This window comes from Lissotriton vulgaris, chromosome 11 (genome assembly GCF_964263255.1).
Source record: "Lissotriton vulgaris chromosome 11, aLisVul1.2, whole genome shotgun sequence".
NCBI lineage: Eukaryota > Metazoa > Chordata > Amphibia > Caudata > Salamandridae > Lissotriton > Lissotriton vulgaris.
The window spans coordinates 139,953,075-140,097,253 of NC_141699.1; the positions used below are offsets into that span (position 1 = coordinate 139,953,075).

General features: G+C 49.1%; 1 protein-coding gene across 1 annotated transcript; it reads right to left on the bottom strand.

Moving 5' to 3' along the window:
- Nucleotides 1-22,458: 22,458 nt before the first annotated feature.
- Nucleotides 22,459-119,525, bottom strand: ARL6IP4 (ARF like GTPase 6 interacting protein 4). Its single transcript, XM_086942935.1, has 6 exons — nucleotides 119,379-119,525; nucleotides 94,100-94,298; nucleotides 71,160-71,492; nucleotides 61,027-61,144; nucleotides 23,806-23,875; nucleotides 22,459-23,656 (listed from the first exon to the last, which is right to left on the bottom strand). Exons 2-6 carry the CDS (start codon nucleotides 94,290-94,292, stop codon nucleotides 23,600-23,602), a joined length of 771 nt encoding a protein of 256 aa, XP_086799061.1. The 5' UTR covers nucleotides 94,293-94,298; nucleotides 119,379-119,525; the 3' UTR covers nucleotides 22,459-23,599.
- Nucleotides 119,526-144,179: the final 24,654 nt, after the last annotated feature.

Genomic DNA, 144,179 nt, shown 5'->3' on the forward strand with positions numbered 1-144,179 from the left:
AGTGCTTTGGCACTGGTATGAGTAGGGCTATTAAACAAATGAAAAACATGCGAGAGAAGGGAACTGCTGTAAAGTTGTAATCAAGGAATCCGTGGAGAAAATCATTGGGGGCACCAACAAAGAGTGTTGAACCAGACGCCAACAGTGCTAAACAGTGACCTGGTGGTAGGCCATTACTTCTGTGGAACATGTTCACCTATTTCATTGTTGACAACACATGCATCCACCAAACAGTGTAAAAACGTTGTTTTGACATAGGCAGGATGTTTGAGGCTGTATTGTAAATAATGTAGTTGGTTTCCGGTTACCTGTTTGTAGTTTTCCGGAAAGCAATACTCTGCTTTGTCTAGGATTTTATGGCATGATGCTACTGCACGTGTCGCACATACTGAGGCTATTGCTCACTCAGTGTAGTTGAATATGAGCAGCGTATGTCACCTGTGTTATTTCTGTTGCCTGTGAAAAGAAGGACCGCATGAAATTCCTGTAACTTCCTTTGCTGCAATTAGGCAAAATGCCCAAAGAATTGAGCAAAACTACATGTTATCACTCGAAATGTCAGCTTTGGGATTTTGAAATATGTTTGGACTACACCTTTTGGCTTGCCAATGCATGTTGGTAATAAAAGGGTTTGGCATTCGGACTCGCTGACTGTAAACAGAAAAATTCCTTAAAGGGTCGCATTAAGCAAAAGCCAACAGTGCTTTGATAGAAGAACCTCACCATGAATATTTGTTTGACACAGTCACAAAATGTACATGCAACTCCTCCCTTCAGGGCCATTTTATGGGTTAAGTTACAGCCTCATAAACTGGAGCATAGGAGAGGCATGAGCAGGCTTCATGGGGAGAGTAATCTGCATTCCCCCTGCGGTCTTATACATACTCTATCTTTGAAGTCACAGAAAAGTAAACACCAAGCTCCCTCGGAAAACAGAACCTGGCATGTGATCTTTGTGTTTAAATGCACAGCAAATGGTACAAGATTAGAACAAGATTTAAAGGCCTTTTAACAGAAAGTGAGATATCAGAAGACTACAGTAAACGAGGCTTGAGCAATGGAAGGGACGAACTCAAGCTGGACAGCATAAAAAAGACAGTAAATAGAAGCAAGGAAATGTGAGTTACAAACCACAAAGCCAATGGTAAGCAATGGGCGGAATGCATACCTAGGGAAGCTTTCTGAATGTCCCCAAGGTGTCTTAGCCTTCGATTTAAAAAAGAAATTTTAGTGTGGAATGTGATTTTCAAAAGGAACAGAAAGCATGGTATCAGAATTTTCTGGAACGCGGACGTACAGAGAGATTCCTTGAAAATGTAAAAAAAAAAAATAGATATCAAAACAAGAAATAAATTAGTATATCCAAAACAACAGAAGAAAAAGATTAATAATTTAGAAGGAGAGGAACATTAATCGTGAAATGTAACAAAGACTCATGTAGAATCAATAAATCCATACAAAAACATGGGAATGTTGGGGCATATTATCAAGCCTGGGCGATAAAATTATCGCCGCTTTATCGGCAGGAAACTGCCGATAAAGTGGCCATAATGGGCTTGATAATATGCTCCTTGGAATTCCAATCGAAGCTCATGTTAGATGTCCTTCACATTTAACATGAGATTCGATTGGAATTTCATATAGCATATTATCAAGCCCATTACCGCCACTTTATCGGCAGTTTCCCGCCGATAAAGCAGCAATAATTTTATGGCAAAGGCTTGATAATATGCCCCCCTGTTTTGACGGACAATGTCCTAAAAAGGAGAATTACATCACAGCCTAGGGATACTTATAGGTAGGCAAGGGCACTAAAGGACAATTTGGTCTATACTCTGATGGGTATTTGATAGATAAATTGGATCGAAAGCGCCAGAAAATGAAAGGGTTTTACACCTGCAAAAAGTGCAAAGCCTATTGCAATTGTAACAAGCATTGGGGTAGCCAATAGGTCTCGCATTTGGGACCATATAAGTGGTTAGCCATGCAGCATACAAGCTGCGAGTTTACAAACATTACAAAAAAGACAGAGCAACCAGTCACATTTCGTTTAACAGTGGCAGTTGTGCTGGACAGTTTTTTAACCACGTGTGCTTGAAGCTAGGCGCTTATAGATTGGCTCGACGTAAAAAGAGGAGAAGGATGGAGAAACGCGGAGGGAGAGGAAGAAGTGGAGGTGAATGAGGAATAGGTGGAGAAGGGGAAGCAGAGAGACATGATGCAGTGATATGTAGAAAGATGGGGCAATACAAGCGAAAGTGGAGAGAGCAGGGTGGCGAGATGCAGGGGAGAAGGCAGATTAGTGCATAGATTAATGTTAAACGGTGACATGGAGGCAAAAGCAGTCAATAAAAAGAGAGTGCATTACAGGCCACAAAGAGCTTTAAATTACTCTGTGCATTGTTGACAACACATGCATCCACTAAACAGTGTAAAAACGTTGTTTTGACATAGGCAGGATGTTTGAGGCTGTATTGTAAATAATGTAGTTGGTTTCCGGTTACCTGTTTGTAGTTTTCCGGAAAGCAATACTCTGCTTTGTCTAGGATTTTATGGCATGATGCTACTGCACGTGTCGCACATACTGAGGCTATTGCTCACTCAGTGTAGTTGAATATGAGCAGCGTATGTCACCTGTGTTATTTCTGTTGCCTGTGAAAAGAAGGACTGCATGAAAATCCTGTAACTTCCTTTGCTGCAATTAGGCAAAATGCCCAAAGAATTGAGCAAAACTACATGTTATCACTCGAAATGTCAGCTTTGGGATTTTGAAATATGTTTGGACTACACCTTTTGGCTTGCCAATGCATGTTGGTAATAAAAGGGTTTGGCATTCGGACTCGCTGACTGTAAACAGAAAAATTCCTTAAAGGGTCGCATTAAGCAAAAGCCAACAGTGCTTTGATAGAAGAACCTCACCATGAATATTTGTTTGACACAGTCACAAAATGTACATGCAACTCCTCCCTTCAGGGCCATTTTATGGGTTAAGTTACAGCCTCATAAACTGGAGCATAGGAGAGGCATGAGCAGGCTTCATGGGGAGAGTAATCTGCATTCCCCCTGCGGTCTTATACATACTCTATCTTTGAAGTCACAGAAAAGTAAACACCAAGCTCCCTCGGAAAACAGAACCTGGCATGTGATCTTTGTGTTTAAATGCACAGCAAATGGTACAAGATTAGAACAAGATTTAAAGGCCTTTTTACAGAAAGTGAGATATCAGAAGACTACAGTAAACGAGGCTTGAGCAATGGAAGGGACGAACTCAAGCTGGACAGCATAAAAAAGACAGTAAATAGAAGCAAGGAAATGTGAGTTACAAACCACAAAGCCAATGGTAAGCAATGGGCGGAATGCATACCTAGGGAAGCTTTCTGAATGTCCCCAAGGTGTCTTAGCCTTCGATTTAAAAAAGAAATTTTAGTGTGGAATGTGATTTTCAAAAGGAACAGAAAGCATGGTATCAGAATTTTCTGGAACGCGGACGTACAGAGAGATTCCTTGAAAATGTAAAAAAAAAAAATAGATATCAAAACAAGAAATAAATTAGTATATCCAAAACAACAGAAGAAAAAGATCAATAATTTAGAAGGAGAGGAACATTAATCGTGAAATGTAACAAAGACTCATGTAGAATCAATAAATCCATACAAAAACATGGGAATGTTGGGGCATATTATCAAGCCTGGGCGATAAAATTATCGCCGCTTTATCGGCAGGAAACTGCCGATAAAGTGGCCATAATGGGCTTGATAATATGCTCCTTGGAATTCCAATCGAAGCTCATGTTAGATGTCCTTCACATTTAACATGAGATTCGATTGGAATTTCATATAGCATATTATCAAGCCCATTACCGCCACTTTATCGGCAGTTTCCCGCCGATAAAGCAGCAATAATTTTATCGCAAAGGCTTGATAATATGCCCCCCTGTTTTGACGGACAATGTCCTAAAAAGGAGAATTACATCACAGCCTAGGGATACTTATAGGTAGGCAAGGGCACTAAAGGACAATTTGGTCTATACTCTGATGGGTATTTGATAGATAAATTGGATCGAAAGCGCCAGAAAATGAAAGGGTTTTACACCTGCAAAAAGTGCAAAGCCTGTTGCAATTGTAACAAGCATTGGCGTAGCCAATAGGTCTCGCATTTGGGACCATATAAGTGGTTAGCCATGCAGCATACAAGCTGCGAGTTTACAAACATTACAAAAAAGACAGAGCAACCAGTCACATTTCGTTTAACAGTGGCAGTTGTGCTGGGCAGTTTTTTAACCACGTGTGCTTGAAACTAGGCGCTTATAGATTGGCTCGACGTAAAAAGAGGAGAAGGATGGAGAAACGCGGAGGGAGAGGAAGAAGTGGAGGTGAATGAGGAATAGGTGGAGAAGGGGAAGCAGAGAGACATGATGCAGTGATATGTAGAAAGATGGGGCAATACAAGCGAAAGTGGAGAGAGCAGGGTGGCGAGATGCAGGGGAGAAGGCAGATTAGTGCATAGATTAATGTTAAACGGTGACATGGAGGCAAAAGCAGTCAATAAAAAGAGAGTGCATTACAGGCCACAAAGAGCTTTAAATTACTCTGTGCATTGCAAGGTGCAAGCAGGCAGGAGAGGGGCGTGGGGAATGAGAAGGGGTGGGAGTGTGTGAGGGGGAGGGCAGGCGGATGAGCGGGGGAAGAGGGGGAGAGAGGAAGGTAAATGTATGGGTACGGAGGAGGGGAGAATGGGGGAGGTGAAGATAAGGTTGAGGAGAGAGGAAGCGGGGAGAGAGGGTCAGAAAATGAAGGTGCGCGGCAGGGAGCTGAGAGGACGGGGCAGAGGGGAGAAGGGAGTGTGTATGGGGATGGGGTAGTGGTGAAATCAGTGTGATCCTGCAGGCACTTCTAGCTGGTGGCTCTTGTGAGCTGGAGGATGCAGGTGACTTGGGCTGTAGACTGTAGCTGTTGGATACGTGTTGGAAGTCAGCAGAGTAGCAAGGATTCCCTGGGCCTGGTGCAAGAAAGGATCATGTCCCCTTTGCTGCTGTTGGGGTAGTAAAAGACAGCATAAAAGACAGCAAGTACCAGGGTCCGCCGGGCCACGGTGCCTCTGCACCAATGGCAGCTACGCCCCTACTGTACGTTGTAGTAGGCGCGCTCTCGATAATGTTGTGATTTTTAGCAGATACAGTTGTCGGTCACCATTACTGACTTCTCTATACCTCCCAAGGTGCATAGAGTGGGGTTAAAATGCAGCATACAGCACTTGGAAAAAACATGAAATACGTAACAGCATTAAACTCTGAGAACGACACCCACAAACTGAGCCTTTAGTATCAGAATGTCCTGTTTTGCATGACAATTCGTGACAGGAACCCTTAGTCACACAGAAAACATCAAAGAAGCTGAAGCACGTCCGCTCGCACGGAAAACATCAAAGACGCTGAAGCACGTCTGAAAATATTAAACAAGTGCGCCCGCGAAAGTAAAAGCGACCGCGCTGTGTTTAATTAGTACATGAGCCACGATATGGGAGGAATGCAGCTGGCACAATAAGCGCTGCTGCTCGCTCCCGAGACCCAAACGCTGTGGGAGGTAACCTTTAAAAAAAAGGTGTGACATGCACCTGCGTTTTGCAATTGGCGTGTTTCATTATAGAAAGCAACACGCAAAGACCAATAGAATGTGTGGGAGTTACCAAACTCACACGGAGAAGTTTAGGGGAAGTTTGGAGTGCTCACAAGAAGCCCACCATAGAGCAGCACATGCGCGCTGCACTAGGCTCGACCTAAAAACGGTCCCTTCCCCTGCTACCATTCTAGCACTTTAACGGTTGAGGGGATATGCTGGCATTGTATTCATTCTAGCATTATTTTTTAACAAGGAGAACCATACCCATCCCTACCCCCAGGGTTGGTGGTGTTATGATTAAGGTTAATGGTAACGTTTTATCTCTATCCTCTTTTACCAACTGCTACCTACCTTTCCCTCCTGAGGCGGAAGCCGGGAGGTCTCTCTACTATTCTTTGGCACTTTTAACTTAGCGTGTTTGACTTTCGTGCTGTTCATTTTAATTTTTGTTTTGTGCAGCTTGTGCTCGCGCTTGTGTTATAAGCGTGCCTGAGCCTAGCGCTGCCTGCCTTAGACTTCCCAGCGCTTGTAAGCGCTTTGCCCTGCTCCCTCTCCCTTGCCTGGGACTGTGAGACCGCCCTCGGCTGAGTGTTGACGCCGAGGGCTGGGATCTCATTTTGGCCGCCATCTTGGGGGTAGGACTCTTCGCCCTCGCGCTCTAGTAGCGCTATAAAAGGGAAACGGAACATCCTGCAAGTGATTACCAACTGCTACCTACCTTTCCCTCCTGAGGCGAAAGCCGGGAGGTCTCTCTACTATTCTTTTGCACTTTTAACTTAGCGTGTTTGACTTTCATGCTGTTCATTTTAATTTTTGTTTTGTGCAGCTTGTGCTCGCGCTTGTGTTATAAGCGTGCCTGAGCCTAGCGCTGCCTGCCTTAGACTTCCCAGCGCTTGTAAGCGCTTTGCCCTGCTCCCTCTCCCTTGCCTGGGACTGTGAGACCGCCCTCGGCTGAGTGTTGACGCCGAGGGCTGGGATCTCATTTTGGCCGCCATCTTGGGGGTAGGACTCTTCGCCCTCGCGCTCTAGTAGTGCTATAAAAAGCTCACCCCTTCCTCCGCGCAGCGGACGCGGACTGCGGACGCGCCGGACCTGCGCCGGAGTCGTGCCAGAGTCCTGCCCGTCTGCGCCCGGAGGCGTTCGGCGTGGCAGGTACTTCTGGCCATCATGCTTTCCTACTCCGCTCAGGAACTCTACTCTTTGCGTGACGGGGTTGCGTCCTGTCACTCAGTCTTTCCTGGCCGTTATAGGGGTAAACATAAGTGCCCTGCTTGTAAATGGCATCCCACTCGCAATCTCCCTTCCCCCAGCTCCATTAAGGATTGTAGCACTAAACATCTTTGTCTACTCCTTAATACGAGGTCGTTGCATCGACACACTCAAGAGATTTTTGATCTCCTCTCGACGACCAGTCCTACCTGTCTGATGCTCACTGAGACATGGCTCAATGAATTCTCCCACCCGGACATTGCGGCAGCCATTCCCTCTGACTATATCATCCATCGACAGGACAGAGACAAGGGTAGTGGGGGAGGAGTTGCCCTGGTAGTGAAAAAATCTTTTCCAAGCACGGTCACGCACACAAATACCATCGCAGGGGCTGACTCTCTTGCCTTTACCATCTCCCTATCGCCTCAGCAAGCGCTGAAGGGTCTGGTTGTTTACAGACCTCCGGGCCCGGTGGGATCCTTTTTTGATGATCTCCAGCAGGTTATGTCGGTCCTTGTTCTAAGATCGGAGCGGTGCATACTGGCTGGAGATTTTAACTGCCATATGGATGATCACCAAGACCAGGATGCTATCAAGCTGCTGGATATTGCATCTACTCTGGGCCTTACTCCCTATATCTCTGGCCCGACCCATGATAAAGGCCACACACTCGACCAGGTTTTTTCCACCTCACCTATTATGGCTGTAACACTTCTGCCAGTCCTTTGGTCTGATCATTGTCTTGTTCATTTCGAAATATCATCTACTACGATTTCTCCGGCCAGTGTCACGAGACAGCAGGGTGGCAGCTATAGGGCACTCCATCGGGTGACTCCGGATCTGCTAGCGCAGGCTCTGGTGGATCACCCCATGTCCTATACGGGTGACCTGGAGAAAGACCTGGAGAGCCTGCAATCCTGGCTCCTTGCTAGATTAAATGAGCTCGCCCCATTACAGCCACCCAGGTCCGCCGCCCAACGGGTCTCGGCCCCTTGGTTTACGGAGGAATTGGCTCATCATCGTAGGCAATGCAAAGTCGCTGAGCGGGCTTGGAGAGTCCAGTATGAGCCTGAGGCTAAACAACTTTACAAAACCATGTTGAAGTCATATCATGATCTAATACTTCAGGGCAAGAAATGTTATTTTGCCAAAAGGATTGAAGACGTGGCAAACTCCTGTAAGGAGATTTTTTCGATTGTGCGCGAATTCACCAGCCCGCGGTCAATCTCAGCTCAGGACGCTCCGGCAGAGACCTGGGCCAACACCATTGCTAATTTGTTTACCACCAAAATTAGGCAAATTCAGGACTCTTTTCCTCTGAGACCTATAGATGACCCGTCAACTCTGCCGACTGAGACAACTCTCCTGTCGTCTCCAGGCCCAGTTCTGTTAGACTTCCCGCCTCTGTCGGCTGCTGCATCCTTAGCCTTGATGAGGAACCTTAAATCGGGCTCCCCGCTAGATCCCTGCCCAGCAAAATTCTTAGCGAGAATGGCAGACACCGTTAACCCCATTGCCAATCCCATTCTTAATCTTTCCCTGAGTCAGGGATTTCTGCCCCAGTCCTGGAAACAGGCCATGGTCATCCCTCTCATTAAAAAGCCTAATCTTGACCCAGAAGTACCGTCCAACTATAGGCCAATCTCGCTCCTTCCAGCACTAATCAAGATCCTGGAGAAACACGTACATAGCGTGCTTTCTAACTTCCTGGAGTCACACGAGTTGCTCCATGAATCCCAGTCGGGCTTTCGTTCCAAGTTGAGCACCGAGACGGCGCTCCTGGAAGTTTCTGAGATCGTGAAGGAGGTGCTGGATGCCGGAGGCAGGGTGATGTTGGTTATGTTGGACCTGTCGGCGGCGTTCGACACCGTCCCCCATGAGGATCTCCTCGCCAGACTACACGACATCGGTCTGGGGGGGACGGTGCTCAACTGGTTTCGTTCCTTCCTAGCCAACCGCCGGCAGACGGTCTGGGTCCCACCTGGGTCTGCCGAAATGCCGCCATTGGGAGTCGGAGTGCCTCAGGGCTCTGTATTGAGCCCCACTCTATTCAACATCCTTATGACCCCTCTGGCGACATTGGCAGAGTCCTATGGGGCCCGGATCGTCTCCTATGCTGACGACACCCAGCTTCTGTTCACCTACGATAAAGGCGAGGAGTTCGATGGAGAAAGGATCCGTGAGTGCCTTGGGGCTGTTTTTAATTGGTTCCAACACAACAGCCTCAAGTGCAACTCGGATAAATCTGAAATACTATTCTTCGGATGCCCATCGGAACCAGATTGGCATGGGTGTTGGCCTGCTGACATGTTCCCTCCAACTCAGTCATCTAAGTGGGCTAAGAACCTGGGAGTAAAAATTGACAATGAGCTTTTGCTCAAATCCCAGGTCTCTACTCTTACGGGAACATGCTTCGGGATCCTCAGAATGTTGTGTAAGTTCTTTCCCCTTCTTTCTGAGGAACATCGGAGGATTACCGTCCAGGCACTTATAGGATCCAGATTGGACTATGCAAATGTCCTATATCTGGGTCTGCCAGAATATCTCCTTCAGCGTTTGCAGGTGACCCAGAACGCTGCTGCGCGAGCGACCTTTGGCCTGCATCGTCGCACTAGTGCCTCTAACCTTCTCCTCTCCCTCCACTGGCTCCCTGTACGGAAGAGGATACTGTTCAAGGCCATGACCCTAGCCCATAAGGCCTTGCATGGTAATGGTGCTAAATATCTTCAGAAGAGGTTGGACTTCTACCGACCTACACGATCTCTCAGGTCGGAAACATTGGCTCTGGCTCGGGTACCACGTATCAAAAGGGCTCGTGTAGGCGGCCGGTCCTTTAGATTTCTTGCCCCTCAGCTTTGGAATTCTCTACCGGTGTCCTTGCGGACTACCTCGAACTTGCTTGTCTTCAGGAAGGACTTAAAAACTTGGCTGTTCGCCGGATAGTCCGCTTCCTATTTTAGACTCCTGTTTTTTTACTGTTATGTTTTCCAGCTCTTTCTTTAGGTCTGGAGCACAAAGCGCCGGGACACTCCTTTGGAGTAGCCGTTGCGCTATAGAAGTCCCATTTTAACATAACATAACATAACATAACATAACATAACATAACGTCTTTATTGTACCTGTAATACAAATTTAACTTTTCTGCACTGCTTTTCCTGCATTATGTATTGCAATATGTATTGGCATTGCAGTTTTAACCAATTCGTTTATTTATTGTATTGCGCTTTTTAATCTGTTCTTTTATGGCATTTGGCGAAATAAAGATTACTATGATGAAGGTAAAAACTGTAAAGATTTACCGGGCACCCGACAGCAAAAACATCGGATTGAGAAATGTATTACATGCTAAATAGAGAATGTGGTACATATCCCAGAATGCCCATGTGCAAAACGATATGTTGGCAGTACGAAGCTAAAGGTAGAGAGTTTATACTTCAGCACGAATGGTGATTACAACTCAAGAATGGACATACCGGGTGTCAAACCACTTTGCACAGTAACATAACAGTGAAGCACGTCAACTAACCTTTGTGGGGACTGACTGCGTAGAAAGAAAACCTCAGGGGTGATAGAGTGAAAAATCGAATGAAATTTGAATATATCATTTTGCTTGAAACCAATCAGCCAGAGCGACTCACCCAGGACAAAGAACTCTGGGTACACAAAGATGACTAAGTTCCCACTAGTGCTTGAGTCAGTTTCTGGATAGACCGGCCTCTTACAAATCCCTTCTGATCCTTATGTAATAAATCACCAGCAACGCCATTCAATCTCTCTGCCAAAATCTTGGCGAAGATCTTATAGTCAAGATTTATGAGAGAGATTGGCCGGTAGGAGTCACATTGCCCCGCCGGCTTGGCTGGTTTAAGAATAAGAACTACTGTTGCTTCATTCCATAATGAGGGAATATTCCCTCCTTCTTCAAAGATGGAAGAGAACAATCTACAGAGGACTGGGGCAATCTCTTGATATAGCATCTCTCTATAAGCTGCCTATGGCCATCATTACACTTGATGCCACTAAGGCGTTTGATCGCGTAAACTGGGCTTATTTAACCAGAGTATTGGAGAGATGTAATCTGGGCAAAAATTTCTGCAGAGTTATATCGTCTTTTTACCAACATCCCATAGCCAGAGTATTGGTTAATGGCAATCTTTCTGCACCCATAACTATAAAAAGAGGGACAAGACAGGGATGCCCCCTTTCGCCCTTGCTCTTTAATTTATATATCGGGCCCTTGGCAGAGAAAATCAGGCAAGATATGAATATTCCACCCTTTAAATTCAGAAACTGGGAAAGAAAAGTCTCACTCTATGCAGATGATATGCTGATATATACTTCAGATCCAATGCAGGCAATCCCGTTAATCCATAGTGCAGCAACCCAGTTCGGTCAGTTCTCTGGCTATCAGATTAATCAGTCCAAATCAGAATGCATGGTCTGGAACTTAGATGCACATCTTCCTATACTAAAACAAGAGATAAGAAATCTAGGAGTCCAAATCACCCAGGATATTGAGCAAAACACGGATAGAAACCTTGATAAAGTAAACAAAGAAATCGCCGATTCTTTAAAGGGCTGGTCTCTTCTTCCTCTCACATTAATTGGAAGGGTTAATGTCATAAAAATGATGCTTCTGCCCAAATGAATTTTCCTATTTCAGAACATCCCTCTAGCTTTTAAAGAAGACAAGCTTAGAAAAATTCAAGCCAGATTTAATTCCTTTATAAGGGCCTCAAAGGGTATCAGGATCTCATGGAGGTAATTGCGTAGGGAAAAAAGCAAAGGCGGTTTGTGCGCCCCAGACCTGAAGCTTTACGCGTGGACCTTATTACTCAATCAATCAATCAATCAATCTGTAAATTTGTAGAGCGCGCTACTCACCCGTGAGGGTCTCAAGGCGCTGAGGAGAGGGGAGGGTGCTGCTACTGCTCGAATAGCCAGGTCTTGAGGTGTTTCCTGAAGGTGAGATGGTCCTGGGTCAGTCGTAGGTGTGCGGGGAGGGAGTTCCATGTCTTCGCTGCAAGGTAGGAGAACGATCTTCCTACCGTGGTGGTTCTGCGAATCCGTGGGACGGTGGCGAGGGCGAGGCTGAAGGAGCAGAGTTGGCGGGTGGGGGTGTGGAACGAGATGCGGTTGTTGAGGTACTCGGGGCCCATGTTGTGGAGCTCTTTGTGTACGTGGGTGAGCAGCCTGAACGTGATCCTCTTGCTGACTGGGAGCCAGTGCAGGTTTCTCAGGTGGGTGGATATGGGGCTGTGGCGGGGGATGTTGAGGATGAGGCGTGCGGAGGCGTTCTGTATGCGCTGAAGGCGTTTCTGAAGTTTGGCTGTGGTTCCTGCGTATAGGGCGTTCCCGTAGTCCAGTCGGCTGGTGACCAGGGCCTGGGTGACAGTCTTTCTGGTTTCGGTGGGAATTCACCGGAAGATCTTTCGGTGCATGCGCAGGGTGTTGAAACACGAGGACGAGACTGCGTTGACTTGCTTGGTCATCGTGAGACAGGAGTCGAGGATGAATCCCAGGTTGCGTGGGTGTCGGTGGGGTGCCCAGCGACGTGGGCCACCAGGAGTCGTCCCAGGCGGAACAGGTTTTTTCCGAGTATGAGGACCTCCGTCTTGTCTGAGTTGAGCTCCAGGCGGCTGTGCCTCATCCATTCTAAGACCTCTTTTATTCCGTCCTGGAAGTTGGCTTTGGCGGTGAGAGGGTCTTTGGTGATGGAGAGTATGAGTTGGGTGTCGTCAGCATAGGAGATGATGTTGATGTTGTGTTTGCGGGCGATGGTGGCGAGGGGGCTCATGTAGATATTGAAGAGGATTGGGCTGGGTGAGGAGCCCTAGGGTACGCCGCAGGTGATCTTGGTGGCCTCGGAGCGGAAGGGAGGGAGGCGGACTCTCTGGGTTCTGTCGGAGAGGAACAATGTGATCCTCTCCAGGGCCTTTCCTTGGATCCCAGTGTTGTAGAGGCGAGTTATTAGGGTACGGTGGCAGATGGTGTCGAAGGCCGCCGAGAGGTCCAGGAGGATGAGAGCGGCTGTCTCTCCATTGTCCATCAGGGACCTAATGTTATCGGTGGCTGCTATGAGGGCGGTCTCGGTGCTGTGGTTGGCTCGAAATCTGGACTGGGATGGGTCGAGCGAGCTGTTTTCTTCGAGGAATGCAGTCAGCTGTTTATTCACGGTCTTCTCGATGACTTTCGCCGTGAAGGGGAGAAGAGAGATGGGGCGGAAGTTCTTGAGGTCTTTGGGGTCCGCTGTTGGTTTTTTCAGAAGGGCGTTGATTTCTGCGTGTTTCCAGCTTCCCGGGAAGGTGGCTGATGTGAAGGAGCTCTTAATGATAATGTTGGATACTATATCCTTGGTTTGTTCTATAATGTGATTAAAACATTGTAGACGCATTTATTGTCTCTGTATTGAGTTTAATTTGTATATAATTATCCTTCTTCCACTGGGACCCCTTCCCTCTTAGCATCATTATGACCCAGGTCCCAGTGACTTGTTCTGGGTAAACCCCCTTTCTCATACTCCTCGAAGATATGATGAGGGCATGGGTCGGAGGGGGAACCGAAGTGGATGGTGTTCATGATACGGGTGGTGTCTTCAGTGCTGACGGGGGTCCATGCGCTGAGGCTGGTGGTGGGGGTCGTTGGTTTGGTGGTTGGAGGCGGAGTTTGGGGTACAAAGCTGTCGTGTATATCTGCGGTCTTGCGGTGGAAGAATGTGGCGAGGGAGTTGCAGAGGTCTTGCGATGTAGTTGTTGCTGGCGTTGAGGTTGGAGAGCTCTTTGACGATGCTGAAGAGTTCCTTGCTGTTGTGGGCGTTGTTGTCCAGTCGCTCTTTGAATGTTACAATGTTACAATGTTAGTTGGAATTTGTTAAGCGCTCGTTCGCCCGGAGGCTTCATGGCGCTGTAGAAGGAGCCAAACAGGACAGTCAAAGGACAAGCAGTGCTATCAGTAGTAAGCTTGAGAAAACAACCAGGTCTTCAGAGATTGCCTAAAGCTAAGTATGTTATCAATCTGCTTTATATGGAGAGGAAGAGAATTCCAGAGTACAGCAGCTTGATGGTCGAAGCAGCCGCCTCCGTGGCGTTTCCTCTTGAAAGGAGGCACAGTCAAAAGTGATTTGTAGGTGGATCGAAGGTGACGGGAGGGGCAATATTTTTTAAAAAGATCTCTGATAAAAGAAGGGCCAGAGTCGTTCAGAGAACGGAACAGAATACACCCAGCCTTAAAGGCCACACGTTGCTCAACAGGCAGCCAGTGTAGTTGCTTAAGGCCAGGTCTGATGGATTGCCTCCTGGGTATATTCAGCAGCAGCCTGGCAGCTTGGTTCTGAACAAGCTGGAGGCGTTTAAGCTCACCAATTTGGAGGCCGAGGTAAAGACTGTTAGAGAAGTCCAGCCTGGACAGAACCAAGGAGAGGACAATCTGTGTGAGGGCTGCTGAAGAGAAAAAGCGAGCAATTTTTCTTATTTTCTTCAATTGAAAAATGCTGGAAGATACCACCGCTCCAACCTGTCTTTTTAGCGAGAGATCCTCGCTGATAAAAATGCCTAGGCTTTTGACCGCGGAGGATTTAGTAGGGGGGGCTCCCATGTTAGTGGGCCAGAAGTTAGGGTTCCAGCTTAGTGGGCTCTGTCCGGGCAGGACCAGCTCGGTCTTGCCCGGGTTGAGCTTCAGATGATTGCAGCTCATCCAACTCAGTATGTGGGACATGGTTCTTTGGAATACGTCCACTGAGTCAGTGTTGTTGAGGGGGAAGATGAGCTGCAGATCATCCGCATAATTGAAGATGGTTACATTAGCATGACGCAAGGAGTGCAAGAGAGGGCGTAAGTAAACATTAAAAAGAAGGGGAGATAACGAGGAGCCCTGTGGTACCCCGCAGGTGGTGGGTATAATGGGAGCGGAGAAGGAGCCGAGTCTGACCGATTGTGTGCGGTCCGAGATAAAAGAGCGGATCCAGCTCAGTGCAGGGCCCCTGAGACCTGCCTGCTCGACACGGTCGACCAAGATGGTGTGGTCGACCGTGTCGAACGCAGCAGAAAGGTCCAATAGTACAAGCGCCTGATGGGTTCCTGCATCTGCATTCCGCCTCAGAGTGTTTAACACCGAGAGGATGACCGCCTCGGTGGAGTGGCAAGGGCGGAATCCTGCTTGATTCGGTGCCAGATATTCAGATTTTTCCAAGAAGCTGGAGATAGTTTCGCACACATGTGACTCCAGCAGCTTGGCACAGTATGGTAACAGCGATATAGGTCTGTAATTGATGGGATCTAGCGGGTTGGCTCCTGCCTTTTTTATGAGGGGAACGAGGAGAGCTTTTTTCAATTTGCGTGGAACTTTGCCCTGTGCAAGTGACCCATTCAGTAAAGAAAGTAAGCACTCAGGGAGATTGGTGCCCACTTCTTTCAAGATGTGAGGGGGGCAAATGTCATCAGGAGAGCCTGTTTTGACTTTGGATAATAATTTGAGTAGCTTAATATCGTCTATAGGGGGGAAAGAGTCTAAAGTGGCAGGGTTATAACAGGTGTCAGCAAATAGTAGAGGGGACTGAGTAGTAGAAATGCTTTGCTTGATCTTGCAAATTTTATCATAGAAAAAAGAGTTGAGTGTGTTGCAGAGCTCTTGGGAGGGAACCATAGGGAGGGAGGTTCTGTCGCTAGAGCTGAGATTTTCCACGATGTTAAACAACTCTTTTGACTTGTTTTGGGCCTTGAGAATTTTATCTGAGAAATAGTCAGTTTTGCATTTGAGGATGAGATTTTGGTATTCCCTGCGGGCCTTACGGAAGTTGGCTCTGTCATGCTCTAAGTAGGCTGCGCGCCATTTGCGCTCCATTTGACGAGTTTTAAGTTTAAGGGCTTTTAGATGAGATGTGAACCATCTGTGAGCATCGTTGGGGCGGGAGCGAAAGAAGTTAACGCAGGGGGCGTGAACTTCAGCTGCCTGGAGTAGCCAGTGTCCTTTTGGTGGTGCGGATCATCTGGTGGTATTCGCGGGTGGCGTTCTTGGGGGCTGTCATGTTTTCTGATGTCCGTTTGTGGCGCCAAGCTTTTTCGAGGTTTCGGCATGATTTCTTTGTGATTTTGAGGGCGTCTGTGAACCACGGGGTTTTTCTGTTGCTCGTCTTGCCTGGGAGTTTCTTCAGAGGAGCGAGGTCGTCGGCGCAGTTGGTGATCAACTGTGCGAGATTGTGTGCTGCGTTGTTGGCGTCGGGGTGTTGACAGGTGGGTTCTGGCTCAGCGATGTGGTCAGCTGGTCTGTGGTGACTTTGCTCCAGCATCTGCGTGGGATCTGTAGCGTCTGGTGGTGGGAGGTGGTCTTCTTGAAGGTGAAGTGGATGCAGCTGTGGTCTGTACAGTGTGGTTTGGTGGAGTGGCTGTAGGAGACGTGGTTGCTGGCGGAGAAGATGGGGTCGAGCGTGTGGCCGGCGAGGTGGGTGGGCGTGTCCACTAGTTGCTTGAGACCGAGGTTGTCGAGCAGGGTGGCGGTGTTGTTGTCGTTGTTTTTCTCCAGGTGGAAGTTCAGGTCCCCTAGGAGGATGTACTCTGGTGAGGCTAGGGCTTGCGGGCTGATGAAGTCGGCGATGGTTTCGCTGAATTGTGTCTGTGGGCTCGGGGTCTGTAGATGAGTGTTCCTCTGAGGGTGGTTTGGGGGTCGGTGTGAATCTGGAAGTGTAGGTGTTCGGCAGCGGTGAGTGTGTCTTCGGTGTTGGTCGTGGCGCTGATGGTGTTCCTGTAGATGATGGCGATTCCTCCACCAGGATTGTTGACGCGGTCCTTCCGGGTGATTTTGTAGCCGTCCGGGATGGCTATGGCGATGTCGTGGGCCGAGGAGGCGTTCATCCAGGTTTCTGTGAGGAAGGCGGCATCTGGTGCTGTAGTATCAAGGAGTTCCCAGAGTTCGACGGCGTGTTTGTGGACGGAGCGGGTGTTGAGGAGGATGCACTTGAGGTGGTTGTTGTTGTCGTTGCTGTGTTCGGCGTGCTGGTTCGGAGGCAGGTGAATTTGCAGGCCTGGCAGGTGAAGGGTCTGTGGGTGCGCCTCGGGGTGGCTCGGTGGCAGGCGGCAGGTCGTCCGGTGTTGAGTGCGATGAGGGTGGCGGTGTAGTATCTCAGTTGGGTGCCCTGGCAACGGCTGGGGCCAGGGGTTCTGGCGCTGAGCGCGGTTCTGGTGCTGGGCGCGGTCCTGGCGCGGACGGGCGCAGACGGGCTTGCCTTAGGCGCGCCGCAGCCGCCATATAACGGTAGCTGGGGAGGAGGGGTCAGCTGGGAGACGAGCAGCGGGAGGTCAGGACGGCAAATAGGCGTGGGGAGTCAGCGGTCGGAAAAAAAACGGGAGGGCAGCGACGAAGGCGAGAAAATGAGGGAGAGAGGGACACAGGTCAGGATAGCGCACACACACACACACAGGGGTACAAAAAGGAAGAGGGCACGCAGGCACACGGGGGGCACACGGGGGCACAGGCAATCAAGTGAAGGTCCCCCCAGGTGAGACCACGTGCGGGGCAATGCGAGGCGACAGGAATCAGCAGCTCAGCAGGAGACAGGCAGGCAGGGCGGACACAGGCACAGGCGGAGCTGCAGCGGTGGGGAAGCGACCTACCAAGGAGGGTCAAGGGTCGCTCAAAGCAGGGATCATGCTTTTTAATTGCCCAGATAGATCGGAAGCTGGCATAATGTTCAAGGAAATGTTGATAGGAATTCAAGGGGGACTACAGGGTTTCTTATATAAATATGGGGACCCGCGCTTTTAAAAAAAAGTCCAATTGAAGATGCTGAGGGATATGGCTCTTACTTGGGCTAGAGCAAGGAAATCTATGAAACTAGCATATTACACTGCTATGGCTCCGATATGGGATTCCCCTGGCTCTCCAGAGTGGACTAAGGACATTCTTGCAAAACCTCTGCTGGCTGCTGACATAAAGTATTGGTTCCAGCTAATGTCTGATGGGAAGCTCTTATCCTGGGATGAGATCTCTTATTTGACTGACAATAACCTGTCTAAGTTTAAATACTTCCAAATAAAGAGCTGGACTCAGGTTGTGGGGTCGCAAGCGGGAACAACAAATGCAGTGGAGGATCTGCTTAAAGGGAAGAACAGGAAGATAAAGACAGCAACTTTGTATTGGGCCATTCTAGAATTAGAGGATGGCGATTTCACCCTGCCAGCCCACCTGTGGGGAGAACAAATTATAGACGCAGATCTGGAGCACTTATGGCAAGTATCCTTTAACATACTACACACCACAGTATCTTCCGCCAATTTAAAGAGCAACCATTTCTTCTGTCTCCACAAGGTCTATTGGTACCCTGCTAAGCTCTCTAAATTTTCAAAAGGCATTACTCCCTGTTGTCCAAAGTGTAAGCTGGAAAAAAAACGACGATCTTCATATGTTTTTAACTTGTCCGGTCTTACACAATTTCTGGTGTGCGGTATCTGAAGGTATGGAAAATTTGTTTCATTTTAATATACAGGTTAGTATAACTCTCATATGTTTTGGTATTTTTTTGTATTATGAATTACTCTCTCAAGATGTCAATAAGTTGTCGCTGTACTTAATTGTACTAGCCCGCAGAGAAGTCTGTAAATCCTGGTTAAAAGACACCGCACCCACCTATTTAGACTGGATTAACGCAATTAAACATACATTGAAATTGGAAGAGGAAAAAGCATTTTGGGATTCTGTGTATTGCTTGGTTGGATAAGCTTTAAAATAAGGTCCAATGATTATGCCTTTTTGTAGAATAAATACCCTAGGATCAGTTCCATGGCTGGTTAGTTAGATTAACTGAATTGACTCTTCCCTCATTAGGGTATCTGCAAAAAGTGCTTCCAATAAGATCTTCGGAGCTCATAAACAGACCGGGGCACATCATCTGCTGCATAGTGGATGGTAGTATTTGAATGTACTTCGAGAATATCTTTTGGCATATGAGGACCAAAAAAAAAAGAAAATAGATGACTAAGTTGCCCATATAGGATCATATGGCATAGAGAAGAAAACCCATAGTTAATATAGTTTTGCGGACACAATACACACCAGTCGGATTGGTGTCAGTACAACGCGATGTTTTACAACGCGTTCCGTTACAACGCGATTTTTACATCGCAAATACCATTACAATGCATGCCATTACAACGCATGGCATTACATAGCAGATGGTATTACAACGCATACCATTACATCGTAAGTATTGGTAAGTATATCTTTTTTTAAAAAAATGTAATAAAGTTAATTAAATTAATTTAAAATAATAAAAATAATATAACATTATTAAAACAGTAATTAATTTAATTATAGTAATTTAAAATAATATAATTAATGATATATAAAAAATTTATAATTAGAAAATAATATAATGTAATTAATTACAATAAATATAATTATAATTTAATTAAGTTATAAATAATACATAATATAATTATAATTAATAAAATTAAAAGTATTTAATTAATTAAACATTTTTAAATAATATAATTTAATTATAATCGTTTATTAATACAATTAAATTAATAATATATTAATTTAATATATTTAAAATAATATAATTAATGATATATAAAACATTTATAAATAGAAAATAATATAATGCAATTAATTACAATAAATATAATTATAATTTAATTAAGATATAAATAATACATAATATAATTATATTTAATAAAATTAAAAGAATTTAATTAATTAAACATTTTTAAATAATATAATTTAATTGTAATCGTTTATTAATACAATTAAATTAATAATTGTAAATATTGTTATTAATTTAATTAAATTAAATAAAATTAATTTAATTAATTTAATTTATATAAAGTCGTAATACCCCTGTACCCCAAAACCCATACACTGCCCTAAAACCTAAAAACACCCCTGTACCCCAAAACCCAAACACTGCCCTAAAACCTAAAAACACCCCTGTACCCCAAAACCCAAACACTGCCCTAAAACCTAAAAACACCCCTGTACCCCAAAACCCAAACCCTGCCCTAAAACCTAAAAACACCCCTGTACCCCAAAACACAAACCCTACCCTCAAACCTAAAAACACCCCTGTACCCCAAAACCCAAACCCTACCCTAAAACCTAAAAACACCCCTGTACCCCAAAACCCAAACCCTGCCCTAAAACCTAAAAACACCCCTGTACCCCAAAACCCAAACCCTGCCCTAAAACCTAAAAACACCCCTGTACCCCAAAACCCAAACACTGCCCTAAAACCTAAAAACACCCCTGTACCCCAAAACCCAAACCCTGCCCTAAAACCTAAAAACACCCCTGTACCCCAAAACCCAAACCCTGCCCTAAAACCTAAAAACACCCCTGTACCCCAAAACCCAAACACTGCCCTAAAACCTAAAAACACCCCTGTACCCCAAAACCCAAACCCTGCCCTAAAACCTAAAAACACCCCTGTACCCCAAAACCCAAACACTGCCCTAAAACCTAAAAACACCCCTGTACCCCAAAACCCAAACCCTGCCCTAAAACCTAAAAACACCCCTGTACCCCAAAACCCAAACACTGCCCTAAAACCTAAAAACACCCCTGTACCCCAAAACCCAAACCCTACCCTAAAACCTAAAAACACCCCTGTACCCCAAAACCCAAACCCTACCCTAAAACCTAAAAACACCCCTGTACCCCAAAACCCAAACACTGCCCTAAAACCTAAAAACACCCCTGTACCCCAAAACCCAAACACTGCCCTAAAACCTAAAAATACCCAAACACCCCAAAACATATACATCAGTACCCCAAAACATATACTCCTATACTCATACTTATTTTAAAAAATACTTAAATTAATATATTTAATTTATAATATTTAAAAACGAAATAAATATTTTTTTATAATTAATAATAATTAAATCAATAATAACATATTAAATAAAATAAAAATAAAAATTAAATACTTACCAATACTTACGATGTAATGGTATGCGTTGTAATACCATCTGCTATGTAATGCCATGCGTTGTAATGGCATGCATTGTAATGGTATTTGCGATGTAATAGCTGCGTTGTAACAGCATTACGTTGTAAAAGATGCGTTGTAGCGGTAACACACCCACCAGTCATATTCGGTAATTAAACTTTATTCTGGCAGAGGACAGCGTCATCGCTTAAAAAACGTAAATTGAGGGCAAAGGTTTTGAGGGGAATTTCAATGGATTCTTTTTTATATAACAAAAATGTTTTTCCTCTAAGAAAAACAACCTTCCCTTTAACTTTGTGCACTAGTAAAGAAGAGATAGAGAGCTAAAAATGCCAGAGCTGTTTCTCATATTGGAGGAACAGATGAAGGTGAGTTAATACAGCAGAGTTACAGATCTTACAGGCCTAAGCTTGGCAGGAGACTACAGCCAACAGATAATGCCATGAATGGCCAAATATGTGAACCTTATACTACAGTGCCAGTAACAATATTTTGAGTTCCTATTCTGCATAGTATTTGAATATCCATTGTGTACCTTCTCTCCCTACAAAGCCTCTCAGGCTCCAAGTCGACATACCACTTAAGAATTAAATGTCCCAAGTCAGCATGAACTATCATTTAAATATTACTTTATATTTATTCAAAAACACAACAAATTGACAAAAAATGTGTACCAATTCATGAATGCCAGACTTTTGCTTTAGATAAATAAACTCAATCCTCCAACACGATAGCTTGTATATTTTTTAAACAATGTTCTGTCACCGTACCCCAACTTCCAGCTCGTTTTTAGAAAATCCACAGATGCAGGCCACAACAGACCAGTCTTTAAATTTCAGCAAATGCCCAAAAATGTGCTACTGCCCAAAGCTACAGATTCTGACTTACATCTGCACGCGCTGAAAACACCTAGGATGTACATCATAACTAGCTGGCGTTACTCTCTACATGTAAGTGAGACACGCGTTATGCTATAATACTCATTATAAGCCATGGATACCAGCCAAAATGTCTTGGTCGGCTTAAATAATAGCAAGGATGCTAAACTTATGTCTTGGATAGCCACCTCCGTCGAGAGACACCATTTTACTAGCGTATAACACTTCGTATTGTCTTCATTCTCTCACCAGTCATTTTTCTATTGATTTAGCTCATCTTTCTGGAGTCTCCATCTTTCTATTGGCTTCTCTTTCTGTCTTCACACTGTTTCTTGTCCTTTCTCTCTTCTCTGCCTTCTTATATTGTGTCCCTTAAGTTGGCTTTTTCGTTGCCTTTTTCACCTTCTTCTCCCCTGCTTCGTTCATTTCTTCCATTGTTGTTCACTTCTTGCCTTTCTTCATTTCTGTTGTCCTTGCTCCTTCCTTTTTTCTTGTTTCTCCCTGTCTGTTTCTTTCGGTCATTTCCATTTCCCCTTGTACAGTCCCTTTCCTAATTCTAGCTACTTCATTTCTTCTCACTACATCTTCTCTTTTGTTTTCCTTTTCTTCTTCTTTTCGTCTTTCCCTTTTTTCTTTCTCCCTTTTAATTATACTCCCTTCCTCTTTTCTTTCATCCATCCAATCGTTTTCTTCATCCTTCCCTCTTCCTCCCTACCTTCCTTTTTCCATCCGGTCCAACCTTTATTATTTTCTTTCCCTCCTTCCTTTCTAGTTTGTCTTTTCTTTCTACTCTCCTTCGCTTTCTTCCTTCTCCTTTTCAGTCCTATTTTTTCCTTTTCATTTTCTCGTTACTTTCCTTTATTCCTTTCAATTTCTAAGTCCTTCCTTCCTTTTTCCTTGCTTCCACCCTTTCATTTTTCATTCCTTCCTTGCTCCTTTACTTTTTCCGCCATTATTTCTTCACTTTCTTATCTATTTTTCACCCCCTTACTTTTTCTTTATTATCCTTCTTACACTCTCTCTTGATGCGTCATCCATTTTCCCTTCCATTTTCTTCATGTCTCTATTCCTCTGTCAGTTATCTTGCCACCTTTAACACTGCAGTCCTCCGCCCCTCCGCGCTATCATACTGTGATTGGGCTACTCAAATCAAAGTGGGGGGACACCAGAAAAGTACATTCTGATGCTTTAGCTTGGACAGACCTATAAACAAGCGCAGTGACATACCCACTAACCCATACATCCTGCTTCCCCAGACAAACTGATGGATTGGAATGGACACCACAGAAGGAAGAAAAAAACAGTAGTCCCAAACCTCTGCTTCCCCAAATCATGGCCTGAGTGACCAAGCAGAGCCTCACAATGAAGTGGTGATAGAAAGCTGCATACACATTATAGGACATTTTAAAGTGCAGTACCGCGGTCAATACCTAGAGGTTCCACACAGTAAATAGACATAGGAGAAAGACTGCAGCAGTTGTGCCTGTATATCTTTCCAGATATTAATTGCACTTGTTGCAAGGGTGCTGTACCACGCTCAACAACTATATCTATCTGGCTCTATGAAGACATCTTTCTTTGGGATTCAGGACATAGCATGTGTTTTTACAGCCACTCGAACTAAGAGTGGACCAGAAGAGTACCTACTGGTTTGTCAACCACTGTTTCTGGCTCATGAGTCTGGCTACGTTTATTTTTTAGGGTGGCATATTTCCTACCTTTGATTTTGCTTTTGCATCACTATGGTGAGAAGTGGCTTCCCCCATATGGACACAGGAAATGTTTTCGACTGAGGAGGTTCTCAATCGCTTGACCAATGGCTTGACTGTCAAGTGCGCTCCCAGGTATTACAACAGGTAAAGGTCGGTGGGGACTGGATGAATATAGTACGAACACAACAAATTCTTGATGCGAGATACTTGTGGTCAGTGGGCAGATGGGGTTCTTCCAAGAGACTACTGGAGCATTCCGGTCCGCATCTGGAAGGCTAGCCCATCTCCCTTGGTGGCTTGCTTCAAAGAAGAAAAAAAAACAAGTTAAAGCCTAAAATACGAAGCGGTGTGCCGCATTTTTATACACACACTTAAACAAGCTCACGCGACACACTTCACCGTCTCCACATTTAAACGCTAGATCTTTGAAGATAAATGCTGTACGTTACCTTGTTTATCTCTTTGTGCCTTTCTTGGCTCACAATTTCTTCTAGAACCTCGCCATCACCTTTGATAAGCCTACAGCAGAAACAAGCAATGACAGAAAACCAGAGAGCACAGTCAACCTTTGGGTGCTAAATTTCAGATAAAAACTAGAAAAATCTTGACCCTTTTTTAAATGAAACATGTTTACAGCTATTGTTTTACCAAGTGCATGTTTGAGGGATACACTGATTTTCAATTTTTCACAGTTATGTGGTATTTGGAGAAGCAGCTTCTTGGGCCTCCTCTTTCCGATAAATCTATCACTCACGTATCATCTTGCAAAGGCTGTAATAGGAACCCTTTACAGTGGTAACGCTAGCCCTGCCTCTGCATTCCATGCAATGAAACACACTGAACTCCCAAAAGACTTTGGAGGTCTGCAGGATAAGAAGTCCCATTTTCATGCAAATTATGGCAAAATGAATGCAGAACAAAGGACTGCAGAGGTATGTCTTTATTTCTATAGGAGGCCCCTGAATAATAGGCGCAGCAGCACGTGTGCCATCTGAGACTGGAAATTTGGTGAGATACCAGGGAACATTGGCTAATGGGATACACTACTGCGCACTCAAAGGTTGATGGGCAGATGCCAATACATAGCCGTTATTGCTGAGACACACATGGATCCTTTTCTTCGGAGCAGAGAGGTAAATAACAAGCATTTGCAATGCAATGGTCTCGGCATCATTAAAGGTAGAGCTATTGGCATTGCTCATGACATTTTTTTTTCTTTAAATCAAAAATAAATGGCATTGTCATTAACATTGCCAATACACAGCACTCTGCACTCAACAGCACACAATGCTCTGCACACTCACTCTGCACTCACTGCTCTGCACACTCACTCTGCACTCACTGCTCTGCACACTCACTCTGCACTCACTGCTCTGCACACTCACTCTGCACTCACTGCTCTGCACACTCACTCTGCACTCACTGCTCTGCACACTCACTCTGCACTCACTACTCTGCACACTCTCTCTGCACTCACTACTCCGCACACTCTCTCTGCACTCACTACTCCGCACACTCTCTCTGCACTCACTACTCTGCACACTCACTACTCACTACTCTGCACTCACTACTCACTACTCTGCACTCACTACTCACTACTCTGCACTCACTACTCACTACTCTGCAACTACTCTGCACTCACTACTCACTACTCACTACTCTGCACTCACTACTCTGCACACTCTCGCTGCACTCACTACTCTGCACACTCACTACTCACTACTCTGCACACTCACTACTCACTACTCTGCACACTCACTACTCACTACTCTGCACTCACTACTCTGCACTCACTACTCACTACTCTGCACTCACTACTCACTACTCACTACTCTGCACTCACTACTCTGCACTCACTACTCTGCACTCAGCACTCACTACTCACTACTCTGCACTCACTACTCTGCACTCAGCACTCACTACTCACTACTCTGCACTCACTACTCTGCACTCACTACTCTGCACTCAGCACTCACTACTCACTACTCTGCACTCACTACTCTGCACTCACTACTCTGCACTCACTACTCTGCACTCACTACTCTGCACTCACTACTCTGCACTCACTACTCACTACTCACTACTCTGCACTCACTACTCTGCACTCACTACTCACTACTCATTACTCTGCACTCACTACTCTGCACACTCTCGCTGCACTCACTACTCTGCACACTCACTACTCACTACTCTGCACACTCACTACTCACTACTCTGCACACTCACTACTCACTACTCTGCACTCACTACTCTGCACTCACTACTCACTACTCACTACTCACTACTCTGCACTCAGCACTCACTACTCACTACTCACTACTCTGCACTCACTACTCTGCACTCAGCACTCACTACTCACTACTCTGCACTCACTACTCTGCACTCACTACTCTGCACTCACTACTCTGCACTCAGCACTCACTACTCTGCACTCACTACTCTGCACTCACTACTCTGCACTCACTACTCTGCACTCACTACTCTGCACTCACTACTCTGCACTCACTACTCTGCACTCACTACTCTGCACTCACTAATCTGCACTCAGCACTCACTACTCACAACTCTGCATTCACTACTCTGCACTCACTACTCTGCACTCACTACTCTGCACTCACTACTCTGCACTCACTACTCTGCACTCTGCACTCACTACTCTGCACTCACTACTCTGCACTCACTACTCTGCACTCACCACTCACTACTCAGCACGCACTACTCTGCACGCACTACTCTGCACTCACTACTCACTACTCTGCATTACCACTCTGCACTCACTATGCACTCACTACTCTGCACTCACTACTCTGCACTCACTACTCTGCACTCACTACTCTACACTCACTACTCAGCATTACTACTCTGCACTCAGCACTCACTACTCACTACTCTGTATTACTACTCTGCACTCAGCACTCACTACTCTGCACTCACTACTCTGCACTCACTACTCTGCACTCACTACTCTGCACTCACTACTCACTACTCTGCATTACTACTCTGCACTCCGCACTCACTACTCACTACTCTGCACTCACTACTCTGCACTCACTACTCTGCACTCACTACTCTGCACTCACTACTCTGCACTCACTACTCTGCACTACTACTCTGCACTCACTACTCTGCACTCACTACTCTGCACTCACTACTCTGCACTCACTACTCTGCACTCTGCACTCACTACTCTGCACTCACTACTCTGCACTCACTACTCTGCATTACTACTCTGCATTACTACTCTGCACTCACTACTCTGCACTCACTACTCTGCACTCACTACTCTGCACTCACTACTCTGCACTCACTACTCTGCATTACTACTCTGCATTACTACTCTGCACTCACTTTACAATGATTCTTTAGTATCGCGCCTTCCGCCATATTTTATGGTTATTACTAAGTATGATTCATGCTGCTATAAATTTGCAGACTTTTAACATATCAGCAGTGCCCTCTCTAAAGATGTGTAAAGCGTTAGGTGTGTGTAATACTTGTCATGCGGCTCTGGGCTGGCCCTTGTGTTCTGATGATTTTTCCCCATGTTTGAGCTGGCTGATGTTTCATCCTGTGCCTCTTCCTGAGTATGTTTCTCTTCCTTTCTCTAAGATTGAGGAAACACCTGTCGCTCTCTGTGAGTTCCATTGTATAACATTTTATGTAGCTCAGAACTGTGTCCCATCTAGTGGACTATAACCACCCTGAACATCGCAATTTAATTGTGCGGTTTATTTGAAGAGCATTAGTTTTATTAATGTTTGAAACCAATCTTCTAGCACCTGCTCTGAAATGGATCTTATATAATGACTTACAGGTGATGAAGTGTAGTTAGGTTCTGTCGCAGTCACTTCCACACTGCTGTACATGAGAAAGAATCAACTATCTGAGGGTGTTATGACCTTTGCCTTGTTGTTTTATTTTCCCAAATATTAAACTGCTCATTCACAAGTTGCAAATACCTTCCTGCAACTGATTAAACCTTACGAAACTTGTTTAAACCGTTTCTAAGTCTTTGTTGAAAAATATTTTTAATGGGCTAAATGCCCCCGGAATCCCGCCGCGGCCGCCCCGGAAGTCAGGCACGGTCGCCTGTGACGGGGGCGGGGCCACGTCCAGACCGGAAGAGGAGGCAGGCGTAGTCAAATGCGTCTCGCGCCCGGGGCTCCTGTGAGCGGTGTGGAGCCCCGGGGCCGCGCCAGCAGGAGGTTGGGCGCCGCGTGCTGAGAGCAGAGTCCCCGACATTGGCCAGGTAAGTTCCAAAAGGCTGGGGGGGCTTGGTGCACTTGTGTGTGTGTGTGTGCGTGTATGCTTGTGTGTGTATGTATGTGTGCGACGGTGACGGTGGGGGAAGGAAGGGGGGCCTCGGTGCACTTGTGTGTGTGCGCGTGTGTGTGTATGTGTCAGGGGGGGTGTCTCTGTATGTATGTATGTGCGTGCGTGCATGGGCGCTTGTGTGTGTGTATGCGCATGCGTGTGTGGTGTGTATGCGCATGCGTGTGTGATGCTTGAGCTTCCCAGGAGACAGTGCCTGGCCACAGCGCGCGTTCCCGTTTCAAATCGGCTCCAAGGATGCGCGCGGCCGAAACTGTCTCCTGGGAAGCACAGTCGCTAACAAAAGATCTCGGCGAGACGCGCTTCCGCGCGTTTAGCCGAGACCTAAAAAGGTATCCGGGGAGATGGTGTGTTTGGAAGAGCAAGTTTCTAGCAGGAAAGCAAAGCATGAATTCACTGCTCATGCTAAAAGTAGACCATTTTATTGGTTTCTCAACATTTTAGGAAAACAATGTATTTCCCCCCACCATGCTGAACTTGAAAGCTGGCATTCCAATGTTTCTTCACATGAGTACATTCATGTCGGGGGCGTGGCTTGGATGCCGAGGAGGTAGGCAGCGTGAGCTCGGAGCTCCGTGCCCGATCCCGGAAAATATCCTGAAAATTCATTTGAACCCCGAGATAAAGGACACTATCCGGTACTGGACGGTACTGCGGAGGGTCCGGGACCCACGGAGGACGACACCGAGCCTTCCCACAGCAGTAACTCAACTTTGAAAGCTGAACTCGGCCGAGAAGTCGCGGACCCCAAAATGGCGGCGAGGGCATGGGATAGCTTGTGACGGAGACATCTGCCCGGAGACCCACTGAAGACCACTCCCGGACACGCTAGAGGTGTTGGCGGCTGAGTCGCGCCTCTCCCCAGGTGCCGGATGGACTTTTGGCGCGCCCTTGGGCGGTGGTTGAGGACCGTCTCCTGATTGGGGCAACAACGGCGCGACAGTGACCCGGAGACGAGGACCCCAGACCTCTGGCGCAACTGGCGCTGGCCGGGCCACGACCGCTCGGTGCTTCCTGCTTCTTGGTGACATTTCTGGGCCTGAGAACCCGGCCGGAGGACGGTGCCCGGCGACGCTCGGAGGGCGACCAAGTACACACTTGAGGACCACCGCCCACCCCGGCCCAGATGGGGAAGCCGAAGGGGAAGGGAGATGGCGCGACCGACACTGAGGCGGCGGAAGGAGCGGAGAGAGACCAAGCGGCGTTACAGCGGATGCAGGATCGTATCCTGGAAGCCATCGCCACCACAAAGGATGCCCTGCAGCAAGATATAGCTCAGGTGGCAACGGGCTTGGGCCTCCTGAAGGCCGACCACGACAAACTCAAGGACAGGGTGAAATCCGTGGAGTCCACGGTTAAGGACTTAGCCCCGGCCCAGGCAACGGTGAAGGCCCAGATGGCCGACGTGATGGACCGTCTGAAGGTGCTGGAAAGGAGGGCCGAGGATGCAGAAAACAGGAACAGGCGCAACAACGTACGCCTAGTGGGCCTGCCGGAGAAAATTGAAGGCGACGACATGGTGGGCTATTTGGATAACTGGCTGCGGACGGAGGTAGCACCAGAAGGTCTGTCCCCCTTCTTCTCCCTGGAGCGGGCACATAGAGTTCCGGCGCGTCCGCCAGCCTTGGGCCTTCCTCCTCGCCCGGTGGTGTTCAAGTTGCTCCATTACCGGGACAGAGACTGGCTTTTGCAGAGGGCGAGAGAGGCAGGGCCCTTTCAAGTGGAAAACAACAGAGTCACCATGTTCCCGGACTACACGTTTGAGACTCAGCGACTCCGGGCAAACTTCCTGTCCCTCAAACGGGAGCTCCGCCAGGAAGGCATCAAGTACTCCCTGTTGTTTCCTGCCAAGCTAAGAGTGGTGGTGGATGAGAAGTCTTTATTCTTCACGACTTCCGCGGACGCATGGGACTGGTGGGACACTTATAAGGCAGGAACGGACGGTGCTAAGGCCAGGGAGGAAGAGGCTAAGGTGGAAAAGCCGATCAGGCAGTCCCAACGGATCAGAAGGAACCGCAAGAGGACCGGGAAACCTTCGATGTCGCAGACGGAGGCGGAGAGGCAGGCGGCCCTACAGGCGGTGGTGGACTTATCTAGAGCCGCCAGGACTCAGTCTGGGAAGGGTACGGATTCGGAGGCCCCGGGCACGGGCTCAGAGACAGGACAATCGGAATTTGGTGGAGCCCGGGGCCCTATTGTGACGCCGCAGACCTCGGGAGAGATACTGGAGGCGTGATGAACTGGTATGGCGGAATGGACTCGCTGGTTGGACACCGGGGCGATGGACCCGCAGCAGTGGAAAGATATTGATTGAGGTTTTGGGGAGCTGTAATGTGGGGATTGTGGGGTGGAGCGCGCGGGGCTGATTTGTTGGAGGTCTTATAGCATTGAGCCGCGCCTTACTGGCCCCTAAGGTCATCGCAGTGGGGACTGCGAATATTACCACCTTTCCTTGAGGGGTGGTCGGGAGTGTTGGTTTGGATGGGGGTACTTCCAGTTGCGGGGGGGCCTGTCCTGGGGGGGTGGGAGTTGCGAGCAGTTGGGGTTGCTCAGGGGGTTGTAGTTGTTGGAGGGGTTTGGCTTCCTGTTTGGAGAGGGTGGGGGGGGGGGGCCGTGGTCGCGGGACTTATACGAACACTGTTCTTTGCTGTGGGGTCCGGTTGTGTAGGGGGGAATGGCTAGTACTGGAGCGTTGAAATGTGTGACCTGGAACGTGCGGGGTATGCAATCCATGACGCGCAGACATAAGGTTCAGGCGTACCTCAAGCGTAGGGGGGTTCACATAGCGTTTTTGCAGGAGACGCACCTCAATAAGCAGGAAGGGGCGGCACTACAAAGGCGCTGGAGGGGGCAATTATTCTATACGACATTTTCAGCATTTGCGAGGGGGACATTGATTTGGATACGGGCGGGGGTCCCCTTCCAGGTCTCGAAGTCGTCGATAGACCCAGAGGGCAGATATGTGGAGGTGGAAGGAAGGCTGAGAGGCAGGATGATTTCTCTCTGTAATGTGTATGCTCCTAATGTAGATCTGCCCGCTTTCCTGTCTAACATCTCGGGCAAATTGGCGGGTTATTTGGCAGGACCGGTCCTCTTGGGAGGGGACTTCAACTCAGTTGAGGATGTGCTACTAGATAGGTCCCATCCCCCGCTGCGCGCGTCCCCAGCACATAGGATCGCCAAGCGTAGATCAGAATGGCAGGAGAGCTGGGCCCTCACGGATGCATGGAGGGCGTTGCACCCCACCACTAGGGACTACTCCTTTCACTCGCACCTGCATGATTTACATGTGAGGCTGGATGCGTTTCTTTGTTCGGAATGTGTGCTCCCCGCGGTGGGAGGGGCGGAATACTTGGCCAGGACGATATCGGACCACAACCCCTTGTTGATGTCTCTGGAATGGATGGTGACTGTTAACTGCGTGCCAACATGGCGCCTGCAACCTGACACCCTGGACGACTTGTTGTTCAGGGAGGCCCTGAGTGAACGTATTGAGAGGTATTTTGAGGAGAACAGTGGCTCGGCTTCCACGAGGGCGGTTGAATGGGATGCTTTCAAGGTGGTGGTGCGGGGACACTGTATTGGGCACACGGCAGGGGCGCGGAAGACACTGTTGGATGACTTGGACAGGGCTGAGACACGGCTGAGGGATCTTGAGAAGAGGCGCCCGAATCACCCTGAACTGCAGGAGGGGCTTAGCGGGGCGCGGGAGGGGCTGGCGGTGGAGCTGGAGCGGCTGCGTAGCTTCGACCACAAGGCGTACGTGACGAGGGCGCATGCGGAAGGTGATAAGGCGGGGGCGATGTTGGCTTGGCTTGCTAACCCTATCCGGGGGGGAGGGCCGATCATGAGGATCCAGGAGCCAGGGGAGGAGCCTTGCCACTCCCAACCCGGGATCCTGAACAAGTTCCGAGCTTATTATGAAGGGCTCTATCTGAGTGGTGACACGGGAGGGACGGAGGAGCTTGAGGAGTTCTTGGACGGGCTAGAGTTGCCGCGAGTGGAGGACTCGGAGGCAGAAGAGTTAGGGCGGCCCATCTCCCTAGGAGAAATAGGTTGTGCTATAAAACAGATGGCTAGAAACAAGACCCCGGGCCTTGACGGTCTACCGATCGAATTTTATGGCAAATACCTAGAACATCTTGCTCCGCGGCTGCGCGAGGTATACAATGAGGCGCAGGAGAAGGGCCGACTCCCGGGCTCTATGTGCGAGGCCCTTATGATCCCACTTTTGAAGCCGGGCAGGGAGGGTGCGGCGCTGTCCTCGTATCGCCCGTTGTCTATGTTGACGACGGACTACAAGATCCTCAGTAAAATTCTGGCCAACAGATTACTAGTGCACATGACGGGCCTGGTTCATGGTGACCAGTGCGGTTTCATACCGACGCGCAATACCACTCATAACATCCGTAGACTTACGAGACTGATGGGTGCGGACTGGCCAGACACCGTCTCCCCATTTGTCCTGTCCATCGACATTGAGAAGGCATTTGACAGCCTCGAATGGGGATACCTGTATGAGGTGATGCGTCGCTTCGGGTTGGGAGACGGATATATACAGTGGACCAAGGTCCTCTATACTGAGGCGGTAGCAAGGGTCCGGGTGGGCGCACTGATCTCAAGACAATACCCGGTTAGGCGTGGCACTAGACAGGGTTGTTCCCTATCTCCGCTACTGTTTGCGTTGGCAATGGAACCCTTCGCTGCGGTAGCCAGACTGGGCCGCCACTACGCAGGCTTGCCTTTTAGGGGGAGGCCACACCTCATCTCCCTATATGCGGATGACTTGTTGATGTTTTTGGCCGATGCCGGCGCCGAACTTCAGGGGGCGCGGAGGCTACTGGAGCAGTTCGGTAGGTTATCGGGCCTGAGGGTCAACTGGCCTAAATCCTGTCTGTTTCCCCTGAGGCCGGGAGAGCCGTGCCCACTCACTGCTCAGGAACTCCGGTGGGAGCCGCGCTGCCTACATTATCTGGGGGTTTATGTTTACCACGCCCCGTCCGACCTGCTGGATGGCAACATAATTCGCTGTATTAACGCCCTGCGTGGATCTATGGACTTCTGGGCGACTCTACCGCTCTCCCTGGCTGGTAGAATTTCCCTGCTTAAAATGATAGCTCTGCCCAGGCTTTTGTATTATTTTAGGACACTGCCGGTATGGATCCCGAGTTCGGTTTTCAAACGCCTGAGGTCACTGATTATAGCGTTCCTGTGGGGCACGGGTAGGAGACGCATAGCGCTCGACACGCTGTTACGCCCCAAAGATGAGGGAGGTATGGCAGTGCCGGACTTCGAAGGATATTACCTCGCCGCGCAGCTGCAGACTTTTACTCAGGAGGTGGCGAGAGTTTATAGAGGTCCGGAGGACGCGAGAGCCGAAGGCACCCCGCGACACGTTCTGGCTTATATTACGCTGCACCAGAAACTCCGAGTGGGAGACCTGACGGTCGAGGAACAGACTTTCCGGCTATGTTGGGACCGGGCCCGTAAGCGGGCGGGTGTCCGCCTTATGTATGCCCCCGAAATACCGCTGGGAATGATCACTGCCCTCCCACATGGAGGTGATTGGTCACGCTTGCTAGGGTGGGAGGAGGCGGGAGTGCACGTGCTGGGTGACCTCTACGAAGATGGGGTGTTGCTGCCGTTTCGGGACCTACAGGAGAGATTTGACCTACCGAGGGGTGACTACCTGCTGCACGCGGCAGTCACGGGCGCCATGCGAGCCCACTGGGGGGAAGGGCTGCAGGAACCAGGCACCTCGATGGCTTGCCAGTACGCCATGATGGCGGCGGGAACCTTTAAGGCCGTCACGTGCCTGTACTCGAGGATGCAGCGGGAGGCCTTGCAACCTTTGGCAGCCCTGAAGGCCAAGTGGGAGCTGGACCTCCAGGTGGAGATACCAGACACGACCTGGGGCCAACTGCTGAGGAGGGCGCGGAAGAGCTCGAGGAATGCCAGGTTCCAATTGATCCACTTTTATGTTATCCACAGGGCATACCTCACGCCCGGGAAAATCCAACAGTACTTTGGGGCGACCGACGCTGCTTGTCCCAGATGTAATACAGCGGGGGCGGATCTATGTCATATGCTGTGGGATTGCCCCTCTTTAGGCGACTATTGGCAGGAAGTTGGGCGGGCCCTTAACGGCGCGACGGACAGGGATATCCAGTATACTAAAGCAGTTGGCATCCTTCACTGGTTCCCACATACACCTAGAAATACGATGTCAAGTAAATTTATAGATTTAGGGCTTATCTTGGCCAAGCGGGAGATCACACGAAATTGGAAGTCCAGAGTGGGGCCCACGTATAAAAGATGGTATGGGGAGTGTCTGAGATGGGCAGCATGTGATAGTACCCTACGGTACCAGATGGCTTGGAGGTCGAATGACGAGAAAGCACTGGAAAGGGCGACTGCATGGGAGGTGATGGTGCAGGCGCTCAGGGAAGTGGACGATGAGGGGCAGGAAGGCGAGAGCGAACTAGCTGGAGCAGACCCCAACACTATACAGGAGAACACACCTTAGCGATTGTTTGCTTCCTCCTACAACACACCGGGCACTAATACATGGTTACTCAAGCGCAGCGCGACCACGGGGGAGGGCGGGTGGGAAGCTGGTTTGGAGGGATGTTGGGGTACCGAAATTGGGGGAGGGGGAGGGGCGTAAATCACAAAAGCATTCCAGGGTTATGTGCACAATAAAGCGGTCAGACAATGTAAGAAGTACGGGACCAGAACGGAAATGAAGCCACCCGCGTCAAGAGCGGGGTGATCCCTCCGGATGAAGATCGAATGTCTTCAATCGAATCGGTTAATGTCATGCTATTTTATTTTTTGCTGAATATCTTGTCTGTACATTTATATTGGTGATGCAATAAAAATGATGTTAAAAAAAAAAATAAAAATGAGTACATTCATGTCGCTGGAAAATGTATCTAATTTCATTTAAAATCAAACACCTACAATCCAAAAAGATTGAAACCATGATATTAATGTATTTTGGGGCAGGGATAGAAAGAGGTTATTTTACCCGCCTTTTTACTTTTTTTTCAATGGCAGTTGCCTTTGTTAAACACATTTCCACTCTTCTTCCTTGTTACATTTCACCTTTTCCTCAATGATATTTCCCGTTGGCTTCCCTTGCTCCTCTCTCTTGTTTAAAGTTGTAAATGTTGCGTTTTTACTTTTCTGATAGTTTTCTGTACAAGTGCTTCCCAAACCTTTTAGCACCACAACCCAATTTTTAGAACAAACTTTCATGACCCACCTAGCTTTAATGTACATAAGGAGGGCGATTTGTTTTCAAAATAACTAAAGCATCGTGTGGTATTGAAGTGCCATTTTCAGACAGCACACTTTCCGCTTCCGCTGCGCCTCTCACCAGGCCGGGTCACCCCCTTGCTCCTCCTGCCGCCTCCTGCTCCTGCCAAGCCAGCCTTTTGCCGCCTTTTCCGCCGCCGACGCCCCCCTGCCCCCCCGAGCGGCCCAGCCACAGCTGAGCCGCCCGTTCGCCAGTTTTCCCGCCGCTGCTCACCACAGGCCCCGCCCACCACCGGCCAATTGGCCCACCCGATCCCGCCGCCCAGCTGACCCGCCCTCCCGTCCCCCTTCTTATGACGCCTCCAGAGCGACCGCGCAGCGGACGCGCGCAGCGGGAGCGCCGACTGAGCGCCGAAGGTGCACCTAAGGTAAGCCTGTCTGCGCCCGTCCACGCCTGGACCGCGCCCAGCGCCAGGACCCCTGGCCCCCGCAGAAACCAGCCCACCCGCCGGACCTACGACCCCACTGAACTCAACGCACTCAACGCCGGCCAAGTCCCGGGCTGCTACCGAGCCACCCCGAGACGCACCCACGGACCCTTCCGCTGCCACTCCTGCAAGTTCACCTGCATCCGGACCAGCACTACTCCAGCACCGACCAAGACCAAGACGAGCAACAGCAGCAGCCACCTGAAATGCATCCTGCTCAACACCCGCTCCGTCCACAGACACGTCGTCGAGCTCTGGAACCTGCTCGACACAACTTCACCAGACGTCGCCTTCCTCACGGAAACTTGGATGAACGCCTCTTCAGCGCCCGACATCGCCATCGCCATCCCAGATGGCTACAAGATCATCCGAAGGGACCGCATCAACCAGACCGGAGGAGGCATCGCCATCATCCACAAGAACACCATCCGCATCACGACCAACACCGACGACACCCTCACACCCGCCGAGCACCTGCACTTCCAGGTCCACATCAACCCCAAGACCACCCTCAGAGGCACCCTCATCTACAGACCCCCGGGACCACGCACACAATTCAGCGAAGACATCGCCGACTTCATCAGCCCGCACGCCCTCCTCTCCGCTGACTACATCTTCCTCGGGGACCTCAACTTCCACCTGGAGAACAACAACGTCCGCAACACCATCACCCTGCTGGACAACCTCGCAAACCTGGGACTCAAGCAGCTGGTGACCACCCCCACCCACTACGCCGGACACACACTCGACCCCGTCTTCTCATCCAGCAAGGACATCGCCTTCAGCCAGGCAACCGGACTCCACTGGACGGACCACAGCTGCGTCCACTTCAGCTTCAGAAGGACCACGATCCACCACCACCAGCAACAGGTTGCACGCAGAAGCTGGAACAAGATCACAGCCGACCAGCTCGCGACCTCCCTGAGAAAGAACCCACCCACCAGCGCAACGAACCCCAGCCAAGCGGCCACCAACCTCATGCAGTGGATCAGCGACTGCGCAGACGACCTCACCCCCCATGAGGACCCCGCCTAGCAGACCCGGTAGCAAGAAAGCCCCATGGTTCACTGACGAACTCAAGAGCTCCAAGAAGAACTGCCGAGCCCTCGAGAGAACCTGGTACAGAGACCCAACACCGGACAACATGACTGCCCTCAAGCTCGCCACCCGAAAACACCACCAACTCATCCACGCCACCAAGAAAACTGCATTCAAGGAACGACTGGACAACAACGCACACAACAGCAAGGAAACAACGACATCACCCCTTCGCAAGACCTCTGCAACTCCCTCGCCTCCTACTTCCACAACAAGATCGCGGACATACACAACAGCTTCAGCACTCAACCGATGCACGCCATGACCGAACCACCGCCCCCCACCACCACCCTCCGCGCCTGGACCCCGATCAGCACTGAAGACACCGTCCGCACGATGAACTCCATCCACTCCGGATCTCCTACCGACCCCTGCCCTCACCACGTCTTCAACAAGGCCGACGCTGTCATCGCACCCCACCTGCGGGACATCATCAACACCTCCTTCGACACCGCTACCTTCCCGGAGAGCTGGAAGCACGCCGAACTCAGCGCTCTACTAAAGAAGCCATCAGCCGACCCCACCGACCTCAAGAACTACCGCCCCATCTCGCTGCTCCTGTTCCCTGCAAAAGTCATCGAGAAGACCGTCAACAAGCAGCTGGCCGCCTTCCTCGAGACGAACGGATCCCTCGACCTCTCGCAGTCTGGCTTCCGGGCCAACCACAGCACCGAGACCGCCCTGATCGCAGCCACCGATGACATCCGAGCACTGCTTGACAACGGAGAAACAGCAGCTCTCATCCTCCTAGACCTCTCCGCGGCCTTCGACACTGTCTGCCACCGTACACTAGTGCAGCGACTCAGCAACGTCGGAATCCAGGAGAAGGCACTGGAGTGGATCATCTCCTTCCTCGCCGGAAGGACACAGAGAGTCCGCCTCCCCCCGTTCAGATCTGAAGCCACCGAAGTCATCTGCGGCGTTCCTCAAGGCTCCTCGCTCAGTCCAACCCTCTTCAACGTCTACATGAGCCCCCTCGCAGACATCGCACGCCAGCACAACCTCAACATCATCTCCTACGTCGACGACACCCAGCTGATCCTCTCCCTCACCAACGACCCCGCCACCGCCAGAGCCAACCTTCACAAGGGATGAAAGAGGTAGCCGAATGGATGAAGAACAGCCGCCTGAAACTGAACTCGGACAAGATGGAAGTCCTCATCCTGGGATCCTCACCCTCCGCCTGGGACGACTCCTGGTGGCCCCCCGCCCTAGGCAGCGCACCCAAACCAACAGACCACGCACGCAACCTGGGCTTCATCCTGGACTCCTCCCTCTCCATGACCAGACAAGTCAACGCCGTCTCCTCGTCGTGCTTCAACATCATGCGCATGCTACGCAAGATCTTCCGGTGGATCCCCACCGAGACCAGGAAGACGGTCACCCAGGCCCTCGTCACCAGCCGTCTGGACTACGGCAACTCCCTCTACGCCGGAACCACCGCCAAACTCCAGAAGAGACTCCAGCGGATCCAGAACGCCTCAGCACGACTCATCCTGGACATCTCCTGTCGCAGCCACATCTCCGGACACCTGAGAGGCCTGCACTGGCTCCCGGTCAACAAGAGGATCACCTTCCGACTCCTCACCCACGCACACAAAGCCCTACACAACCAAGGCCCCGAATACCTCAACAGCCGCCTCCACTTCTAAGCTCCCAAACGTCAGCTTCGATCGACCTGCCACGCGCTCGCCTCCGTCCCCCGCATCCGAAGAGCCACCACAGGGGGACAGTCCTTCTCCTACCTCGCCGCCAAGACATGGAACTCCCTCCCGACCCACCTCCGCCTGACCCAGGACCACCTCGCCTTCAGGAAGCAACTCAAGACCTGGCTGTTCGAGCAGTAGCGGACCCCCTTCCCCTAGCGCCTTGAGACCCTCTGGGTGAGTAGTGCGCTATATAAATGCTTTGATTGATTGATTGATTGATTGATTCCATGGAAATGGCCACTACATTTGCACAAAAAACTGTTTTACTGATGAAACTGTATTGCACACAAATAATAAAACATGAAGATGTTCACTAAAATGTATCATTTGTGCATTACCAAGTAAAGTGTCTTGATTTGTTTTGATCCTATTAAAAAAATAGTTGTTTCCATCACACTTCAGAATTACTGAAAAATGTGATTCATTTTTGATTTCCTAATTTCAGAACGTGTACAGTTTATTTACATTTTGTTGTGTGTTGCAAAAAAAATTACATCCTACAGAGCCTTTCCTTGAACACCCCCTTTACCCTAGCAAGAATTTCACATAATTCACTTTCGTTTTCTTACTCTGTCTGCAAAGTGAGAGGAGTTTGTAAACACCAATCCCCATGTTGAAAAATAAGCAGCAATTTGTCAGAAGGCAGCCTGACATTTGGCCTCTGTCTTTGAAGTGCAGCTAATGTGACAAAACAAAAAATGTAAAGGCATCTGTGCATATTGCTTGGACTTTTGGGACCTAGCACAAAATAGCAGACCATCGTCAAGGCCACTGTACTAAGTTGCTTACTGCATTTCCCTCTTCCTTGGCTCTCCTGACTTCTTTCTTCTCTGGCTCCAGGTGATTCAGAATTCAGTGACATGACTGGCTTTGTAACTTCCCTGCTGAATTACTTTTTCCGCGTCAAAAAGGTTACACTGGATACCTACCTATCACAAAGTGTGTGGCTCCTCACTGTCCCCAGGTTGTGCCGCTCCCGAGTGGTAGGTCGAGACTTTTCTGGTGCTGAAAGCAAAGATCTGGAACTCTCTGCATCTACAATCACTTGACCTGCTTTTTCCTTTTCATAAGGCCTTAAAAACCTTGGGCTACTCTAAGCTAACCAGCCTTTCGCTATTCCTCCTGCTCGGAAACTCGCTTACAATCCTTCCGTGTCACAATACCATTTTGGTAACCGTTGTGCTTTAAAAATATTATTTATATCACATTAACTACATTTCAAGAAACAAAGCCAGAGGCCAGGCGTATTCTCAGCATCATTTTATAAAGCCAACCAAGAAATCTTAGTAGAACCGTTATCCAGTTTAGAACTATTTTTTATATTAAAACCCTATAACTAATTCATTGGTAGAATCCATAATCACTTGATATTACAACCTGATAATGCTCCCACCAAATGTAGTTCATGCAGACTTATAGTCCTGCTAAATTTTGATGATAAAATTCACGGCGCGGCAGGTTTCTGGACCAGGGTCAGCGGACTCGATAATTCTCTCGCCTCGGTGCCCACTCTGATCAGCGATCACACTCGGCAACTCTGGGCATTAGCTTGCCTCATCTTCACTAACGGCCCCACCAGACCGCCGGGGATGCCTGGTCTCACCCTGGAGATACCCATTAAGGGGCCATCTCTCAGGGAAGCCAGGAAGGGTTTCGCACCGGTCGAAGCGCCTTGGGACCCTACGGGTAAGTAGTGCGCTATATAAATGCCTATACATTTACATTTACATTTACTTCTATACTAGTTGCTCAACTCCACAAAATCTGGTCTTTCCTTATCTCTCCCTACCAATCAGTCTTTGTAACAAATCGTCAAACGAGAGATACTACATGGTTGGCTGTAGAGCTTATCGAACTTAGAGATTTTAAAAACATTTGAATGACCTTTCCTCGCAAGATGCATAAAAGGTGTTCAATAGAGTTGATTGGACATATCTCTCTAAAGTCTTGGACAAAACTGGGTTTGCCTCAAAGATGATGTCCTACATTGAAGCAAATGTCAAATTGTCTTTGGGCATAATAAAGGTGGATGGGAAACTTTCGAGACAGATCCCTCTTACCAGAAGGAGGCACGGGCGCCCTCTTTTTTCCCTTATTTCTATCCTTGCGATGGAGCCACGTATACAAATTATCATCTCCGAATCGCTTTTGTGGCAGCGTGAGGCTGCAAGGTAAACTATTTAAAGTGACAAGGCTTGGGGGTAGTGGACCCCACTGACAGTAGTAAGATACTATTAGTGAAAATGGTTTGAAATGCCTGCGGGCCCTATTAAATAGTGATCGATCTTAAATCAACCATTAAAAAAGTATACAGACGCAACACCATATTTCTACTAGATATCCTCTATGAAAATCTATTTAGATATGGTAGGCTTGAGAATTAATGGCTTATCAAAGTAGCTAGCATAAAGATGAACGTCCTTCTGCGCCTCCAACATGTGGTACAAATTCCACCCCTCAGATTTTCTAAAGCCGCAATACAACTGATACAAAACAGGATATCGAGTGTTGCGTAGGCAGGTTGCTGTATTCTGAGTCTCTCCGGGTACTCACTATATAAACACCCCTTTGAGGGTGGACTGGGTTATGTGGGTTAGGAAGAGGGGGGCCATGACTTACTCTTCTCCCATGACACATGACATAATTCACAGTCGCCTTCCACCCACATTCCCCTCGAATCATAGAGCCAGGACTTAAGAATTGGCGATCTGATGATCCACGCTGGAGAGAAGAATTATCCTCTGAGGATGTGCATTGAAACGCTCAGTCTTTGCTGAACAGAAGGACATCACCACCCTCAGCCGATGCACTGGCGTGGACAGCCAATGATTGCAGAGAGCTGTTAGAGACAATTCGCTGCTAGAAACAATTTTCACTCGAGTTATTTGATTGATTTGAGCCATTGAAGGGACGAGGGATCATATACACATATGTGATGGTAATGGATGGAAAGGCTGCTCCAGGTCGAGTCGATCACTTGCGCGAGCTCTCAATGGATAAAGTTGTAATCCTTTTAGAGGATTCAGGAGACAATAGCATTTACCAGCTCTCTATACCAATAGGTAAACTGTTAAACCCTTACTGATAGCTGCACGGTCACCTGTAGACCACATGTGGCAGTCACAGACCCCTCCTCCGATCTCACTGGTGGACAAGGTATTGCAGGTGGGTGCGATGGAACAGCTTCTGGCTCTTGGAAACAGCAGAGTGAATAGATCTGGGTAAATCCCCCCTCCCCTTCAAAACATTCATTTAAAGAGTTGCTGTGGGGGGAGAGGGGGCTTCAATACAAATGCACGCAGGACAACCTTATGTGACCTAAAATAATTTGGCCGTTCTGGCAGGGTGGGTGGTGAAATCTCCAGTGGCTTCCTGTAAAATACCCTGGGCCCTGGCACTTATTATTGTACAAATTAAGTACTGTCAGGGCGACAGATCACTTAAATTGGAAACTGCATGTTGTATAAAGAGCGCCGATGCAGGAGACCGGAATCGTGCAGTTCCAGACTTGCAGGACCTTTTCAGCACGGGGGTGGGGCGAAGCGGCATCGCCTGAAAAGACGGACACTGCGTGGGAACGCGAGTCTTCGAGCCCCGGAAGGAAGGAAGCCAAGTACAGCCGCGGTTTAATGATGTCTCCATTACCTGCCTTGGGGAGGCTGACCTTGTAGGAGCGGCTTCTATTTTAAGCGCCGCCTGTCACACTTGGTTTCCCTCATATGGACGTTTCCTACAGCCCGAGATGAGGGGAGTGAAACTGGGTCACTTTTGTTCTTTGGGATTGCAAGCCCCGGTGACGCGGCTTCTCTGAGGCGCAGAAACGACCGGGATATGGCGGCAGGTTATTGAAACTACTGAAGTCAAGAGCCCATGCCCCCCTCCCCTACTCTCTTTCCTGGAGGACATGTATCAAGCAGTTAATAGAGTGCGGCACGCACCCCGTTCTTTCTACCTGCACCCCTAACTTCCACCCCTACCCTACCTTAGTGTATGTTAGTCGTCGAGGGCTGTGTTGTGCTCGACTTCACCCACACCACCATAACATAACATAACGTCTATTTGTAAAGCGCATGTTCACAGCAAAGGATGTCTTGGTGCTGAATAACAGATGTTAATTGTTACACAAGTCAATGGTCCTCATTTTATCGACCTCCAGAAGGATGAAAGACTGAGTAGACCCACGGGGATTTGAACCTGTGACCATGAGGTCAAACACAGGCCGCTACAGTGAACGCATTAGTCGACTAAGCCACCAGACCCAGGGACCACCCCCCCACCCTCACACCCTAAGTGTGCTGCTATCCTCCCCTGTGTCGCACCTCTTTTCTGCCTCTCATCCACCCTCTCTAGCGTCTCGAAGCACTGAAGTGGCTGAAACAACACAGAATCACCCATATAAATAGATACCGAAAACAACATGGACATATCTTAGAAAGCTGCCCCTAACACCCAATCCTGTGTGGCAGAATGCACAGTACATCAATGATGCACTCCCCACCCTGCCTAAGGGTGCAGTCACACAATGGGATTCCTCAGTGTTCGTGGCTAGCAGCAGGATTGGATAGAGAACGCGGGCACTCGGGCAATGCCCGAGGGCACAGTGTCCAGTTCCAGCTGTGGGCTGCTTTTTTTAGCAGTCTGGAGGGCTGATATGTGTGGTTTCTGCATTGTTTGGATACTGCCAGCGGCCCAATCAGGGGCGGCCTTAGGCATGTGCAAGCTGTGCACCTGCACAGGGCCACCAGGCCAATATATAGCCTTAATATATGAATCCTCTGAGGATGGATACATATTTGCGTGGCAGCCCCTGGCAGGGATTTGGCGGCCTCCGGCTCTGTTCCACTTCCAAACACCCTGACCCCCCACCCCTCTTCACTGGCCTCCGCGCTCCGCCCTGCCCGGACCCCCTCTTCCGGGGCCCCCTACCTACGCTCCCTACCCAGGCCGCCATGAGCCTAGCCCCTGGCCCAATGGGTGCCTGAATGGCCTTTATGGAGACAGATGGGCGTCCATTACCTCCCTTTTAACAGGCAGAGGTGACACTCCCTTTCTCTCGCTGGGCCGGCCCATTAAATATGCATATTGGGGGCGTGGCTTGGCCAGCTGCAAGATGGCCACACTCTAAGTGGGCTCTGCCGGCCAAGCTGAATTATCCGCTATAATCCTGCTGGCATCCTCTCCTTTGCTGCACTCCGACGCCGAATCCTGCTTCCCTGGCACTCGGGGCGCTGTCTCATCGCGCCTCCGCCCTCCCGATCAGGCCCTGCTGCGGTGCTGTGCCTTCGGCTGTTGACGCTGGACCTGCGGCCTAGGGACCGCGAGGTCGGGCCTGCTCCGCCCTGGACTGCTTGTCACTGCGTGGAGCCGCGCGCTGCGGTGGATCGATCGGAGAAGCCTGTTACCTCCTGTGGGTGAGTGGAGCCGCATCTGTGGCTTGCGGGCGGGGTAGGGGGTCTGCGGGATGTTCCGCCCGGCCCGGTGTGCTCCGTACAGGCACTTTGCATTCTGCGGCTTTCCGGCCGCTCCCTGCGGTAAAGTGAGCGCCGGGCCTCCCGCAACTCCACGCCTGTTCCGGCCTCAGTTTAGTGCGCATCCCCCCTGCCGGCTGCTCTCCTGTTCTGCCGCGCGGGCGCTGCCTTCTGCCTTGTTGGGCCGTGCCTTGTTCCTCTTCCTGGTCTGGAGTCTCATCTAGTGGGCTGCGCCGGTGTTGCCGAGCCCCTGACCTGCAGCGCCCTCGCCTGTTCCCAGCCTGTGTGATGTCTGCTTTGGGGGGCGCCGCAGGTGCCTGACGTCCTCTCCACTGGCTGGATTTTCTCTAGCTGCCACATCTCCTCCACTCTTCTTTTTAAGAAAGAAGTTAAAGCTATCCTCATGGCTAAATACACTTGAACTACTACTCTTGATCTTTTAAGACTTTGCGTCAATCTGTACTATTTGTGTGATCCCTTTGCACATGTGTTTTAGTTGTATGATTGACCTACCTGATTGTTCATGCTCCCTCTTATTTGTACTACTTGCATTGACGTACCTTACCTTACCTTCCTAACTATGCTCCCTCGTGTACCCACCCTAGCACTCATTTATGCCTGTGTGAAGCGCTCTGTTATCTGCAAAGATCTTGTTCACGCTATATAAAACTTTCAAAATAAACCTGTGCACCTGCCTCACCCCTGTTGATTGGCGCTGTGGCCCCTTTGGGCATCCTTGAGGCAACTGATCCCAGCTCCCTGCCTGACGCTCCTCCTGGCGCCTGGACGCTCCTTGTTGGCCTGGCCTGGCCTCCTATGGCTTAAGAGGCACCCTGCCTAGACCACTGCCCTCTGCTTGCTGTGGCCTGGTCTGGCGGCTAGGTGTGTGTTGCCCTGCTACTCTTATCCCTCCTAAGGTGGCATTGACTGCTGGCCTTGCTGTGTCCACGTCAACCTCGCTCACCGCGGCCTTGCGGAATGGGTCGCCTGCCTCTATTTTACTAGTTTGACTTCAGCCGTGTCTCCTGCTTGTCCACCTCCGTAACCAGGTGCTGCAGAGGGAGCCTGCTCTGGTTGCGCCTCTGTGGCTCCACGCCTTCTCCAACTTTTAGGGTGCTTCGAGCTTTTCACATGCTCCAGGGTGTCTCCCCTTCACCCTCTTGTGGTCCAATTGGGTGGAACCCACTTGCCTCTCCCTGCTTTCCGCTGCCAGCCGCTGGGGTTTGTGTGCACCTACCTTTTTCTGGACTGCTGTCTGCCTCGTGTGGGCCTTTCTCCTGCCGCCGGGGTCTCTCATCATGGGGAAAAACGACCCAAAACAACCCAAGATAGCCTTTGAGCTCCGAAAATCCTCTCGCCAGGACGGTGCGGACCCCGAGAGTGTTGACTCCGCCGCTACCATGGAGGTCCCCTCTAATCGTGAGGACGACCTCAAGGCAATCATGCTGGAAGTCAAGTCAATAGTGACGGGTATAGCGACCCAGCTTGACCAACTCTCAGCCCGTCTGGACACGGTGAAGGTCCGTGTCGACTCCCATGATAACCCGATACTCCACATCGAATCCAGAGTGTCGGACGCCAAAGATGCTGCCACCCAAGACCGGCAGAAGCTAATCCAGATGGACAAGATCTTGGTGATTATCCGGGAAAAGAATGAGGATTTGGAGGCCCGCTCCAGTCAAAGCAACCTCCGCATCACAGGTCTTCCGGAATCCATCAACATCTCGAAGATGGAGGACTTTGTGGAGCAGCTGATTAGGGAACTCTTCGGTGAGGTCCTCTCCCCTGTCTTTATTGTGGAGCATGCCCATCGTTCTCTTGGTCCACGCCACAGTCCCGGGCTGCCTCCACGCCCCATCATCGCTACGATCTTGAATTACCGGGACCGCAACACTATTCTTCGTGCCGCGCGCGACAGGGGCACCATCAACCACCAAGGTAACGCACTCTCCTTTCATCCGAACTACACCCTTACCGTCCAAGCGGCCAGAGAGAATTCCTCGCTGCAAAGCGCATTCTTCAGAAGCACAAGGCCTCATACTCCCTGGCCTACTCGGCGAAACTGAGGGTTCAGCAGGGCACAAAAACACTGGTTTTCTCCGATCCTAGAGAGGCCCTGGCGTTTGCCAAAAAACTGGACAAAGGCGCTCGCTCCTCCCCTACTACATCTCAGCCCGATGGAGCTGGTCGTCCCAGCGACAACGACTAAATGTGCAGACATTACTGTTGTTCTTTTACCCTATTTTTGAACGATGCCTGATATAACTTCATCTTGGCCATCCTGCTTTGCTGCAGGGGCGTATGTCTAGCCCTGCCATGCCCTCACGGGATGGTTCCCTCTTCTTCCATTGTTCCCTCCTCTCCCAGTTGGGGGTTCCCGGGGAGGGGTGGGTGGATTGCCCAGCCTGTTTGGGGGTTGGAGTGGGTGCGGGGTTGGTTGGGTTTCTATGTCTGGGACTGTTGGGTAGGGATGGGTTGGGGGTTTCGGGGTTCAATGTTCCTCTATTGAGGAGGTGGCTTCAGTTCGCCGCCGTGTGGCTGTTCTGTATTTTCACTCATAGGTCTTGACGTGCCATTGTACTGTGCTTCCTGCCCTGGCAATCCGCAGTAAGTCTGGTCTGCAACACTGCACTGTATTTTCTGATTTGTTCTGTTCATGCACATAGCTCACATCTTACGTGTCAACATGTTGTTTCACTGGTCCATCCTTCCCTCGCTATGTGTCTTATTTGTATTGCTCCACAGCATTATGATCTCCGATCTGCTCTGTTTACACTTATTGACAATGTGTTTCAGGTCAATGCGCTGCTCCACTGGTACTTCCCTCTCCTCAGGCGCTGCGCCTCCCTGTGGTTGGACTTGAGGGGCGCTTCCGCTATCTGCCGTCGGGCTCCGCCCTCTGATTGGTCTGCGCTGCTCCCTATCCGTGCTGTACTCGACCGCCCCCCTAACTCCCTTGCTCCATGTGCGTGCAGCATTGGCCTGCGTGGTTTGCTGCCCGCGCCCCAAGATACTGCTCCCTGACCTGCCCCCTTACGGCTGACATCATTTGCTGGACTTGGTATGACCGGGGCTTGAACGATCGCCGCGAGGCCCGACTTATACACGCACACCTACAGCGACACAAAGTGGACATATGTCTCTTACAGGAGACGCACCTGTTGTCCGGATCCGTCTCTTGACTTCAATCTCGCTATTGGGGGGAATCACACTCTTCAACATACTCGTCTTATGGCAGGGGTGTCTCCATTCTGCTGCGCCGGGGCCTTCCTTGGTAGACTTCTCGGGTACTCCTCGATCCGGAGGGCAGGTATGTGATCCTCCACAGTTTACTATTGGCCCAGCCTGTCACGATTGCCGCGGTCTACGGTCCCAACTCCGATGACCCGCAATTTTTTAATCATGTTTGGCACCTCATCTCCTCCTGCAGCCCTGCAGCAGTGGTTTGGGGTGGGGATTTCAATGTCACTCTCTCGGCTACTCTGGATCGCTCAGGCTCTTACAAGTCCCATCCCTGTGTGGCAGCAGCTCTCGCATCAATTTTAACTGACAACGCTCTTTATGATGCCTGGCGCCACCTCCGTCCTGATGTCACTGGCGTGAGGGGCTGCTGGTCGCGAATTGATCTTTGGCTGACCTCGCCGGATGTTTTGTCCTGGCTCACTGATTCAATGCACATGGCTCGCACCTTCTCAGATCATGCACCGGTCTAGTTCAGTCTTAGGCCGCCCAATTCCCTGCGACGGGCTTTTACTTGGCGTATTCCTCCTAACCCCATCCGGGACTCTGTGTTCTGTGCGGATATCCATACAGCGATCACCAACTATTTTGATTTAAACAAGGGCTCCGTCGATTCTGCCTCCACACTATGGGAGGGTTTCAAGGCTGTCATTCGGGGTGAATGTATTTCAAAACAGGCAGGCGTTCTCCGCTCTATTCGCTCCACCCTGACTAAGCTCGAGGGGGAAATTAGGGATCTGGATGCTGCCCAGGCCGCGCGCCCTAGCCCTGAGACGCTTGCGCTACTCCGCCAGAAGCAGACCGAATTCTCGGATGAAGCTGGACGCGAGCTGTCTTTTCTGGGTAGGGAGGATGACCGCCTGGGGCGTACTCTTGCTAACCTTCTTCACCCACCGCGAGCTGCCTCATATATAACGCCCTCAGCGAAGGCGGCCCGGACAGGACCACCTCACCAGAGGACATAAAGTCCTGTTTTCTTGACTTTTATTTGCAACTCTACTCTTCCAGCACTCCCTTGCCACGGGAGGAGTTTGATCGATACTTTGAGTCTATTGCCCTCGTCTGGCTTGAGGACCACCATCGTAAATTCCTTGATGAACCTTTTTCCAGAGAGGAAATATTGGCAGCCATCAATAGCCTACCTGGTGACAAGGCCCCTGGCCTTGATGGCCTGCCAGCCTCTTTTTACAAAATGTTTGCTGACCTCCTGGAAGCGCATTTGGTGGCCATGTACAATGAGTCTTTCGACACTGGTCTATTCCCGCCGTCGTTGCGTGAGGCGTTGATTACCCTGCTTCTCAAGCCTGACAAGCCAGCCGACCGCCGCGACTACTACCGCCCTCTTTCCCTTATAAACATAGGTAACAAAATCTTTGCTAAATTGATTGCCTCCTGTCTTCTTCTACTAATGCCCACCATCGCCCTCTCTGATCAATCTGGTTTCATTCCTGGGAGGGCAACCTCACATAATCTTCGTGCCATTTTCACTGTCCTGCAACAAATGAATCCTAATTTACCGGCTGTGGATGCCCTTCTCGACGCAACTAAGGCGTTCGATACGCTGGAGTGGCCTTTCTTATTTTACATTGTACCGCGTATGGGTTTCAGCTACGTTTTCCTGGGCAAGGTTAAACTCCTCTATACCAATCCATCGGGCATCTCCACATTAATGGTCAGGTTTCTGACTCCATAAGTATTGCCCGTGGAACACGCCAGGGGTGCCCGCTATCGTCCATGCTTTTTGCCATCGCGATTGAGCCCCTGGCCGCCAAGCTTCGGCAGCACCATACTCACAGAGGTATTGAATTCTCGTCCCGCTCCCTGCTTGTCTCAATGTACGCGGACGATGTCACCCTGTATGTCCGCCATCCTTAGGAAAACCTAAGCCCCTTGGTCTGGGAAATTATACGTTTTGGCAGGCTTTCTGGCATCCAGGTGAACTGGAGCAAGTTTGTTCTATTCCCCTTGACTGATGCAATTGTTCCATTCCCACCTGATTTTCCGTTTGTGTGGGCATATGGCACCACGCGCTATTTGTGCATATGGTTAAGTAGGGATTTGGATGAACTGTGGAGGTCAAACTTCGGGCGGGCGGTGGATTGGCTCGAATCCAGGATCCCCTCGTGGAGCCGATTGCTTCTCTCTCTGGCGGGCCGAATTGCAATTGCCAAAATTGTGGTCCTTCCTAAATTCCTCTATCTCTTCCTGAACATCCCCATCCCCCTTACTTCTCACTTTTTTCGCTAAATGCGCTCTCTAGTTATCTCGCTTGTATGGGCGGGTAAACAACCTAGGGTGGCTTATGATATCCTCACTCTCCCTATGTCTGCCAGTAGGATGGGCGTGCCTGATTTCAAGATCTACGCCTTGTGTGCTCAGGCTAGCTTCCTGCACTTTTGGATTCACCCCACCCTCCATCAGCCCCACGTTGCAGTTGAGACCAATGTGGCTTCTCCTTGGCCCCTGTCCACGGCTTTGCTTGCGCTGGCGGTGCGCCCTCGTGCAGAGCTCGACACGGTGGAGACGCTACGTTGGGCCTGGTCTTGCTTGAGTCAGCTTTCTGGTCTTTTGCTACTCTCTGCCAACTCAATGCCAATTGTAAACCACCCAGATTTCCCTTCAGTCTTCCAGCATGTCCCGACACGCGACGCGATTGAGTCTGAGGACGGTGGCGAAAATGTACCCTGAGAACTCCTTTTACTCTCTCCCAGATTCCTCGGGGCTGCAGGACTCGCTTTTATTCTATCAACTGCGCGCCACTTGCCGGAAGCTGCACCCTACATTGCCTAAACCCACCTTTCAGGCTCTGGACTTCATATACACTTCCCCGTCACCGTATAAGTTAGTTACCAAACTGTACGCTTTTTCCCTAGTGTCAGCCCCCATTTCCTCGGATCGTGCACGGGAGGCATGGAGTGCGGACCTCGGTACTGTCATTTCGGAAGCTGACTGGCTTTACTGCTGTAATCAAACAAAAAAGCTGTCACCAAACTATCGGCTCCGCCTGATCCACTTCAAATACTTGCATAGGTTGTACCGCACCCCAGTGCAGCTTTGCCGGCTCGGGCTCACCCCTGGTGATAATTGTGTACGCTGCGCTGCTCCTGCCGTGGACTTTGCCCATTTAGCATGGCTCTGCCCTAAGGTTTCTGAGTTCTGGCGGGCGGTGTGTTCCACCATTTCTGACATCACTGGCGCTGCGGTGCGTCCCGATCCACCCCTGTGCCTTCTCGGCTTCGTTCAGTTTTGCCCTGATGCCTCTCGGCATCTGATATCGATACTGCTGGTTCTTGCTAGACGCAGAGTGGCCATGTGCTGGGGCCAGAGGCCTGCTCCTAGGGTTGAAAGTTGGTTGGAGGATGCCTTTGTTGCCAGACTCTCCTATCGGAGTTCTGGGACTTAATGCCTACCAGATCTCATCCAGTTGACATTTTGGGCCCCTTGGTCGACTAACTTCTCTCACGATCCCACCCCAGCGGCGCTGCCTCTCCCGCACTCCTCACCGGGCCTGTGTACACAGCGGCCGCCGGCGCTGGTCAGTGACTGCACCCCCTCCATGAGCACCCCTGCTGTTTTAGAACCCCCATTGCTGCTGCCATGGCAGGTGTGCTCCCTAGGGGGGATGTGGCCCTGGTACAGTGGAGTTGGGTCTTCAACATTTCAGGCTTATCGAGTTGCTGTTCAATGTAATCTAGCTGAAACTAAATGACTGACTTGAACGGTATTTTGCTGTGGAGAACTGTGGATTTGCATGATCTATTGTGTATGACATGATTTCATTCCTCAATAAAGGTTTTTGAAAAATTAAAAGAAATGCATATTGAGTGCGGTCAGGGGGCCAGAGTAGAAGTGGTCTCACTTGTTTTCAGGTGTGTTTCACCAGTTTAAACTAATCCGTGCATTTTTTTTACCCCCCCCCCCTTTTTTTTTTAATAAACCTTTGCCGAAGCAGTGTTTTGCGGAAAGGCAATATGCAAATGTGGGCCACTTTTTTTTATTTTAGCGTGCCAGGGCCGAATTCTAATCCCAATCCAACCCTGGCTAGCAGCCCTCACACTCCTTCAGCCTCCACCCTTCTCAGTGCCAATCTAATGTTCAGCTGTGTGCATGCACTAGCACTTCAAAGGATTGAAATTACCTAGTGGGCACCGGAGCACCATACACAGAGGCGGCCTTTTGTGTTCACTGGTCAGTACCTGGATGAGCAGGGACTGGCCCCTGAACACAAACATCCCCGGACCGCCCCAGCTCACCTTTTTTATTTATTTATTTATTTTATGTGTTTTTATATAGCGCGGTCTTTACCCAAAGGTGTTAGAGCGCTTCACAATAGGAACAGTAGTGAAACATGAGGAAAAATTGCAAGTCAGCATGTTACAAAAGCAAACATTACGTTACATAAGGCAATAGTGACAGTTGTGCATATATTAAGAGCAAACAAAGTACAAGAGGTAGCAAACAATACATTACAAGAGGGAAAGTGACGTGTGCATGTTACAAAGGAGTACACAATAGAAGTAGAAGTATACTACTGCAATAAATGGCAGACTCTCAAACCACAAGAACACATTGGGAAGGCACTTCTATAGTCATGTAGAATAGAGTTTTCTATAATGGAAGGACTTCCTTCAGATGATAGAGAGGGCGTGAATTAAATTTGGAGGTGGCTTTGAAGGAGGAGAGCTTTGAGGTCAGTTTTGAAGGCCTTGGAAGAGGTGGTGGTCCGGAGCTGAGGTGGAAGTGAGTTCCAGATTCTCACAGTGTTGACTGAAAAGGATTGGGCCATCGACCTTTCCTTCTTGAAAGTGGGAGGTTCAAGCAATAGATTTTCCGCATTACGTGATGGTCTAGACCCTCCAGAGAGTTTCATTTTATTCACCAGGTAGCGAGGAGAGGAGTGAAAGGCTTTGTGGGTGATACAGGCAGTCTTGTAGATAGATCTTGCCTCGATGGGAAGCCAACGGAGGGTGGATAAAATGGGTGTGATGTGGTCGCTTCTTTTTGACCCATATATGAAACGAGCTGCTGAATGGAGAACGGATTTAAGGGGGGACAGGTGGGATTTGGGGAGGCCATTAAGAAGAGAGTTGCAGTAGTCCAGTCTGGAGAGAGCCAGCGATTGGACCAGGGTTTTAAGGTCATGCTCCGGGAAGGAGCGACGAATCCCCCAAAGAAGGCGCAGTTGGTATCGAGCAGACTTTGCAATGAAATTTATGTGGGAGAGTAGATTGAGTCTTGTGTCAAGTATGACACCAAGGGATTTTGAGCTGTTGACAATGATGGGTTTACTGTTAAGTAGATTCATCTGATCCATCCATGATTGAACCGGGGGATGAGAAATTGAGGAGGAGAGGAGGAGGAATTCAGTTTTAGAGGGATTCAGAATCAGTTGATGAGTAAACATCCAGTTCTGAATGGAGTCGAGAGTAGAGCTTAGGATGGCGCGATCGTGAGTGGAGGCAACCTTAAGGTAGATTTGAGTGTCGTCCGCATAGAGATGATAGTGGATCCCGGATTTACTTAGGAGATTTCCCAGAGGTTCTAAATAGAGATTGAACAATGTGGGTGCAAGTATAGAGCCTTGGGGAAGACCTTGACCTACCGCCAAAGGAGATGAAAAACTATTCGCTATTTTGATCATTTGGGATCTATCAGAGAGGAAGAAAGTAAACCATTTAAGCACAGTGCCCTCCATGCCCATTCTCTGTTGAAGAATGTTAAGGAGAGTGTTGTGATTGACAGTGTCAAAGGCTGCAGAAAGGTCAAGGAGAATAAGAAGACAAGAGTCCCCAGAAACGAGTATCCGCAGCGTGTTATCAATCACTTGCAGCAGTGCTGTTTCAGTGCTGCAGTTTTGAATGAAGCCGGACTTGAAATTGTCAAGGAGATCATTATCCTTGATATGACGAGAGAGTTGTTTCGCTACACATCTTTCTGTGATTTTCACAAGAAAAGGTAGGTTAGTGATGGGGCGGAAGTTGTTGAGGTCATTCGCATCAGCAGTGGGTTTTTTAAGCAGAGGAGTGAACTGCCCAGTTTTGAAGGCAACAGGAAGGGAGCCTTGACAGAGGGAGAGGTTAACCAAAGTGATCCAATAGGACAGAGAATGGGTATAGAAGTCAATGGCAATGGCACTAGGTATGGGGTCAAGAGAATGGTTGGAGGGCTTTGTTTCGAGGATGCATTTGAGGAGGGTATCTTCGGAGATGGAGTCAAAGTTCTGCAAAATGGCTAAGGATTTGCGCTCCTCTGGAGGGGTAGGATGATTGACCTGATCCACAAGTGATTTCACTTTTTCGTCAAATAATATAGCAAATTACGCTGCTTTCTTTGTAGAGTCCTCCATCTTGGAGGTTGGGGGAGAGCAGGTTGGATTCTTGAAGAGATCGAATAGTTTTTTGGGTCTACTTTTGGCTGAGTCGAGGAGGGTTCTGAAGTGGGTCACTTTTCCAAGGAAGATGTGCTTGTGGTACTCGGATCTTGCTGAACGAAGCGTGGCCAAATTATCAGTGGAGGGCGCTTGTCTCCATTGTTTCTCCAGGAATCTTAGGTACTTCCTTTCTTCATAGAGGGATTTGTTGAACCAAGGTGATGAGGGAGTGGGCCTTTTCTTTTTGCTTTGGAGAGGAGCAACGTTATTGATTTAGACTGCAAGGATTGTTGAGGCATTGGGAGGTGAGTTCGTTAACATCTAGGTTTGGGTCTAGCCTTGGAAGTGATAGCAAAGCTGATTCACAGAGGGTACCGAGGTCAATATTTTTAGGTTACGGAACCAGGAGGTAGACCTCTTAGGTTGGCCGAGAGTTATAGAGTGTGATAGAGGAAGAGAGAATCGGATGAGGAGATGGTCAGACCAGTGTACATGAATAGGGGCAGCGATAGTAAGCATGTCTGTTTTCGAAATAACAAGGTCCAGGATTGTGCCCTTAGAGTGTGTTGTTTCTGTGCAGTTTTGGATAAGATCATTTGCAGAAAGGGAGGAGGCCAGCAAATTCGTAGAGGATTCTCAAGACAAGCCCCAGTGGAGATTGAAGTCACCCACGAAGATCTGATTGTCACTTTGCAAGTATTGGCCGCTAATCAAGTCAGTGAGTTCCTCCATAAACAAGGGGCCACTACAAGGCGGGCGGTAAATGGCATGGAACCTGAGGGGTGAGCGGTGGTGCAATTGAAGTTCAAGGGATAGGCATTCAAAAGTGCGGAAGGAGCTGTTAGGAAAAGCCTTAAGTTGAAGGGAGTTTCTAAAGATGACTACAACACCTCCCCCAACGTTATCAATTCTGTCATTTCCAAATATAAAATAGCCTGTGGGTACTAGGAGATCAAACATAGCGTGAGAGGTATCGTTGAACAAGGTCTCTGTGAGGAAGAGCATGTCAATATTGTGAAGTAACATGGTGTCAGAGATTTCAAGATTATGTTTTATTGCAGATCAGCAGTTGTGGAGCAGACAGCGCAGCTCTGTCGAGACTGTTTTGGTGACGGGGGCACTTGGGCTATGAGGGGTGATAGGGATGTTGTACTTTTACGAGGGTGCTCGGGCGGGTTTAGGTGGATGAGTGGTTCTGACAGAGGAGATGATCGGAATAGCGTAGATAGTAGGGCTACTTAGAGATGAAAGTGGAAGAAGGATGGCGTTCGAAGGCTTGTGTGAGTTTGCGTTTGTGATGTTTGCAAATTCCAGGTTATGCTTGGCTATTATGGGGTGTGGGGGCGAGGTGCATCTTGTGGGAAGGTGAGTGTTTTTCAAAGGAATCGAGGTGTATGGAAAAGTGGAAATCTTGAAGCTTAAAAGTGAAGTGGTAGCTTCAAGTTGGGAGTTGGAGGTGATGAGAGAGCCTAGCTTATTTTCCAGAGAGAGTAAGGCAGAGCACGGCATGTTGGGTGGCTCGATGGAAACAGGAGCGGGTGCAATTGGCGGTGGAAGGTGGGGGGAAGTCGGGGCGGGAGGGGAGTTGGGGTATAGGGTTCAGAGGTGGGGAAAGGTGGAGGTTGCGAGCGGGCGTTGGTGAATCAGAGGTGAAAGGAGAGTTGTCTTTGTTGGTGTTGCAAGAAGGATAGGAATTAAGGACATAATTAGGGGAGGTAGGTGAGGAGCGAGGCGGGGAGGCGGAGGCAGAGGGGAGGAATGTGTGGAGACACAGGAATGAAGGAGGTTTGGGAGGAAGCGAGGGGAGGGGGTTGGAGAGGTCCGGTATGCTAGGTGAGGTGGCTATGAGGGAACGGGCATCTGGCAGAGTGAGGGGGTTGGGAGATAGGGAAGCTGAAGAAAGGAAGTGGTTCTGCTAGGCCTGAGGGAGGGAAAGGGAAAGGGTTACGAAGGGGGGAAAGGGGGTAGCACAGTATTGGGGGAAGGAGAGAGATGCAATGGATTTGCGGAGAAATCAGGGTGCATAGCGAGGGGAGAAGGGGGGAGAGAAGAGGAGCAGAGGAGGGAATAAGGGGGACGTAAGGAAAGTTAACTAGATGGGAAGGTTGGACTAAAAAGGGGGGTGGCAGGTAGGGATAGGGGGGAGGAGATGAGATTGGATGGTGCAGATTGGCCGAGGAGCGGATTAGCTAGAGTCCGGCTGAAGTGATGAAGGGGGCATACTGTGAGGGGGGAAGAAGGGGAGAGGATGGCACAGGGGAGAGGGAGGGAAGAGGGTCGACCTGTGCCTCCCAAGGGTGCAGCCTATTGGAGTGTAGGGGTGTCAGAGGCAGAGAGGGAGTGATGGGAGGAGCTAGATGAAGAGTCAAGGTGCAGGGGAGGGGAGTAGGGAAGGGAAGAGGTGTTCAAAGAGGGAGAGACAGGTGTCTTTGGCTTGGATCATGACTGTACCGTTGTTATAGAGTGAGATAGTGAGGGAGCCGTTGAAACACGCAGAGGGGGAGATTTTTAGCTGTTTCCCATGAGGGATAGAGGAGGAGGAGGTGACGTTAAGGGAGTTATGTAAGCTGGTAGACCAAGTGGGGATGTGGTGAGTGAAGAAAATGAAATCGTTTTTGAGCCTCCCATGACGACCATTGTAAAATTGATCGACAAAAAGGGAATCAGGGAAACATTCCATGGTGTTATGCTTGAATCGTTTTGCTGCAGCTTTAGTCAGGTAAGGAGGATAAATGATTTTGTAGCAATTAATTCCAGACTTAACACAAGTGGTGGCCATATTGAGAAAATGAGGAGGAGGAGGAGGGTGGTGGGGATAAGAGAGGGGTGTTATGAGGAAGGCAGTGGTGAGGAGAAGTATAAGGACAAATAGGGGGCACATATTCCAGACGTCGGGTGAAGATATCTGAACTAATGTGCAGTCCGGGAAGTGAGGCGATTAGGAACAGTTTGTTATTTCAGAGCAGGACAAGATGGGGCACAGATTCCAGTAGTTGAGAAAGCTTTACTGCTTGGGAGTCACTACGATTCCGTTAGTATTTTGATGGGCCCTTTACCTAGGTAATCACATAATATACATGGTCCCACCTGGCACTAGATCATATTTTCAAGGGAATTGTTTACACATGACAGGGCCAACTGGACCACTGTCAGAACCATCACAAAGCGAACTTAGTAAAGGTAAAACAGCTCATAAACGTACAACCAGTAACCACTAGTAAACACTGTACCTGGCATCAGCCTGTAACAAAAACCAAATTACGTACAGCATCGCATTAGGCGCCAAACGCATTGTATGCCCATAATCTAAACAGTCTAATATTAGACCCTAACCTCCTAAGTATCACTAACATTAGGGGCATAAAGCACAGGGTGGTGCATAATCTCACTAGCATAAACCATAATATGCAAGATATTCTCATAATCATAAAAACTACATTTAGAGGTAACCAGGACAGGGTGCATAGATCATAGTACATGAAAAACATTTCCTGGCACCACATATTCACAATCAAAAAAGGGCCTGGAGCCCAACAAACCTCGGAGTCCCCCTGACCTCCCAGTCCCCCTTGCCCATCACTAACATTAGGGGCATTAAGCACAGGGTGGAACATAATCTCACTAGCATAAACCATAATATGCAAAATAAACTCATAATCATAAAAACCACATTTATAGGTAACCAGGACAGGGTGTGTAAATCATAATACATTTCCTGGCACCACATAATCACATTAGGGCCTGGCGCCCAACAAGCCTCCCAGTCCCCCTGGCCATCTCAAAGGGGCTCCGTGGATGGTCACTGTCAGTTGGACTTCGCTGGGGGGAAGGGGGAAGCAAAGGAGACAGTGTCAATGTCAATAGGAGATTGTAAAACTCTGTATAGTGTAACTCTGGGGTGTAGTCCTATCGCTCTTTCCTTGAATCGAGCCTCACTGGGTATAACCCTCTGTCACTCTCCATAGAGATTGATTGAAGTGGTTGGTCCTTTATTTCTATTTAGTAGTACATTGTGCATCGTAGTCCTATGTCTTTTCCCATGAGTTGGTGTGGACTAAGTAGTCCTTTCTATATTTAAGAGATTATGCCTGCTATTTTGAGGGGAGGAACTGCTGGTGATTACAACTTGAGCACAAAATGGAGGTCCTGGCACTGAAAACCGGGCTATCTAGGGGGAGCAAGTGTAATAATCAGCAGTAAATGTGCAAAAGATGTACGCAAGAGGTCGACCAAGTCACCAATGGTTTTAGAAAATTAATAGAATGGGTTCCCCCTACCACAGGTCAGCACTCTAGTGCTCATGTCAGCTGCAAACAAAGCGAGTTTGTGACCAAACTTCTTATTCCTCCTATGTGCTCCTAAGCGAGCTATTTTCGATGCCAATGCCCATCCCTGTGGAAATGCATTGCTGATGCTCTCTCTGATTCTCTGCTCCTTCGCAGCAATCAGCCAGTCCCCCTTATACTGCTCTTTGCCTCTTTGAGACGGCCGTTACTCTTGGCCACCAGCTCATCCCTCAGCTGCCCCCACAGCAATGTGTGTCAGCGTGGGGGCCGGTGGGGAGCTTCCCGCACCTGTCCCTACTCGGTGCCTGTGAGGCCCGCTTGTGCTGCCGCTCGGGGGTGGCTCGCTCCTCTCAGTTCCCGCTTGGCCCTGGTGCGCTCGCCATCTCTCAATCGCCTGTCCGTGCGGCGTCCTCACTCTGCTTCCAGTATTTGGCAATCCGGTCCACTCTGCATGGGGGCGGGCCGCCGCACCTCTGGAGACCCGCTCTCCTCAGCACAACCCAGCCTGTCGTCTGTATACTGGGGGAGAGTTCATGCCACCCTCACTCTGCCGTAGTCTTCAGCTCTCGCCCCTCCGCTGCGTAGGCCCCTCTTACAGTCCTTCCATTGGTAGGTGAGCGAGACCGGGTCCTCCCGACGTTTCTCCGAAGCTTCAGATCGCACGCAGGCTCGCTCATTAGCCCGGAGCCTTCCTCGATTTTAGTGGGCACCGCCATTTTATCTGGATGCGGCTCCCGCTTCGCTCATTCTCCCGGCAGTGTTCCTCAGCAAGTAATGGTTGTTGAGAGTTTTTACCAGTCTACTTCTGCCCCCTGGTCAATGGGCGATTGATGCGGGTCATTAGTACCCCCTCAGACAATCAGGATGGAGCCCAACAGTCTGGACCCCACCGCATAGCTTTGCTGCCTCGTGCAGATTTTTGTTTTGTTGATGTGTGCCAGCAGGGGTCAGAGGGCAAACGGAGTGAAAGAAAGGGGGCTAAAGGGTGTTAAAAACATTGCCCGCCCTTTGATATTGAAGGAATAAAACCACTTTGAACTGTCAAATCAGATAGACACTAACAGGCAGGGACAAGGACAGGGCTGGAGCAAGGTGAGAAGGGCGCCGCTGTTTGCATCAGTCACTGCCGTATGGCTCACGGGTGGGGAAGCGGGCGTGGGGTCAAGCGCGGGGGTACGGGCCCCCCCTTTGCAGGGAAGGGGGGGGGGAATTTTCTATAGTTTATGGTGTCTAGTGGGTCTAGGTGTTGTTTTTTGAGAAGAGGTTTAATGGTTGCCTTATTCCAGGTTGCTGTGTAGATACCAGTGTTGAACATAGCGTTACAGATATCTGTGAGATTGGGGGCTAGAAGATCTGGGTTGAGTTTTGATACCGAAGCAGGGCATGGATCCGTAGGGGAACCTGATTTGATGGTGAGGATGAGGTCATGGATTTGTGTGGAAGGAATTTGTTTGAATTGTGAGAAGGAAGGGGCCTTGTTGTCATTGTCAGTTGGGGCGGGAGAGTCGTTTTTTGGTTGTGAGGCATCGTATATTATTCTAACCTTATCTTATAATGCCCTGGCTAAAAAGTTACACAGGTCTTGAGAGGGTGCAGGTGGAGGATTTACTTTTGATCCTGATAGTTTCGTAACTACCTGGAAGAGTAATCTAGTGGAGTATTTCTATTTGGTTAGTGTAGTATTTGCTTTTTTCTGATATAATAAGCTGTTTATATTGGCTATGCCAATGCTTGTTTAACTTACCTTTCCCCTAAGCCAATCACAACGCTGCATTGGCAGCGTTGTGATTGGCTGGGACACAGACCGCACAGGTGTCTATGGGGAGGCCATTTTCTCCATGTAGGCTGCTTGCAGCCTACATGGAGAAAATGGAAAGTGTACATGGCTGGTTTGGTCCAAAAAGTCATGACCCGCAACATTGGGTTAGCCACTCCTCCCCTGCCCTCGAGCAGGACCGCCCACTCGCCCACCACCAACCAAACTCTTCTTCTGCTTTCTCGCAGCAGAAACATTGGAATTTATAATATAATTTTATGTTTCTGCTTCTCACACTGCGAGACAGCAGTGGGGCGACGCTCCTCCGCCCACATGGAGGAGCCGCTCTTGGTTGGCATAACCTTAATGCACACTGCTCCATGTGTCCCCCTCAGAAAATTGGTGCCCTGCCAGCTCGCCCATGCTAGAGGCAGGAACTGACAGTACACATTAGAGGCACCAGGCAGATCTTGGTCCTGTAAAGGTGGACCAGGGAATTGGCATCAACCCAAGGCAAAGTTTGTTCACTGTCGGGCCTGCGGATTGAGATGCTGGGAAGAGAGAGAAAGTGATCTCAGGGGTTTCCTCAACCTTAGGAGTAGCGGTGCAACCTCAGCGTTCGATTTGTCACAAATATAAGCCCAAGGGTGCAAAGCTGGTCTTAGCAGCCCATTGCCCAACACCAGGATGTCCAATACCAAGGCTGCCTACTTCTGGATGCGCCCGTACCCCTTTCTCTCTCTTCCACAGTGCTTAGCTTGTAGCCCGAGGAGGGCTCTGCAGCCTTCCCCACCCCATTGCCCCCCCTTGCCAGCAATGCTAATGGCAGCACCAGCACAACCTTCTAATCATCACACTCCGGCAAGTGTGGCAACTCAGACTATTCCAGACCACCCAAAGCTATAAACTGGCATGGAATAATCTGAATTGTCATTTTAATGTACACTGAATCATTAAACACAGCTGTTGTGCTCATCTCAAAATCAGGCAGACAGCGCTACCGTGTGGTAGACTGTCATTAGTGCCGCATTAGAGAATTAGGTGCCGGTGCTGAGCACCGGAATCCACCAGCTCAAATAAGCACTGTTCTTCCACCGCCCTACATTACAGTCTATCTCACTTTTGCAGGTTCCTTTGCAACCTGTGTTTTTTTTGCTGTTGTCACTGTTTCCTTTTTCTCCTCCTTTCTTTTAATCTGGGTCAACGTCCGAAGATGAAAAATAAGTCCACGTCTCCAAAAAGAAGTGCTGGTGACCACCACCTGCCAAAATTAGACAGTCTGAGGTGTAGAGGGGCGTGGCTTCAAATCCTTGGGGAAGATAATTAAAATACTTATATCTGGTCCTTAAAAAAGGACCCTTTATCTGTCAATCTACCCAGCCAATATGTAGAGTTTAATATGTAGAGAGCACTTCCTTTTTCTTTTTTTCCTATCCGGCGACGCCGGGGAAACCCTTGGGTAGCTGTGCGCCTTATAAGATTAAAATAACATATCATAACATAACATAAAACAGGTGTTTACAGGCACAAGAGTATTCCAAGGTGCGTGCTTTGGAATCATACTGTGTGATTATCTGGGACCCTCAACACGTTCTCTTAAACAATAGTGACAGGTAGTGAACCGAAGCATGATAGTATACTCTGCTGTGTAATGACACTGTACCTTGTTCGTCCGGTTTCGGGGTCCACCACCCGCCTTATCACACTCTGCTTTGCGTCGTATTCCTCTTTCGTCATTGGCTTCATCGCTTGGATGCGGGATTTTTGCTCATCTGTCAAAACTGAAAACAGCCAACAGGATACTTAAAGGAAAAAACTGGGACAATGACTGATCAACAATTACATTGGTCTTGTCGGTTTGCACTTGGCAATGGGTGCATCTCGTCCACATCTCGACTGGCAGCCTTGCCCCTTATTCAGTGAACAATACTCGAAGATGTACTTTTTTTATCTAGAAAATACACGTAGGTGCATCAACACATAATGCTTGATACAAAGAATGAAAGTCGCCTCATGCCACCTACGAATAGTTCAACAGTGCTGCTTGTTTCTGTGCATTATGGTACTTGAAGTCCTGATTTATATTAGGGGAAATAAGAATTCTAAGTACAAAAATACAACCTGAATCACAGCGTGAGCTCTGGCCACAGTATTAACCTGGCAGATTCCTACTTTACCTATTATGTGCTCATCTACAGGTACTCACCTCCACCACACTTGTAATGGGACACAGAACATCCTGAAAGACCCTTTGGGATAGATTTATACATTATATTACACTTATAGGAACGGGTAAATCTCCTTTATTACTAAAGGACATCTGATGTGTATCGTGTCTTGGCTGCGCTGACCAGGAGTATCAGAATCAGAAAAGACTTCATTCAGGTGCTAGATACACACAGTCCAAGTTAAAACATCATATGGAAAGCGATGATCATTCAGGTACAATTTAAAATACTGTGAGATAGAACACTAGACTTAAAAAAATGCAGCGAAATACAGTAGATCAAGTGCAAATAAGAACATATCAACCCATCAAATTAATACACTACTCAAAGTGCTGCTTCGTTCTTCGCGAACCTACGGTGGCTCTCAGAAAAGGGCCCCCTCCTCAGTTCCCCAGATAGATAGTTACAGGAGTAGGGGGCGAACTCTGATACAGTCCCCTATATAGGGCAAACCCAACTCAAAGTAGAAGCCATCTTTTTGAACTTCAGTCACCCTAATCTAGAAGAAGGAGGGGTGCGGTTGGAGGGAAGGCAGCCGATTTCTGATCCCCCAATGATCTTCAATAAATTTGAGCCAGTGTCCACAACAGACACTGAGAAGCTGCTCCTCTCCACCCGATCAGGCGTCCCTAATGACCCCTGCCCAGTCTCAATAATTATTTTTTTTTTTTTTGTAAATATCTTTTTATTGCAGCAAAATCAGAAATGCAGACAGTAAATGTAAGCCATTCCCCTTGGTGTTCAGTGAAAGTGCCGCTCCCTCACCCCTGTATCACACAGCCATTCAGCTCGCACCCCGGAGGTCGAGCGGCAAAGTCATAGGTACAAAGAAACTGCGCTGGATCGGTCTGTACATGGCTGTAGCCACCAAGTGGGTGGGAAATGGCAGAGCTGCTTGTGGGTCCCAACACTCCCTCTCCCATGTCCCAAGTCCAGTTTGAGCCAGGAGTCCCCGTACATTCTTCATGAACAAACCCCCTCCCCTTCCCCGTAACCCCCTCAACCATTCCTACCCCGCCACCCTCGTCTAGGATCCCCCCCCAGCTTCTCCCCACCCCTGCCCAGACCCCCCACCCCCCCAGGCGTGCCAGAGTATCACCTAACCGAGCTCTCAACCCCTTCACCAAGATCAGCTCCGAAACAAAGCCCCAGGATTTATCAGCAATCATTCGTAAATCATCACAATGGGACGCAAGGGTAGTGAAATAGCAGAGCGGGCCTATGCTGTCCCCCCGTCAGGCGGGTGTCCCGCAGGAGCCGGGCTATGCACCGGGGAGTCCTCCTCCTCCACATCCAGGAGCGTGAGATCTAGGACCAGCCCCTCCCACGCCCTGGCTCTCTCCAGTGCCATGTCATTGTCTATCCTAAGCGCTGCTCGCAGGCGAAGCTCACCCTCACATCTGGCCCATTTAAGCAGCTCAGCCTTCCAGCGTTCTACTACGGGGCCCCGGGACGCCTTCCACTGGGACGTAATGGCCCGCTTCGCCAGGAGAAGCCCCAAGTCCAGGAACTTGCTAGTGACTTTATTCTTTGACGTGTGTGGGAACCAGTGTAGTATGCAATGTGCCATGGTGAGTTGCAGGTCCCTCTCCGTCACCTCCCTCAGAACCTCCACTACTTCCTCCCAAAAGGGCCCCAGCTCAGGGCAGGACCAGAACATGTGTTGGAAGTCTGCGGGATCCGCCGGGCAGCGCGGACAGGACGCCGGGTGGGCCGGGAAGTACTTATGTAATTTATCAGGGGTCAGATACGCCCTATGTAGGACATAAAAGTGCACCAGCTGGAACCTTGCGTTGCGCGTGCTATTCCGGGCTCCTTCCAGTATGCCATTCCATGCCTCCTCGGGGATCTCAGTCGCCAAGTCGGCCTCCCATTTCGCCTTCAGGGTCAGCAGCGGAGCGGTGGACTCCGAGACCATGCGTCGAGTCAGGCACGTGACCGCCTTGACCGTCCCTGCCATCATCACGACGTACTGACAGCCCAGAGACAGTGGCGGCTCCGATATGCCCGCCCCCCAGTGCTTGCGGATCGCCGCCGTTAAAGCCGCATGAAGGAGGAAGTCCCCCCCCGCCAGCTCAAAACGGTCCTGCAGGAGGTCGAAGGGCAACATCGCCCCGTTTTCGTACAGATCACCCATGGATGACAGCCCCTGCTGATCCCAACCGTCCAGCCCGTGCCACGAGCCTCCGTGTGGGAGCGCCCCGCAGAGTCTAAGTGGGATCTCAGGCGCGTACGGAATCGTAATACCGCATCTCCGGCGATATCTGTTCCAGCATTTCCGGGCCGTCGCAAACTCCTGAGTGAGGTGGAAATCCCCCATCGGAAGCCCCAGGACTATCCGGGACAACACTTGAACCGGACCCGCCGGCTCTCCCGCTCCGTCCTCCCCTCTCCGGGCCCGCGCCACCCACTGTGTCAGCCACTGCAGCTGCGCCGCCAAGTAGTAGAGCTCATATTCCGGCACCGCTAGACCTCCGTCCGCCCTTGGGCGGAGAAGTGTGGCATGGGCCACCCTGCGCCTGTCCGCCCCCCACGGGAAGCCGATGACCATCGATCGCAGCCGTCGAAAGTAGCTCGCCGGGATCCAGATCGGGAGGGTCCCGAAGAAGTAAAGCAGCCGCGGCAGGGTTACCATCTTGAGTAGCGCCACCCTTCCCATGAGTGACAATGGGAGCGTGCCCCAAAAGTCGAAGTTCCCTTTGGTGTGCCTGATCGCCGTACCGATATTCCCCTCAAGGATATCGGCTCTGTCATGAAAGATCGAGGTGCCAAGGTACCGCAGGCTCCTCTCCTCCCAAGTCACGCCCTCTGTAGTTTGCGGGCATGCTCTCCGTGGGCGGGCCGGGAATAGGTGGGACTTCTCCCAGTTCACTCAGAGGCCCGATATTCTACTCAGCGATTGCAGGAGGGTCTTAGCTCCACGCAGGGAATCCGCCGAGTCCGCCAGGAACATCAGCAGATCGTCTGCGTATAGTGCGATGTGGTGTTCTTGGCCATAGACGTCCATACCCCGATACGCCTGGCCCAGCCGGGCCCGCGCCGCAAGGGGCTCGGCGGCCAGGGAAAACAGGAGGGGGGAGAGAGGGCAACCCTGACGGGTGCCCCTGCCCACCCCGCACATCTCAGAGATAACCCTCCCCGTCCTGACCCTCGCCGTCGCGTTTGTATAGAGCAGTCTCGTCCAATCTACGAAGCCTTCGCCAAGGCCCAGTTCCCGTAGAACATGGAAGAGATAAGGCCATTCCAGGCTGTCGAAGGCCTTCTCCATGTCGACAGCAAACACCACTGCCTCGTCGCCGTCATTAGTGTCGGCCTCCAGTATATGTAGGAGTCGCCGTAGTTAAGCGCCGTATTGCGGGCCCGGATGAAACCCGATTGGTCCGCATGCATCAGCATGGGCATGTGAGGGAGCAAACGCGTCGCCAAGATCTTGCTCAGGATCTTGTAGTCCAGGTTGAGCATGGACAGTGGGCGATACGCTGATCTGTCCCAAGGTTGCTTACCCGGCTTCAGTAGGGGGACAATCAGCGCCTCTCTCGTGGTCGCAGGGAGGCAGCCCAGCCGCTTCGACTCGTTGTACACCCATGTCAGCCGGGGCGCTAGGAGATCCGCGTAGGTGAGGTAGAATTCCGTAGGGAATCCATCGGTGCCCGGCGTCTTATTCCTTGCCATGCTCTTGATGGCGACCCGCACCTCTCTCTCCTCGATCTTGTCCCCGAGTCGCTTCGCGACCTCCTCTTCCAGTACCGGCAGGTCAAGACCCTCCAGAAAGGCCCGGAACTCCTCCGTCGAAGGGAGGACCCTGCTGCGGTAGAGCTCTGTGTAGTAGTCGTAAAACAGCGCGTTAATTCCCTGTTGATCAAATCTCGCCGCCCCCGCATGGTCTCTGAGCTCAAGGATGACCGAGCTCCGGCGGGTCGGGTTGGCCAGCCAGGCCAGGAGAGCCCCCGATTTGTCACGTTCCGAGTGCGCTCGCGTGAGGTAGGCCTTGTAATCAAAGCACCGGAGACGCTCCACTGTCGCCGCCACCGCCTCCCGCGCCCCTAGCAGGGCCTCGTGAGTGTCCGGCCGCTCAGGCCTCGCTCTCTCTAGCCTCCGCAGGGTCTCGTCCTCTTTCTCAATTTCTTCCAGTAGCGTTCTTCGCACTCCCGAAGACGTTGCGATGCACTGGCCCCGTAGTACCGATTTAAAGGCGTCCCATTCCGTCGCGGCCGAACCCGCCGTGCCCGCATTCATCTGGAAATATGCCTCGATGCCCGAGGCAATCGTGGCACGGAAGAGCTGACCGTCCAGTGCCTCATGACGGAGTTTCCAAGCCGGGATCCTCGGGCGAATCTGCGACCAGCGCAGTCGCACGAGGAGCGGGTTGTGGTCCGAGATCGAGCGCGTGAGATATTCACTGTGGCACACCTCCGCGTGCACGTCTTGCGAGCATAGGAGGGCGTCAATACGGACATGCAATTCGTGGAGAGCGGAGAAGAAAGAGTAGTCCCTGTCCGACGGGTGGTTAGCCCTCCAGGAGTCGACCAGTCCCCACTGGCGTTGCCAGGCCGAGCGCGCGAGTGCAAGTCTACCAGCTGGTGCGTTCGGAAGGGGGGGGGGGTGGGATCTATCCAGGGCAACGTCGGCTACGATGTTAAAGTCGCCGCCCAGGAGCAAGGGCTCCACCAGAAACTGAGCTAGTTTGTTGGACAGTAGTGCGAGGAATGCAGGTTGGTCCACATTTGGGGCGTACAGGCAACCCAGGTTAAGGTCCCTCCCGTCCAACTTGCCACGCACCATTATGTATCTCCCCTCCGGGTCAATTACCTGTTGTGTGCACTGGTAGGGTACCCCCGCCCGTATCCAGATGGCCACCCCCCTAGCATAAGCAGAGTAACCAGTGGGGAAGACCTGCCCCCTCCAGCGCCGCTGCAGTGCCCTCCCCTCTTTATCCAGCAGATGAGTTTCCTGAAGGAAGGTGATGTGTATGCCCCGCCTGACCAGATAGGAGTGGATCTTATGACGCCTATGCATGGAGTGCAGTCCCCTTACGTTCCACGTGAGACATTTATAGCCTAAGTCGGATCCCATGGTGAAGTCTTCCAAGCCCCAGCCACTCTCTCGGCAACCCCCCCAGCACGCCTAGGTCCCACCCCGTCCCTCCCCCAACTTGCATGTTCAAACTACCCCAACTCCCACACCCCCGGACAGACAACCAACGTGGAAACCCCATCCAAACTCAAGTATCAAAGAGCGTATCACTACAATATAGGGCTGGAGTGGCAGCGATGCCGGCCCCAGACAGGCCCGAAGCCCCCCGCCCCCGCCCCACCTCCCCTAACAACAATCAGGAGAGACTCCCCGATTCTCCCCGTCCCCAAGGTTTCAGTAATAAGTCCCGGGGGGGCATCCGCACCCCACTGCATAGCGTCCAGAAGCGGTCCCCCCCCGCCTGCGTGCCCCAGTACCTTACTTGTGTGGCCAATGTCTCACGAACCATCTCAGCCAAGGATACCATCCGCTGTCTGGGGAGTCACCACCGGCAGGTCCGTCTCTGAAAGTTCATGCCCACTGCTGGAGCCAGGACTGGGAGTGCTGGTCTTCGACTGCTCCGACGCGCTGCTGGAGGGGCTGGCGTCCCCCTGGCTGATGGCCGCCACCGCCTGCACCGCCTTAGCTCGCTCCTGCTGCCAGCCCGATGGGGAACCAGATCGTCGCGCCGGCGTCGCTTCCGTGGAGTGTCTCCTGGGGGGGGGTCTGAGGCGTGGGGCCTGTGCCCGGCTCCCCCCTCGCGTCCAACCAGCTCCAAGCTTCCTGCGGTGTCAGGAAAAAGTGGGTGCGCTCCCCATCGACCACCCGCAGCCGCGCCGGGAACAGCATAGCGTAGGGCAGTTGCAGCGATCTCAATTTCCGCTTGACCGCCAGGAAGGAGGCCCGCTGCTTTTGCACATCTCTGGTGAAGTCCGGAAAGACCATGACCCTGCTGTTGTCGATTCTCAGGTCCGAGATGTCCCTCACCCTCCGCAGTATATGGTCTCTGTCTCTGAAGTGCAGGAGCCGCAGTATAATCGGGCGCGGAGGCGCCCCCGGCTTGGGGGGATGCGCAGGGACCCTGTGCGCGCGTTCAATGGCGAAGAACGGCGAGAGTCCCTCCGGGGCCACCTCGGATCGTAACCAGCCCTCCAGGTAGGTGACCGCATCACGCCCCTCCGTGTTTTCAGGAACCCCCACGAGGCGGAGGTTATTGCGCCGAGAGCGCCCTTCACTGTCCTCAGCTCGGAGCTCTAGCACCCGTACCTTCTGCGCCATTTCCGCCAGTGTCGTTTTTAGCTCCGCCACGTCCCCTGGCAAGTTCTTCAGGGTAACCTCGGAGGTCGCCACCCGCTCCTTCAGTTTCCTGTGGTCGTCCTTCAGCAGGGTCAGGTCCGAACCAATGGTGTCAATGCGCTTCTCAAGAGCCTCCCGTGACGCCACAATCGCCTGCATTATGTCCCCCAGGGAGGGATCCCGTGGGCGGGACGAGCTCCCGGCCCCCTCCCCCGGCGGGACGTCCTCGACGAGGTGCCCCGGGTCGTCCAGCCTCAGGGCCTCGAAGCCTTTCTTCCTGCTGCTGCCACGTACCATCCTGGCGGGCAGCGACCGTCGAGTGCCCCTGCGGTGGCCGCCGACGTTTCCTCTCTCCTCCCACGGACCGCCTCAGGCCCGCCGTTCCCTCCGACCTCCGGGCCCTCGCCTCTTGGGGTCCAATACGTGGAGCTGTCCAAGGGTCAGGCGGGGTATTCACCTATGGGCACCAGTCTCGATGTGGCCCGCTGTGCCTGGGCGTCCCGGGCCAGGTAGGCGCCTCTGCCCGCCATTAAATTCAGTGCCTCGTGGGGGTGGTGAGTCGGCACCGCGTCCCCTGCACTCTTCGTCGTCTTCTTTGCTCGCGTGCCGCCCGCTCCCGGCGGCGCAGGCTCCCCGGCGAGACCACCACCAGGAGAACGGGATAGGTGCTCCTCGCAGGCCCAGGTCTCCACACGGTCCCCGCACCGAGGCCAGGCAGGCGCCTCTTTCCGCCTGCGACGGTAGCGCTTCGTGGGGGGGGGGGGTAGCCAGTCCCTCAACCCCCGCTCTCCTCGTCGTCTACTGCCCTCGTGCGTCCCCCAACCACGTGTGGTGCAGGCTCCCGGCAATGCCACCACCAGGAGGGCGGGTCAGGTGCTGCCCGCAGATTCAACGGTCCACGCGGCTCCAGTAGCTCCGCAGTCGGCCGCCAATGCGGTCACTCGGTCTCCACCGGCGCCATTTTAGGGTCAGGCAGGGCAGGCGTCTCCCGTTCTCCGGATTCACCCGCTAGTGCGCCAGCCAGTTCCCCTCACCTCTGCTCGTCCTCCGGGGGCCTCCGCCGGCCAGCGGGCAGCCGCCACCACGTCAGGGGACTCCTCCTCGCCTCCCAAAGTCCACCGCCAGGCGCGTCAGGGCAGGACGGCGGCCGCCATTTTGGGCGCTCTCCTCTCCGGGTGCCGCGCTCGGTCTTCAGAGTCCAGCGGGGGTGGTTACCGGGGCCCCCAGTTCTCCAAAATCACCCTGCGTGCCCCCGGTGTCCTCCCTGGTACTTTCGAGGGGTCGGGATGTGAGTCGGGGCTCAGGATATGCGGTGGTGCGAGGCGGGCACGGAGGAGCTCCGGAGTCCCGCTTCCACCTACATCGGCGCCTTAGCCACGCCCCCCTGCCCAGTCTCAATAATTAAACAGGTACAGGTGCCTGCGGGCCTTAGTACTCACCCCATTGTTTAATACAATGTTTGAAGCCGGACATTTCCCTAGTCCTTGGAAATTGTCCTTCCGACCCATATCTCGCCTTTCATTACCTGCAAACTGGTTGAGAAAACCATGAACTCACAGCTCAGCACCTTTCGAGCTAGGACCAACGCTCTGGATCCAACTCAGTTTGGGTTCACAGAAGGGCATAGTACAGAATCCGCACTGCTCCACTCCACGGAGGAGATAAGGGAGGCTTGGACAGGGGAGGCAAAGCAGCTCTGATTATGCTGGACCTGTCCGCAGCCTCTGACACGGTCCATCATGATGTTCTGATAGCCCGTTTGACTGTGAGTGGTATTCAGGGCAAAGCTTATGATCGCCTTAGATCTTTTTTGTCAGACAGATCCCAAACTGTGGCACTGGGTAATTTTAATTCCAAACCTGTCTCACTGCCGTGTAGAGTACCACAGGGGTTCTCCCTTAGCCCTACACTTTTTAATGTTTCTGTCACCTCACTGGCTACCCTGATCAGATCATTTGGCTTCAGCCTGACTTCATACACTGACAACACGCAAATTGTGGTTGCTTTACGGTCTGGTCAGACAACAGGAATTGAGGACAGGTTCCATGATTGCATGGCAGCAATCGGAAGCTGGATGTCACAAAATTGCCTACAACTGTTCTTCACCCTTGTCTTCTGGATTTCTATTTCCATACCTATTTAAAGGGACTCAAGACCTGGCTCTGCGACTGAGGCCCTCCAATACCTCAGCGCCTTGATACCACCCCCCCGGGGTGATAAGCTGTGCTATATCAATACTGATTAATTGATTTATAAGAATAGCACTGTCACTCCGTGGTTATAATGATTAGGTCAATAGAAAATTGCAAAACATTTTTCGCTGCCTTTGTCCCACCCCGATGGAGATAATGGTCGGAGCACCAGCCTCCCTCCCAGACACCCCCCTGGCGCCGGGAAGGGCACCTCTACACCGCAGCACATCTTATGGAAGGTTTAAAGACGTTTCAACACATTGTCCCTATGCTAAGGAATTATGCTGGCTCCCTCGCCAAGCTCAAGACCAGATGCATCATCTAAAACATCAAACAATTCCCCAACTTCCCTGTTGAAGAAATTACCCACCTTTGGCAGAGAGCGCCATGCCAGGAGCAGCACTCGGCCAGGCTGAAGATGAAGCGGTACAAGGAACAGATGAGAATCCAGGCCTCCTCGATCTATGCACCTATGTCCTAGAACTCTACATTATCACAATGTGCTCGTGGAAAGGAGGCTATGGGAAGTTTGGACCACTTCCTAAAGGAAATGTCGAAGAATGCCCAAAATGGCTGACAACGGAGGTATTCAGAAATATTCACCATGATATTTTGCACCCTACACCCCTAAACTTACTCCCACAAATGCTGCAGTAAATGTGCATTTAGAGTGATATAGTGCCCCACACGCCCACATAGGTGCAGGAGGCATATGGAAAGGAAGGAAAAAATATTATCAAGTGGGGAAAGATTGTGCAAACTGATGTTTTCCTATAAGGTTAATACCCCTTAAGTGTAGGGGAAACAGGTGTTTGCTCTTCACAGATTTGGGGGATTTTTTTGATAAATTCTTCCAAATGGGCAGATTAATGACAAATAGGGACATAGTTTACCATATGTAGAATTATTTGTGTTTGAGAATTGGGCTGAAACAAATTAACCCAAGGTCTGCGTTGGCCTTCTAGTAAGGATCCCACAGTGGTTTTGTTGCTCCAAAAAGATGATCAATAATGTATCTGTTTTGTAATGCAGAGTTTATGTTATACAAATGCCATACAGTGACTCACCTGGGCCAGTGTCCACCTGGTACTCTTTCTGCCATTGGTCAATCGAAGGTCCCGGGACATCAGTCGTGAGTTTACACTGGACTTTGTCAGCCTTTTCCTTCACCTGAGCTTTCTTTTTTACTTTCTGCTTCTTTTTCTTTTTTCCCTTCTTCTCATCTTGTTTCTTCGTCTTCTTCTTTGGGTGATGCCTCCTCGGTGGTGAACCAGATTCACTCTCACTAGAATCACTCGACGAGGAACTGGATGATGTAGAGGAAGATGAGGAAGACGATGTCTCAGAAGAGGAGGATGATGAATATTTCTGTTTCTTTCTTTTGAATTTACTCTTCTTGCCTAAAAAATCATAAAAATCTAAATGTAAGTGAAAAGAAGTGCAACTGAAGGTACTTACACAACTGTGGTAAATTAATGCTGAGAAAACACTGTTAACGGCAAACCGGGTGCAACTGCCAAAGTTCAAGTCCACTTCCAAATCTTCTTCCGCCCCTCCCCCACCCTCGGAGAATCCATACGTAACTTTAGAACACACATACATTATAAGAGAGACCAAAACATGTTATTACATCGAGCCTGAGTTTCTCTACCACAGTTATAACCTAACACAATACTTCAGATAGGACCACTTGCTTGTACATCACAGAGGATGCCATGTCCAACCACCCTTCTACTCCTGGCCATGAAACTTGCCCTCACCCATCCTCATCCTTCTTGTCAGTAAGCAGGGAGTGAAGGCAACTACGTTTACACTTACTGATTCTTCAAGTTTGCGCCAGGATACTCTAGAGTAACAGTGCGCGCTACAAATGCAATATAACATAACACATTACTGGGGTAAACCCAGCTTCAAAGTGCAGATCAACAAGCTGACAATATACAACAAATAAAAAGCCCATAAATTAAACAACAGATGTTGCTCAACTTTTGTGTAGTTGAAGACAGTTAAGTCCTCTAGCTGTCTAATGTCTCTTAGTAGTTAACTCCTTCACTTAGCACACATCAGTTGCAAAGGTTTGGCTCAAACTTGGAGAGATACCAGTGTGGGATGTGCAGCTTCTGTTCTTTACTATACATAGTCTAGTGGCAAGGGAACACGTGCTCCAGATATACTGGCGCGCTGCATTGAAAAGCTCTCCATACCAGTGTTAGACATTAGCATTGAACGTGATTTTCTACTGAGAGCTACCGTAGCTCAAATCTTCCTAGTTTGACATGGCCATGCTTCTTGCACACAAATAGGATACATTCTGCTCCGTTTTGGATTTTATGCAATTTGTAGGAGTTCTTTTTGTGTAGATCCAAGTAAACTGCCATCGACTAATACGTTCTGGAAGAAGCACAATAGCTGGAATAAGTAGCTTAAGCGGTCAGCGGATATTAGTGAAACAACTTTAGCTACACCTCACAGGTGCTAATTGCATATTTTCACAAAGGTATGTACTTGTGGAATTAAGGTCATATCAGCATGAACCATGACTCCAGGTTACGTGAGCAGAGTGGGAGAAGGGCTAAAGACAGGCAGCCACTTTTGAGGCACCGTAGGGCTTTTTACCCTATTTATGAGCAATCATTTCCTAGCTTAAGGCGTTGTGCCCTCTTGCAAACCCAAGTAGATGATGGACGGAGCGCTGAAACTTTTCAGATACTCACACCCAGTCACAGATCTGGGTTTAATCCATCATCCTTCTTTAGCTCACTGCCATCTCAGTTCAGACCCAGCCATATGCAAATCAGTCTTGACCCTTTGCCTCATGAGAACAGTCCAGCCCAAAATACCAAGTCCTCCCTGGACCGGAAACAAGCATCCTGGGACTTGTTTCGGGGTAACAGCCCTCACTAGCCAGGCTAGCTTGAATCCAGTAGCAAAGTGAGCAAGAGAACCACGTCTGGGCATACCTTTCCAGAGATGCTGAACTATTTTGAAAGTCTTGAGAGGAGAATGGTGTGTTTCACAGTACCGAAGGCCGCTGATTGATGAGTCTTCCAACACTGAGGCAGTATACCGGCCCCCATACCTGGTTTGTAATGCCTTTCATTAATGTCCATGATTACTGTTTCTATGGCACAAAGAGGGCAGAGGCCCTACTGTGAGGTGGTTAAAGATTTGCCTTTTTATGTATAATCTTGTAATTATAGGCATACTTCGGCATCCATTATTTTAGCTACAAATATTAACATGCAAAGTGGTACATAGTTGGCTAGGTTTGGTTGGTCGGAGTTGTAGTTTTTTTTATAAAAGAGGTAGAATTACAGGGTTTTTTAAAAAAAAATTATATTTTATATTATGCTTTTTTTTAATGAGGCATCAACTACTCACGTGATCTTGGTAGCCATTTTACTGCAAAAATCTTTAAATTTAGGGGAGCAAACTTCCTTTTCCGAGACTGACTTTAGGGTTGGGATCATGTTTTGATGGTTTTCTGAGTTGGTACGAATTCTAAAGAGGACAATTTATGAGCAGACAGAATGGAGTTTCTAGTATGGTACCCATATACGTTCTTGTACACCCAATTGATAATCAGAACTATCTCCTCAAAAGGGCTACACCCAAGAGCCCTTAGTTCAGAATGCTTGCTGAGGTTTGAGAGGAAGGAAGTTGCACTTAAAATTATAGTGTTCTGTGATCAAGTAGTCCAATACACATCCTTCAGTTTTTTGTTCATTTATTTAGTGTAGGTCCAGTGTGACCAGACAGAAAAGGAGAAGAACAGCCGACACGTGTTTTGCCCGCACGGCCAAATGGCCAAGGACTTTCTGATTGAGAATCAGCTGGACCGCAGAGACTGCATCAGACGCATTTCGGTCATTCTACATTTTATGTAACAACATCTATTTGGCCACATTGTATTTAACAAAGACCTTTTGCCCTGAGAATGCTCTTGGGCCTTTGACCTTGGGGGCGGAACACGTGTCTGTTGTTCTTGTCCTTTTCTGTCTGGTCACAATGGACCTACACTAAATAAGTGAACAAAAAACTAGAGGACTTGTATTGGACTAATTGATTACAGAACACTCTAATTTTAAGGGTAACTCCATCCTCTCAAACCCCAGTAAAATAATCCAAGGTATATATGTAAAAAAAAAAGCAAAAACGGAAATCGAATGCAAAAAAGCTACTTTTTGCTGCAAAATTTCCATTTTGGTGCCACAATGTCCTGGTGTGTGGTGGGGGGGGGGGGGGGAGGCCTAATATATTAACCCTGTCATCTTGAGACATAGTGTTGGAATGGGTTATCCCCCACAAATCTTTCCAGGTCCTCCTCGCAGTGGTTACTTTGAGATACACACATTGTCTTAAGATATTGTGCACATTTATGTATAATTTCCTCAAAGTTCCCTCCTACGTGTTCCTGATTGGAGGAATGCCTACAATTTGTCGGACCACTGAAAACCGCTAATGGTATCACTCCTACACATTGTTCTTTTGCCCACAAAGCCACCTTAGATCGGGCCCAGTCATATGCAAATCATCCTTGATCGTGCTCCAATAGCATCAGTTCAGCCGAACTGCCAAGCCAAATACTCTTTGAACCAGAAGAAGCAAGCCAAGACCAGTTTCAGCCTGATTAGGCCTCTTCAGTCTGGTTCAGCTTGGTTGCAGTAGCACAGTGAGCAAGAGATCCACGCTGGAAATACCCATGGCTACTTAGGGAATTACATCAAACACACAAAAGGTGAAGGGATAAATATTAGCACTTTGTCTAACAGCTGACAATCATTTGATGTAGCAATCCAACCTACTGTTGTTTTGCCCACAATGCCATCTCAAATTACACAGAGCCATTTGCAAGGTACAGTTCAGCTTTAACTGCCAAACCAGGCCCTCCCTGTACAAGAACGCAAACAATCCAAGACCGTTTTTGGCCTGATTGGGCCTCTTCAGTTGGGTGTAACATTGTTCCAATGGAAAAGTGAGCAGGGGACCCACGTTTGTGCATATCCTTGGCCACGTAGGGCGTTACATCAAACACACGAAAGATGATGGGAGGAATGCTTGCAATCTGTCTCCCCACTGGCAAGCACACAGGGTAGCATTCAAACCCATCGTTCTTTTGCCCACCATGCCACCTCAGTTTAGACCCACCCATATACAAATCAGCTTTGGTCTTGCTCCAATAGAACAATTCATACCAAACTGGCAACCCAGGTCCTCTCTGAACCAGAACACAAGCGACCAAGACCGGTTTCTGCCTCTTCAGTTAATTCCTTCATGTGAGACTCTCTCTGTTCAACTGTAATTCTGGAGACATTCTGTACACAAGGATGGGTATTTTCTTACACCACTATCTTATGAAAGCACTGCACACACTTGCTCAATTTTTCATTGAATACCTCAGTAATGTGTCATCCCAGCTTGCCATCCTACTAATTTTTAGTGCTCAGGCATACATACCCTTATTGAGTGGTTAGGGTCTAATATTATGTTCCCATTCCAACAGATATGACCCATCCCTTGCCACATATACAATCTCTTCCATTTCACTATTTTAAAATCTTAACCTGTGATCAAATCTCCCCAATGCTCTCAGTTTTCCTTGCATACGCAAAGATCTTGACATTCGGCTTCCTAACTCCACTTTAAGACACTTCATAAATTCTTTCTCCCCTATCAGTGTGTAAGAAGACCATAAATGAGCACATGTACACCAATGTAATCCTACATTGTTAACTTTAAAAGTACAATATGGCATGTTTTCTCCTCTACTCATCTTATTTCCCACAAATTTCACTAGGGCATTCACAGACTTCATTACCTGGCCCTACCTTGCACACTCGCTTAAATTACCCCGTTTTATTACAACATAGAATGTTTGCAACTATGTCAGGAATATTTTAGCAGCGAAGGAACCCATTGCTTTTATTCTCAGCACTCTCCACCTTCTCATATTTTTATTCTCCATGTTCTGCTGTTTGGGGTTAACAGGCCCACTCATAATGTTCCACTCTTAGTTGAACCAATACCGCTTTCCTTCATGTATAATGCCCTGCCTACTGCCAAAGCCAGTTCCGGGTCTGGTGGTTTAGTAGACTAATGCGTCCATTATAGGGGCCAGTGTTCAATCTCATGGTCACAAGTTCAAAACCCGGCAGGTCCAGTCAGCCTTTCACCCTTCTGAGCTCGATAAAATGAGGACCATTGAGTTGGGTAACAATAAACATCTGTTATTCAGCACCAAGATACCCTTCTGCGTGGACGTGCACTTTACAAATGCACGTTATATTGTGTCATGTTATGTTCCAGGCTGGGATTCTAAGATGCTAACAGTCTTTCTTGCACCCTGTTAATGACCTTAAGTAAAGTCTGCACAAAAGCGTACATTAGTCATCCAGTTCGCCAGACATTTGTACACTTTGGAAACATTATGCCTTTTTAACACAATATTTCTTCTAGCATTACGTGTCTTGTTGAACAACGTAGCCACTCTAAGTTACATTTTCCATGGGTGGATTCTGGAGTACACTTCTACCCTCAGGGCCTAAGCCCTGGCTCAAAAGTGCAAACTTTCTCTTGGCAGTAAACACATCTCCATCAAAAGAAGCGAGGAATGCTTCAAATCTCTCCTTCCACTGTTCCCAGTCCAGGTGAACAATACTTGGCAGATAGGAAGGGCGATGGCGGTGTATGACAACAGAGGTTCCTTTGTAATGCTGCACTCCTGACTTATGACAGTAAGAATCCTGCTGCCGTTACATGTTGCATATGCTACAGCCAGGAAACCACCCACCTAACTATAACATCCCTTTAATCTTTGTGTTTTTTTCAGTGAATTTCTTTTTTTTAAAATGTTAAGCAAGATGTCCTTCCTCATGTTTACCGGGCATCCTGCGGGTGCACAATCCACCCTCCTTTCCCACTGCTATACATGGGTGGCTATGTCATGTAAACATATACAAGGTGTCATTTTAAGTAAGGCAGACCTACTGGCTTTGCCAAAGACTCACAATACCAAAATAATAGTGGCAGTGCCTACTAGCATTATAAGGGTTTCAGCACATCAACATATATAAAGCAGACCTATTGGCTTTTATTTTAAAGTTACCAATAATTATATTCAAATGTATTATTCATAAATTCACACAATGAAATGTTTAGTCATACTGATAAAATATTTTCAACAACGCCTTTTAAAAAAAACATGAACATGTCTGAGGTTTTTTTCCTAACATTTTTCAGGCTACAATGTGCAGGGATATAACCAACCACTAGTAGTCGCTGCACTCCACATGATAAACATACAGCTCCAGCTCGGAATGCTTTAAAAAGTATGGTGAGCTCTCATGGGTTCATGGATTCAATAACCCAGGAGAATTAATGTTGTTGGGGAGCTGCTGCACTCTCCTCACCCCTTACAACGTTAATTTTTTTTGTTGCTTGTGCGCCTTTTAGGGGCGATAATAAATGAGCAGCTCCTTCTACTGAGTTATTATTCATTTTTTTATTTTCCCGGTGCCTATCCGGGGCATCCACACTACTTTTAAATGTTGAGGGCTGCAGGGGCCCCCAGTAGGCCCCCCGCCGGCTACCTAGTCAGCACCCACAGTGGGGGCCAGCAATTTTTTGTTAAGTGGGTGGTCAGGTGCCTACCTGGGCACCAACAATTCCACCCCCTCTGAGGACCACAGGTGAAGCCCCAAGACTCCCACAGCCTGTTCGCTCCCCACCCATGTTGGGTGCTGACGGGAGTCGACTCCATTACTTTTAAGTATGGGCGGAAAATCCGTTCCGCTCGCGGATTTTGCGGATTTTTGGTAAATTCGCAATCCGCAAGATTCGCGAATTTCCCGCAAAATCCGCAAATCCGCGAGCAGCGGATTTTATGGCTTGCTCGCACTGTTCGCGTGAGTTCGCGGCTTCCCAGTTTAACTTCACGCCCCGCGAATAAGCGCTAAATTGCAGAAATACGATCTTATCAAAACTGAAACTACTTACCAGGTTCAAAAGTTCAAGCTCATCATTAGTAGCCATTTCCTGTAGTGCTTCCTGAGGGGCCCCTCCAGAGTTCAGTTGCCTACTTGCAACTATTATGTGACCCTGCTCTGAACCTCAGAATAGTTACACATATGCCACAAAGGTGCTGAATTACAGCTAAGGGAGACAAGCAGGAGCCAGGCTGGAAGTTCAAATCCAGTGACACATTAATCAGCCCCTAATTCATTATTGTCAGTTGGGGCAGGGCAGGTGTTGTAACTAATTTTGCAACAATGAAAGCACTTAGCAAGTGCAAAAGATCACTAATCAGTAAGCACTAAGGAAGCAGGTGCCAGCTAAAAAAATATTCTGTGACACATTAATCAGCCCCAAATTAATTCAGGTCACTTGAGGCAGGGAAGGTGTGCTTTGCTTTGCCACAATAATGTACACTGGACAACCAGAGGGTGCTGTGATGAAACAGAGGGTGGCATGGGTGAGCCAGAGGGTGGCATGGGTGAGCCAGAGGGTGGCATGGGTGAACCAGAGAGTGGCAGTGGTGACAGAGGGTGGCAGTGATGAAGAAGAGTGTCCCAAACAGGCTGGACACGTAGAAACAACAAGTTCGCAAAACTTGCGACCCGACAGGTAAGTTCGCGTTTGCAAAATTGTACAAAAACCCTCGCGAACTAGCAGAAACCCGCGCGAACACACAAAAAAAAAAATCGCGAGAATTTGCGGATTTTGCGGATTGCGATTTCGCAAATCCGCAAAATTCGCGAACGCGAGATTTGCAAAATTCGCCCATGCTTAATTACTTTACTCCCACCCAGGCAGGAGCAGCTTTACTCATTGCTCCTGCTAGATGGAAACAATATTGTGTTCCCTGCCTGGCAAAGTGTGGTCAGGGGAAAGATTTCTATTCCCTACCCACATTCTCCTGAGCTGGGAACTCCAGGTCTCGGAGTATGGGGTCCCCGGGATACTCCGATTGAGTTTCCAGGTTTGGGGACCCTATCTGCTGGTTGGAGATCGCCACAAATGTCCCCCTCCCCAAAATTAATCTATCAGCCCCAGACAATGGTGTCTCCGGAACCTCTTTGAGGCTTGGTAAGGGGGCTGCGCATACCCTCCACCCTGCTCATTATACCAAGGCCTCAAAAAAAGCTCGGGAAGGGGACTGCATGACTGAAAATTAATCTATCAGCCTCAAGGTTAGGATCCTCAGGGCCACTACAAGACTTGGGGAGGGAAATAACAGTGCGCCGCACCCTGGGACGTGGTCCACCCCAGGGAGGAGATTATAAAAAAGGCCAAAGGCAGGAGAAGCGGATTGAAAAAATATTTTTTTATCACGGAACATATTTTAAAAAAGCCATTTTTGGCCCACCTCCACCAGGCTTAGGGAGGCACGGTATGACTACCCAGCCCCCATATATGATTTGTAAAAACTTTTTTCGAGGACAGGGGTCTGATTTCACGAGTCCTACAATGTCTGCCTCCACATCTTTGTTAATGTGTTGTCAACCAATCAGATATTATCTCAAGATCTGTTGGCTCTGCTGACCCCTTGCGGCATCATAGATCTATACATTTTGAAACTTCATATCTCAAAAGCTACTGAACAGATTTACACCAAATCAGAAAATGCTTGCAACCAGGACCAGGATCTAGCTTCCTGCCAAATGTGGTGTAATTACGTTCAGACACTTTGGCTGTAGCTAGCTTCCTATGAAAAATTGCAAGCAGAAAACGTGTTTTAGGACCCACTACCTCCTTTATGCTCAGCCCCCACTTGACAGATAACCCCATTGCTTCCCAGAAAGGAACTGAGGTAGATTACCTGTTTTGGAAATGTTATGAAGATTCGACTTATGGTGCCATAGTTATTAGCAAACCAAGGAAAACTTTTCTTAGAGAAACATGGCCTTTGATACATTGCCGGTGTGCGTCCTTATCACCGGTGGAGCCGGGGTAAGCACGCCCATCTGAGTGTTGTAGATACAAGTATCCCACCTCCTCACAGATGAGACCAGCAGTCCAGGGGAAACAGTAGCATAATTTATTGAAAGCTGAATCTGTACTCAACGCGTTTCGGCTGCTAAGTTCAGCCTTGTTCATGACTCAGACGCCATATTCCTTACTGCAATTAAACACATGGCTCATAGTCATAAACGGAAAACAAGAACTGAGTGGGAGAATAATGCATAGGAAGTAAATCCTGATGTCAGGACAGTGCTGACCTTAACAAAAGTAACCCTTCAGAGGCAGAAACCCAGATTGTGTTAGATATTGTTAGGAATCTAATTTTGATTAGGGTGGATCTATAAGCTCATCAGAAAACTAAAACTCATGAAAGTGAATTAAGAGGGAGAGAATGCAGACACAGGTTCAACTGGACATACACATAACGTTAATGAGAGTAATTTACCGGTTTGAAATGTTGATTTTTTGAAAGATTTGATTGAATTGAAAATGGAACATGATAAGGATATACAAAATGTGAATGAGGTTTTCAAGTCTAAATTATTAACTTTGAATACAGATGATAAAGGAGGAAGAGAGTTTAGACCTAAATCTTTATATGCTCCAAAGACCCTGAGGGAAACCATCAACACCTTTTCAGAGATAATGATTAACTAGTTCAGAACTATTCAGTGTACTTCCTTGAGAAAGAAGCGTAATTATAAGAAACAACATACCAAAATTATGAGTAAGTAGAGAACACAGACAGATACATTGACTAGAGGTTCAGATAAGGTGGAAGGGTCTTATGGCCTAAGAATATGCACATGAAAGAAGCATATGAGCAGCTGAGTGATCCTAAATGTTCCAAAAAGATTACTTTGGCAGAAAATTGTGAGGTAAAACGAGATTACAAAGCATTAAATGAGTGAAAGGATCAGAGGCTGTTGAGCTGGGGCGAATATAGATTCCTCAATCAGGACCATCTCAAATTAACCATTTTCTACTTAATCGTAAAAGTACATAAAAGTGTCAAACTTACTTAGTTGTCCCAAAATCCGCCCAAGGCAGTATGTTTGAGTATGTTTTGAAATATATAGGCTACATATAAAACCCATTAGTAGCCAATATATCTTATCTTATATAGGGGACACTGCAGATGTTTTACATATAATTTTTTATATAAAATGGGAAGATGATATGCTGATAATGACACTCGATGTCACGTCATTATTAGGGCTCCCAGTTTTCTGTCTTTACTGATTTTTACAGATAAATACAGACAAAAAATAGAGAGTTTTCTGTCTGTATTTACTTTTAAATGTGGAAAAATACAGATAATTTTGCTTCTTTTGAGTGCCTCTCTATGCTATCACTTATGAATTCCAGGCCCATAGCTATTCAGATTTACATCATAGAGTGTCTAAAACTAGTGTTCCTTAAATAAAGCAGTCTTACAATATTTGTTTGTGTTATAATCCTAATATGTTCATTTGGTAGTACAGTTTTATTATATTTGGCCTTATAATGTACTAAAACCATGAGGGCGTCAAAATATATGTGCATATTTATCAGTTAAATAAACATGGACATTTACAAGTTACAACTACATTTGTTCGGAAAACTCAAAATAAATAACGATAAATACCAAGGAGATAGCCAAAAATAAATATGGATAAATACAGACGGAAATGTAAAAAAACAGGAGCTATAATTAATATACAAGTATTAGACATATAGATGGATTGAGAGCAATAAAACATTTTTGAAAGCTAGACCCATTAGGACACATGAGCACAATCAAATGCTCTTGAAGATGGTAGAGTGGTGCTTGACAAGAAACATCTGTGTATTTAACAGAGAAATGTATTAGCAGGTGAGAGGAACGGTGATGGGCACCTTCTTTGCCCCAGTTATGCGAATTTGAATATGGGCTGTTGGAAGGAGTAGGTGATTGGAGGAAAAACAATGGAGAAATGGACATAGCACATTATATTATGGCTATGCTTCGTACACAACTAATTTGTCATATGGGGAGACAGTAAGGAAAAGCTGTTGTAGATGAGATAAACAACAGTGAATTAGATTTGTTTTTCACCAACAAGAAAAATGAAAGAGAGCTGGAGTTCCTTGATGTATCAATAAGGGTAGATGCACACAAACTGGCGACAACACTATGAGGAAAACCCACAGCAGGCAACAGTAGTGTATATGCTCATAGCTTCCACCCAGCACCGCTCTTCAAGAGGATACCTTTTGGGGAACTCTATGGAGCAAAAAAAAATCTGTAGTACAAATGAGGAATATTGTGAAATAGAAAGACAAATGACAACTAGATTTAGGGCAAGACGGTAAAGTGAAAATATTTTGGCTGCACCCTCTAAAAGAGTACGACAGTACACAACAGAAGCAGCATTATTTATTGCTACAAGGAAGAAAGAGAGGAAAGACAGACTCAGGTTTATCACAGCATGTAACTGTGAACATTTAAGAGTAAGGCCTGTCTGTATTAGCATCTCAACAGAAATGATCCAGTAATCGGCCATGATATTCCAAGGACACCACTCTTTTGTTACAGACGAGCTCAGGCAATGAGAGATCACAGAGTGAGAAGTGATATAAGGAGTGTTCAGAGGAAATTGACCGGATTACGCAGAGGAGGGGTTTATGAAACAAATGCAAGGCATGTCAGCTTGGAGTAAACATCACCCCTGTCAAAACAACATTCAACAAAAATATCAAGGTTATGGGTAGTTTGACTTGTAGAAGCACATATGTGGTATGCCAATTAATATGCCAGTGTCTAAAGACTTACATTGGCAGCACAACATTGCCTGTTCGTTAAATGTATTTATTTATTTATAAAGTTTTATATAGCGCATACAAGATCCCGAAGGATATCAGAGCGCTTTACAGTAGGCAGAGGGAAAGAACAGGGGGGTGGGGTAGTATAAACATCACCATCAATTGGAAAACAACAGCAAAAAAAAAAGGAAGAAAGTACAGTAAACAAGTGTCCACATGTGGATATAAAAAGAAAAAAAAGAGAGGAGATGATCCATTGTAGCTGGAGGCACCAAGGTGAAAAGAACAAAGTCAGACGAGTTGGATGTACCTCATCCCCTTACGGAAAGAATTTGCTTATCAGGAATCTTTTGGCTTCCAATTTGATCGCCGTCGTCGAGGAGAGGCTGCGTATTTCAGAGAGTTCCATATCTTTGGGGCAGCCCCAGAGAAGGCTCGGTGACAAGTTCTCTTTTTGTTAAGGACGAGAAGTTTCAAGAGGAATGTAGAGGCGCTTCTTGATGCCCTCTCTCCACAAGATAGTTCAAGTTTTTGCGCCAGGTACGTAGGAGTATTGAGGTGAAGGGCTTTGTGCGCCAGAACTGCAATCTTAAACTGAATTTGGGCCTCAAAGGGTAGCCAGTTTAGAGATTTAAGGACTGGGGATATATGCTCATTTCTTTTGGCGCCTGTAACCAATCTAGCAGCGGTGTTCATATCTGGGTAGGTCACAGAGAGTAGCACTGCCATAGTCTAACCTTGGCAAACCAAGTGCTTGGACCACCTGCTTGAAATCACTTAAAGGCAGGTAAGGTTTGATATTTCTGAGGGTTCTCAACAAGTGGTTTGCACCCTTACATACATTGCTGATATAAGACTTCATATTGAGGTGCTTGTCTAAGGTGACCCGAGCGATTTAGCTGAATGAATGATGATCAGTGCAATTGAAGGCAGTGAGGTGAGACAGCCAGAGATCTAGCTTGGGGATATGGTTCGGGGGGGAAATGAGCATGAACTCTTGTTTTGGAGGCGTTGAGTAGGAGATGGTTCTCAGTTAACCAATTTTGCGTAAACGTGAGTATCAAGTTAAGTGAGATGATGCTTTCCGGGGATGAAATTTTCAGATAGAGTTGTGTGTCGTTGGCATACATGTGGAAGAGAATGTTCATGGAGTTTAGTGCATTAGCTAGAGGTTCCAAGAAGAGGCTGAAGAGGATCAGTGAAAGGGAGGATCCTTGGGGGACCCCCATGAGTACTGGAGAGGGCTGAGAGGGAGAATTATTTGCCTTGACTCTTTGTATTCGATGCCAAAGAAAGGATGAAAACCATAGAAACAACCGATCCGAGAAACCCATTCTATTTTGGAGGATGGGTAGGAGGATGTCATGATTAACCGTGTAGAAAGCTGAGGAAAGGTCAAGGAGGATCAGTAGGCAGGATTCATCTTTGTCTAGTATTTTCAAATGTCATCCATAACGAGTGTGAGGGCCAATTCAGTGCTGTGTCCCTTCCGAAAACCTGGTTGATGCTGGTCAAGAAGTTGGTAAGTCTCTATGTGAGCACAGAGTTGGGTTTGCACACATTTTTCATGAAGTTTCGCTAGATTGGGGATGTTGGAGATAGGACGGAAATTATTGAGATCAGATGTCAGCATTGTTTTTTTTTTAGGATGGGTGAGACCTGGGCTGCTTTTAGACAGTCAGGGATTGAGCCTTGAGATAAAGAAGCATTTACAATCATAGTCCAGGTGGGGATGAGAGCACTCTTAATTTCCTCGAAGATGGCAGGAGGCAACGGGTCACTGAAGTGGTTAGACGGTTTAATAATCTGGAGAATTTTTTTTTATGTCACTTTCCCTAAAAGGGGAAAAGGTACACCAGGACGCATTGTTCTTGGCTATCATGAGGGATGACTTGCACTTTTCAGAGAGGTCAAGTGGTGAAGAAGCAATAGAGGAGGGCAATAGCGCCTTCTTAGAGGCTAGGTCGATAGTAATGAGTCGTGATTTCTCCGTGAAAAAGACTGCAAATTCCACACAGGAGGGTGGGGTGCCACAATTATCAGAAAGGATAGGACCGTTAGCCGATTGCTGTTTGACGAGTTTGAAGAGTTTCCTGGGACGTTAGCTGCTTGGTCTAGTTGTAATCTGAAATAGTCAGACTTAGCTCTCTTGACTTGTTTATTGTAGAGGCTCCTGACCTCTCTCAGGAGTTTTAGTTGGTCCGAAGAGGGATTGGATCGCCAGGAGCGTTCAATAGCTCCAAGATTGCGACGTTCCGAGTTTGAGCTCTCATTGTACCAAGGTTTGGATATTCTTGATGCAGTATTTTTAAGCTAGAGTGGAGCAGCGTCATCCATGATGACGGCCATGGTCGAGTTGTAGGAGACCGTGAGAGTTTGCACATCGACCATGTCGTCTTGGGAGAAGAGGACAGATTTACATTGGGCAGCTAGATTGTCAAGGTTTATTGATCTGAGATCCCTTTTCCATATCTTTGATTTGAGAGTTTGATCCTTCTTCAAAACTACCTCCCTGTTGACATAAAAGAGGATGCTGTGATGGTCGGACTAATCACACCGGGTTGTAGATTCTAAGGAGATGGTCTGTTCTTTGGAGATGATGAGGTCTAGAATTTCACCTTTAATGTGGGTTGGTTGGTTGCAGTGCTGAATCAAATCATGATCATTTAGAAAGGATTTAAGGCAGGAAACCGCAGGGTCATTGGGGTTGGTCCAATGCAGGTTGAAGTCCCCAAGGAAGATTTGTGACAGCGCAGAGTCGACATTGCTAGCGATGATATCAGTTAATTGCTCAATGAAAGGGAGATTGTCCCCTGGTGGGGGGTAAAAGGTGTGTAGTTTACAGATCGGTAGGGTCTTACTTGCAATACTAAGACAGAGGTATTCACAAGAAGACGGGGGGACGACTCCAAGTGTGAAATCGAGAGAGTACTCCTGTAAATACAGGCTAGACACCCACCCAGCTTCAAAATTCTGTCAAGCCTGATTATATCATGAGTGGGAGGTACTAGGCAGTCTAGGATAGGATTCGAGGCTGGTTTTAGCCAAGTCTCCGTGCGAATGATAATATCTAAGTCATTGTGTTGGATGAGGTCAAAGATATCTGAGGCGTGTTTTCTGACTGATCTGCAGTTTAATAATGCACATTTGAGACGTGGGGGATTTACGGGGGAAAGGGTCTGGGTGACTATCACCCTGGTTAGGTTGTCAGAGTTGCTAGATCTTAGATTGCGGGGAGGGACTCTATTTGTGTTGGGGAGGATGGAGTGTATAGGTCTCAGCGGGGTCAGGCTAGAAATGGTCAGCGAAGAGCAAAAGTTGAGATGATCTGGGAAATCAATGGATGCCGAGAGGGACTCATTGCTTCTGGGGCATGGGGTGGAGTTTGGCAAGGGAATGTGTTTCAAAAGGGAGGTAACAAATGACCTATGTGTTTGATGTCCCCAGTGGTGCCTCTGGGCCAATTTAAAGAACTGAACATGTTGAAGAGATCAATTGAGAGGGCTTTTAGGTCATGTATGTCAGCCGTAAGACAGAGCAGTTGTAGGGACATGTCATCTAGGCGACCTGCTAGGTCTGAATTATGGGCGAGGGATGTAGGGTGTGCCGGAGAGGCAAGCGGCGTCGGAGGGACTTGGTGAGGGTCTGTGGGGACCACTTTGGTGGTGATAAGTTCCAGGGTAGGAGACTGATCGGAGAGTACTAGAGGACATTTTGATGGTGATGTTGGAGCCATGGCAATGGGGGGGGAGGCAATTGTGCGTTTGAGAGCAATTAAAAATTGAAATTTTAGTTACCAGGCATTTTCACAGATTGCATGATGGAGTTGAGTCCCAGTTAATATAAAGTGTCTTAGCACAGGTAGCGAAAAATTTGAGAGGAGGAGATAGAGAATGGGATTTGAGACAACTAGAAACTAGATTTATTCTGAATAAAAGGACGGTATAGTCTCAATATTGCTGAAGAACTACATACATACTTGGATTGAGGCTGCTTGCATGTAAGCTGAACAATTGGTGTCTTTGAGAGGGTATGGCATTGTAGGTTTAAGTTTGGGGAATATTGATGAAAAATGACCTCACCCACCACAAACACGAATATATACATTTTTTTTTTGTTTTGTATTGCAGTTGTTCATAACGAAGGTCGTTGACTAAGGTGCCCACTGGGGCCAAATTTGGCGATAGGGCAGTACATTAATCAAAAAGGAACATCAACAAATAAGACACTGAAGTGGCTGCTCCAAATAGTTGATTTTGGAGAGTCAGTCATACAATAATAGTTCTGCGTATTGATTATGAATTATACTTGTATCATCTATAGGTGGTATAACTGTATGTGTATTATGTGTATATGTATTATGAGCAATCAGGGCTTTCGGATTTCTGTCTTAGTTATATACATATAGTGATAGATTATGAATTGACTTCGAAATGTACATTTATATCATAAGATGGTGCTCAAACAATTTTTTTTGTATAGTTTAACCTTGTTGGTATTTATCATACTAGATTGATTCAAAGGTATAAAATATATATATATAGGTTGATGAAGGCAGCTTGACTGCTGAAACGCGTCTATGTTCGTCTAAATGCTGTAACCAAGAAAATTAAAACGGAAAGAACCCCCACAACAACGTGTGCTGGCTCCTCAATGTAATTTAGTTGGGGAATATATTTTTTTTTATATATATATATATTTATATATATATATATATTGTTGGACCTGGCCTCGTGTCGTGGCCTCACTCCTCCCGCATGACGGGTCCCGGACTACCTCGACCCCTGTTCCCCGGCCAAGAGCATCACCATCCTCCCGCCACGAGTGCCGCCCCTCCAGGCCGCCCCCAGCTCTTCCCCGGTGGAACTCGACTTCCTCTCCTCAACCCTCTCGGCTGGCCCAGACCCTTTCCTGGATCACCGTCTCCGGCCCAGCCACCATCTTGGACCCTCCACGACCAGGCCTCGTGGCCTCGGCCCGACCCCAGCCACAGACCCAGCAAAGCCCCGACATCGAGGCACCACGATCCAACCAGGGAGTAAAGAGACCACTTGACGAGTCAATGGGGGAAGGAGTTTCGATGGTCCCCCATCCGCCTGGTTTCGATCGTCCCCAGCCTCCCTGGGCGCTGGCTCCACCCCCCTGCTGGGTGTCTGGACTCGCACATCCCGGACCCTCCGACCTCCAAGTGCGAGGGTCCGGACATCAAAGGGCACCAGACCTATAACTGGGGCAGCTCCAGAGCAGGTCAGGAGTTGTATCCTGGAGTCGAGAGACACCGAGACGAACTCATCTTCGTGCAACCATCCTTGGGGTCCTGCTGGCGCTGCCGCGGACCATCTTTGTGAAACTATCCTTGGAGTCCTGCTGGCGCTGCCGTGGCCCATCTTCGTGAGACCATCCTGGGGGTCCTGCTGGCGCTGCCGCGGCCCATCTTTCGTGAAACCATCTGTGGAGTCCTGCTGGCACTGCCGCGGCCCACCTTCGTGAAACCATCCTTGGAGCCCTGCTGGCGCTGCCGCGGCTCATCTTCGTGAGAGCATCTCCGGGGTCCTGCTGGCGCTGCCGCGGCCCATACCGAAGAACCCCCCAGCTCGAGGATTGAGAGCTGTGCGCAAGAGATCCCTGTACCAGACTGGTACCAAGACTGTCCCGCTACCCCCTTCCCACAAGAGACTAAGTTTAAGAGGATCCCTAAATCCTGTTCCTTCTGTATCGTTACGATAACCTGCCTAAAAGTACTGATAAAAGTGTTAAGAACCTATCCTTGTGTGGCGTCCATCTGTAGGGGGGTGGTTGCTCGGCTGTACGATCTTAGGAGAGGGCCCTCGCGTGGAGGCCTCTCCCCCTTGCTCGGCCGACCCTCAGATTTCCCTTCTAATATATATATATATATATATATATATATATATATATATATATATATATATACACACACACACACACACACCTTAGAAAAGATATGGAAAGCCCTATAAAATTACCAATATTACACAATACAATGCAGTAAAGTACAGCTGCCCTACTCACAAGAAATGTTACCAGTGGTGGAGTTCACTCCGATCTTGCAATCGTCTTTTCGTTTGTCTTTTGCCCTACTGAGAAGTAAATAAGCACGCATAAATTGTGGCTGAAGGCGGAGTACAATTGCTGCCTGGCACACAGCAGTATGTAGTGCTGCACAATGTAAATCTCCAGAAACACTAGGGTTGTTCAGTAACTAAATAACTCTTTGTCAATTTCTGTACCGAGACCAGCACAAGCTATAATAACAATAAGCATCAGTGAATGAATAGCGAAAACAGAATCTATAGTTAGGCAATTATGAAGACAACAAGCACAATGCCCTAATAAGCTCTCTCCTCACGTGGGTGTCTCGATGTCCTGTTTACTGTGACACAGATACGTAGGCGTACAATGGCACATGTGTGGTGATCTGTTAGGAACACACTTCAGAGTATTGTGCCATTCTAAGATGAACACTACGCATGCATATTGATAGGCAGTGATGCGCCTTCCATCGGTACATGAAGATGGCACACTCCAAAGTAAGATGACGTGTGATGGTGCCTGGAGGCCTGACTGGTGCACTGGTGTGCTGTTCATGCGGCTCCCTAACACCACTGCAAGGTAAACTGACTGCTGCTTGCTATCACCATCCAAACAATTGCTCTCAAGACACTGCTAGAGCCTGGAAATGGTCTTGTTACACGCACATCCCCATGTGAATGGATTGACCTAAGTTATCACTGCACAGCATGGGGCTTGATCTGGTGTCTGATTACTGGTCAAAATGCAGCATGTCACCAGTGCAAAGAAGTACAACACAATACACTTCCACAACTGATGTATGTTGCTACAGAGAAAGCACACAAGACCAAAGGTTACTCCAAACCGGCAACATCTGCCAACTTGGGTATCTTCTTGCGCTCGGAAGTAAGGTACAACCGTAGAGTACACAGAAATTGAATGTAAAGTGTATGCTAGGTCATGCAATACTAATACTGTTACATTCAGTCATGATTGTTCAAACCCAAAACTTTTAATTGCAGGATACTTGCACTACACAAGTATCTTATATACTTGCAAATTGCAGAAAATATCTAACCCTCCGATAATACCTCTCCATCTGAATCTCAAGCTATTATTTTTCACACTGGAACAGAAGTTGTTTTGTTCTCTTAATTACAAGGGCAAATTGGTGAACAGCTCAACAGGCATCCATCAGAGAGCTTGTCCATGGATACAGCACAAGTACAATAGAGGACCTTTTTTGTCCAAGTCTAATTGATGCTGTGGTTTCTCTCTGCATTTAAGCTAAGGTTTGGAAGGGCTGTATGTTGGCACCAGTAAGCAACTGTGAGGAAAGGAGTACAACCTACCATGACCAGAAGACCTACTGGCACATGCATCAAACATGCAGTTTGCGATTCCTTATTAACGAAAAATAAGGATTCGCTAATAAGGAATCGCAAAAGCATATGCATGTAGGAATCGATAAAAAAATTTGCGATTCCTACAAATTCCTTATTTGCGACTCGCAATTTGCGAGTTGCAATTAAGGAATGGCTTCCCATTCATTCCTATTGGCCTTCGGGCCGATAGGAATGAATGGGAAATTGCGCATGCAATTTCAAGGGTGCAAGGGTGTCAAAAGGACACCCTGTTGCACCCCTGAAATTGATATGTGCACCCATGTTATGCACACACATACCCCAAGTGCATGTGTGTGCGTAACATGGGACTTTGAAAAATGCACTTTGGTGCTTTTTTCAAAGAAATCGCAAATTACCATCACCTTTCATTTCATGGTAAATTGCGATTCTTAATTGCAAAATCGCAATTCTTTTTACTTTATTGCATAGCATTTAAGGAATTGCAAATTGCGATTCCTTAAATGCAATCACAATTTAAGAATTCGTAAAAAAATTGCGATTTATTAAATTGTGAGTGGCAAGTTGTTTCATGCATTGCAAAAGCGAATTTTGCGATTGAAAACGGCCGATTTTTGCGAATCGCACCATTTGCGATCGCAAAAAGCTTTGATGCATGTGCCTGCTAGCGTTTAGAATCACCCTACATTTCATATCAGAGATGGCATTGATCACCTGGGGGTAGTGTGAAAAGCCAAGAAATGTATGTTGTCATCTTCAGCTTCCACCCAAATAAGAAGAAGACTACTGCCTCAACTTTGATGTCTCCTCAAAAAAATAAAGCTAACGGGGTGTGAAATTGTTTTTCCTTATGGCACAGCTGCTCTGCTCCACCCTAATACATCCTATTATCTTCTTGGTTTGGTCCACTTTGAGGCGCAGTATTTACCAGGAATTCCTACCAAAGCATGGGCTGTTTTTTCAGACTTGTACCATTTGATGTCAATGAAAATGTTGATGAAGTTGTGGATGAAGAAACTACAATGGACGCATGGAAAGTATGTAATGTGTCTGGTGAAGCCATATTGGAGGAAAGATGATGAAAGGAAATTAAAAAAGTGACACTTTAAAGACAATTAGTGAAATAATCAGAAATAGCTGAAGAATAGGAAAGGAACTAGAGGAATTACTCAAGGTATTTTTGATAGTAATTGATGAACTAGCAAAAGACCCTGGATTGATATTCCTTGACTGAAGATTAGTTCCCCCAATTAGTCTGAGAGAGCAACTTGTTGATTTGGCTCATGACGCTCATTGAGGTATCAGCAAGACCAACAGTAGTGTCCGTCATGACTATTGGTGGCCAGGTATGAATTTGTTAGTGGAGAGGAACTGTGTGGCCTATTTAAATAGCAGTAGGAATAAAGTGATTAGACCCCACCTATGACTTGGAATATACTAGAGCATGGGTACTCACAAACTTTCTCTCGGGGGGGGGCAAATTTACAGTGTGGTTTGTGTCCGAGGGCCGCACCGGTGGGGGCGGGGTCAGTGGGGGAGGGGGCGGGGCTAGAGAAGAAAAAAAACTGACCATGAGGTTGATCACAGGTCCCTGCAGCGGATGCCTTCGTCCACTCAGCCACCAGACCCGGCATACACACATTTCTCTCTCTCTCGTTCTTTCTCTGTCGCTCTCTCTCTCTATCTCCCTCTCTCTCTACCTCTGTCTCTCTGTCTTCCTCTGTCTCACTCACTCTGACTGTCTCACTCCCTCTGTCTCCCTCGCGCTCCCTCCGTTTGCCTCTGTCTCCCTCCCTCGCTCTCCCTCTGTCTGCCTGTCTCCCTCCCTCTGTCTGCCCGTCTCCCTCCATCGCTCTCCCTCTGTCTGCCCGTCTCCCTCCCTCGCTCTCCCTCTGTCTCCCTCGCTGTCCCTCTGTCTCCCTTGCTCTCCCTCGCTCTTCATCACTCTGCCTCGCTCTCCATCACTCTCCCTTGCTCTTCCTCACTCTCCCTCGCTCTCCCTCTGTCTCCTTTGCTCTTCCTCTGTCTCCCTCGCTCTTGCTCTGCCTCCCTCGCTCTGCCTCCCTCGCTCACCCTCTGTCTGCCTGTCTCCCTCCCTCGCTCTCCCTCGCTCTCCTTTTGTCTGCCTGACTCCCTCCCTCGCTCTCACTCTGTCTGCCTGTCTCCCTCCCTCGCTCTCCCTGTCTGCCCCATCTCTCCCTCGCTCTTCCTCGCACTGCCTCCCTCGCTCTCCCTCTGTCTGCCTGTCTCCCTCCCTCGCTCTCCCTCTGTCTGCCTTTCTCTCTCCCTCCGTCTGCCTGTCTCTCTCCCTCGTTCTCCCTCTGTCTGCCTGTCTCTCTCCCTCGCTCTCCCTCTGTCTGCCTGTCTCTCTCCCTCGCTCTCCCTCTGTCTGCCTGTCTCCCTTTTTCGCTTTCCCTCTGTCTGCCTCTGTCTTCCTCCCTCGCTCTCCCTCTGTCTGCCTGTCTCCCTCCCTCACTCTCCCTCTGTCTGCCTCTGCCTCCCTCGCTCTCCCTCTGTCTGCCTGTCTCCCTCCCTCTCCCTCTGTCTGCCTCTGTCTCCCTCCGTCCCTCTCGCTCTCCCTCTGTCTGTCTGTCTCTGTCTCCTTCCTCCCTCCCTCTCCCTCTTCATCTCACTACCCTGCCTGTGTGTGCCCGGGCTGAGACAGCTTCTGGGCACACACACACTCAGCCAGCCAGCCAGCCGCACCCGAGCACTTCACAGGTCTTTAAAAGACCATTTGCATGCTAATGAGGCTTTGTTCCCCTCTTAGGCCCCTGCAGCCCCACTCTGACGAAAATCACCCGGCCTTCACAGAGAGTCTCTGCATCGCGCTGCCGCAGGGGTGTTTGCTGAGATTCTTTAAAAAACAAACAAACACGGGTACGATGTCTGCACGGTCCGCGGGCCGCCAGGGAAGGCTTGCCGGGCCGCCCCCAGCCCGCGGGCCGTACTATGAGTACCCATTTACTAGAGAAACGATGAGGTGAAATAACATTGGATGGAGTTTGTCCGATTCATGGAGAGGAGTGTCTGGTATGTGATGACTTTCCCTCAATGGTTTCTCAAAGAGACACACAAATGTAGGAACATTGAGCATTTTTAGCTTCCTGACTGACAAAGAAGCCAGGCATCCGCTGTTTATTTGCAAAAATAAACACGCGGCGCCATGTCTCCTTTTTGGTTCGGCCCAATCAGAGAGCCGGACTGGCGCGTGCAAGGCAGCGTTACGAAGTTTCTGATAAGAAACTTTGTCACAACAGCTGTAATGCAGGCGAGCCAGTCTGGGTGGGCCGGACAAAAAAGTCAAAAGGAGGCACCCCAGAAACCTTATTACCAATGGCAGGCCACCCTTTACCAAAAACGGTGACGCAAGCCAATGGGAATAAGGGGCGGGGCTTCAAGCCCTTTTCTGAAAATCCTTATCTGCAATAAATCTCGCCGAGCAAGCTCTGCATGTCCGCAGCAACGCTAGCCGAGACCTAAAAAAAGGGAGCAGAATGTTTTTGACCCATGCCTTGATGTAAGAGGTTGTGAAGGAAGGGAAAGTAAGGAAGACTAGAGAGATAAAGGAAATAAGGAGATATTTGGGGGTGTTAGGCTGGAGAAAAGAAATTGTGCTGTGGGATGTCTCTGTATAGAAAGAAGAGAGAAACAATGCATTTTAACAAGAAAATGCATCGCTGTGTAAGGATCAGACCTGACAAATGCTCTACAACTACCACATAGATACAAATTGATCATACAAAAACATACTGACCATGTTCTGCTTGGAACTCAACTTCTGATTTTTCCAAAGCCTATCAGAAGATTTTTTTTAAAATCATTTATGTACCCTGCCTGACGCCAAGAAGCCTGGCTGTTGTGCTTACCTTCTTTTTTGTGGGATGCCGAGCTGGGCCTGTGCTTGGAGGGGACCTGCTTACGCTTCCTACAAGGACTGCTGCTTGTGTCGCTGCTGCTTGAACTTCTCTTTCGTTTCTTTCTTTCTTTTCTCCCAGCTCGGCTTTGCGATCTGCTCTTACTACTGCTTCTCGACTTTTTCTTAGAGTGGCTTCGAGCCATTGCACGCTTTCAAAAGAAAAAGATTGTTGGAATTATAAATACATATTTGTTTTTAAGTAAAGAGACAGTTGCAAAAAGAGCAATATGCAATAAATCATCCGCAATGGACTACAGTATAAAACAAACAATATGTTTTATGTTTCTGTTTTAGGCTTTATTGAACACTCAAGGCCTGGGCTCTCCAAGCATTAAGTGTCACCCCGGTTTACTTTATGTTCTCTCATGGCCAACACTGCCGGTCACATCTGTAAGTTGACCCTACAGTAGAGCATGTCATCTTTTTCTGAAAGATGCCTATGGAATACAGGGTGAATGGTGTATGCCAAGACAGGAAGAAAGAGGAAGTAAAATGTTGACAGTACTTCTGTTTCTCTCGGTCACATACAACCACAAGACCTAACAAGAATCCCTTTAACTGCACACCGCAGACGGGAGTCTGTATTTCCTGCAGCTTTCCCTGGTACTGTAAAGCCAGTTAATGCAACAGTATGACGCATACAACCGCCTCTTACCCGCCAATGCTACAACTCTTCTCCGTGACCAAGTCTCTTCCTCCCTTCTCCATCACAAGCGGTACATATTTTCCACTACTGCACCATCAGGCAGGGAGAGTGGCAACATCCCTAAGCTGATGGGTAGTCCAAGTACCTGTCAGCAGCCTTCGACACCGTCTCCCACCACCTCCTCATCCAAAGACTTCACCACATCAGTATCTACGGCAACGTCCTTAAGCTGCTATCCCCTTTTCTCACCGGATGCACTAAGAGAATCCGCCTTCAGCCATACTCCTCTGACCCCAAGAGCATCATCTGCAGCGCCTCAGTCAGCCCCACACTGTTCAACGTTTACATGACTCTCCTACGCCGACGACACCCAGCTCATACTCTCCCTCACAGACACCTCCAGAACACTGACTAGATGATAGCCAGCTGCCTCAAACTCAACAATGAAAAAAAAGAAGTTCTCCTCTTCAAAAGACCCCCCTCACTGTGGGCCGACTCCTGGTGGCCCCAATACCAGCCCACACCACAACCACCCCCACCCTCAACCTCAGAATCATCCTTGACAGCAAACTCTCTATCAGAAGTCAGATCAACTCATTCACCTCCACCTGCTTCAACACCCTCAGAATGCTCTGAGAAGTCATCAGATGGATCCCAACCAACACCAGAAGAACCGTCACTAAAGCCCTCATTACCGGTCGACTTGCCCACGGAAACGCCCTTTACGCCAGAACCACCACTCTCCTCCTCAAGCACCTACAAACAATCCAGAACGCAGCAGTAAAATTCATCCTGGGCCTGCCCAGACAAGTCCACCCCCCCCCCCCCCCCCACCTCCGTAGCCTGTATTGGCTCCCTGTCAAGAAGAGATGCCACTTTAAGCTGCTCACGCACGCCTACAAAGCCCTCCACAACATGGGAGCAGAATACCTGAACAACTGCCTGACCTTCCACCAGCCCACCAGACACCTGCAGTCCGCTGTGCTAGCCCTCACCACGACCCCCGCATCCTTCATACCCGAACTGGAGGACGCTCCTTCTCTTACCTCGAAACCTAAGCCTGAAACGACCTCCCCATCCCCCTCCGAAAGGCTACCTCCCTTGCCGACTTCAGGAGTAGACTCAAACCTGGCTGTTGGAGTAGCTCCACCTAATGCAAGCGCCTGGATATGGGGCGCTTCAAAAAACTCAACAATGGCTAATGCATAATCATCTGTTACTAAATACCCTTAAAACAGGATTTCTCCTGATTACCCCCTGCAACCACTCGTCCCTACGCAAAACTGGATCAAAGAAATCTCAGCATTCAACTGCACCCCTCATATGGTGGACTCCGCTTGTTCTTTAGGCATCACCCTGGACAAATTCTAAACATGCAAGGGCATATCAGAGCCACTATTAGAAGTGTCAATCATCAGCTCAACACCCTTAGGAAAATCCAACCTTTCCTACCTCCCGAGGACATCCAATTAGCAGTCCAAACCCTAGTTATCTCACAAGTGGAATATGGCTTGGTGACCCTAGCTGGGACTCCTAAATCTAGGTTAGCTCCGCTAAGAGCTAATCTAAACGCTTCTGCCAGACTCATTACAGGCTCTGGAAAGCATGATCATATTACACTTGACTTAATTCAACTTAACTGGCTTTCCATTGAAGCAAGGATCTGCTTCAAGATAGCCTGTCTGTCACATAAAGCTATACACTTCAATACCCCCATTTACCTGGCAAAAATACTCGAGCTCTCCGGTTCCAGTCGAAACTTAAGAAGCTCCAATACTCTACTACTGAAACCTCCTAAATTCAACATAAAAAGAACTTACAATCGCACCTTCTCAGGGATGCCTCCAAGGATTTGAAATGCCCTTCCGACTGAGATCAGAGCCAACCCCTCGACTGCTTCATTAAAAAAAAAAGGTCACATGGCTACTATTGGATGAAATGTATCAGCTATAGCCTCTATGACATGTGCTAGACACTTCCTTCATTTGCTTGACAATCATTTATATTTTGTGTTTTGAAATGTATTATGTTGTTCTTTTGACTTAGTGCTCTGCTAAAACTTCACGGCCCGACTAGTAGGGCTGGTACCTGTTTGATCATGTGCTACCTCGTCTTCCCACGGCACCCCCATTTACTTTTTATGTTTAAGGTTCCTCTTATGTTTCCTTATTGTATTGTACTCATGCTGTTTCCTCATGTCAACATTAGCTTTATTTGTTCAGCGCTCTGATACACATCTGGGTCTTGTTCGCACTTTATAAAACTTTTCAAATAAATAAATAATAATAAATACCCCTTGGAGTGATTAGCATGCTCTACAAATCTCTGATTGACTGATTGAAGTAGCTGACAATGGGATGAGAAGGCTAGTGCCAGTGTTAGTTGTTCATTTATCTGTGTTCAGAAAAGATCTTGCACTATGCAAGGAGGCCAAACTAACACGGCATTAAGGAAACTAGATGTTAACACTGTTGTACTTGCAGTAAAAAGATCACAAAGGGATTAAGCAGTGACTTCTGCTTTGCAGCCTGCTCATGTCCCCCAAAAAAGAGCAGCTCTTTCTTTTTTCCCCAGCACCATAAAAAGCACTCCGTATCACGATGCCTCAAGCCAAAATAATTCTGATTAGTTGTTTCCTCTTTACAAAGGTTCTCATATCACCCTGGCAACCCAAAGAAAAGTCTAATTGGTCTTAATAAAGATCTTGAATGACCTATGTCCTCTCCCTAAGCTAGAATAGTGTGCTGACGTAATACCCATCCAACATAATAAAACATTTTACACTCATATTACACTAGCAAACAATCTGTATGGGACTCTTTAGCAAACATTGCAAAGCCAAGAGATCTAGCAATGGCAAGATGGTGCATTGATAACTTTTGTTTACTACAAGCTTATGCCCCAAAATTAAAAAAGGAGAAAAAAAACAAAGAAAACATGCCACCAATTAAAGGTGACAGTCCAATACTTCCAATAAAAATGTTACTTAATAAAATCCTGCAAAACTTTAATAGAAAAGTACAAGCACTTCATAGCAGACAGATGCACTGAGAGAAAAAAGTAGAAACTCTTTTTAGTTTTGTGTTTCTTCTGAATAACACATTGTATTTGGTTTTCCAGATACAATATGGGCCAGAGCCCCACAAGTACCTGCAAGAAACAATATGAATCAGAAGTACCATAATATTTTGAACAATTGTAACTCCCACAGTGCAGACAATCCAAGATTCTAGCAATTGCATGAAAATTTCAATAGTACAGAGGCAAACAATTATATGATACGGAATGAGGGGCGTGGCTTGGGCGCCGATGGCGATGGTCGCCTGAGAGCTCGGCTCCGGGACTAAGCCCGGGATTATCCTGTAAATCGGAGGCCGTGGGGCACCCTAACCGCTGCAAACTGTTGATCGGCCCGACGGGGACCTGCCGGGGCACTTGGCGCAGTCCGAACGTGTGGTGACCCGGCGGAAAATCGAAGTTTGTGGACCCGCGGAATGCGACCCAACATGGCGCCCGGACTTCATTGTCCCCTTGGCCGGGACCATTAGACTGGAGGAGCATCACTAGCAGCGGCGCACCCTCCACCCTTCCGTCTCCCTGTGATATGAGGGTCTGGATATCGGTCTGATTGGACTCTGGCAACGGGGATCGCACCTAGATAGTCGGATGCCCTCGCTATAGCGGATCCTGGCACGCGGACGCCTGGAGGCCCGGACCGTAGCACCCACTCCCTACACCGCACTTGGTTGCATCTCCCTGACCGACCCACTCCCATGGGAGGCACAACCCTTTGGCGCCACAAAGTATCCGGTGGAGTTGGTGACCCTCATTCCGGGACCTCATCAGCCAAACGGGCCTGCCCGACCTGGCGCCGATTGTCTCCGCCTCCTCCTCGGTGCCCTCAGACGACGTGGTGGTGGCGCGAGCCGAAGCTGAGAAGCTCCAACAGGCCCTGGAGACGGGGATCTCCGGCACTCGACCCGAAGACCAGCAACCGGGAGGGACATAGCCGAAGCCCGCACTCGGTGGCGCCTGTCCCTAGATCCACACTGTGTGCTTCCGGCGACATGGGGAAACCTAGGGGAGCCAAGGGGACTACCCCAGCCGCCTCAGACTCGGAGACCCCGGACAAAGAGGAACGTGGAGACCCGGAGAGTTCTGGTGGTACACCAATGCAGCAGCAATTTGACCGCGTCTTGGAGGCGATTGCGACCACACGCTCAGCCCTCCAGCAAGACATTGCCCAGGTGGCGACGAGCCTAGGCCTCCTTAGAGCGGATCACGGCAAGCTTTCGGATAGGGTCAAGGAAGTGGAGAGCTCGGTGAAAACCTTGGAGCCGGCGCAGCGAACCTTGGCCGCGACTATGAAGGATGCCCTGTCCCGGATTACTGCCCTGGAGCAGCGAGCGGAAGATGCGGAAGGCCGTAACAGGCGAAACAACATTCGTGTGGTGGGCCTGCCGGAGAAGATTGAGGATGGCGACATGGTGGCATACTTGGAAGCCTGGCTCCGAGACACGGTGGCCCCGGAGGGTCTATCCTCCTTCTACACCCTGGAGCGAGCTCACAGAGTCCCAGCGAGGCCGCCACAACAGGGACGTGCCCCGCGACCGGTGGTGGCACGGTTATTGCACTTTCGGGACAGAGACCTCATCCTCAATGCCGCCAGACATAATGGCCCGTTCAAAGTGGCGAACAGCCAGGTGAACATCTTCCCGGATTACACCTATGAAACCCAACGCAGGCGGTTTTCATTCTTGGCGGTCAAGCGCGAGCTCCGGAGCGAGGGCATCCAATACTCGCTCCTATTTCCTGCAAGACTCCGCATAATTGTCGATGACAAGACTCAATTCTTTGATACCCTGGAGGATGTCTGTAACTGGCTTGAACTCTATAGAGCTGGGAAAGATGGCTTTAGCTCCTCATCTCAGCTGGCGACGGAGCCGGAGCAGAGACGGCGGTCCAAAAGGATCCGGAGTCGCCGTGGCCGATCAGGCGGACCCTCAACTGCGGAGACATCGACGGAGCGGAAGGGAGTGCTGGAGGTGTTATCTGCGCTATCTGGCTCACGTGACGGTGCCATTGAAGAGGAAGCGGACCCTGGTGAAGAGGGGGCACCGACGGACTCCGAGGAATCGGTGACTGATAGCGTCCACACGCCGGTGATCACACCGAAATCGGTGGAGGACCTTCTGGATGGACAGGGTTAACGGGGTGAGCTACATCCATTTGGGTGGGGGCCCGAAACGGGGGTGGCGGGTACCGACGATTGATGCTGACTCCCGGGGAAGGGGGGATGGGGTGCCTTGCTTTTGCCCCGAGGGTTTCTGGTACTGTTTTGGGCTTGCTTTAGTCCTGGTAGCCAGGGCATCGAGGGCCCACTGCCAACGCCCGGCCCGCACCTGGCCCTTAAGGCCTTCCTACGGTGGCGACCGCAGGATTAGTCGGGGACAGGGGGTTTTTGGAGGGTATGGTTTGGATGGGAACTAGATGGTGCTATTTGGGTCCTGTTCTGGGGAGGGTGGTTGGGGGTTTGGTTCGAACTGGGGTTGTTAAGTTTTGGTTGGGGAAAATGGCCGCCATCAGTGCTGGGTTGATTGATGCTCTTTCTTTGTTGGGACCCGGATGGGGAGACTTTGCACGAACGATATGGGACAATGGCTGATGTTGCTAATGTGAAATGTATTACTTGGAACGTGCGGGGGCTCCACACCATGTCTAGGAGTCACAAAGTCCACGCTTATTTAGTGCGTAGGGGGGTACAAATGGCGCTGCTGCAGGAGACCCATCTGAACAAGGCGGAAGGGGCGGCGCTACAGCGTAGGTGGAGGGGGCAGGTCTTTTGCACTTCGTACTCCGCGTATGCCAGAGGGGCGCTGATTTGGGTTAGAGCTGGGGTTCCCTTCCAGGTCACGAAAACAGTGATAGATCCAGAGGGGCGCTATGTAGCCATTTCGGGCACTTTGGGAGGGAGGGACCTAAACGTTTGTTGTGTGTACGCTCCCAATATAGACCAGATTGCCTTCCTTTCCAGGTTATCGGGCTCGTTGGCCCACTTCTTCTCCGGGCCCCTCCTGCTCGGTGGAGATTTCAATTCAGTAGTGATGTGGACACTGACCGCTCGCATCCGCCCCTCCCTGACTCTCCGGTTCGCCGTGTGGCTAAAGGTCATAGGGATTGGCAGACACACTGGGGTCTAACGGATATTTGGAGGGCGCAACACCCCACAACTAGGGACTATTCCTACTTCTCGGGCCTCCATGAGTTACACGTTAGACTGGACGGATTTCTAGGCTCGGCTGAACTGGTTTCGGCAGCGGTCCGATCTGAATACTTGGCCAGGACCATCTCAGATCATAACCCCCTCCTGCTGGACCTTCGTTGGTTTCCGGGGGTGCCTGCGGTGCCCACCTGGAAGTTACGTCCCGAGATCCTTGAGGACAGCGTTTTCAAAGCGGACCTAGGAGATAAGATCTCGGAGTACTTTGCGTCCAACGGGGGCACCGCGAGCTCGAGAGCGCTAGAATGGGACGCTTTTAAGGTGGTGGTGAGGGGATACTGTATTTCCAAGAAGGTCGGCATGAGGCGAATTATCCTTGCCGACTTAGATACAGCTGACCGGAAACTCCGCGAGTTGGAACTCCGCCGCCCCGGGCGCCCTGAACTACAGGAACGCACGGCGGAGGCGAAGGAGGCGGTAGCGGCGGAGGTCGAACGGCTGCGCTGTTTCGACTACAAGGCCTACACGGTTAGGTCCCTCGCAGAGGGGGATAGGTCGAGCGCGCTGCTGGCATGGCTAGCCAACCCCACGCGCCAGTCCTCATTGACGACGTCCATGCGCATGGCGGACGGGACCGTGGTACACACTCAGCCTGAGATTCTGAGCTGCTACCTGCACTACTACGAACGTTTGTACCGCAGTCGCTCTGTCAGAGACCCGGACCTGCTTGATAATTATCTACGGCCCCTGGAGCTCCAAACAGTGGAGCGGGACGTGGCGAAGGCCCTGGGGTCCGACATAGAACTGGGAGAGATCCGCAGCGCCATTAAAAAGATGGCGAGGAATAAGACCCCGGGCCTAGACGGCCTTCCTGTGGAATTTTATGCAGCTTATGCTGACCTCCTAGCCCCAAGGTTATTAATAGTATATAGAGAGGCGAAGAGGCTTGGGCGGCTCCCAGGCTCGATGTGCGAGGCCTTAGTGGTTCCCCTCCTCAAGCCCGGAAGGGACTCGTCCGATCCGGGATCTTACCGTCCCTTATCAATGTTGACGGTTGACTATAAAATACTGAGCAGCATCTTGGCTACGAGGCTGCTGGGTCACATGAGCTCTCTGGTACATGAGGACCAGGCTGGATTCATCCCCAGGCGAAACACGACCATGAACATCCGCAGGTTGTTCCGCTTGCTGGGAGAACCGCTCGTGGATGCCCCGTGCCCGGTAGTCCTATCGGTAGACTTAGAGAAGGCTTTTGACAGCCTGGAATGGGACTACCTGTGCACTGTGTTACGGAAGTTCGGCCTTGGCGAGGGCTTCATCAGATGGACCACGGTCCTGTATGCCTCTGCATCGGCCAGGGTTCGGGCGGGCCCGCTAATTTCCTCACAATACCCGGTGGAGAGAGGCACGAGGCAGGGTTGTTCGTTATCCCCGCTTCTCTTTGCGCTGGCGGTGGAGCCACTCGCGCTGCACCTCCGATCGGGAGCCCATTATAATGGCTTGTGGACACCTTCAGGCCCACACTACGTTTCGCTGTATGCAGACGACCTGCTGCTCTTCCTTGAGGACCCGATTGCTGCCCTGCATGGAGCTGCGACGGCGCTCACGACGTTTGGGGAGGTCTCGGGCCTCCGGGTGAATTGGGCTAAGACCTGTCTTTTCCCGGTTCGCAAAGGCACCCCTAGCCCTGCTCTCAGTAGAGAGATTAGATGGGAACCTGACTGCTTTAAATACCTGGGGGTGTACGTCTACCATGAACCATCTGACCTCCTGGATGGGAACATTGCCCGCGGCACTCGAGCACTACGGGGCAGTATGGACTTCTGGGCTACACTACCGCTCTCGGTGGCAGGGCGGATCGCTTTGCTCAAAATGGTGGCGCTTCCCCGGTTGCTGTATTATTTCCGGGCGCTACCGATCTGGGTCCCACCGGCCACGTTTCGACTATTACGATCAATGATAGTCGGATTCCTCTGGGGCTCGGGCCGCCGAAGGGTGGCCCTCAGGACCCTGATGAGGCCGAAAGCCGAGGGTGGGCTTGCGGTGCCGGACTTTGAAAAGTACTACTTAGCGGCGCAGCTCCAGACTTTCACCCAGGAGATCGCCCGGGAATTCGGGGGCCCAGAAGACAGGAGAGATACGGGTATGGCCAGACATGTTCTCTCCTTCATAGCGCTGCGACAACGTTTGGCCTTACAGGACTTGTCGCTAGAGGAGAAGACCGTTCGCCTGTGTTGGAACCGAGCTCACGCCCGGGGCCACCTGAGAATACCGTATGCGCCTGAAATACCTTTGGGGATGCTGACGGCCTTGCCCCATGGCGGTGATTGGTCACGGTTGGCAAACTGGGAGGACGCAGGCTTACAATTGGTAGGTGACCTCTACGAGGACGGGGCGCTCATGCCATTTCAGGAGCTCATTGATCGCTTCGAGGTTCCTCGCGGCGACTTTCTATTGCACTCGGCCCTAGCCCGAGCGATCCAGGCGCACTGGAAGTGCGGGCAAGAGGAACCCCCTATATCTCCGGTGTGCCAATACGTCATGATGTCGGCGGGTACGGTGAAGGCGGTCACTTGCCTCTACGGTAGACTGATCAATGAGGGGCTGGCCCCCCTCACTATTCTAAGAACCCGTTGGGAGGAGGACATTGGCAAGGAGATCCCGGAGACGACCTGGTCCCAACTGGTGCGGCGAGCCTGGAAGGGCACACGCCACGCCCGCTTTCAATTGGTCCACTACTACGTACTCCATAGGGCATATCTGACCCCGGCGAAAATCCAACGATATTTTGCTACGAGCTCGGCGGACTGCCCCAGATGCCCAGCGCCGGAGGCAGACCTTCTCCACATGTTGTGGGCCTGCCCGGGATTGTCCTCCTATTGGATGGAAGTGGGGAAGACCCTGGAGGAGGTGACAGGGAGATCCTTATCGGTTGATGCGGCAGTGGGACTCCTACACTGGTTTCCACATACCCCCAAAAACAAAATTACTAGCAAATTCATCGATTTGGGGCTTCTCCTTGCTAAACGAGAGGTGACCAGGAACTGGAAGGCACGGGCTGGTCCGACAGGGAGCCGGTGGCACAGCGAACTCTTGAAGTGGGCAGCGGGGGAAAGCACACTGAGATACCAGCTGGCTAGGAGACAGCGTAACGAGAAGGCACAGGAGGCAGCGCTAGAATGGGAGACGTTAGTGCAGGCCCTCAGGGATTATTGCGCCCCCAGCGACTCTGAAAGTGAGGAAGCAGCTCGCCCCGAGTCCCGATAGACGATTGCACTCTACAGCTCTGTCGCTTTCCTCATGGGTCCTCTCACAGATCCTAATGCGGTTGTTACCGTGCACTGATGGCGGGGTTGGGTAGGGATTACTTTGGTTCATAGTGTTTTGAGGGTGGGGTTTTTCTTTCTGGGTTTTGTAGGCTTGTTTGGAAAAGCAGATGACGGACAGTGGATCATACGGACCAGCTTCACCTTCCTGCTGAGCCCCCATTGAATTTCGCCGCCCGGCCTTAGGGTTGTGAGCTGAATGGCTGTGTACGAGTACATACTGCTGGGGGACGGAGGGTTGCGTTTCATTGATTTTGTTTGATCTATAATACTGGTCGACTATGTAACGATTTACTGATTCCTGCAATAAAAATATATTTAAAAAAAAAAAAAAAATGATACGGAATGAAACATTTAATGTGGACATTGGTAAAAGTGGGGGTCTGTCAAGGGTCAAAGGATGGGAGGAGGGGGAGGTCTATCCCTCGGTATGTTTCCCAACGGGTCCATATTTTTCTGTGCTTCTGGGGGCATCCACGGGCCAGAAATACCGCCACCTCAGGGCCCATACACCTGTCCAGTTCAGCCTTCCATTTTCCCGTAGTCAGGGGGGAGGCCCCCTTCCACAGCTGGGCTATGTCACGTTTGGCAATGGTAAGAGCCACAGAAAGAGTAGATGTTGCTTATATTTATTGCCCCCATCTCATCAGTGCTGTGTAAAAGAAAGAGTCTTGGATCCAGTGGGAGCTCCCAAGCAAGTATGTCGCTAAGACAAGAAGCCACCCTCCTCCAAAACGGCTGCAACACCAAACAGCCCCAGACCGTATGTAAGAACGTACCCTCTTCCCCCTCACTTCTCAAACAGGTGGGGGACTGAATTAACCTAATTTTCCAAAGGCAGGATCGAGTGTAGTAAGCTCTATGTGTATACTTAAATTGAATATGGCAGTAGCGTGTAGATACCGCGGCACCTCGAGGACTGGCTATGGCTTAGGCCCAGTCATCTTCAGTCAACTCTGGAATATCATCCTGCCATGTTCTCTTAGTTTTATCAAGGGTAGTTTGTGTGTGCGTCGTCAGTGTTTGGTAAATTTGCCTGATTTTATGGAGCTCCAGGTCACCCATCAGTAGGCGGCCCTCCAGTGGATGGGATTCTGGTAGAGTTTCCAGAGCGAGAATCTGGGGGCCCAATGGGTGACGTAATTGAAGAGATTTATAAAATTGTGTCTTATGTAGGTTAAATTCCCATTGCAATTCAGTGCTGTGCTTTGCATCACATCTCCCAGTGTAGATATCCCCACTGAGTCCCATTGACGAAAAACCTGCAGGGCAGTCCCGGGGCGTATGTGCCTTGCCAGAGAGGGGTTGTCCGAGTCAAGGTCCTGCGCCATCCCATCTGTCTCACCTTGTACCGCCAAAGCTGAATCACAGTTCTACTCGCAGGGGGCAGTGCATTGAGGTTCCTAGAGCTATATAGGAATTGGAGAAGGGGAACCCCTTCCATTGCGGCATGCTCCAGCGCGAAGGCGGGGTCGGTTGGGGAGTTGTACCACCATTTATTTATAATTAGCAGATGATATGCAGCGTATTAGGAATAAGCATCTGCCGCCGTGATCCCCCCACAGTACGTGGATTGTGTGCATGTATGTAGTGCCACCTGGATCACCCCCCCCGCCCCCGGTTCCATAAGAATTTATTGTGTGTGGCGTTAACCTGCGCAAACCAGGACCTCTGTGTATTGTAGGGGAAGTTTTGCTCTTGGTAGAGAATTCTTGGTAGGGACACCATCTTAAATATGGCGACCGCCCATATACAGATAATGGAAGGGAGGACCATATTGCTGTTTCATTGTTTAAACTTGTAAGGAGCGGATTGATATTATTTGCCCAAGAAATCTTTGGGCAGGGTGACATGAATATGCCTAGATATTTAAATCCCTCAGTCATGTGTGAAAATTGCGTCACCCAGGTGCCCCGTCCCTGGTCACCACATACTGGAAAGAGCACGGATTTATCTGGGTTAGTGTGAAGGCCTGTGGTTTCCCCCGAACACCCCGAGAATTTGTAGGAGACGCGGGCCTGAGAACCACGGGTCTGTTAAAAAGAAGAGAACATCATCCACGTATCATGCGATGCAATAGGATCGCGCATGATGCCACTCGAAGCCACAGAATACCGGGTCATTCCGAACCCACACAGCCATGGGCTCCACGGCCTAAGCAAATAAAAGAGGGACAGGGGCAACCTTGCCTCGCACCTCTGTGTATAGGGAAGGGGCATGAAAGATGACTGAGGCTGTCAAATCAGTGTACAGTAAACGGACATAAGTCCTAAAACTTTTTCTCTTAATGCATGTTGGAAAATATTATTCTTGTTGATTCAAAAAAAGAATTAGCTTTGAATTCTTGTAACCTCAAGACATAGTTTAAACAAACAAGGATGACTACAAAAAAGAAATATGGAATTATCATAAAAAAGTAATAGTAAAACACTGCCGACAAGTCCTGGCACTAAATGCACTTATTTTAAATGGTTGTGCACATGTGACCAGGGAATATGCTGCCCTTCACAGCATGAGAACTAATGGCTAAAGTGGTTTGACCAACTTCCCATTCTGCATGCCATGGTGGATTGAAGCAAAACGTAAATAGAAAGTGAACAGACCATAATGGATGAAGAGGGCTACCCAAAGCCCTCTAGGTATGATTTTTTTTAATTATAAAAGTCTGGAAAAAAGAGATAAAGCTGTCTATAGGGCAGTCCTAAATAACAAAGATGCTCTCCCTTCAAGTAAAAGCTCTACTCAGGGGTGTGGAGTTGTATAAAAAATCTATTTATTCAAGTGACCGGATGCTTCAGGAATCTACTTGTCCTGTAAATAAAACACTTAAGTTACGTAATGAGGGGACAATTTATGGCAATTTTCTCATTATATCAGAGCTCTGATAATAATAGCCTGTCTGATTATGGTAGACCTTATATTATATAATAGTTTCAATTCTATCAAGGTTCTTATTTTACCACCATTCTGCAAATCTACATAAAGCGGCTAGAAATAAGCAGGGAGCTGTAGTTCCAAGTTAGGAAAAACATGTGATTCTTAGCATATCCACAAACTAACTTGTTTAAGGATGTTCATCCGATTTCTTTCCAATGTCATTTTTGCACAAGAGAAGTTTGGAAATGTACTTCTGATAAGAGCAGGAATACTATTTCTTACCACGGTGGGGAAAAGAAAGATGTAGGGAAAGGGAATTTTCAATTACTCTGCAAACAGTAACATTATCAAATATATAAATGTGTATATTTGGGCGAACAGAAACGGAATTCCCAAAAGTTTGATTGGAGTATTGTTACAAGGCCTACACCTATAAACTCTTGTGAACTTTGAAGAGTCCTAAATCTGCACATATATTCACCTAATAGTGAACTTTTGTGACATTATTTAAGAATTAGTCCCCCAATTTATTTTCATGTTGTCCATGATGGTTTTCCATGGAATTTCCATCATTAATATTATTTTGATTACATATTGTCATGCATCACACGGTTTACTAAATGATAAGTTTGAGAAATTAGATTTTGAACTGCACAGCAGTTTAGCAAAACTTTTTTTTGAGTTGCAATTTTTCTGTGTACATGGTTTTACATTGTAACAAAGTGTTGCTAAGAATTCACACGTCTTCATCTCTAGCAACCACATTGTTGTCTGGTTCAGTGTCTTCTAAACAGACCCTGTGCATGTGGACAGTTTTTGCATTGCTACCCAATACTAGAAAGATAATAGGCATACATCTATCTGGTAAGCCACAAGGTGGAAAGTACTTTGATTGAGAAATACTTCCATTCCTGAAATTTCTAAGGCTACTATTAGGAAGTCAGTTCGCACCTCTGCTGAACATTGTTGTCTGGAATCTGACTCAAGGAAAGATACCTTGCTGGGTCAGGCTACTCTTTGAATCTCATTTGCATAAAATGTTTAAGATTGTGGATTGATCACACTTTTAAAGTTATGTTGGCTTGCTATTCCAGTCTACATTTTGTGAATATCCGTACGGATTACATTGTTAAATTACTTACTTGTAATCCTAATTCTTTCTCTGAATTCATAAAAGCCCCATCCGGCTCAATTCTTTTAGGGTCACAGATTCTGATAATGATATGCTGTACAGCTATCTTCCCTCTGTTCCAAAAACAGACTTTCGGTCACCCTGTAGGGCATGAAGGGATAGAGCAACTTTCCAAGGCTCTAAACAGAACTGGTTCCGTTTTCTCAATGTTATAGTGTTTTTACATTGGGGCCATATTCCTGCCGTTTTCTAAGTGGCGTCTCAACCACTTGTTCTGTGTAATTAATATATTGGCAAATAAAAAAAAAGAGTATAATGTTTTTTGTTTTTTTTTGAAAAACCTTTTTTGAAAATTCAAGGCACACAGCTATCCAGCCGTACATCCCTGAGGCTAGGCAGCATTATAAAGAACGGAGAAGAGGTGTGCACAGATCAAATTGAGGAGCAAATCAGGTTTAGTTTTGTATTATAAATAAGAAACCTAAGAAAACAGCAAGAAGAAAACAATAAAGAAAAGAGGTGGCAAGGTATAACACATGAGCGGCTATGCACGACTCCAGGGGGCGGGTGGGACCATTTAGCTCTCTGTAATAACCATACTGGAAAAGCATACAAAGTGGGGGGGGGGGGGAAGAAAAACAGGATTCCGTTTAGGAAAAAAGTTGGGCGGAAGGAAGGGCTAGGGAGAGAGACGAATCTCCAGCGGGCCTGTATCGGGGGGCACACAAATATCACCTCTGTATTCATTCCACGCACCCCAAACAACCCCCACCTCTTGGGTTTACCCCTGGCCACATACACAGTCTTCTCACGGAGCATGCACCAGTCCATATTGGTTTTCCACAGTTCCACGGTGGGGGGAGTCGGGGCACCCCACTTTTGAGCAATGTCTCGCTTGGCCACCATGTACCCCAACGTGACCCAACGGGTTTGAGCAATAGTGTAGTCAGTCGGACCCCACACGTTCAACAAGCAGCGCCGAGCCTCTGCAGTCAAATCCACACCGGTCACCTCACGCAAGACCACATGTACCCGTTCCCAATAGGAGGCAATAACCTGGCATTCCCAAATGGTATGCATGAAAGTGGCCAGTGCACCGCACCCACGCCTACAGAGACCATCCGCAGAGAGCCCCATGCAAATCAGTCTAGGGCCAGTTACATAAACTCTGTGGAGTATCTTCAGTTGGACTAAGCGCAGCCTTGCCGAAATCGCCACTTCCTTGGGGGAAGACACTGCACACTGCCAATCCTCATCATCCAACTCAATCCCATCACGCACCCATTGGTCTCTCACATTCAACAACAGATCCGTCCGAACATTTATCAACTTTTTATAGGTCAGGGAAATGGCACTGTCAGGCAAATGGCCGTCCAGCACCCTGTCTTCCAGCGGGGATGACTCGGGGACCTTCTCGATAGCGGGCAGGGCAGACGTAAGGGCATGTCTCAATTGGGCGTATCTGAAATACTCAGTGGCACCCAGTTGAAATTCAGTTTTCAGAGCCTCAAAATACTTAATTTCCCCCCTGGCCATCACATCAGCCACCTTGGAAATACCAATGAGGTCCCACCGGTCAAACCCCTTCGAGTGCCACAGCCTACCCAGCAAGTCAGAGTCATAAAGCGGAGTGGCCATAGTAAGCCTGCCCTTCCACCCCAATGCTTTCGTAATGGCCCTCCAAAGGTGCACCGCGGTCCTGGTGGGACCAGTCATTTTTCCATCCAGAGATCTAGAGTACAGCGCTCTGTAGTACATCCCATCATTCAAGAGCCAGCGGTCCATGGCGTACCCCGGACTCTCCGCCGGCCCATAAAAGCTGTGATTAAGAGCGGCCAGTTGGGAGGCCCAATAGTACCGGCGGATGTCAGGCAGAGCAATACCGCCATCGTACCAGGGGATAGTCAGTTTTAACTACGGCGATACGCGGCCTACCCTCCCACAAGAGGGTCCGCTGTAGACCTTCAATTTCCTTGAAGTATTTGGAGGGGACGGGATCCTGCGTGTTCTGGAGCGCGTACAGGAATCGCGGCAGGGACATCATCTTGAACAATGTCGCGCGGCCCAGCAGGGACAGCGGCAGTCTTTTCCAGCCCTCCACGTCGCGCCTAAGGCGCGCAAGAGGGGGAAGAAAGTTGCTAGCGTATCGTACCCGGGCATCCGTTGATATATAGATACCCAGGTACTTAAACCCTTGCCGCGAGACCTGTATAGCGCAACCCCTAGGAAGACGTGGGGTTTCTCCACTGAGCACATAGAGATAGGATTTCGACCAGTTAATAACTAGGCCCGAGTACCCACCAAAAGTGCTCAACACATCAAAAGCCACAATTAAAGACCGACAGGGGGAAGTGAGGTAGAGCAGGATATCGTCCGCGTACAATGAGATCCGGTCCTCAAAGCCCGGTGACCACCTGATCCCACAGATGTCGGGGTGGGTGCGTATCCGGGCAGCGAGCGGCTCAAGCGCCAAAGCAAAAAGGAGCGGCGACAGTGGACAACCCTGTCTAGTACCCCTGCGCAAGGCAAAGGAAGCCGACACCCGGCCGTTGACCGTTACATTGGCCAACGGGGAGGCATAGAGAAGCCTGACCCAGCCAATAAAGTCGGGGCCAAACCCAAACTTGGACAACACCGCCCAAAGATAATTCCATTCGAGAGAATCAAACGCCATCGTCGCGTCCAGTGAGGCCAGGACGGTCGGCTCGCAGAGTTTGTGAACCCGCGCCATGACAGCGTGAAGCCTCCGAAGATTAAGAGCGGTGTTGCGGTGAGGTATAAAACCCGACTGGTCCGGATGGACCAAGTCGGCGATCACACCCACCAGCCGGTTAGCCAGTAACTTAGCCAGAATCTTGGGTTCGGCATTCAGCAGGGAGATCGGGCGGTACGATCTGCAGAGGTCCCTGGGCTTCCCCTCCTTATGAATAACCACAATAGTGGCCAATCGCTGATCCAGCGGAAGCTCACCAGCCTCACGAGCCTCCAAAAACATACGCCGCAGGGGCACTGCGACGGTGTCAGCCTTAATCTTGTAGAGTTCCACCGGAAGACCGTTGGGACCGGGAGCCTTACCAGAGCGCAAAGATCGTATCGCGAGCGCCACCTCATCAGCCGTAATGCCCCTGTCCATGTCGTCACGCTCGGTGTCCGACAGGCAAGGGAGCTCAACTCCCTCCAGAAAAGAGGCTGAGTCCGACTCAGTCAAAGTGGAAACCGAGGTGTAAACCGTGTCGAAATAGTCGGCAAAAGCCGAAACAATAGCGCTGGGGTCAGTAACGACCACCCCGTCCTCACCAAGAACCTCGGGCACCACGCGGGAAGCCATCTCCCTCCTATCCAACCAGGCAAGGAGCTTGCCCGCCTTGTCCCCTGCATCATAGATCCTCCCTTGCTGCTCCCTGCCCACCGCCCTGGCAGCGTCAGTGGCAGTGGCTCGATACTCCGACTGCTTTAAGGAGAGGGCGTGCAGCAGTTCAGGTGTCGGATTTATTTCCAGTTGAGAATCAAGGTCCTCAATTTCCGACTCCAACCGCACCATTTCCTCATCCCTGCGTCTGCGCACCTCGGCTATTAAGGAGAAGGCTTCTCCTCTCAGGACAGTTTTGAAGGCCTCCCACAATGATAAGGCCGATGATACCGAGCCCGTATTCTCGGAGAAATACAGGTCGATAGCTTTAGCTAGGAGGTCACGAGTTTTGGGGTTGCGAAAGTACCAAGGATTGACCGGTACTAGTCTAGAGGTTGCCACAATACCAAAGTCAAACGACACCCAGACCGGGGAGTGGTCCGATACGCCTCTGGCCATCAGACGGGCTCCGGAAACAGTCGATGCCTGAACCGTCGGAGTCAAGATATAGTCACTCCTAGATAGGCTTCCGTGCGCGCCCGAGTGAAAGGAGTACTGCCGCTGGGCGGGATGGAGAAGCCGCCAACATTCAATAAGACCCATAGTGCTCAGGAAAGTCGGGAGCCATGATTGCGCACCACGGAGATCTCTGGATGGAAAACGGTCAAGGGTCCCCGACACCACCGCATTAAAATCCCCACCAAGAATGAGCAATCCCTCTGGCAGGCCCAAAATGGCGCCCCCGAGATCCTGGAAGGTAGTCGTCTGCAGGCCGGGGGGGACATAAACAGAAACCAAAACCAGGGTACGCCCCTCCCATCTACCCACAACGGCAACATAGCGGCCCCTGTCATCAATCACCTTAGTCTCCACCTCCAATGGGAGAGACATGCGCACCATGATCCCAACCCCTCGGGACCCCGAGGAGAACCCGAAGTGAGCCACCATCTTAAACCCTTTCCTATTGAGTGCATGGCACGTATTGCCAATGAGATGCGTCTCCTGTAGCAAAATGACATCGGGTACACAACGTTTAGACATCTGCAGTACAACCCCACGTTTAATGCGGTCCCCCAGCCCGTTCACATTCCAACTCAATACGTTTAATGTCTTACACCCCATCATCAAAGAAGCTCCGTCCCAACCACCACCCCCAGAATAAAGCTACCGCAACATAGTAAACAGGAGAATAGTCACCTTGCCTCAAGAGAAAATAAAAAGGAGAAACATAAGGAGAACACTCAAACCAACCACCCCCCACCCTGCAGCCCTGCATTAGACTAAGAAGCCCCCCCAACCAGCAGTGTGCCTGTTGCCCCCAAAAACTAATCTACGGAAAGCCCCCAGAGGAGAAAGGAGACATCCTATCACCCCCCGTTATCCTCCAAAGTTGAAAAGCAGCATTAGAAAGAAAAAGAGAAACATTAGTCCGTGACTGATTGCACTTGCAGGGCCTTCCACCGAAAGAAGTCCGAGGAAACATTGTTCATTCCTGAAGATCAGGACCACCCAACGCCTCTTCCGACTGATCTGCAGGGCCAGTCCGATGTTGAGGCAAGGTGTCCAGCCAGTCCCCGGCAGCCTCCGGCAAGTCAAAAAACACTGCCCGGGCGCCATGTTCTATCCGAAGTTTCGCCGGGAATAGCATAGAGTACTTCATCCCCATCTCCCTCAGCCTTTGCTTGACGCCCATAAAACTCTGCCGGCGTTTCTGAACCGCTTGAGTGAAGTCGGGGAAAAAGTTCACATCGGCATTCTGAAATTTCAACGGACCACCTCTTCTCGATGCCTGCAGGATCGCATCTCGGTCCCTGTAGTTGAAAAGTCTGGCAATGATGGGGCGCGGAGATGCTCCCAGTTTCGGTTGGCCACCGGGTAATCTGTGCGCTCGCTCCACCGAGAAGAACTTGCTCAGTCCACCGGGAGCCAAGTGCTTCAACACCAAGGTCTCAACAAAGAGATCGGCTGCGTCTTCCTCGGCGCCCTCCGGCACACCGATAATGCGGACGTTCTGGCGCCTTGCCCGTCCTTCAAAGTCATCGAGCCTGCGGGCAAGCAGCGAGTTAGCGGCTTTCAGGTCCCGAACCTCCGATTGCACGTCGGACATATCGGTAGTCAAACTCGACGTCTTAATGTCGAGCGACTTGACTCTGTCGTTCGTCTTTCCGAGGTCGGCCCTGATAAGGTGGACTTCAATCGCCAACGTGTCGACCTTGTGCAACAGCACTTCGTGCTGCTTATGCATGTCGGCCTTGATGCCCGCAATGGCCCCCATAACATCCCGGAGGGTGGGTTCATCATCGTCCGGAGACACATCGTGCTGCGAGTCTTTGGCTTGGCCTGAAGCACCAGGCGATCCCTTTGGAAGGGAGAAGCGTTCAGAGATGGTGGTCTGCGAGAGGGAAGGTTTCCTACTAACTCTCGGTGGCTTCCCTTTGTCCGGGTCACCCCTGCCCGCCATGATGGGCGACGGGGGTATCACAGCCCAGAGAGAGGTCCAGCCGGCACTACCACTTCCAGACGGCAGAAATCAGTAATCGCCTCCACCGTCTCATCAGAACGTCAGGCCGCTGGACAATCTGGTCTGGCCACCAGCGCAGAACGGGGCAGCTCCAACCTCTCGAGCTGCCACCGTGTGGAGGCACCACCGTCCCCCTCGTAATGCCAGACCGTTATGGCGTCGTCGTCACCAATCTTCATCACGGTGTAACTCAGCGCAGGAAACCTGGATCCTCGATCGGAGAACGGGCCCCGCCTCAGCAACAGTACCGCAACAAATTCCCACTACCGTGGGACAGGATAGGCAGCAGGATCAATACGGAGGATCGGAGCTCCGAGCTCACGAGGCCATCTTGGTTGCCCGCGAAGCTCCTCCTCCAAAAGAGTATAATGTTGCTTCTTTGGACAAGTTACTTATTATGTGCTTTAATTGAATGGTTACAAGTATCGTAACAAGTTGTGTTTCGGGATCTTGCACAAACGCAGAGCTACTCTACCTTTTATGAATTCAGAGGGAATATCAATGGCTAAGAACAAGGATTACAAATAACCTTTACTTTTCAAGTCATCTTGCAGCTTCAATGGTTGCCACTACTTCTACTGCTTACAGTTGGAGACCTCCTGGTTATAACGATACATGTAGCCTTCATGAATTCATAAGCTTGTCTACCTTTACCTGGAGGGTATGAGGGAAATCAAGGAACAACGTCTCAAAGTCAACTAGGTTGTGGCTACTAGGGCTGTCACATTTTCTGGTGGTGCACTGGAAGGGAAGTTCTTGAAAAACGTGATTGGAGGCTTTGATAGTTTCTACTATCCTTGTATGTGGGTGATGAGTGGCGAAGGAAAAGTGATGGTTGTGCGGTTGGTCTAGTCAGCATGTCTTGTAGGACAGATGAGGTTAATCACAGTTTAGCAAATTAAGTCCAGTGTGTGCTCCTAAGAAGATGTGCGAGCAATATGACAAGCTAAGGGATATTGACAGTGTCCAGCAGACTAGAGATGGCACATTTCATGGTTTTAGGTAATGCACCACATGGGGGGCTAAAGTTGATAAAGAAGAGGATGTTCACATAGCTGGTCAAGGACACCATAACAACACTGGACATCTGAAAACTGCAGGCTAGAGCAGTGTTTCCCAAACTATGGGCCGCAAACCACTGGTGGATCGAGAGCCACTTTTTGGTGGGTCATGAAACTCCCAGCATTAAATAAAGATGCCTTTAAATTGTGCATTTATCTTGTCACATTTGAGGCATTTCAAAGACAGAGGTTAACTGTCAAGCTATATCATCTGGCAAATTGCTGCTAATTTTTTTAACATGGGGATTGGTGCTTACATACTCCTCCCTATTTGCAGTCATAGAAAGAAAAGTAAAGCCAACTATGTGACAAATATGCTGGGCTACAGGGAAGTTTGAATGGAAAGGCTTTATGATGTAATTTTTTTGTTGGCGAACAACAAAATGTGTAAACCTGTAAATGAAATATATGCATTCAGCAGTTAGGACAGAAAAAATGAAACACATTTTTTATAACTCTAAAGTGTGATGGAACAAAGATGATAATAGAATCCAAACAAATCAAGAAACTTTACTTTTTGTTGCACAAATGATATTCACTGAAACCCGATTTCTACACATTATCATTGTGTGCAATATTTATTTTTGTCAGTACAACTAAATAATCTGTGCAAATTTAGTGGTCATTTCAATAGAAAATGTTCTTGCAGGGCGAGTGCTAAGTAGGTTGAAAAAGTTTGTCGTTCGAAAAATTGGGTCATTGTTCTTGAAAGTTTCAGAAGCACTGGGCTAGAGTAAACTGGCTGAAAGGTGAGTCTGTCTTACTGACAGTGGGACATCTGTTGCTGTGAAGGAAGGGGCGGATCCTCCTATAAGGCGGATGAGCGTCGCCCCACTAGTTAAAATGCCCCCAGATAAAAAACAAAATGGTCATAGATATTATTACCATTTTAATTTTTCATTGACTTTACAAACCCCTGTCCCGAGCCAAGTCTCAGGACAGGGCGGGCAGATGTTGACAGACAGCAGCAGAAAGTGATGGGCTGGGCACTTTAAAATGTGCATGTCTCTTTGGCCAGCCGGCTTGCGACGGCCAGGTAGATATGCGCACTTTAAACCCCTGTACCCAGCTGTCTTAGACAATTGGGTTGAGGCCGCGAAAAGGCCCAGAGGGTCATTGGAGCACTGAGAAAGCCTGCTCCAACCAATCGCGGCACTGCTCTCATGCTGGCTAATAGCATGAGAGCAATGCCAGGATTGGTTAGGGAAGTTGGCTGGGCCCAAGGAGAGAATAACACCGGGATGTAGCGAGGATGCGCAGCGAGGTACGTGTGTTTTATTTCATTTTTTAAATGTTTTATGTTTATTGTGCCCTAAATTACCAATATGCATTACATAACCGTTTAAAAATTACAATTTTTAACTTTAAGACGATAATAAGTGATATCAGCATGAATTTTGTTATATATTACCCCCATTCGCCCACCCCTCCCCATGGATCGTACCCGCCTCTGTTTAGAGGACAGAGACACATAAAGAGGAGCGGTCAGGAATGAGAGAGTACCTCCTCCACCACTTTTCAGTTCATTCTTGACAAAGAAATGCTTCCAGAGTTCTGGTTGTGGTTTTATATCTGTTTATTTGTCCAAAGTTGATTGCATGGTAAGATAAAGAGACTTTCACACAGCCAACACGTGTTTCGCCTCTAAGTTGTCATTGAGACCAGGGCTTCCCCAGGGCTATAAATGAAATAAACAACACAATCTTTGTTCCTGTTTTGGTAATGGTGTATTACTTCCATCAGGTGTTTAGCAGCGAGGATGAGGAATGAGGTCCACCAAAAGTACTTCGCAGTGGGGGGGGGGGGGGTGAATGGTGATTTATCAGCTTAACATATGGTATATATGGGGTGACAATGCTAAGGAACAGGGTGCAGTGATTTGTGAAAGTGCAATTTGTGATACAAAGAAATATTATTGCATGCTTTGTTTTAGAGCTGGCTGTCGAGACTCAGGAAATTACCGGGGGACTAAAGTTCATGATACAATGGTAAGCTTATAGTTTGGGAGAGGCTTATTTTGTGAGATATAGGTTAATCATGCTGATCCCAAGTACTTTGTTAATAGTATAAATTCATGCTTGTTGAGGTGAATCTTATCATGAGAAAGAAACTGATTCGGTCAGTGAGATATGCTCATTGTTCCAGTAGCGTAAGCACTGTCTAGTTACATTGTATGTACAGTAATTTATACCTTACAGCAAGTTCATAGCTGGTCTTTGATTCCAATTTCGAATATACTGTGTGGATTCTACATGCCACCATCCCTCTACCCATGTTGTGGCTTTAAGGCAAGACCTGCCAACTTTGGAACTTGGAAACCAGGTTTGAACCTCGGCATCAGCTCAACATCCTGTGATTTTTTCACAGTGCCTATAAACAATTAATGAGACCTTATTTAACTGTTGCTTATGTAAAATGCTCCAATCCATTCTGGTCAAGTTGGCGCTATATAAAAACTGCAGAAAAGTGCATAAACAGGTAAAAACAAAGCCTTATCATGTGGAAAGACAAACAGACACCCATTTACTGGTTGATTTATACAAAGTAAAACCAGAAAATCTAGTTAAATTGTGGCTTTCCTGCATACATTGTGTGTTCTTGGGCAAATATTTAATTTCACCAAAACTCCTTTTTCTTCATTATCACATATAAAAGCTCCTTCAAATATGTGAGGTCTGAATACCAGCAGGGGAGGCTCATCCGCTATGGTGGAGGAGTGTCGCCCTACTTCCCAAAGAGGCAAATGAAAAATAAAATAATCTTAGTGCAGATTTTTATTTGTTTTACAGTGTTTTATATAGTGCGAACTTGACCCAAAGGTATCGGGTATCAGAGCGCTTAAACATGAGCAACAGTTGTGTTACATGAGGACATGTAACGCAACTCATGAGATCATTTTATTTTTAGGCCTGTGGCTGACTTGGGGGCGGGGCCACAGCACTGCCGCAGGGCGTGGAAGAGTGGTGGGCTCTGCTGTCAGTGCACATGAAGGTTTGGCCGGCAGGCCGTTTGAGGAAGACCAAACCGTCATGCACACTGACATCTCTCCAACCCAACTGTATTGCTGGGACGAGAGATCAGCAGGCACCGGGTCCCATGTACCGATGGAGCACTAAACCAGTCCGCTCTGCCCAATTCTTTACCTGCTCTCATGGTGAGAGCAGCGTTGGTATTGGCCGTAGGTGACGCTGGGAGCTTCAGCCTGTGACAGATGAGAAGCCTGGCCAGCAGATGACCGGCAGGTATATTTCTTTTGTTCTTTTATTTCAGCCCCCTTGCGTGGCCCCTACTCCCTGTGCTGCCTCGGCCCCACCACATTTCCCTTACATCAGCTGCTACTGAATACCAGTTGTACAAAACCTACTGTTTTTAATAGATTGTAATATTGCTCACTAATATCTTGGGCCATGTACAGGGTTTAAAAGACAACTGTATAATCTTTTAGCTCACTAGTGATTCAGGTTTAAAACCTATCACTTTTAATAAGTACTTATTAGTGCAGTGCTATAACTTGACTTGTTAATGTTAAAGCTTCCACATGAGAAAGTAATGCACTTTTTTAATTTTGAAGAGACTTTATCGTATTTTACATGATGTCGATTGTATGATTTACATAGTAAACATTTTCAGGGCTCAGCTCGTGCACGAGCTCCAAGGGCCGAGGCACCCTCTGCTCGTCTTAACCCTCTTAATTTGTTGGCCAGCCCCTCAACTTCTCCCTACGCTATATATTAGAGCGTCACTGCTGTGTGGAAACTAATCAGGAGTCCAGACGCTGGGGTTACATCGGTTTTAGCATTTGCTCTCATTATGGGCAGAATCAAGCCTTAAACCCGGGAAAATACAGGAAAATAGACACAGGTGGATATGCCATTGCCAACATCATACACCTAGGAAAAGGAAGATATAAAAGGAGGGGGATGCATGTTTCCAATTGACGTGCTTAGAAAAAGAACCCATTTTAGGAGGGAGGCAGGTAAAATAACGCCATTTTATTTTGCTTTAAAAATCGGGACACTAGTCTGTCGGCATGTTTGGGTGAAAAAAGCATAGCGAAAAAAATGGAGGCGTTTGAGTGTTTCCGGCAGGCAACTGACCGTGTGAGCGGTAATGTGCAGGGGCCTTTGGTCCGGTAAAGCAGCCGATACGGTGGCGTTTTAGATAAACTCCGTTTCAAGATGCCCTAAGCAGCCAACTCGTTCCGCCACAGCAGCATTTAATGCAATTGAAGTGCGCATGCGCGCTAGTGGTCCTTGGCGAAAGTTCTTTAGACGCATACGTAAAAGGGGTTCCTTTCGGTTTCTCTGCACATGCGCAATACGGATTCTGGTAGAGTGATGTTTCTAAAGGACTTCATTGCTACAAAGTTACTGTCTGTTTACCTAAAATTGGAGATTGTAACAAGCATTTACAATGCAACGGTTTCGCCTTTGAAAAAGTTAGAGCTATTGGCATTGTAAATGACAACATGTTTATGTATGTGTTGGTTTTGAAAACAGATAAATAAATGACACTGTCATTTACAATGCCAATAGCTTAATCTCTCGAAAATGCCACACACAAACACACAGACCCACGCAGAGTCCCACACACATACATACCTACAGAGCCACACACACACACAGAGCCACACACACACATACACAGAGCCACATACACAGACACATACACAGCTCCCCCTCCCCCCCCCCCCCCCTTCCCCTCGGGACGCACCCTCCAGGGCCAGCATGGACGGGAAGTCCTTGCAGTTTGAGATGCCGGTGGAGTCAGTGATGCAGGTCTTCCACAAGTTGGACCAGAAGGTGGCCGTGGTGATGACCGTGCCGTCGATGCTCGACACCTTCTAGTAGTCGGTGTGCAACGTGGAGCAGACCAGCACCCAGCCCGACAGGGCCAGCAGGAAGGCCACGATATCCCCCGCCATGCTGGACATGGTCACCGGCAAGGGTCACAGGGCACAGGTGTCAGAGCTGAGGGCACGGGTGAGGGCAGAGGGCACAGGGGTAAGAGCTGAGGGCAGAGGGGTGAGGGGTGAGAGCTGAGGGCACAGGGGTAAGAGCTGAGGGCACAGGGGTAAGGGCTGAGGGCACAGGGGTAAGAGCTGAGGGCACAGGTAAGAGCTGAGGGTACAGGAGTCAGAAGCGAGGGCCTAGGAAGAGCTGAGGGCACAGGGCAGGGTAAGAGCTGAGGGCAGAGGGGTAAGAGCTGAGGGCACAGGTAAGAGCTGAGGGCACAGGAGTCAGAAGCGAGGGCCTAGGAAGAGCTGAGGGCAGAGGTCAGGGTAAGAGCTGAGGGCAGAGGGGTAAGAGCTGAGGGCACAGGTAAGAGCTGAGGGCACAGGGGTAAGAGCTGAGGGCACAGGGGTAAGAGCTGAGGGCACAGGTGTAAGATCTGAGGGCACAGGTAAGAGCTGAGAGTACAGGGGTAAGAAGTGAGTGAGGGCCCGGGGTGAGATCAGATGGCAGAGGATTTAGAGCTGAGGGCACCTGCGAGGGCAGAGAGCAACGCGGTAAAGCACCTTTACCTGCGCTCATATTTACTAAATTATCTTATCTGAATACTTTATAACTCATATTGCACAGGTGAAATTTGCTCGTCCTTCACAGTATGCTTAGCAGGGGTCAAATCTGGTAAATGGTTCCGGTGCTGGGTAATTGTGCACAGACATTAGTAGCGGCCAGGGAGTATGAGAATGATATTCACACTGACCTTCCGGTGCGAAAAATACACTCATGACGTGTGTTGTGTAAAACTCTATTGCACCATTGCAAACCTCCATAGCACTGACTCCATGACCGCAATTTATTTATTTATTTTCATTTATTTTCTTATATAGCGCAGGATTCGATCCCGAAGGGGATATCTCCGCGCTTGCGCCTGGGTGCAAATGCTAGACTAATAGTAGAGATGTAGAGCTACCAGAGAACTATGAAGTCGAATAGAGATTGGTTTTTAGGCCCTTCCTAAAGGATTGAAAATTTAAATTGGTTTTCAAGGCAAGTGGAAGAGAATTCCAGAGAATGGGGGCTTTGTAAGAAAGGGCACGTCCTCCCTGTCTCACTCTCTTAATCCTAGGGACCTGAAGCAGTTGCTGATTGCTAGAGCGGAGAGAGCGTCCGGAGCTATATGGGATAAACTTATCTGTTAGATATTTTGGGTCTATACCAAAGAGGCATTTGTGAATGGTGCAACAGATTTTATATTTAACCCGCTGCCGAACCGGCAGCCAATGAAGGCTATCCAGGAGCGGGCGGGAAGAGGTTCTGGGCTGGGCATTGAGTACCAGTCTTGCTGCGGTGTTCTGGACCACTTGCAAACGATTAAGTTGTTCCTTGTTGGCCGAGATGAGTAGGCCATTGCAGTAGTCCAATCTACTGATCACCAACGTCTGGACCAAGGTCTTACGATGGTGGTCAGGCAAGAGTGGAAAAACACAACGCAGAAGTCCGATGGTGTGGAAACATAGACCGGCAACTTGATTGACATGCTCTTTGAGCACCAGTGCCTGATCCAAACGCACTCCAAAATTTTTAACGGTAAGTTTTGGACTTGGCACTGGCCCGAGATCTAAAGGCCACCATTCTGGGGACCACAGAAGCGAGGCCTCTCTGAATAACATCACCTCTGTTTTGCCTACATTACATTGAAGGCAGTTTGCAGCCATCCAGTTAGAAACTCATCCATGACCGCAATCAGATCACCAGATGTTTATCACATTGTGTAAGTGCAAGAGACGTCACACCCGTCTCCTCCTCCCTGGGTGGAAGGTACAGAGTTAATGTTTCACCTGCTCTGCACTTCACCCTTCCTGGTTGAGGAATGCGACCAGCAAGTGAGATCAGGCAAGGCCACCCTTCGAATACAGTGAAGCAAGCCAGACCGACCACGACTGGCGCCACAAGAGAATAATCATTGTCTGAGAATGGGGAAGCTGATCTGGATCTGTTCCCCCTTACGATCCGGGGCAACAAGTGAGTGCCTTCTTATGAAAAACCTGGGCCTGCTGACGAGTGGTAAAATCATAATGTTTTCCCTGGTGTGTGACCCGCAGATTGGCCGGATATAGCAAGACATAAGGAATACTGGACTGCTGCAACTTTCGTTTTACAGGTTACGAACGTCTTGCGTAAAATCTGGGAAAATGGAAATGTAGTGACCGTCATAGTTTAGATCTCGCTTTTCCTGTGTCATTTGGAGGATAGCATCACTGTCGTTGTATTTCAAGAGAGGAGCACTTATGGTTCTAGGGGTAGAGCCCGGAGGGGACTAGCAGTGAGCGAGCAGTGGGCTCGCTACACTATCAGGACTTTAGAAAAGACAGAGGCAAGATGGCGTCAGTGTGAGTGGTCCCTGAAGGAATCGCTCCGTGGACTTCAAACCCTTGTGATGAACTGCGCCTAGCCCAGCCGGCTTCTGCATCGTATAGAGAGAACGCTGTGGAAGATGAGGGGGGCTGAAAGCCTATAGCCTATAGATTTAACCTACAACTACAACTACAAACCAATGACCTATGATCGGCCAGGCAGTGCCGAGGTGAGGTAAGGTGAGGTACACAGCGAGGTACGTGAAGGGGTGCAGTCTCCAATCCTCTATCACCGTCTGAACTCGCTTTCACCTTCTAAACCCGCCGCTGCTATTTCTGCTATTGCTGCTATTTCTGCTTCTGTTGCTGCTGCGGGAGAAGGCAAGAAGGCATGAAAGCATGAAAGACTCACTGGACAGAGCGGCCTACAGGATTGGCACTGTGGCGGGATGAAGTGTATGATGAGTGCGGCAGTTGACTAATGGGTGCGAAAAGCCCGTAAAAGCCTGTAAAAGTACTGACTAAGCTCATGCAAAGTTATTTAAGGCTATTTGGCGCCCTCAAGTGGAAACAAACATTTACGGGCCTTGCCCTGGTTGTGACTTAAGGTTAGCTCGGCTCCGTTCAAGAAACCGATATAGATGGTTTCTGATGGTCGTAGCGCAAGTCTTGTGGCTGTGGCCGTGGCTGGATCAGTGGGGTCGATGAGTCGATGAGTCATCCTGAGTGTAACATCGGCTCAGCTTGCAAACAGTAACATTGTAGCACTGTAATAATTTCAATTACCGCAACATCGTGAAGGGGGTGTATTCGGAAAACGATAAATTACAACAAACACAAACATAAACACTTACTCAGCTACTGGAAAAAGCTCTGCCCTCTGCCCTCCTCTGCTCTGCTCGCCAGCACTGTACCACAGCCATTTTCTCTTCTTCTACCTCCGAGGCATCGATCACAATCAATCAATCACTCGCTCTACAACTCTGCTGATCTATTAAACCCCTGCCGCTCGGCTGGTCTGTCTTCGGGCCAAGTCTGACGATCTGCCACGCTACTCGACTTTCAGCAGGGAGTCCAAACTACTCAAAAACAAACAAAAAAACAAGCATTTACAAGTGGGGCCGGAGACACAGACAGCGGGAGGGGGGGCGGGAACGAGCACACGGACAGCGGGAGGGGGGGCGGTAACGGGCACAGGCACAGCGGGAGGGGGCGGGAACGGGCACACGGACAGCGGGAGGGGAGGGGAGCACTCACCTGGACTTCTTCCGGCGGTGGTCGGCCTGGAGAAATGACCCAAAAAAACCTTCGAAGAAAAAAAAATAAACCACCGCCCACCGCCGCAATGACGTTCTTAAAGGGGCGGAGAGCGAAAAAATCGCCGTAACGCCCACGAATTTGCCCCGACAATGATGGACAGATCTCTCTTCCAATGGCTAGCCTCCATTTATGGAGCTAGCCAACGGAAGAGAGAGGCGGGACAAAGCCCCGTACTGTTCTAACAAAAGATTTTGCCTGCACGAACACTGCTGCGCAGTGGACGCCAAGCAAAACCTAAAAATTACCTTTAACCCCTTCGCTGCGGCGGCTATTCCGCCGCAGCGCTAAGGGGGCGGGGCGGCCGCACGGCGGTTCCGTACTTGTGACAGAACCGCTCCGTATCGGCACGCAGGTGAGCTGTGCTTGTGACGGAACGGTTCCGTCACGAACCCGCCCGCCCATTATTTCGTCAGCACAGGCGCGGAATTCGCGCCGCGCAGGCGTGGCGAGCGGGCCGTGACGGAACCGTTCCGTCACAAGCACAGCTCACCCAAGGCTTGTGACGGAAGGGTTCCGTCACAAGCATGCAAGGGGTTAAAGAGTATTCACCACAACGAAAAGCCATTTTAAGGAAAGATTTTTAATGAGTCATTACACCAGTCAGGATTCATTGTTTTAAAGAAAGGTTTTTAACGAGCCAATCACATAAATTAGGAGTAATTGTTTTTTTCCCCTTGTAATTAAGGTAACGTACAGAGTGTGATTAGAATTTGGATTAGGATTAGTTTGAGTTAAGTGTTAGATATTGGTTAAAATTTAGTAAATGTGTTGAAATTAGGCTTAGAGTTGGGCGTGGAGCCAAGATACATTTATTTATTTTATTTTTGCAGTTTTATATAGCGCGGACGTGGCCCAGACTTCAGAGCACTTTACAACAGCAGGGGGATACATGGGTTACAGTAAGTTAAAGTTATAGTTATTAAACTCCCACGTTTACATCGGAAGATGCTTGAAGGAGTTACCACGAGACAATTACACCAACCTGTCAAAGGTTGTACACAGTTAAGTCATCGACTTAGATGGTGGGGTCACATAACAAAGGTAGTTCAAAGCCTGGTTGAGAGAGTACTAATGGCATTCATTGTGAGAAGTTAGCCTGGTATATGATATCCACTATTCTAGTGGGCACCTTGCACCAGTCTAAATGACCCTTATGATGGTGGTTGTAAAGTCAACCTTATGGACCAGCAGTCTTAGGCTAAAACTTCAGAGAGCATGTGAAACAAGCTGTTTTACCAATTATAATCCCTTGAATACCAAGTGAAAGGACACCACACAAGGTATATATCAAAATATATATGTATTTATTACTAACACAACCCCTCTGAACTCTTTATGAGGTCAGAGATTGAGATACATCACAAGTTACTCATTAAGCATACTTTAAGTTGCACAAATACAATTCTGCCCTAGGGGCCTCACGAACCATATACTAAGTAAGTGGTATAAGAACCACTTCAGGGATAGTGAATAGGCATAGAGCCTAGGGAATCGCTGGGGCTACTCTGAACAACCAAGGGATTGGAAGTAGGAGGCCCACGGGAGAAGCGTGCAGTGTCTAAACACACGCACGAGTTACCATAGAGTTATATTGGGAACGTAAAAGTTACAAAGTAGTAGATTAAGGACACTTCCGGATGGACTGCGGTAAAACTCTGTTAAACTAGGACACTTCGAGAGTCAACATCCACGGGAGCACCGGAGTACTCGAGTTACCTCACCCAGGGAAGCCGGGTGCATAGGTGTCTTTACATGTCGGGTTTCGTCGCTGTTTCTTATGGAGAGCTGCAAAGAAGAGCTGCAGGCGACCAGGAGAAAAGTGTCCAGCTGGATCCAAGGGTGGATTAAAGATGTGAAGAACCTGAAAGCAGAGGGGACAAAGTCTGGGTCACTAGCCAATGACCAGGAAGGAACCAGGAGATGTTGAGTGTTTCAGGTGAAGAAGGTGAAGCTTGGCTCTGCAGCCATGAGGACCAGGAGATGTCGACGATGACCAGGACCTGAATTTGAGCTGTGCCACAAAGGAACTTGTCCACTGCGGTGTCGGTATCTGGATTGGACCCAACAAGCCTTGGTAAACGCAATCCACGTAGGAGGGGAAGATTGACTTCAGGTCAGACCAGCAAGGTCTGGGGAGCTTCTCCTTCGCAGGAAAGCTGGAGCAAGTCCGGAGAAATTAGGAAAGTGGTGTAGTTTCAAAAGAAAGTCTTCGGAGGGCTCACTAGCCAACGGGCTAGCAACCGGGAAGATGCATCGAGCTGAAATGCAGGAGCAGGCCCCACGCGGCACTCGTGGAGTGTAAATGTAAATGCCATTTGTAAAGCGCACAGCTACCTCCAACGGAGGTGTCCCGGCGCTGTCCGTATACCGCTTAGGAACCCTTCCCGTGGAATGTCCACTCCTGGGCACCCCCAAGGTGAAGCCAGGCATCCCAGCTCTGTTGGGGCCGTTGTGGAGATTAAGCAAGCTATTGCCCAGAGTTGCAGAGTAGGACCCATAATTATCAGGTCCGAGGAAATTGAGCCCAAGACCCGCCAAGGCGGGTATTGAACCCTGGTCCCGGACCAGACCTTTGCATCAGGGTCTGCCGCTCTAACCATTTGAGCCACACTTCGGAGGTGACGGCTCCACACTTCTCCAGTGTGGAGGGCTGAACTTCGGTGCAAATGGCGCTGGGGTCTGGGGCTTCTCAAACCCTAATGCACAACTTCAAGGATACCTCTGAAGCTGCACGGTTAGTAAAAAGCAGGTAGTCCAGGGTGTCCGGTCCCACGTCTCTCGTGTCCGCCATGGGTCTCAGCTTTGCTGTGGATGTGGATCGGAGTTGGAGAAGTCTGGAAGTCCAGTTCCTGAGTCACTGAGTCTTCGGGTTCCGGTGGGAGTGTCGACAAAGCAAACTGGCAAGTTACTGGAGGTGCCTGTTTGCACAGGGTGGTCACTCCTTGACCACAAGGGAGATGTCTTCAGTCTTCCAGTCATTTCAGAGTTTCAGTCCAGGATAATCTAATGTCTCTAGACACAGCTCCTATCTTTATACTAATCTAAGGGGCTGGTTTACCTGCTAGGTCCCTCCTATGTGTGGAACCTGGGAAGGGGGTGGTTACACCACTTTCCCTTTGTCCAGTTTCGCGCCAGAGCTGGGGCTGGAGTGCCCCAGCAACTGGTTTGAACTGGGATATGCATTGAGCACCTTGTGTGCCCTGGGCAGTGTCAGGAAAAGCATCTTTCCTTTGAACCCACCCTGCCCCAATACACTACAGGCTGTCAGGGGAGGTGCTAGCACCTCCCTTGACAGGAAACCTGTTGTCCAGGCCTCCTTTGCCGGAGTTTCATCCAGCTACAGGAGGTCAGACTCGTGTCTGTGGCAGCAGCATCCATTTTGTGATGCTGAGGCTCTGTTTAACTTTAACCGGGTAAAGTAGTAACTACATGTCTTCTCCCTCTAGAAGGGTGGAATGCTACCCCCACCGCCAGAACTGGCGGGGGAGGGGGTAGTATTCCAAAGTGTTTGACACCTTACACAACATGTTTTGATAAAGCCAAACCAAAGTTAGCATTAACCGCGAGGAATGCACTTAAGAGTATATGGTATGGCTATATAATAGAACAGCTATAAAGACATGGTTCCAAAAGCTGCAGAAGGGCTCAGCTCATGCTAGAGCACCCTTTCACATAAAACCAAGCACTCTGCCTCCAGGATTGTCAAGGCCTGCCATAGGAGTGACTATATATAAGGGTAGATGTAGGTATACTATATCTAAGCAAGGGGTGGTTACACCACCTTGCCCAAGCTGAGTGATCAGCCCGTGATGTCAGTTTGGATGGCCAGTTAGGGGTGTCATAATACATGCTGCAGCCCCTGGTAGGACTTGGATGCACCTATGCCCTGGGTACCTATGGTACACTATACAGGGGCTCACAAAGGTGACCCAATTCCCAATTAGGTATGTAAATTAAAGTACATGGTATCAATTTAGAGAGAGAACAGCTGGGCTGTGGGTCTGATTAGCAGGCTCACAGCCACACTAAAGTCGAAAAACCAGAGTATCACAGTAAAAAGTGGGGGTGACCATAGGAAGCATACCCCACTCTCCTAGATTAATTTTCTCTTCCAGAGTACTTAGGAAGGCTTTCTCTGTTGTTACACGGCCCTAAGACTTTGGAAATGAGCGTCCAGGCAAGCTTAAAACAGATGCTATAAGTGAGATCAAGAAAGCAAGATTTAAGGAAAGTTGATTTCATCAGAGGAAAGAGGTGTTCTCTTCGGTGACATTTTGGGACAATGAGCCTTGTCATATCCAAAGATATGTAGGGTAGATTTTCAAGCTAGGCCCACGGCTGCAAGCCTCACTGTAATGTTCTTATATTTCTTTTATTTCCATCTTTTCCCTTTCTCTCTGTTCTTTACTATTCTCTGTTCTATATTCTAGAATCCCTCTGTTTCATTCCTGCATTCCTTTCCTTGGAGCTAACAACCGTTTGCTGTGGGTCCACTATATTGAAAACTTAAATAAAGACTTCAAATCTACTAACAACTCTGCTGGCATTATTTCCTCGGTACCAGGAGTCGGGTAGAGGAAGTGCCGTCTTTCTTGCTTTCCCACCAACAAAGGACATTTCAGACGAGGAAAGCCGTAGCGGACATCAGAAACTTTGTTTATGCAGATGACTTGAGCAGAGACATAGACCTAGGTGAGATCAGGGTGGCTGTAAACCAAATGGCCCGCAACAAAACACCAGGACTAGACGGGTTACCCGTAGAATTCTATAGCAAATACCTAGATATAGTGGCGCCCCGCCTTCAAGCGGTGTATAATGAGGCCAAAACCGCTGGCTACCTTCCCCAGTCCATGCGGGAGGCGCTAGTGATCCCATTATTAAAGCCGGGGAGAGAGAGCAGTAGTCCGACTTCTTATAGGCCGCTCCCAGACTACAAAATTCTGAGTGCCATACTCGCAACCAGACTCCTACAGCACATGCCTAACTTGATCCCTACGGATCAATCCGGATTTATACCTGCACGCAGCACGACCATTAATATTAGGAGACTCACACGTCTGATGGAAGACACGTATACGGATGCCCAAACACCCCTGGTTCTTTCGATAGATATAGAGAAAGCATTTGACAGCCTGGAATGGGAGTACCTGTACAAAGTCATGGAACGATTTGGACTAGGGGAAGGTTATATCAGATGGACAAGAGTATTATACACTGCAGCGGTGGCTAGGGTACGAGTGGGCCCCCTTGTTTCCCACCAATATCCGGTGGAGCGGGGTACGAGACAGCGGTGCTCCCTATTCCCCCTGTTGTTAGCCCTGGCGATTGAACCCCTTGCAGCAGAGGCAAGAACAGGGAAACATTTCAGGGGCCTGGACAGCAGAGGGGGCCTACAATACATCTCCCTATACGCGGATGACTTACTATTATTCTTAGAGAACATGAAGGAAGCACTGGAAGGGGCGGAGAGACTACTCACGCGGTTTGGAGAGTTGTCGGGCTTGAATGTTAATTGGTCCAAGACGTGCTTATTCCCTCTGCGCCGAGGTACGACGCGACCCGCCCACCGACCACAACTCCAGTGGGAACCCATCTGCCTGAAATACCTGGGTGTCTATATATACCACACTGCAGCAGATATGCTAGAGGGCAACGTAGGCAGATGTCTACGGACGTTGAGGGGAAACATGGACTTTTGGGCCACGCTCCCGCTTTCGGTGACAGGCTGCATTTCCTTACTAAAAATGATCACCCTGCAGCGACTTCTTTATTATTTTCACACCCTGCCTATATGGGTGCCCTGCTCCGTGTTTCGTAGATTGAGGTCGCAGCTAACCTCATTTATATGGAACTCGGGAAGATGCAGAGTAGCACTCTCGACGCTCACCCGCCTGAAGGACGAGGGTGGCTTAGCGGTCCCGGACTTCGGGCTCTACTATCTCGCAGCTCAATTGCAACTCTTCACACAAGAAGTGGCAAGAGTATTCCGAGGCCCAGAGCAAGAAAGAGACGGGGTACGCCGCAGCATGTTCTAGCATATATAAGCTTACAACAGAGGATTGCCCTTAAAGACTTAACACTCGAAGAGCAAACGTTCAGACTCTGCTGGAACCGCTCCCAGCGCCGCGCGGGCACGCAACACCCATATGCCCCAGAGATCCCGCTCGGGATGGTGACTGCACTCCCCCACGGGGGAGATTGGTCGCAATTACAGATCTGGGAGGACGCAGGGTTATAAGTGATTGGCAACCTCTACGAGGATGGGGCACTCATACCTTACCAGGAGCTGGTATTTTTTATATTGTTATTGAGGATGTTGACTGGGTTTTTTTAAGATATCCTTATGGATTGTGTCTTTTTTGCCCGCTGTTATGTGATGAGTACTATTGAACTCACTGTTTGTAGTGAAATTCAATATATTCTGAGAACAGCAAAAAAGGCAAATGAAATGTTTTACAAATTATTTTGTGTTGTAAAATATATCTAGTAACTGTGTTTTTTGTATCTTCCACAGGTGACAATTTTATAATATATACTTTTTTAAAATGTATTATGCATAAGGTAAGTACAAGTAACTGACTCAGCAGCGGCACGTGGAGGGAGTTGTGGTGAGGTAGGCAAGTGGGGCGGGGGAGGGGCAGGATGGGGAGTTATAAACAGCGGAATGTGGATGATTGCAGGTAAGTAAACACTTAAATTAATAAAATGAATTTCGTATCCTCCGCCCTGCATCGCAAAATACGATGCAGGGCACGAAACAAAGTGAATATTGTCAACAAAAGGCGATACATTATTGCCGCTTTCATCGGCAGAAAAAATTCCGATAAAACTGCGATAATGGGCTTGATAATAGGGCCTTGGAAATTCCCATAGCAGCCCAGGTTCTGGTGTTAACTTGGGCTGTTATGGAAATTCACAAGGGCCTATTATCAAGCCCTTTATCGCCACTTTATCGGCAGTTTTCCTCCCGATAAAAGCGGCGATAATCTTAATAATGTCTTTGTGTTGACGAACACGCGTTGTAATGGCTGTGACTTACGTCCTTCAAATTAGTTTTTAGGTATACGTGTGACCAAGTCTGATAACATCAGAGTTTAAGGACAAACACTGTGGTGTCTCTGCCTCGAAATCTCGTCGATCACAAAGTAAATAGAAGGACGATAAAATGAAAGTAACAGATATAATAAAAACAACAGTAAAAAACTACTAAAATGGCGGTGGACGGAGTACTTCATCAACTTTTGGCGCCTTGACGCTACGTTCCAAATAAATGTAGATAAAATACGATTATTAATATATTACAAAAGTACAACAGCGGATGACACACACGACCCGGGAAAACAAAGCGCCAAATTTAATACCTGAAATAAAGAAAGCTTTGTTTGTTGAACTTGAAGAAAAAGAAAAAAAACGTCAGTGTCAAAACGAGGCTGCGCATGCGTAGAGAGTACAACTGCTACACAAAAAAAGGAAAGTTTTACATACTATCATAGAAATGAAGGAGCATATTATCAACAAAAGGCAATACATTACCACCACTTTTATCGCCAGTAACTGCCGATAAAGCGGCGATAATGGGCTTCATAATAGGCCCTTGTAAATTCCCATAGCAGCCCAGGTTCTACTATTAACATGGGCTGCTATGGCAATTCACAACGGCATATTATGAAGACCATTATCGCCGCTTTATCGGCAGTCTCCTGCCGATAAAAGCGGCAATGATGTATCGCCTTATGTTGTTGATGATATAGCCAGAAATTTGTTTTATTCATTTAATTGTTTACTTGCCTACAATATTCCAGATTCCGTTCTTTATCACCCCCCACCCTGCCCCTCCTCCGCCCCACCTGTCCCACCGCAACTCCCTCCAGGGGCCGCGTCTGGGCTTGATAATACGCCCTTGTTAATTCCCATAGAAGCCCATGTTAACACCAGAACATGGGCTTCTATCGGAATTAACAAGGGCGAATTATCAAGACAATTTTCGCCGTTTTATCAGCACTTTCCTGCCCATAAAACAACTATAATTTTAACACCGGTCCTTGATAATATGCCCGTCAGTGCCATATCATCAGTAAAGGGCGATACATTATCGCCGCTTTTATCGGCAGAAAGCTGCCACTAAAGCGCCGATAATGGGCTTGATAATAGGCCCTTGTAAATTCCCATAGCAGCCCAAGTTCTACTGTCAACATGAGCTTCTATTGCAATTCACAAGGATATATTATCAAGCCCATTATCGCTGCTTTATCGACAGTTTCCTGCCGATAAAAACAGCGATAATGTATCGCCTTTTCTTGATAATATGGCCCATTGCTCTTATTTTGACCAGTAAACTTAGCTGCATATCATCAACCACCGGTGTTAAAATTGTCACCATTTTATTGGCAGGAAACTACTGATACAACGACGATAATGAGCTTGATAATACGGCCTTCTTATTTCCCATAGAAGCCCATCTTAACACCAGAACATAGCCTTCTATGGGAATTTACAAGGACGTATTATCAAGCCCACCCTCCCAACATTAATAAAAAACGATAGGCCCTTGTAAATTCCCATAGCGGCCCAGGTTCTGATCCTAACCTAGGCTGCTATGGGTATTCACAAGTGCATATTATCATGCACATTATCGCCGCTTTATCAGCAGTTTCCTGCCAATGAAAGCGACGATAATGTATCGCCTTTTGTTGATAATATGGCCCATTGCTCTTTTTTTTTACCAGTAAACTTAGGTGCATATTATCAAGGACCGGTGTTAAAATTATCACCGTTTTATTGACAGGAAACTGCAGATAAAACGGCGATAATGAGCTTGATAATACAGCCTTGTTATATTCCATAGAAGCCCATGTTAACACCAGAACATAGGCTTCTATGGCAATTTACAAGGACGTATTATCAAGCCCACCCTCCCAACAGTAATAAAAAACTGCAGGCAATGCAGGTACCCGGAGCTGGAAGGTCATTTTACATATCACTGCCCCCGAGAGGTGGCGTTCCCCGCGACGTGTACGGGGAGAGAGAGAGAGCTCAAAACAATTTTTTTTTAAAAAAAAGACCGAGGGGTTGTTGAGAATGCACCCTTATCTTCTGGCTCCCTGTGGGCCCTTGTTACATTCATAATAAATACATCTTTCATCTATTCTGGTGTCATCGATTACTTCCCACAACAGGGGTGCCGCTCACCGAGACTGCGGGGAGTAGGACCGTAACCCTCCCCGCATACTTCAAAATAAAACCAGAGGAGTGCCGTTCCCCAGTGCTCGGGGCACCTTACAAGCCCCCATTATGCAGAAAAATTGCCCTCGTAATTTGCCCCTGGGACCTAATGAATAAAACAAACTTCTACTTTTTTTTCCACTTTTTCCCCCGCGTGCAAGTAATGCACGAGTACCCCGCCATTTTTTTATTTAAAAAAAAAAATGGAGCCTAAATATTTATGTACCACCCCCTGACCAAGACTATAGGGTCAGAATGTTTCTACCCTGCCCCCTTTTCTTATTTCTCAACATTCTTTTACTGTTTTCTTGTGACTCTGCTCTCCCGACAAACAAGATGGCTGCCAACATTTCCTGGTTTGGAGTATTGACAGCCAATCAGCATCCAGCTCCTGCTCGTAATTCTACGTATTTCCATACGCGTAGGCTGTGATTTTTCTTTAAAAAGTACAAAATAGAGCCTAAACATCGATATACGACCCCCTGAGCAAGCCTAGCGGTCAGAATGTCTCTAGCCTACCTCCTTCCCTTATATCTCAACTTTGTTTTACTGTTTTCTTGTGACTCGGTTCTAGCGAGGCACAAGATGGCCGCCAACACTTCCTGGTTTTGAGTGTTGACAGACAGTTCACAGCCAATCAGCATGCAGCTCGCGCTCGTAATTGAACGGATTTCTGTACCCGTTCTGAACTCCATCTCTAGATATCACTATGATTTTACTTGCAATTTTCTCAGAAACTACTAAACGGATTTACACCATTTAACAAAAAGCACAATCTGCGAACAGAACTCTACCTCTCTGCCAAATTTGTTGTAATTCCGTTCAGCCGTTCGGGCTGTAGCCCTGGCTAAAGGTCCCTATGGAAAAGTGCACGGGGAAAACACGTTTTGGGACCCCCATTTTTTCTCGGCCCCCACTTGACAAATCACCCCCAAACTTTCAGGGAAGGAGCGGAACCGAGCAGGCCATTTTCTTGGAGAAATTCACGAAGATTCGTCCACTGGCGCCAAAGTTATTCCAAATAGAATGTTGTGGATTTCCTATGGAAACTAGGTCCTAGCTATAACTACCTACTGGCGACCGCCAGTAGGTAATATATATATATATATATATATATATATATATATATATATATATATATATATATATATATATATTGATCAAAACCAGGGTTCCCCGGTCGAAATACGTCATGCTGCTGTCTTGGATGAATAAAGCACTGCATTTGTAAAAAGAACCTACTAAAGTGGTTCATACCTGTTTTCTGCAACACCATCATCATTTCAGGATTGTGGAGGATATATATATATATATATATATATATATATATATATATATATATATACATATATATATGTGCACCAAATCGCTGTACTTTGCAGTTCCCTATCCCGCGTTGTCGGTGCCAGCCAGCTGACGGCGACAGCAGCCATAATTTATTCACAAAAGTCCTCGGTTAATCCTCAAATGAAGAAAACAAGGAGCAGCACACCAAGAGACTGCACAATTTGTTATTGTGCACCAAGACGACACATTTCAGTGTGTAGCCTTTTTCGAGTGATTTTTTACAGCAAATTCCACCAGAAATAGGGGTGAATGTTCATGGACATAGTAAACATACTTGGCGTGAAAATATATCTATACATAAAGAAAACATATATACAAGAATGTCAGTGACGCTATCTCGCAATTCAATGAGCATAATTAATGCATTTTCACAATACGATTTTCGGGCTCTGAATATCTCAATTCATTTTGCTATTGTACATTGTAACGCAAATTACTTGTAATATTTCAATAAAGTTAATTTAAGATTATTGAAAACAAGATTACAGTTCACAGTTCATGTTTCAATATTCACATGAACAATTACAATTGCGTTTCGGGAATTAGTTGAGCATACGTGATTACTGCCCTCTCCTTTTGATCAAAGTCAATCAATCATTTGTAAAGCGCGCTACTCACCCGCTAGGGTCTCAAGGCGCTAGGGGGGGGCTGCTACTGCTCAAAAAGCCAGGTCTTGAGTTGTTTCCTGAAGGAGAGATGGTCCTGGGTGAGTCGTAGGTGGGTGGGGAGGGTGTTCCAGGTCTTGGCCGCCAGGTAGGTGAAGGATCTTCCTCCGGTGGTGGTTCTGCGGATCCGTGGGATGGTGGCGAGGGCGAGGCTGGCGGAGCGGAGCTGGCGGGTTGGCGTGTAGAACGTGAGGCGGTTGTTGAGGTATTCGGGGCCCAAGTCGTGGAGAGCCTTGTGTGCGTGGGTGAGGAGTCTGAACGTGATCCTTTTGCTGATGGGGAGCCAGTGCAGGTCCCTCAGGTGGGCGGGGATGTGGCTGTGTCAGGGGATGTCCAAGACGAGTTGTGCTGAGGCGTTCTGGATGCGCTGGAGACTTTTCTGTAGTTTGGCGGTGGTCCCAGCGTAGAGGGCGTTCCTGTAGTCCAGACGGCTGGTGACGAGGGCCAGGGTGACCGTTTTCCTGGTTCCAGTGGGGATCCAGCAGAAGATCTTACGGACATGTGGAGAGTGTTGAAGCAGAAGAAGGTAACGGCAATAACTTGCTTGGCCATCGTGAGGGAGGAGTCAAGGATGAAGCCCAGGTTGCCTGCGTGGTCCGTGGGCTTGGGTGGGGGGCCCAGAGCAGCTGTCCACCAGGAGTTGTCCCAGGCGGAGATGGATGGGCTGAGGATGAGGACTTCCGTCTTGTCTGAGTTCAGTTTCAGGCGGCTGAGCTTCATCCAGTCTGTGATGTCTTTCATTCCGTCCTGGAAGCTGGCTCTGGCGGAGGTGGGGTCGTTGGTGAGGGAGAGGATCAGTTGGGTATTGTCTGCGTAGGAGATGATGTTGAGGTTGTGCTTGCGTGCGATGGCTGCAAGGGGACTCATGTAGACGTTGAAGAGGGTGGGGCTGAGCGAGGAGCCTTGAGGTACGCCGCAGATGATCTTGGTGGCTTCTGCGAGGAAGGGGGGGAGACGGACTCTTTGGGTTCTGTCGGAGAGGAAGTGAAAGACGCCCTGCCTCTGTTGATAACAAATGTCTCAATAAAGTTGATACAAAATCATTAAAAAATTCACATATTCTTTACAGTAATGTTTTGCACATGAAATGCCATCTAATTACAGAATGTCCATTGGCACCAAGTGTCTCAATGTTTCAAGAATCATAAAAGCTGCAATGACGGTGGCTACTTTGTTGGTTCAGTGTAATCGTGGTGGCGAGTAATCGGCTCCAGTGACGTACTGTTGCCTAGCTATGTCTTGCTTCTCTTAACTCTATCTGTTCGGGAGTATATTAAATGTGAGAAAAATCCCTCAAACGGATATTTGCCCCCTCTGATTTTTGGCCAATCATAAGTTATGTACTTCTTTGGGCAAGCAACCCGTACTGCCACCATCAATTCTCAACAATTAAGAATTATGTACTCTAGGGGGGCGTGGTTGGTAAAATGGCTGGCTAGACATGTTCCAGAGGCACTCCTACCCCAAATGGTAGAAATCCTTCATAATCCTGGCGATTTGGAACCCCTTCATGTGTTTATGGGCAGCGGAACTCTCCCCATACCTGGCGAGCCGCGGGGTGACAGCCTGCTGAAGTGGAGCGGCGCGGCAGGCAGAGGTGTTCCTGGGAGAGTCCTGGTCCCCGTAATGGCGGCCGCCATTATCCAGTAACAACGGGGGAGAAATTGGCGGGCAGCGGCAAAAGAACCTGTGGAGTCCTGACCGGTGAACAGCACAGCGGGCGGACCCCAGGCAGGGGGCTACCTGCCGGGTGACAGAGTGTTGGATCAGCCGAATTGGAGGATCTCTGCGGCCTAGTGGTGAGCTCAAGGAGAGGTCACGGTGGCGGGCCTACTCTGGGGCCTGAGGCTGTGATGGCCCAGACGGCGATTGGATCCGGGAGGCGGCAATCAGCGGATGACACAGACAGGCTGCCATCGGGGGTTTGAGGTGGCGGCCCGTGTCCCCGGTGAGTCCAGCCGCACAAGCACATCAGTGGTACGGCCCTGAGAGAGGCGACACGCATAGTGAAGTGGCGGCTGGCGGGCCCGCGAGGTGGTGCGGCCTGCACTTCTTCCAGTGGGCCGCGCTTGCATCTGGAGCGCAAAGTGCCTGGAGACTCGAACGTAAACGTGATCTGTGTGGAGGCCGCTTCCAGGCCCGGTGGTAGTGGCGAGAGGCCATAGGCACAAAAAACAGAATTCCCCCCCCTGGCCTCTTGAAAAGCAGGAGTCCGTAGGCCACAGACTGACGGAACCGGCAGTTGGTGGGACAAGGAGAGACCCGGCTAGTAAGTCGGGGGATAGAGACTTGGCGAAGGCCTGGAGACATTACAGACGGGCGCAGTGCCGGGGGCTGGGGGTAGCACCCCAGGTGAAGTGGTGAGAGGGCCCCCCCCGATTGGTGTAGCCCCCTGGTGCGTGGGAACTGGGCAGGAGGCGTTCACCCCATGAGAGGGTGGTAGACCAGGCGCACGAGGATATCACTCTGGGACAGTCCGGCTTGGCTGGGGTGGAGTGGCAGAGGATCAGGCAACTCCCAAGATTTGATTACTGGCTGGGCTCAAGGGGGCAGCATGATGTGACGGTCCGGGGCGCCTGGTGGGAGAGAAAAGAAGACCAGGTGCCATTGAAGAGCGTTGGGGTTGGACTGTTGAACGGAATCAGTCCCTGGATGGTTTGGGGCACTGCGGACTGTTGGTCGGGGGGCCCGCCGGGGAGTGTCCTGGGGGGACCGCGCTGAGTATGGGGAGAGACCGACCCCTGAGAGGTGCCCAATTGAATAAAATTGTGCAATACAAGGTCCCAGGGTCGACAGCGCCGGACCGCACACGTACAGATATGGAGCAAGGGACTCACCGGGACTCGGCCGCTCGGGACAAGGCAGATATCTTGGAGGCGATCCGGGACTCCAGGGTGGCACTAGAGACAAAATGGATGGGATGGCCATGGATATTAACCACCTGCAACTGGACCTCAGGAAGGTGGCAGACAGGGTCACAGTCACGGAAGGAGATTTGAGTGCTCTGCAGACGGAGGTCAGGCAGCTGCGAGAGACGGTGACGATGCTTCAGGACCATACGGCCCGGCTTGAGGAAATGGTGGAAGACGTGGAAGGCCGCTCTTGAAGAAATAATCCACGCTTTTTGGGGGATTTCCCGAGAATGTGGAGGGGCCAGCAGCGGATCTATTTCTGGAGGACTGGATCGGCAGAGTGTTCCCCAACCTCAGGCTCTCCAAAATGTTTGCTGGGGAAAGTGCACATAGATCCCTGGGGTCACCGCAGAGACCCGGATACCCTCCTAGAGCCTTGATCGCCCGGATGTTTAATTTCAGGGACCGGGACATAATCTTGCAGCACATCCGTGCCAACGGCTCGCCCAGATTTGAGAACCACGACATTCATATCTATCCTGACTATACTAAAAAAGTTCAAGACCTACGGAATGACTTCCTCAGTGTTAAACGCTGGATGCGTAGCCACAAGATTAAGTATAGCCTGATGTTTCCAGCTAGACTCCGGGTGCAGTACGCAGACAAGGTCCACTTCTTTGGCACTCCAGCAGAGGCAGCAGACTGGAGGGACTCACTGGGCCTGACCGGCCCTTATCACAATCAGGGATGGCAAGAGCAGAGGCGCTGGTGCAATCAGCAGAAGAGCCAACAACGTCGCACAGAAGACCAAAGGCGGCAGGGACCGAGAGCGGGCCGAGGGAGGTCGTGACATGGTGGGAGCGGATGGCACTCTTCTGGCGGAATTGGGGACGATCCCAACACAGAACCAGTTTTCTCCACTTTGTCTGGTGCAGGAAACACAGCCTGATGTGGACGGGGCCACGAGCCCGACTGCAGAGAGCTCTAGAAACGAGTGAGTAGGGGCCCGGATGCTATGCCCGGGGGGTTCATACCCCAGGAAACTGTAGTATCAGGTTCGGCCCACAGGGCGTGAGACTTTCCCACGTGGCACATACGTATGGACCTGTGCTAATTAGGGTTGAGGGTGGAGGGTTTGATAAATGATTAATGTTAGAGGAGGGTTACCATTTCGCCGACAGGCTGGTTAGGTTTGCCGGCTGTGGAGTGCCTAGGCAGCCCAGCTAGACCTCGGTCGGGCAGGGCTGTGCGGTTCTGGGCAATCGGCTGCTTCCTTGAGTTTAAGTAGGGAGGGAGGTGTACACGGACCGGGGAGGGTCAGTGTGGTTGTAATTGTTCTTCTGTTACACTGTGAGGGGTAATCTAGAGGGTGGGTGGTGCTTTGGGGCGGGGTTCGGAGTCCTCAAGTATGTTGGTAGTGAGAATGAAGGGCTACTGCCTGTGGGTCAGGGGAGTTGGGGGTGTTATTGGGGTTGCTGCTGGGTCTGGTCTATGTTGATATGCCGGTGACCGATGGCGTCCTCCTCCAATGGGGGCCAGGCAAGACGTTATTGGGGCGTCCCCACACAACAGACGGGGACAGAGAGGATGACTATATACACATGCCAGTGGATAGCCAGAAGTACAATCTGATCACGTGGAACGTGCAAGCGTTCAATAATAGGGTGAAGAGGATTCGGGCGGCATTATACCTGCTGCGTTATGGGTTCAGTATAGCCCTACTCCAGGAAACCCACCTATGAGGAGACTGTCTGAAATTCGTCCAACATAGGTGGAGAGGTCAGTTTTTTGCTAGATCCTACTCGGGGTTCGCTCGGGGAGCGCTTATCTGGGTGGCACCGGGAGTCCCCTTTAAGGCTGTACATGTTAAGCAAGACCCCGACGGGAGGTTTGTGGTGGTGGTGGGGACCCTAGATGGGTGCAATTTATGCCTGGCCAATGGTAATGTCCCAAACAGTATGGGCCGGGATGCCCGCCACCCCCTCCCAACACCACTTCCCCATGGGAGGAGACAGACACAAGTTTGAGCTTTTGGAAGGCGGGGGGGGAGTTACCCCCCCAGCCGTATTTATTAAAATATGAAACAAAATTTAAAACTTTAAATTAAAAAACGTTTCATAAATTATGTACAATTTTACTTCCATTACATTTTGATGAAGACAAGTTCTTTGGCTAACCTTAACAGATCTCTAATACAAAGGTTTCCTAGCCGAGTCTAGCATCCTGAAAATGCATAACATTCTAAAATAAAATTGTACATCCTAGCATTAAGTGCCAACAGCAAGGTCTTAACCGGTGTCAGATCCCTACTACCAAATACCCGCCCTCATGGTGTGAGTGGCGCAGGCGCAGAGGACTTTACCCTCGTTGCCAACTGTAACTTCCCTTGTCGTGGGGGCCCCCTTTCACTCGCCGCCTTCTTATTTATTTATTTAAGTGTATCTTGATATAGCGTACAGCTACCCCAACGGGGTGTCCCGACGCTTCTTAAAGGTCGTCCGAGTTCCCGTGTGAGGTATCCGTAAGAAGGACAGCGTGGACTCCCCCCCTTCCCCACACTCTCTTCCGCCGGAGCGGATATCCGGCCCCCGGGAAATTCGTAGGAGGGGCATATAGCCGTCTCCCCCCTGGGAGGGGCCTATGGCCGTCTCCCCCTAGGCGACCCATCCGTAGTGGGTGCCGCCTCCCCGTGGGAGGGGCCAATGGCCGCCTCCCCCCGGGCGCTCCCATCCGTACTGGGTGGCGCCCCCCATAGGGACCTTGAAATCACTGCTCACCGATCATGACGTTACCGCCCGACCAAATAAATACGACAGTTGTTTTACCTACTAAGGAAAGAAAAAATATGCCTAATCTGTAACAGCCTGATCATTTACCAACTTAGACATTACTACAAAGGGAAAAAAGTCCTACGAACAAGACAATTTATACTATTTGATACATTCCTCTACATTTTCTACAAAGGGAACAAGTCCTACAAACATTTGTTCAATCAAAGGCATATATTCATGATGCAAAAAGTGATTGTATCTTTTAATACATTCGAATATCACCAACAATTACTTTATTAAAAAAAAACATTGCCAAAGGGGGCTGGTGGGTGGGTCAAAAATTGCCGCTTGTTCCTTCGAGGGCTCACGAGCGACGAGTGGTGCAGCCTTCCGAACACTGGAACAAGAGGAAGCTTCGTTGGATTCCCGCTCTATTTATCCATCTGCTGGACGGCGGGGGCCCGCCTCAGGTACGCCTATCCGTGCGCGGACTTCCGGGCGGGTGTCTAGGACAACCCCTTCTGGGCGGGAAGGGCGCGCTCCGGCTATGCCGCTTTGGGCATACCAGCCGAAACACGCCCCCCGCCCACAATGGTTTCCCGGGGGGATCGGGGCACCCATCCATACGTTCGGGGGGACCGAGTGGTCTTCCCTTTCCATATGGGCCGGGATGCCCGCCACCCCCTCCCAACACCACTTCCCCATGGGAGGAGACAGACACAAGTTTGAGCTTTTGGAAGGCGGGGGGGAGTTACCCCCCCGGCCGTATTTATTAAAATATGAAACAAAATTTAAAACTTTAAATTAACAAACGTTTCATAAATTATGTACAATTTTACTTCCATTACATTTTGATGAAGACAAGTTCTTTGGCTAACCTTAACAGATCTCTAATACAAAGGTTTCCTAGCCGAGTCTAGCATCCTGAAAATGCATAACATTCTAAAATAAAATTGTACATCCTAGCATTAAGGGCCAACGGCAAGGTCTTAACCGGTGTCAGATCCCTACTACCAAATTCCCGCCCTCACGGTGTGAGTGGCGCATGCGCAGAGGACTTTACCCTCGTTGCCAACTGTAACTTCCCTTGTCCTGGGGGCCCCCTTTCACTCGACGCCTTCTTAAAGGACGTCCGAGTTCCCGTGTGAGGTATCCGTAAGAAGGACAGCGTGGACTCCCCCCCTTCCCCACACTCTCTTCCGCCGGAGCGGATATCCGGCCCCCGGGAAATTCGTAGGAGGGGCATATAGCCGTCTCCCCCCTGGGAGGGGCCTATGGCCGTCTCCCCCTAGGCGACCCATCCGTAGTGGGTGCCGCCTCCCTGTGGGAGGGGCCAATGGCTGCCTCCCCCCGGGCGCTCCCATCCGTACTGGGTGGCGCCCCCCCTCGGGACCTTGAAATCACTGCTCACCGATCATGACCTTACCGCCACAGGCCGGATAGTTGACCGACTATCCGGCCCCCCCACACCTCCTAAAGGTCATGTCTCCTTAATCCTACTAGCCATGCTATGAAGTCTCCTATGAGTAAATCATTCCCAGCCCTGGACAAGTGAACTCCATCGTTCAAGTAACAGTGATCGCCCCGAATACACCCATGGGGAATGCTTTGCAAATGCGCGGAGGAAAACAACTTCCCAATTTTGTTGTTGACCCTCTTTACTGAGTGGTTCAACACCGTTACCGAGACACCCCCCTGCCAGATTCTCCTGGGGATCATGTGGGACCATGCAATCGTACACCCCGGGAGCCTCTTAGCCAACCAGCTGACTGCCGACAATATGTGCTCAACTAACACCCGTCTTCCCAGTCTTACCAAGTCATTGCCTCCCAGGTGCACTATGATTACAGATGGCGGTGACCTTTGTCGCCCTAAGAGTCCCTCCACAAAGGTTTGAAATTGGTCAAAACAGAGGCCTCCCTTCCCATGGAAGGTCACTCTGAACCCGTATTCCCCAGATGAGTGAGTCGCGTCACCTGCCATGAATACGTCCCCGGCGCGCCTCACATATGAGTGGCCCACGACCCATACCACTTGCTCTCCAGTCGGTGATCCTTGACCGCTGGTCCTCTGGTGTTGGGTCGATCCCAAATTCCACCCCGCGTCACAGGCTTGCGAAACTGTAATCCAAACAAAAGACAACAAGCGTGAGTGCATTTCATCAGTCTTTTACAACATGAACGGCCTAACTGTTTCACTTCTTCCGCACCCAGACCCCGAGCCGTAGCCTCAGTAGCGGCCCTTATTCTGAATGAGTGGGTCCCATAATCGCACGTGTTCAAGCCCGCCGCAGCAATCGTAATTGCCAGCACCCTCCGAAACTGGAATTTCGTCAACGGAGTGCCGTCCTTGTGTCTAAGCAGGCTCCCCCCCCCATGTCGCCGACCTCTGTGCCAGGTAGTCCTCCAAATACCTTATGGGACAACTAGGGCTCCCTCGGGCGCGCTGCAAAACAACACTACTCCCCAAAGCTTCCTGGTCTGTCTTGGACCTGGCTATCGAGATCAACACAGAATCACCCCGTATTTGGACATGATCCCTGCATAAACCTCCCTCCACATCCGTCTTGTTTCTTGCTACGAGTTCACTTACCCGCATGGCCCCATGGAATGCCAATGCGAAAGCCGCTCGGAACAGAATTACCTCGGAAGGGGAGGAGCATGTCTCATCAAGCTTTGCTAGTAGCAAGGACAATCTTTCTAAACCAATCGGGTGCCTTGTATCTTGTCTGCGACCCTCCAGGCGCTGCCAACCGCGGAGCGCCTTCCTGACTAAGAAGGAACCCCTCGGGTCCCGTATCTCGTGGAGCTGTGCCATGAATGATATGGCCGCCCTATGTCTGTTGGCGGTTGCGGCTGATCGGCCTTCCTTATGAAGCGCCACCAAGAACCCTAGGAAGGATTCCTCCCGCCCCCAGTTATGCCTCCCTACCGGCCCTAAAAAGGCACAGTATGAACGAAACGCTCCCTCATAAGCTTTCCTCGTCCTGGGCGCTAAGCTGGCTGCCACGAGGTCTTGTAATCCGGGGCACCGATCTGCCATAGTGCTTCGGGGAACGGTGCCGCCACTAGTTCCGCTGTGGGTAGATAACCCCTGAAAGCCTGCATGTGTGAACGAGAGAGTGCATCAGCTGCATTATTCAGTACACCCGGCACATGTTTTGCCCTGAATTGTACATTCAATCTCATGCATCGCAATACAATTTCTTTCAACAGTCTCAAGATCCACTTGCAGCGTGCTGCCTGGTGATTAATGCACTCGACCACCGTCATGTTGTCTGACCAAAACACCACTGAGCGGTCCCTAAAGTCTTCCGGCCATGCCAACAGAGCCACCCAAATGGGAAATAGTTCCAAGAACCCAATGTTACCTGTTAAGCCACTGGAGTGCCACCATGTCGGCCATACTTGCGCTGACC

Excerpts from the sequence above, each read along its gene's own strand:
- ARL6IP4 (XM_086942935.1), bottom strand. The coding sequence starts at position 94,292 with ATGGCTCGAAGCCACTCTAAGAAAAAGTCGAGAAGCAGTAGTAAGAGC. Across the intron at positions 23,876-61,026 it reads CCCGAAACCGGACGAACAAG|GCTTATCAAAGGTGATGGCG; the intron begins GTACAGTGTCAT and ends TTTCTGCTGTAG. Across the intron at positions 23,657-23,805 it reads GGCACAAAGAGATAAACAAG|CAAGCCACCAAGGGAGATGG; the intron begins GTAACGTACAGC and ends TCTTCTTTGAAG.